Source organism: Sapajus apella, unplaced genomic scaffold, assembly GCF_009761245.1.
Source record: "Sapajus apella isolate SASKATOON/1434 unplaced genomic scaffold, GSC_monkey_1.0 scaffold17, whole genome shotgun sequence".
Classification (NCBI taxonomy): Eukaryota; Metazoa; Chordata; class Mammalia; order Primates; family Cebidae; genus Sapajus; species Sapajus apella.
The window spans coordinates 11,014,507-11,142,712 of record NW_022436957.1 but is presented as its reverse complement, the minus strand read 5'-3'; the positions used below and the strand labels follow the sequence as shown (position 1 = coordinate 11,142,712).

Sequence of the window (128,206 nt, the reverse complement as noted above, 5' to 3'; positions counted from 1 at the left end):
CACGAGGTCAAGAGATCGAGACCATCCTGGTCAACATGGTGAAACCCTGTCTCTACTAAAAATACAAAAAATTAGCTGTTCATGGTGGTGAGTGCCTGTAATCCCAGCGACTCAGGAGGCTGAGGCAGGAGAATTGCCTGAACCCAGGAGGTGGAGGTTGCGGTGAGCCGAGATCGCGCCATTGCACTTCAGTCTGGGTAACGAGCGAAACTCAGTCTCAAAAAAAAAAAAAAATGATGACAGTTTGTTAGCATATATTAAAGGGGCTTTATGGGATTTTTTTTGGTAACCACATTTTTCTTTTACTTATATTTAAAGTAATAGTAAAGCATCTTTTTTTTTTTTAATTCTTTGGTGGTTTATAGTACTCTTTTAGAAAAAAGTAAATTCTTGTCTATAATGAATTGTCATCCCTAACATTTTCTTCATAGTAGTAAGTTGTTATTTTATCACTTAAAACCATAAGTACATTAATTGACCTGAAATAAAACTGGACAAAAAAGTTAGTTTGTAGTTACTCTTTTAACCCTATGACATTTTATGTCAATTCCTCCTTCTTAGTTTAACTGTGCAATTTTTTAAACTGATAATGAAATTAATTTGGAGTTCATGCTGTAAACATACTTTTTCAATTGCAGTTCACCAGTCTCAGCATAATTCTCAACATAATTCTGATTAAAATGTTTGTATTCAGAATGTCCTCAGGGTAAAATAGCTGGATGAAAACGCCATACCTTCAAGGGCCGTTGACCTATACAACACGCACTGCATGTTATAACTTTCTTGAGTTCAAAAGGAGACACTTTACAGGTCTGATATATGAGACTGAGCATAAGTAATACTCAAATTACAAAACATGACTGTTGGCCCATTTGATGTGTTCTGAACAAGTATGCTTAAAGATCTTTTTTTTTTTTTTGATATTTTAGAGCTTAGTATTTAACAGTGTTTTAAAAAGCAAGCCTCCTACTTCCAGTTCTCAGCAAAAAGCGTCATTTCATTTGCCAACGTTTGACCTATACTATCTACTGAAATTTCCTCTATCTCTTTATTTTATTTTATTTGAAATCCATGAAATGTTTCTGTATGTCTTCACCATCCATGCTCAGTAACGTGTATAGCCTCATGCTGCTGTTGAAAGAACAGCCTCTGTTTTCCCAGAAGCATGCTAGATTGTAGCTTTCTGCTCATGGTTGATGTCTCCCAGATGCCGTTGAGACCTATCTCAGCTTAGTCAAGGAATCTTCAAAGGCAAATCCAGCTTCAGTACTGCTAAATTAAATATTGACCCTACAGTGGTGACCCCAAAAGCTGTTCAGACTTTGCAGGACTTTGGAATTCTAGTAGTTGGCTAAATTGATGGTGACTCCCTAGGGGAGAGGGACTGTGGCTTATTCTTTGTATCACCCAGCCTCTAGCCTGGTGTCTTGCCCAGAATAAGTACCCAATAAGTTTTGAATCAAATGGCAATAATTATCATGATTAAGTTCATTAAGGTTATCATTACTATGACAACAACAATAACAAAACACAAGCGACTTTCGTTTGCATTTGTTTATAAAATGTTCCTGCAGGATCTGGTCGTCACTTATCATGGGATGGGTGATAGGTGAAAGCACTTGGCTTCTCTCCCTCCAGGTATATGACCGGGTGTCAGTGGAAGCTGTGTTGCCAATGGACAAACGACTGGACAGACTTATCTCTCACTGCGGCCCAGTAACAGGCTACATCTTTGCTTTGTTGGCTGTTTTCAACTTCCTCTTCCTCATTTTCTTGAGATGGATGACTCCAGATTCTGTCATTGATGTTGCAGTAGATGCCACTGGGCCACGGGGTGCCTGGACTCATAAATATTCTCACAGTAAAAGAAGGGGTCGGAATAGTGAGATATCTAAAACTAGGTAGAAGAAAGCCTCGATTGTGAGATTTTAAACATTTGTAATAGCTCTATTAAGACTATGGAAAATAACCTTGATTTTGGGGGGTTTTTGTTTTTTTAAAGTTAATTTAGTAAGTTACGCTACCTCTATATCATTCAATGTTTTCTGTTGAGGAAAGATAAAAAATTATGCAATTCCTGAGTGTAAAACTTCTTGCACTTACTTAAAATTTAGGAGAGAACATTTAAGCCACTCAGGTATGAAATTTTTCAGACTACTGAAATCCCTGTAGCAGAGATGTTTAACATTATATTTTGAGAGCTTCGGGTGCTGAAGGGCCAAATGTTTTCTGGGCATTTTTTGGCCAGTTTTTAATGCTGTACCATTAGACACTCACCAGATGTTTACAAGTTTTCTTTAGGGAAGTACAACAATTATATGAACTATTTTAAGTCATGTTCATATACATTTATTAGACATGTAAGTCATGTCTTTAAGCATTTATTAGGTTCACTCAGTAGGTGTTACATATAATTAACAGGCTCCTTGAGTAAGATAGTCCATCAGTTACCAGCACATTTTGAGCACCTGCTCTGTGTAGAATGTTGAACTAGATGCTTCCTGCTGTTAAGGACCGGGGGTGTATTCACTCTTTGTTTACCATTCAGATGGCTTACTTAATCGTAGTCATGGTTAACATGAGATAGTTAAATATCCAACATGCCAAAAATGCTCATGCCAGTTAATGCCAGGAAAAAGATCACCGACACACTACTAGTACTTCTTTGATCCTGTTGTATGCATTCTCCTGGATAGAGCCTTCATCTTCAGTTGTGTTTATGAAGATATTTTTTGCTTTTTAAATACTGGGGACCGAGATCACTGTTGATAGTGCAGAGAAGCCCTCCATATTTGTCTGTGCATAATTGAGTTTTCTGTAAATGCCTTCATGTTTTCTGAGCAGAATGTATGAGGTATGCCATCCCAAAACCAGCTGCTACCCTGTCCTTTTAATGTAAGTCACTCCCCTTCACTGTGGCCTCGCTGATGTCTGATAAGTATTGTCAGTGTGCAAAAGGCTTTTTTTCAGAATGTTTTATTTATAGCAAACCAAGTTGAAAATTTTAGGAACAGTCTTTGTGGGTGTATGTTATTAACTGTAATTATTGTTGCCCAGAGCCATGGGTTTTTTAACCCCAAATTATCCACATGGTGTGTATTATTAATTCTTTGAACTCTTGAGGTTTTTGCGAGAAAAGAACTGTGAATTCAAAATAATGAGGCACTTGTGCGTGCACTACATAGATTCTGACAGTGTTGTGATTCTGTATAGGATTTTTTTAAATGATAACATTCACAAAATTTATTACTTTTTAAAAAATAACATGTCTATTAACTGGTTGCACTGATATAAAAGAAATATATTTGTGTTCTGTTTGTACTAAAACGCAAAAGCAAGAGTGCAATTTTTAAAATCTAGAAGTTAGGGATTCTTTTGTTGGAGAAAAATGGACTGATCTAAACCATTCAGTCTTACTGGGATTTTTATGCATAGAAACTCACATATAAACATGAAATAAACAGTGCCAATATTCATGTTAAAGTGAGAAACTGTAATATTTGGCACTTATTTATTCTACTCACAGGTTTTAAAGGCACGCCACCATTTTTTCCTTTTTGCTTAATTTTTTTAAATTGTCATTTAATTCTTAAATTGTCATTTGAGATGGAAAGAAAAGCTAAAGTTAGTTGCCTTTGCATGTAAAATATGTAATTTGCAAATGAAAATTGTTTCTTTTTTTTTTTTTTTTTTAACAAATGGAAGTAAATTTGTTTTACGTAAATCTTAATTTTCAACCTTCCTGGATACCTTGTCACTGTCAGTGTTGAACTGGTCAGTATGTGGAAACACATTGCTCTACCTTGCTACTTACGTTGATTTTAAAGTGAATTTACAATGATGAGAAATTTGTGAAAAATACATGGTATTTCTTTTGATGTTTCAAAAGGTTGCCCATGAAAAACTGATTTGTTAAAACATGCTACATGTCCAAAAATAAAACCAGAACGACATTTTGATAATTTTCTGCGTTTGTCTTATTTTATGAACAGATTATTATTTCTAGTGGAACAGGCTGTCCCTGCCCCCGACACTTTCTTTTTCAGTGCAATTTGGATGTGTTGCTTGGACTATTAGTAAAACAAGAAATACCCTTTGGGTGATGAATTACTCTGTCATTTTTTGTTTGTAGAATATCTGCTCTCTCTTACTTACGGAATAGCAAGTTCAATTGTGCGTTTGTTTCCTTACCCAAATAAGCCCTTGTTTTTCACTGCCCTAGCATTATCACGTGAGACAAAAAAAAAACAACTACAAGCTATATTGTGTATGTGAGCTACATAATTATACTTTCTACTTTGCCAGTTATTTTAAGAGAAATTTGAATTTTGACATCATTTACAGCAAGCTTGTCCAGCCTGCAGCTCAGGATGGCTTTATATGCAGCCCAGTGCAGATTGGTAAACTTTCTTAAAACATTATGAGACTTGGCCGGCGCAGTGGCTCATGCCTATAATCCCAGCACTTTGGGAGGCTGAGGTGGGTAGATCACGAGATCAGGAGTTAGTGACCAGCCTGACCAACAAGGTGAAGCCCATCTCTACTAAAAACACAAAAATTAGCCGGGCGTGGTGCCGCACGCCTGTAATCAGCTACTCAGGAGGCTGAGGGAGGAGAATAGCTTGAACCAGGGAGGCGGAGCGTGTGGTCAGCTGAGAAAGCACCACTGCACTCCAGCCTGGGTGACAGAGTGAGACTGTCTCAAAAAAAAAAAAAAAAAAAAACCAAAAAAAAGTTATGAGATTTTTTTTTTTTTTTTAGCCTATTAGCTATTGTTAGTGTATTGTTTTTTGAGATGGAGTTTCACTCTGGTTGCCCAGGCTGGAGTCCAATGGCACAATCTTGGTTCACTGCAACCTCCACCTTCCAGGTTCAAGCAATTCTCCTACCTTCGCCTCCCGATTAGCTTGGATTACAGGTACCTGCCACCACGATTGGCTAATTTTGGTATTTTTAGTAGAGATGGGTTTCGCCATGTTGGCCAGGCTGGTCTCGAACTCCTGACCTCGTGGTCTGCTGTTAGTATATATATATATATATTTTGAGATGGCGTCTCGGTCTGTTGCCAGGCTAGAGTACAGTGGTGCAATCTCAGCTCACTGCAACCTCTGCCTCCCAGGTTCAAGCAATTCTCCTGCCTCAGCCTCCTGGGTAGCTGGGACTACAGGCGTGTGCCACCACACTCAGCTAATTTTTGTATTTTTAGTAGAGATGGGGTTTCACCATGTTGGCCAGGATGGTTTCACTCTTTTGACCTCAGGTGATCCCCCCAGCTCAGCCTCCCAAAGTGCTGGGATTACAGGTGTGAGCCACTGTGCCCAGCCTGTTAGTGTATTTTATGTGCGGCCCAAGACAATTCTTCCAATTGGCCCATGGAAGCCAAAAGATTGGACATTCCTGATTTAGTTTCTCCTACCCCTTTTGGGGGAAACAGTAGAAGGCAGTCACCTATGTTTATGTTTTGATTTATCTTACACCAAAACTTATTTTTGGCAAAGTCAAAATAGTATAGGTCTGTGTTTACTTTTATGAAGTATTTTTAAAGCCTCTTTATCCATCTCTGCATTCCCAAATGATTGTAGCTACGTGTTAAATTGTATCATCCTGTAGCTAGAATTTTTTAATATAAAATTATGAAAAAGTTCTATCTAGAAATTGATTTGTTGCCTATAGTACTTGGAATTGATTTTACTTTATCCTTTATCATTTCTATTTGAGTATGGCTCAGTGGTTCTCAGCTAGGGTTTGTGGGGACAGTTTTGTTTCCAATGTCTGGTTGTTACTACTAGATGGGGGTGGGGCATTGGCATCAAGTGAGTAGAGGTCAGGGTTGCTGCCAAGCATTCCACAGTGCTCTGGTTCATCCCAGTACAATGTAAGTCACTGGTCTGACATGACTAAATGATTGCCTACTTAGAGTATGATTGAAGAAACAGATACATGAAAAGGACTAAAAGAGTTGTATTTGTGTGCTTTCATAAACTGGCATTCCACCAGGTAATATAAGCTCAGTAAAGTAAATATTACGTTAATATCTGTTCCTTGAGAGTGAAGACAACTCAAGGTCTTTATAGTGCTCTGATACACTGAACTGGATGACCTGCATGTTGTGGCCAAGGTTGTATTCCTACATGTCACCTTTTTAATGTAGTGAAACAGTTCTTAACTGGGCAGTCATTCTAATTTGCCTGCATGCTAGGAGAAATTCCCCATTTTTTTTTTTTTTTTTTTTTTTTTTTTTTTTTGAGGTGGAGTTTCACTCTTGTTTCCCAGGCTGGAGTGCGATGGTGTAATCTCGGCTCACCACAACCTCTGCCTCCCAGGTTGAAGCGATTCTCCTGCCTTAGCCTTCCGAGTAGTTGGGATTATAGGGATGCACCACCACGCCTAGCTAATTTTGTATTTTTAGTAGAGACGGGGTTTCTCCATGTTGGTTGGGTTGGTCTCAAACTCCCGACCTCAGGTGATCCGCCCACCTCAGCCTCCCAAAGTGCTGGGATTACAGGTGTGAGCCACCGTGCCCAGCCTCCCCATATTTTTGCATAAAGCATTTGTTAAGATTTATTAGGCTGTTTGTATAACTTTATTTTGGTTTGTCTTTTCAACTGATTTTAGAAATTTACAAAATCTAACATAGTCAAGAAAGAAGGCAGAGACCTAGAGTGATGAGGAAAACTAAAAATAAACCCATTTCACTTGTGTTGGCCAGCTGATAAGAGAAAATCGCCCAACCTATGTATTCTTGGGCAATACATAGGGGAAAATACATAGGGAAACAATTTCCCTATGTATTTTTAGAGAAGGTTGATTCACGGAATATTTGGGTACTTCATCCAGAACCTAGGGCATCTCTTTCATCCATTTCACTATGACTCTTTCATGATCAAGGATAGCCCACATTTTTCAGAAATGGGCACCACGTTTACCCATGCTTGAAATGCAAGTGAATGATCAGGAGGGAACCTTGCCGTGGGACCTTGTCCCAGATGGAACTACCATGGCAAGTAGTATGATGCTTCTAGTCTGACACTTTCACTTGGAGAGGCATCCAAGATATGCCTTTTAATAGATACAGTCTTGGCCAGGGATGGTGGCTCATGCCTGTAATCCTAGCACTTTGGGAGGCCAAGGTAGGCGGATCAACTGAGGTCAGGGGTTCAAGACCAGCCTGGCCAACATGGCGAAACCTCATCTCTACTAAAAATATGAGAATTATCCAGGCGTGGTGGTGCATGCCTGTAATCCCAGCTACTCAGGAGGCTGAGGCAGGAGAATCACTTGAACCCAGGAAGCAGAGATTGTAGTGAGCGGAGATTGTGCCACTGCACTCCAGCCTGGGTGACAGAGTAAGACTCCATCTCAAAAATAAATAAATACATACAGCCTTAGGGTAAATGGTCTTTTTTAAGTGGTCATATTTTAGATTTGGGCTTAATCCTCTATAAACTTCAGAATTAGGAGAAAATGAAATGCTCCAGGGAGTAGTATTTCCCACTTAGAACATAGAGTATATTTGCACTTTTTTTTGTATGTCAAATAACTTGCTTTATCTTTATAGAATCTGAGAAGTTTCTGTCTTTCCAACCCTGCCTTCTAATATAAAACAGCAAAAATAGGAGTTTGGGAGTAAAAAAGGCTTGGATATGAATCTTATTTGTTAAATAGTACTTGAGTTATGTAGTTCTAGAACTATTGGATGTTTCTGGTTAGAAGGAAATTTCTTTAGTTTATTTAACACTGCTGTGGATGTCAGCACATGCAGTTTGCCAAATCACAGTTAGATTAGAACTTACAAACTGAGTTCTTGGTAACAGGAGCACTGAGTGCTAGAAGGTTTAAAATAGATGTCATATGATACCAATTATAACTCAGTGAAATTTTGCAGTCCTAGGACCCTACACAGAGCATAAGCCAAAATGGAAGATGGTCCTGTTTTCTATGGCTTTAAAAACATTTTTATTACAATGTTTGCTACCTTTTTTTTCTTTAAGCTTTTGATTAAAGTTTTTTTGGCCCTCCTAACCCATTTCTATATCGTCAAAGGAAATAGAAAAGAAGCGGCTAGGATAGCAGAAGAGATCTATGGTGGAATTTCAGGTAAAAGTACATGAATTTGTTCCCAATATTTAAAAAAAAAATCCCTCCTAGATAATTCATATGAATAGTATTTCTCGAAGGCAGATTATATTTATAGTTTGATTTTAAGTGGGTAGTTTGAAAAATTGTCACTTAAAGTAGCAAATGCTGTTGGCTGCATCAATTTGTGGAGGATTTTCAGCTTTATTTTTTGCAAGTTAGTAGATCTTGTAGCAGTTGTTATTTAAGAAGTAAACAGGTAGTGGCTTACTAAGAGTATTTTGAGAAACTTCATTTCTACTGGCCCAGATAATTACTTGTATATAATTATTATCTTTACAATTTTTAAGCATACTTTAACAATGAAGAGCATTCTAACCAGACTAAATTTTCTCAGGAAATATAATGACTAATAAATTGTAATTAAAGCAGCAAACATGGCATGCTGTATGTATTTTTGTGCTGTGATTTGCAATTAGAATTATCCACTTGTCGCTGTCAGGAAAAGCCCTTCACTAAACCCATTTTAGATGGTAGCATGCAAAGCACTCCAAACAAAGTTTATTTTAATATGAAATGCCAAGATTTGGGCAAAACATTTTAAATTCTCATGCTTTGTAGAGATTAGTGTTCATTTCTTTCAAGAAATGAGTCACTTTAATTGTAGTGAGATGTTACAAAAGTAAATGAGTCAGATATCCCTGTCACTGCTGGATTGTCACTTAATAGAGGAGTATTTATTCATAAACAGAGTTCAGAATTTCCCTATGTATTTTTAGTGTTTGCAGGGGTTCCAGGATTACATCATTCTTTATCTAGTATCCATTTCAATTTGCATCCAGGATTCTCTTTCAAAATAGACTTATGCTATGTGATTCCAATACACTAGACAACTCAGAATACACTAGACAACAGCAGTCTTATCTAAAGAAATAAGATCTCCAAGGACGAAGCATCAGAATGCTTCAATTAACTGGGGAAAATGAGAAGAATTGTGAAGTTTCAGAAAGTATCAGAAGGTCCGGACCATGGAAAGAGATTTCTTTTGGGGATTATATTTGTCACACATTTCAGGGAGGTATGTTACGTTGACTAGTTAAAAAAAAGTAATGCTTCTATTTAGTTTCAAGTTAAGCATCATCTGAAAAGTTATTTTCTAATTTAATTTGTTAATTTGGGCAAAGGCTTTCTAAAATTTTCAGTAATCATTTTGTGTTCTTATAGATACATCATTCTGGTTTAAATGAGATGAAGTCCAGCAAAGTCAGTATTAGCAAGAACATGTTAAAAATGTTTTCTCCTGTTGCTCCTGTGCATTATTTCTGTCTTTGTGATTTTTAATTAAGTGCAGTCTTTAAAAAGTATAAAACCTTATTATAGTCAAGACCCATGTAAGCATGGTTTGAATTTAATCTGGAGCTGGAATACAAATCTCTTAAATATAGTTCATTCATTCTGTAGTGCAAATATCTTTACTTGTTCAATTTCTTAAAATAACACTCATTTAATTTGCAAGTAGCATAGTGTTCTAAGGTGAAAAACGTTTTTCAATTATTGTTAAAGAGACAGAATGGTGCATGTCAATTTCCCAGTTTTATTTCCTTCGTGTGTGTGTGTGTGTGTGTGTGTGAGTATACATATACATGAATCCCCCCCCCCCCCCCACAATATATAATAGAGAGTATATCCAGATTTGGTAAATAAGTCTTTCTGGGTTTTTTGTTGTTTTGTTTTGGATTTTTGAGATGGATCCTTGCTCTGTCACCCAGTCTGGAGTGCAGTGGCATAATCTCAGCTCAGTGCAACCTCTGCCTCTGGGTTTCAAGTGAGTCTTGTGCCTCAGCTTCCTGAGTAGCTGGGATTACAGGTGCACACCACCGTGCCTGGCTAATTTTTGTATTTTTAGTACAGACTGAGTTTCGCCATGTTGGCCAGGCTGGTCTCAAACTCCTGACCTCAACTGATCTGCCTGCCTTGCCCTCCCAAAGTGCTGGGATTATAGGTGTGAGCCCCCATGTCCATCTGCTAAGTAAGTCTTTCTATAAGAATGTAGGCAGTAACATGCCAGGACCAGTATTTTTCATGTGATTCTGTGCTTTTTCTTTTGACACCACTGTCGACAGTCAGATACTATATATTTAAAGTTAGGTATATTAAAAATCAAGAGCAAAATTTTGTGAAAGTGTTAAATTCAAACCAGAAATCAAACTCTAACCAGAAATCACCTTTGCTTTTCATTGGTCAGACAAATGTTTGTTGGGAAAATATATGACATTTAATCAGTAAATTGGCTTATTGACTTAGAAAAGTGTCAGCCCAAAGTTAAATTTCTTGATTTTGCTAGCATATGCTATTCCTGTAAACTATTGTCAGCAATGTCAAAAACAAGGAAGGGCAGGAAAAACCTAGCCAGGACACAGGTTAGACTTTCGTAGATCCGGAGCCCTTTCTTTTTGGAGGCTGCATTTAACACTGCATACCTCATTAAATATCATTCTTTGGGCTGTAAAGGCTTTTGGAAAGTTATTTTTTATTTTTTTGTGGTGGGGGGTGTATTTCATAGTCTGGAATACATTCTGTTGTTTGTCTTTGTGGCTTAAACTATTACATTTGGTGATCACTCACCATAGTTGAATTAAGCCATGGTTGACTATTATTAGTTTTGGTTTTTAAACTTCTTTATTTTGTCAATTATATGTCGTTTTTTATTTTAAAGTTTAAAACATTGTCCTTGAGCTTTGGTGTTATGTCTAGAATACCAGATGGATCACTGGATCCCACCTTCAATCCATAGATATTTCTGCAGGCACTGTCTCAGGAGAGAGGTATGATTTTTCAACCTTTGCTAATTTGTACTAAGCTATGTTTAGTACTATGACTTGGTCATCAAGAAATAAAATACAGCGTAGATACAGATTGATCATGTTTTTTACAACCCTTCAGCCAGCCATGTTTCAGAATTCGGTTGCTTTTGAATGTTAGAAAGATCATACAATGTACATACGGTCCATTACACAGCACTTTTGGTTGTGCCTGGAGCTTCCTCCCACAATCAAACATTTTGATTTTCTATAGTGAACATATAAATATTCACACTAGGTGGAAATACAAAGAAAAGTAGTAAATTGCTTAACCTGAGTCCTGGCCATGCTTTGCTGCTAAACAAGTTGGTAAGTTTGTATCAAATTTGGGGAAAAGCTTGGTTTTCAGAATTGGAGGAACTTTACAAGTGTAGATGAGAGGTTGTAGAACTGTAGTGCCCTCTTTCAAAACAAAAAAAGGCTATTTTAAGCTACGTCCAAAAAATCAGTACCATTCTAAGTGTTATGCTTAAAATCACTTGTTGATGGACTGACCATGATTTGACAGCTATGCCTCTGCCTGACTCAGCTTTCTGAATCCTTTTTCCTGTCTTTTCCATTCCAATAGGATTGCCTTTGTTTCATTCTTCCCCAAACCTCTACCTAGTCTTCTGCTCTTATTTAGTTTTGCTGGTTGTCTCCGCAAACATTGGCCTAACTATCCTCTAAGTAGCATATCAGGTGCCTGCTGGCTTTTCCTAGGTTAGGACAACCAGTCCTTGGCAGAAGCTCAGCCTCCCACCCCTCAAGAGTTCAAAGGAGTCTTCTTTCTAATACGCTGCAACATAGTAAATTGTGTCTAACATAGCTCACTGTGTCTTATCTCCTCTCTAGGAATGGACATTCTGGAGAAGATTCATTTTAACTCAATTTTATTCTAAAATTTTAGATATCTCAGGAAATATATTCTATTTTCCCAGTTACCTTTGTTTCACATAAAATACTGTTAATTCTGCTAGGCTCTTACCTGTATTTTGGTTCAAAATTAAAATTTCTTATGACTTTTCCTTAACAAATGCTACAGAAGTTGTTGTTTCATATGATTTTCTTTATGTATTTATTTATTTTTGAGACAGAGTTTCCCTCTTATTGCCCAGGCTAGAGTGCAATGGTGTGATCTCGGCTCACTGCAACCTCTACCTCCCAGGTTAAAGTGATTCTGCTGCCTCAGCCTCCCGAGTAGCTAGGACTACAGGCACCTGCCACCACGCCCAGCTAATTTTTGTATTTTTAGTAGAGACGGGGTGTCACCATGTTGGCCAGGCTGGTCTCAAACTCCTGACCTCAGGTGATCTGCCTGCCTTGGCCTCCCAAAGTGCTAGGATTACAGGTGTGAGCCACTGCACCCGGCCGCATATGATTTTAGAACTTGAATAAAGAGAATAAAGATTGTTCCATATGCACTGGGGATTATAACCAGTTAGGTCATCTTTTTAAATTAAAAAAAAAAAAATCAGTAATCTGAGGCTGGGCTCGGTAGCTCATGCCTATAATCTCAGCACTTTGGGAGGCCAAGGTAGGTGGATCACTAGGTCAGGAGTTCAAGACTATCCTGGCCAAGGTGGTGAAACCCTGTCTCTACTGAAACTACAAAAATTAGCTGGGTGCAGTGGCAGGCGCCTATAATCCCAGCTACTCGGGAGGCAGAAGAATTGCTTGAACCCAGGCGGCAGAGGTTGAAGTGAGCCGAGATCACACCACTGCCCTCCAGCCTAGGTGACAGAGTGAGCCTCCGTCTCAAAAAAAAAAAAAAAAAAAAAAAAAAAAAAAAAAAAAAAAAAAAAAAGAAAGATAAAAACAGTAATCCAAAATACTTTTTGAAATTAGTATAAAAATTACAAAAAGAAAGTTTAATTGGTTTTTATCTCAAATTGTTGGACTTTTGACAATTGTTTTCCATCTGAACCAATTTTGTTATTGAGATGCATGGTTTTAGAAGTTGTCGTGAAGTTGTTATTCAAACAGTCTGAGATACAAATCGCATTCTGAGAAAAATTCAAAGGGGGAAATGAAAAAGTACTTGAACATTTTCTGTACACCTCATCAGGGATAAGCAAACATATTTGTAGAGTAAACTATCTTCATGATGTGTTTGCAACCCTGTGACACAGGCAGTCTGCCAAAAAACTAAAAATAGATTGCCTTAGAAGAGGATGATTGAGTCCTACTTAAGCATTCATTTATTTGGAGAGCTCAGTTGCATATTTCCTGAAGGGAATGGAAAAACTCCCAAGCTGCCAAGTAACTTTTATCTTCAATTTCTCACAATTAGCTCCAATTTGCAAAATAAGAATGGTTAAGAGTGAGAGACTCTGTTGGGAACAAGAATAGAAAAGCAGGAGACCCCACTGTGGCAGTTTCTGGAAAAGGGTTCTGTGTGAAAACCCTTGAAAGTCCTTTGGAGCAAGTACTGGGAAATTATGGGACTAGAAATATTACTTTCTTGAGAGTTTCCCGTTGGGAACAAAAAAGGATTTCTACTTTTAAGGCGGTACAATCGATTTATTTCACATCATTTATAGCAGTGGTCTCCAACCTTTTTGGCACCAGGGACCGCTTTCATGGAAGACAATTTTCTCCGTGGATGGGGGTGTGGGGGGATGGTTTCAGGATGATTCTTGTGTACTACATTTATTGTGCGCTTTATTTCTATTATTATTACATTGTAATATATAATGAAATAATTACACAACTCACCATAATGTAGAATCGGTGGGAGTCCTGAGCTTGTTTTCCTGCAACTAGATGGTCCCATCTAGGAGTGGTGGGAAACAGTGACAGATCATCAGGCACTAGACTCTTATAAGGAGCGCCCAACCTAGATCCCTTATATGCACAGTTCACGATAGGGTTCACATTTCCTATGAGAATCTAGTGCCAATGAAGATCTGACAGGAGGCAGAGCTCAGGAGGTAATGCAAGTGATGGGCAGTGGCCACAAATACAGAAGAAGGGGCCGGGTGCTGTGGCTCATGTCTGTAATCCCAGCGTTTTGGGAGACTGAGGCAGGTGAATCCCTTGAGGTCAGGAGTTTGAGACCATCCTGGGCAACATGGCAAAACGGCGTCTCTACTAAAAATACAAAAATTAGCTGGGAGTGGTGGTATGTGGCTTTGGTCCTAGCTACTTTTGTCCTTGGGCTTTGGTGTTATGTCTAGAACACCAGATGGATCACTGGATCCCACCTTCAGTCCATAGATATTTAGACAGGAGGCTGAGGCCGGAGAATCGCTTGAATCCGGGAGGTGGAGGTTGCAGTGAGCCAAGATCATGCCACTATTCTCCAGCCTGGGTGACAGAGTGAGACTCCATCTCAAAAAAAAAATACAGAAGACGTGTCACTTGCTCACCTCCTGCTGTGCGGTCTGGTTCCTAACAGGCCACAGAATGGCCCGGGGGTTAGGGATCCCTGATTTATAGAGAGGAGGTTGATATCACAGCATCCCAAGACAAGCCAGTCTACCACGAGAATAAGCAAAATTTAAAAACCAATAGTTCTTAAAACCAGAACAAGGTGTGTTCTAAAGTCCCCGTAACTTGGGTTTCAGCCCTATTTTTGATGCTTCCTAACCATTAGACAGCTTCATGTGGAGCAGTGGTTGTTGTGCATTTTGGGGTGTTACCATTCATAAGAGCAAGGCTCTTCCCCGCTTCACTGAAAGCTATGGGATGGGTACTCTAGGAGAAATACAAGTTTAGATAAGGGGCATTCAGAAGGAGGGGAGCCTGGTATTTCACTCTCAAGTTGGAAATCTGCTTAGAAAGACAACTTGCTGGATTCCCCATGCCACATGAATATGAGGAAGAGAATTGGAAAGCAGCGGTGTGGTGAGGAAGAAGCCCAGGACAACAACCATTCCCTCCCTCTTTCTTGGTAGAATGAAAGATGGCACCACAGGCTTGTTACCTTGATCTCAGAGGCATAGGGTTGTAATGGGGGACATCAGAGGATGCTGCAGTGATGGGAGACACTAGGAGAAGTGGCCAAATGCCAATGGGTGGGAAAGGTGTGTGGGCCTAAGCCCCATGCCACAGATCTGGAGTGAGGCTTGAAGTTGAGACTGATCAAGCAGGACCAGCTAACATATCCCGTTAACATATCCCGTCCTATTTCCCTTTCCTATCCCTCTCGTTTCTCCCCACTTACAAGATGCTAGAGGAGTTAGACCCTAGAAGAAGGAGGTGAGGACCAGGTGTGGTGGGTCGCACCTGTAATCCCAGCACTTTGGGAGGCTGAGCTGGGCGGATCACCTGGTCAGGAGTTTGAGACCAGCCTGACCAACATGGAGAAACCCTGTCTCTACGAAAAATACAAAATTAGCTGGGTGTGGTGGTGCATGCCTGTAATCCCAGCTACTCGGGAGGCTGAGGCAGGAGAATCACTTGAACTTGGGAGGTGAAGATTGCGGTGAGCTGAGATCGTGCCATTGCACTCCAGCCTGGGCAACAAGAGCGAAACTCCATCTCAAAAAGAAAAAAAGGAGGAGGAGGTGGGAAGCATGTGAAAAACATGCTATCCTTCTGTCTCCAGCTGCTGGGTGGGCTAAAGAAGGCCACACCCTGCCCTGGGAGTGGGAAAAGGCCAGGAGCTGTAAAGAGGATCAGAGATTAAAGTTAGAAAGAGAGCTAGTCTGTGTTATTTTAAAAACTCTTTATGAAAGTATGATGTAAATACAGAGACACGCATAAATCCTAAGTGAACAACTACCTGAATGTTCACAAAATGAACACAATCAGGAACCAGCACCTAAAAGCAAGAAATTGCATATTAACAGCATGGCCGCCACCATGCCCTCTTGCAGACAGTTCTCACCCCTACTCGACGTGCTTTTGACTCCTAATACCCAAGGCAAATTTGCCTTCCTTGTCTACTTTATAGCAGGGGTCCCAAACCCCCAAACCAAAGACCAATACCAGTCCGTGGCCTGTTAGGAACTGGGCCACACAGCAGGAGGCGAGTGGCAGGTTAGGGAACATTACTGCCTGAGCCCCGCTTCCTGTCAGATCAGTGGTGGCATTAGATTCTCATAAGAGTGCAAGCCCTATTGTGAACTGCACGTGCGAGGGACCTAGATTGCACTCTATTTATGAGAGTCTAATGCCTGATGATCTGAGGTGGAACAGTTTCATCCTGAAACTACTACCACCTCCTCCCATGCTGGTCTGTGGAAAAGTTGTCTTCCATGAAACCAGTCCCTGGTGGCAAAAAGGTTGGGGACTGCTGCTTTTAGAAACCAAATCACACAGTATGTGTTCTTTTGTCTCTGGCTTCTTTCACTTAACATGAGGTTTGTGAGATTTATCCATGTTGTGTATAGGAGTTGAGTCTAATGGAATTGATAAGTAACAGAAAGTTACTAGAAATTGAGGATCACCACAGCTGACTTGGAGGCAAGTTTTAGAAATAATGAAAACATTTGTGTTGATAACCTAAATTAACTCTTCTAATTGCAAGTTGCCATTTAAATCTTGTTTTTATTTTTGAATGGAATACCTATAGTACCTTCAAGTGACCCAGGTTGACTGTCTATTGTCAGAACAATGAAATGACAAAGCCACAGCTATGGGTTTGCCTCTTCCATTGGTCAGGGTGCTGAGTTGGCAGCCATGGGTAGACTGTCCTACCCCCCAGTGCCTGCATTCACTTCCAAGAGCAATTAGGCAAGAGCGTAAGGTCTGAAGTACATTTCACATTGAATGAGATGGAGATGTATTAGAGGAAAAGCCTCAGTAATTGAGAATTATATGCATACATTGTCTCAATATTTACAGTTTATGCAAATTATAAATGTCCAAAGAGATTTGAAAATATTCTTTTTGTCAACTCTCAACTAACTAAAGACAAGGGTAGATACAAATGCAATACATGCTCATGTTAAAAATTTTTTGCCGGGCGCGGTGGCTCAAGCCTGTAATCCCAGCACTTTGGGAGGCCGAGGTGGGTGGATCACGAGGTCAAGAGATCGAGACCATCCTGGTCAACATGGTGAAACCCCATCTCTACTAAAAATACAAAAAATTAGCTGGGCATGGTGGCGCGTGCCTGTAATCCCAGCTACTCAGGAGGCTGAGGCAGGAGAATTGCCTGAACCCAGGAGGTGGAGGTTGCGGTGAGCCAAGATAGTGCCATTGCACTCCAGCCTGGGTAACATGAGTGAAACTCTGTCTCAAAAAAAAAAAAAAAAAAAATTTTTGGCCGAGCATAGTGGCTCATGCCTGTAATCCCAGCACCTTGGGAGGCTGAGGCAGGTGGATCATGAGGTCAGGAGATTGAGACCATCCTGGCCAACACCATGAAACCCCATCTGTACTAAAAATACAAAAAATTAGCTGGGCATGGTGGCACGTGCCTATAGTCCCAGCTACTCGGGAGGCTGATGCAGGAGAATTGCTTGAACCCGGGAGGCGGAAGTTGCAGTGAGCCGAGATCACACCACTGCACTCCAGCCTGGGTGACAGAGCAAGACTCCATCTCAAAAAATAAATAAATAATAAATAAATAAATTTATCTGTTTTTGAAATACCATTCGACCCAGCAATCCCATTACTGGGTACGTACCTAAAAGAATATGAATTGTTCTGTTATAAAGACACATGCATGCATATGTTATTTATAGCACTATTCACAATAACAAAGACATGGAATCAACCCAAATTTTCATTAATGACAGACTGGATAAAGAAAATGTGGCAGATATATATTATGGAATACTATGCAGCCATAAAAAAGAATGAGATCATGCCCTTTGCAGGGACATAGATGGAGCTGGAGGCCATTATCCTTAGAAAACCAACAGGAACAGAAAACCAAATGCCATATTTTCTCACTTTTAACTGGGAGCTAAATGATGAGAACACATGGACACATAGAGGGGAACAATACACACTGGGGCCTATTGAAGGTGGAGGGTAGGAGGAGGGAAAGGATCAGGGAAAATAAAGGATACTAGGCTTAATACCTGGGTGATGAAATACTCTGTAAAACAAACCCCCATCACACAAGTTTACCTATGGAACAAACCTGCACATCTTCCACATGTGCCCCTGATCTTAAGATAAAATTTTTTTTAAAAAGATGATTTCTATTACATATAATTATTTTCTTGGGAAAATTTTTTAAATCTGTTTTTCTTTGTTATTATAAAAAGCAATACACATTCATATCAGGAGTATGGGATAACCATTGATTTGATCTGTCTGTCTATCATCTTTTTTTTCTTGTTAAAATATTCGGAACTAATTTCAACAGACAGAAACGTTACAAGAACAGTACAAAAAATACCTGCTTCTCTTTACTCCAGAGACCCCATTCATGTTTAGCCAACTGTCCTAATGTCCTTGATAGCAAAAGGATCAGGTGTGTTGCCTTTAGATAGCATGTTTCATCATCTCCAATCTAGAGCTGTTCCTCAGTCTCTCAATTATTTTGTAAAATGTCCCCTCAGTTTGGGTTGGTGCACAGTGTCCTCCTTAACAGATTTGGGTTATGCATTTTGGGCAGAAAGATCACAGAAGTGGTGGTGTGTTCTTCTCGTTATGTTTCTTATGACACATGATGTTGCTCATCGTATTCCATCAGACAGCAATCTGTTCCATCACTGCTGATGTTGACTTTGATCACTTGGGCAACATGACGTCTACAATTCTGTTCCATAAAATTACCCCTGTTCCTTTTCTAATTAGTAATTATTTTGCAGGGAGATGAGTTGGGGCTGATACTATTATTTCTTCAATTTCTAAGTGGGAATTTTATTATGAGAAAGCACTTTCCCTTCTGTGTCTTTATATATTTATTTTTTAGAGTTGTAATGAAAATTTTTATTTTTTATTATACTTTAAATTCTGGGGTACATCTGCAGATTTGCAGGTTTGTTACATAGGTATACACGTGCCATGGTGGTTTGCTGCATCCATCTCCTCCATCATCTACATTAGGTATTTCTCTTAATGTGATCCCTCCCCAATCCTCCTACCCGCTGCTATCCCTCCCTTAGCCTTCCCTCCCCCTGACAGGCCCCAGTGTGTGATGTTCCTCTCCCTGTGTCCATGTGTTCTCATTGTTCAACACCCACTTATGAGTGAGAACATGCGGTGTTTGGTTTTCTGTTCTTATGTCAGTTTGCTGAGAATGATGGTTTCCAGCTTCATCCATGTCCCTGTAAAGGACATGAACTCATCCTTTTTTATGGCTGCATAGTATTCCATGGTGTATATGTGCCACATTTTCTTTATCCAGACTGTCATTAATGGGCATTTGGGTATATATTCATTTATATCAGTGAGGACTTCTAGATTACCATTTTACTTGATAGGATATAATCTCTTATCTCTTTGTTTATTTTGATACTCAAGTTGTCCTGTATACCAGTTGCTCCAATATCAGTCCAACCCTGTAAAGTGGAAGCCCCATCAAGCCAGCATCTGTGTGTTTTTGACATCTCCCATCTTTTTTTTTCTTTCTTTCTTCTTCTTTTTTTTTTTTTTTTTTTTTTTTTTTGGCACTTTCTTACTTTCTTGCAAGATGTTTAAGGCCCATCTTATATTTTTCCTGGCCCAGACTTGGGATCAGGAGCTCTAAGGAGCTCTCGTTCAGGTTTTCTCAGTGCACAATGCTAAACAAAAATGTATATACACACATCTATGTTTTACATTTAAATTTACTTTTATATCTGGATATATTGAAAATCACATTTTCATACCAGTTGCTCCAATATCAATCCAACCCTGTAAAGTACATTCAAGTTTTCCCCATTTTCAGAACCCAAAGGGTTAGAGAAGTTCATACATTGAGTTTCAATGTAGGAAGAGGGCTTATTGAAATGTTTCTAACCCTGATTCTCATCCACTGGAAAAATTTTTTCTTTCCTTAAGGCCTTCAGTTATTTCAAATTCACACAATTCCATTTTTGCTGGAATTTTTGTTTCACCAATATAGGTATGGAAACTTGAGTTCTTAACACCATTAGGATCACCTACAAGATGTTCAAAGGAGACTTTGTGTTAAATCCAAATTATATTACATTCTATTCAGTGCATGAAAAGCACAAATATAATGTGAAAAACTCCCAAATTTTGCAAATTGGAGTAGATTTTCTTCCAAAATAATTGATTACCCTTTGGCAGGTTTAATGGTGGGGGGGGTGTTACTTCTCAAGTGCTCATTTAAACTAGTTAGTCTTGTTTGCAGACAGGCAATTATAGTTAAAATATGTCTGGAAGGCAGCTCTAAGACTGTTCCTTAGGACACTACTCTATTGTGCTTACTTATATTAATCATAAAATGTCTGGAGCACCTAACATCGTGGTTGTATTTGATTGGCCTACTTAGAGAGCAAGGCACTTGACAAATACCAGATTACTATATTTCCATTTTACCAGTAAGGAAACTGGGGTTCAAATAATTTTGGCAATTTGCTGAATTGGGCAGAGAAAGTGATCAAAGTAGGACTTGAATCCTAGCAGCCTGGCTCCACTGGCCCATGCTCAGTCATCACACTAAGCTGCCTACAACAAAGCTTTTAGGGAAAAACTTTTGGAAGGTTAAATCGTCTGAAAAAATGACATTCTGCATTATGATAGGTATGTCTTCATTGTCAAATGAAGCAGATAAAATTACCTAGGGAATTTGGGGGAAAAAAAATTTTCCCTGATCCCTTAGAGCAAGCTTGTCCAACTCATGGTCTAGGACAGCTGTGAATGTGGCCCAACACAAATTCGTAAATTTTCATAAAAGATTATGAGTTTTTTTGTGTGATTTTTTTTTTTTGGCTCATCAGATATCATTAGTGTTAGTATATTTTACATGTGGCCCAAGACAATTCTTCTTCCACTGTGGCCCAGGGAAACCAATACATTGGATACCCCTGCCTTAGAGTCTCCTTCATAATGCATAGGCTGTTGAGTCTTTAGGGTGTGGGTGAGGGTGAAAGGCAGGGGAAGGATAAAAGTGTGGAAGCTCATTGACCTTCTTTGCCCTTCATTTTGCCTTATTGGGAATTATCAGATTCAAGCACTGGACACTATATTTGTGAACTAAATCTATTGCTTATTAAAATTGCCCCCCCAAAAGCCAGAGAGATTGACTGTTCTTCTCTTGGCACACACCACCAAACCGTAAAGGACTTTACATTCAGTAGCCTGTCTCCCTGAAAGTGGCTGGCAACAGAGCCTGATACATGATACCTGCTTCCCTCCTCTTCCCTCCTCTTCCCCCAAACCTCCTCTCACAGTGGGTAGGCAGCGTGGACAAGTTGCAGGAAGAAGTCTCTAGTCTTGATTTTGAATTTGATTTGTGTTTCAGATTGCTGGGCGGATCGATCCCCACTTCATGAAGCTGCGGCTCAGGGGCGCTTACTGGCCCTTAAAACTTTAATTGCACAAGTAAGTGAACCGAAGACTTGATCCTTCATGCTTATGCTATAATTATGCATCATTCTTTATTAGCTTTGGCTGTAGCAGAAATCTGGCTCACCCTATCCAGGTCCCACCATTGCCATTCTAGGCATGTATGCCCTCTCATGCATCACCATCTATTCTTCCTGCCTCCCCTTTCCTGGAGAGCTCCTTCATTTTCTGCCCAGTTCCCTCCTTTTCCTCTGGGCCTTCCTTTACCTCATAGGAAATTTTCCTATGAGGGATGATAGAGAGTGCTCTCAAATGAGTGTTGCATTAACTTACCTCATGCTCTTCCAGCATCCATTAGCACCAACAGTCCTGAAGTTAAATTAGTCAGCTATTGCTGCCTAACAAATGACCTGAAAACATAATGGCAGGAAACAACATATACTTGGATTTTTATGGTTTCTGTGGGCCAGGGAGCAGAAGGTGATTAGCTAGGTGATTCTGGCTCTGGATCTCTCACAGGCTGCCACATGTCAGCCAGGGCTGCAGTCATCTCCTGGCTCAAGTAGGGCAGGATCTGCTTTCAAACTCACTCACATGGTTGTTGAGAAATCTCAGTTCCTTGCCACATGAGCCTCTCCACAGGACTATGTCATGAGATGGCAGCTGGCTTCCCCCAGAGAGAGCACAAGAGGTACCTAAGAAGGAAGTCAAAGTTGTTTTATAACCTCATCTCCGCAGTGACATTCTGTCACTTCTGCCATATTCTACTCATTAGGTCTGAGTCAATAAGTCCAGCCCACACTGAAGGGGAAGGGATTACACAAGGGAGCCAATGCCTGGTTTCTGGGATTACTGAGTGCTATCTTAGAGGCTGCATATCCCAATGATACACTATTTCAAGATCAAGCATTAAAGTAGGTTGACAATAGGTAAATCTGACTCCGTAGGGAATATTTATTGAAGTCTTAGTTATGAAGGCTACTTTATTTATATTTATGACTACATCCCCAGCACCTTGAACAATGAGTAGGGGCCTAGTAAATATTTGTGAAATGATGAACGAAAGTGTGCAGGCTCCATTTACTTTGTATGTTTTAGAGTCTACATGTATACAGAGGAGGTGAGCCATTATATCTTTCTTCCACAACTTGGCAATCATCTGGCTTTCATGCCATTTTGAATTTAAACAGCTGGGTATACTGTCCCTCCCTCCCTTACTCCCTTCCTTCTTTTCTTCCTTCCTTCTCTCTTTCTCTCTCTTTCTTTTTTTCTCTCTCTCTGTATTTTTCATTTATGTATTTTTTGATTTCTCCTTTATGAGTTGTGTTACTTCTTTAAAAGGAGAGGCAAAAGGAAATCAGCATTGCCAGCAATGATCAAATGAACTTTGTACCTGACTTTATCACTTGCTTATTTATTTTTAAGTACTTTAAATTTGATGTGATTTATTATTTTAAATATGTAATATATTCACACAGTTCAAAAATAAAAATTATCTAAAAAGGTGGACTGGCCGAGTGCGGTGGCTCACAGCTTTAATCCCAGTACTTTGGGAGGCCGAGGTGGGTGGATCACCTGAGATCAGGAGTTCAATACAAGCCTGGCCAACATAGAGAAACCCTGTCTCTACTAAAAATACAAAAATTAGCCAGGTGTGGTGGCGAGTGCCTATAATCCCAGCTACTTGGAAGGCTGAGGCAAGAGAACTGCTTGAATCCAGGGTGTAGAGGTTGCAGTGAGCCCATATCACACCACTGCACTCCAGCCTGGGTGAAAAAGTGAAACTCCATCTCAAATAAATAAATAAATAAATATAAATAAAACGGTGCACAGTGAAAAGTCTTGCATTCACCTCTTGTCTCTCAGTTTCCCACCTCAATATTTTTATTGGCATATTTTTAATAGACTTTTAATTTTTGGATAATTTTAAAGAAAAGTTGAAAAGGATAGATAGTTTCCACATACACTATACCTTTACCAAACTTCCTTTAATGTTGACATCTTACATAGCTGTGGTACATTAGTCAAAAATAAGAAGTTAATATTGATACAATACCACTGACTAAACTGCATGCTATTGAGATTTCACCAGTTTTTCCTCTTTTGTTTTCCTATTTCTGTTCCAGGATCCCACATTGCACTGACTATACTTAATAAGCATGTTAGCTTCAATAATGTCATTAAATGTGTAAGGGGCATTCTTTATGGAAAAGTTCAACTTTTTCTTGTATACCCCTACTTCTTTACCCTTACACACTAGTACAAAATGTATTTGTCTACTTTTATAAACTTGGTTTTGCATTTAGATAGTGTGGTTAATGTGAGTAAAACATTAAGCCAATGTGAGTAAATGTGAGTAAAATATTAACCCAAGGTTCAGGAGCTCTTGGTTACAATGCTGGCTATCACTGACATCCAGTCTTAAAAAGTATTTGAACATTCTACTCCTCCATTTTCTCATGTACAATTGAGTGATCTACTCTAGGTGATCTTTCGGGTCTGTCCAGTATTACATTTCTACAATTTCAGGGATTCTGAAGTTTTACACCCTAACAGTTTTTTTCTAGCACACTTCTGCCACCTTGTGGACCAACCTGTTTTTCTTATTTTCTCAAAAGGAAAAGACTTTTTCTAACTCTTATTAGATGCCCAGTTTGAAATAGGTAGCACAGACCTAGAGTAATGGTATCATATTCAGGACATGAAAATAGACAGAATTCAGGAGTCAAAAAGAGGCCTTATGATGAAGGGACAGACAATTATGAGAAATCACAGCTGCTGACCACAGCAATGACACAGCCAGAGATCTGACAGAAGATAGTGGGCACATAAGTTGGAGTTTGGGGTTCAGGGTCATGGCACTGAATTTTGGAAGCTTTCAGTGGGTCAGTTACAAGGCAGAGGATCAAAAGCAGGACTCAGCTGGGAAGGACAGGCCAGGGACCTAATTCCTTTTATAAATGAAAAATAAAATTCGAAGGCCTCCCAATCATCTGAATGTACCCCTCCTCTCAGCCAGGGCATTCTAAAGTTAACCTGAAAAATTGGTTCAGGCCATGACAGGAAAGGAGGGTTGAACATGCCTTATTATGCACTCCTCCCTTTTGAAATTCAGGAAAAGATGACCAGAATTTAACATCAACACAGGCCTTAATTCTGATAAGAAACATTTACAATCTATTCTCTCTGAAGCCTGCTACCTGGAGACTTCATCTACATGATAAAACTTTGGTTTCCACAACCCCTTATCATAACCCAGATATCCATTACTATTGATAATAACTCTTTCAATCAATTGCCAATCAGAAAATCTGTGAATCTACAATCTGGAGCCCCAGGTTCCCACTTTGAGTTGACCAACCTTCCCAGGCCAAAGAAATGTACGTCTTATAAGTATTTGATTGATGTCTCATGTCTCCCTAAAATGTATAAAACTAGGCTGTGCCTGACAACCTTGGCACATGTTCTCCAGATCTCCTGAGAGCTTGTCACGGGCCATTGGTCACTTATATTTGGCTCAGAATAAATCTCTTCAAATATTTTACAGAGTTTGACTCTTTTTGTCAAACACTTTTGCAGATAGAATGTGATCATCAGAGGGAAGGAAATGATAAGAGCCATGTTGTTAAAATCAGGTTATGAAGTCAGAGTTGTCCAGCAGCTAGGCTGACCTTGTCATCTGTCACATGGACTCCAGGACAAGGAAGGCGATGCATGGTAGTATGGGGAGGGAGAATGTGTTAGGATGGGGTGGAGACACTAATATCTGGGTGAGGAAATGAAGATTAGGAGAAGCCCCCTAGCCCCAGACTCTAGGACTTCAGAGACCTCTGCACATAGTGGAGTCATGGCCGAAGCAGTGCTGCTACTACACAGCATATGAATCCCAGGAGCACAGTCTACTTAATCTTAAGCCTGGGAGTTATTGTTTTGTTCCAGATAAAATCTGACCTCCTGAACTTGTCTGCACTCCAGCATCTGTACCTCATACCTACTGCTATTCACACCCACAGTAAGCCCATGCCAGCCTGTTCCTAGACTCATAGTGACATCTCCGTGGCTCTCCTTACTTTGGTCTTACATCCATACTCCTGCAATCAACCTTCCATGCTACTACCAGTAGGCTCCTTAAAAGGCTAATCTATTAGCTCCAGACCCTCTGCAGCCCAGCAGACTTCATAGGTGCTCCATTTCCTCTAAGACATGTACTCCCTGTTTGGAAATCAAGGCCTTTCATGACCTAGCTCCAGCTTACTATCCTCCTTCATCTCCTCCCATCTCCTGTTTCTTCTTTCTGTGGGTTCTTCCTGTTCCAGAAATCCAACTGTGGCCTTGCCACAGGAAGCAACAGGAAGCAACAGGAAATAACTTCCTGTTGCTTCCTGAATTTGCAGTTTCTATTCTCTCCTAATGGCATACTCTTTCTTGGTCTTCCCAGCTTGAAGCATTTTATGCTTCAACTTTTAGGTAAATACTACCCCATTTGCAATGTTTTTCTTACTCCCGAAGCCAGATTCAAGGATATCCTATGCTCCCAAATGAATTTTGGACATACTTCCAGTATAGCAATATTCTTGCTCTTTTGTCTTTCGTTTTCTGCCTCCCCAGTAGGCTCTGGGAGAAGAGAGACCCATATCGTAAGTTTTGAAGACCCAGCTCCTAGTACATTACCTGCTCCAGAATGCAGAATTAACATTTTTTGGGTAAATGACTGTGAGATTCTCACATGCTGTGTTGTTTAGACTCCCCTGATCATAACTTCTACTTCTCTCTCTATGGTGCTAATATTATACCCACAGACTGTGAAAATGTCAGAAACATGTGAAACAACATTGCCTTTTTTTTTTTTTTTTTTTTTTTTTTTTGAGACAGAGTCTCGCTCTGGAGTGGAATGCAGTGGCCCAATCTCAGCTCATTGCAACCTACGCCTCCTGGGTTCAAGCGATTCTCCTGCCTCAGCCTCCCGAGTAGTTAGGACTACAGGTGCACACCACCATGCCCAGCTAATTTTTGTATATTTAGTACAGACGGGGTTTCACCATGTTGGCCAGGATGGTCTCAATCTCTTGACCTTGTGATCCACCTGCCATGGCCTCCCAAAGTGCTGGGATTACAGGTATGAACCACTGTGACCAGCCAACAGCATTGCTTTCATTGCTATCACAAATGCAGCATTTCACTCTCTTCTGCTGGGCTTGGTGGCTTGCACTTGAAATCCCAGCTACTCAGGAGGCTGAGGCAGAAAGATCACTTGAGGCCAGGAGTTTGAGACCAGCCTGAGCAACATAGTGTGACCTCAGTCTCTAAAAAATAAATAAACTTGCTTCTCTCTAAATTATAGGGTGTCAATGTGAACCTGGTGACAATTAACCGGGTGTCTTCTCTCCATGAGGCATGCCTTGGAGGTCATGTGGCCTGTGCCAAAGCCTTACTGGAAAATGGTGCGCATGTGAGTACTGCCCCTGCCTACTTGGGTCTGTCTGGTCAAGCGCATCTGCTAATGTCTAAAGATAGTTTACCTTCCTGATGGCTTACCCACTCTGGGTATGGGCTGGGCTGGTTCTATCCATGTCCATATTCCATCATTCAGGCTACTCCTCTCTTCAGCTTATACCCCTGTGTGTAAGTATTCAGACATGGCGATTTACAGGAATCTTTCAAAACTGTGCTATTGACCTTAAGAAATCTTTATTGTTTTCTTTATGCATTCATCTGTTGATGGACACTCGGGTTGCTTCCAAGTGTTGGCAGTTGTGAATAGTGTTGCATCAGACATGGGAGTACAGATACCTCTTTGATGTACTGTTTTCCTTTCTTTTGGGTATATGCCCAGCAGTAAGATTGCTGGATCATATGGCAGCTCTATTTTTAGTTTTCTGAGGAACCTCTACACTGTTCCCCATAATGGTTGTACTACTTTATATTCCCACCAACACTGTATGAGGCTTAAAAACAAAATTGTAAAGAACAATAGAAGACACTCTTAATTCAACACCTTACATGAACAACTATTTTAATTGAGCAAAATTATCATAATAAATGTGCTTTTAATAAATAATAAATTAGGGGTAATCTACAGAATTGAACTTTATCTTATTTTAAATTTATCTCCTAGCATTTTTCAAAGGGTGACTGAGGTGCTATATATAATACAGATATCAGAATAGAATCATAAAATCACAACTTCTAAAAATCTTCTGTGTTTAGTTGTCGGATGCTCTTTGTTTCTAATTTTATTGTTTAATTCAGTCCTTGCATTACTTACTTATTTTATTTTAAGACAGAGTCTGGCTCACCCAGGCCGGAGTGCAGTGACACAGCTCACTGTCACCTCTGCTTCCCCGGTTCAAGTGATTCTCTTGCCTCAGCCTCCCAAGTAGCTGGGACTACAGGCACATGCTACCACACCTGGCTGATTTTTGTATTTTTAGTAGAGATGGGGTTTCACCATATTGGTCAGGCTGGTCTTGAACTCCTGACCTTGTGATTCGCACTCCCTCAGCCTCCCAGAGTGCTGGGATTACAGACATATGTTTAACATACAGTAACACATAGGTGTGAGCCATTGAGCCCGACCACATTATTTATTTTATGAGCTGCAATGTTTTTAAGTGCTTAATGACAGTTTTTAAAATTTTATATGGAAGTTGGGTTTCTACATGAAGAACTGAATATAAAAGTCTTCCTTGTGAAAACTAATTTTTCTGATGCCATTGTGGTCATGCATTTTTTTTTTCTTTTTTTTGGAGACAGTTTCTGTTGCCCAGGCTGGAGTGCAGTGACGCAATCTTAGTTCACTGCAGCCTCTGCCTACCAGGTTCAAGTGATTCTTCTACCTCGGCCTCCTGAGTAGTTGAGATTACAGGCACCCACCACCACACCCAGCTAATTTTTGTATTTTTAGCACAGATGGGGTTTTGCCATGTTGGCCAGGCTGGTTTCAAACTCCTGAACTCAGGTGATCCACCCACCTCGGCCTCCCAAAGTGCTGAGATTACAGGCGTGAGCCACCGTGCCCAGCTAAGTGGTTGTGCATTTTCATTAGGTAGTGCTTGTCTAAGTTACCACTTAGCTCATGGTTAATGATGAAGAAAGGCTCTGTGAAGGCCATTTCCTTTCAAGCTAGATAACTGGAGTTATAGGCAGACTGCTGACAATGTCAGGTCAGAGAGGAGGCTTTCTTGGGCACAAAGAGAAGAATAAGACATGTTTCCTTGTGTTTGTCAATTTTATAAAGAAACAGCCAATAAATACTATATCACACCATTTAACATTTAAATCAGAATGAGAAAAGAAATAAGAGAAAGTTGGTCCATCAGTAGACAGTCCCTCATTATTGGCAGTCCCATGAATACTTCAAACTCAGTGCATCTGTAACTGTGCTTATCATGTTCTTCTGTCCAGGACCTGCTCCTCATCTTGGGTTCCTAGTCTCAGAGGCCTGGTGAAACATCCTCTCAGTTTCACAGGCTCCAAACCTGAGAGTCATCCTATTTCTTTCATCTCCCTGTCTAATTAATGAAAAACTCCTGCTAATTTTACTTTCTAAGTATTTCCCAAGTCTATCCTCTCCTTTGTCTACTCCCATAGTCATCTAAATTATTTGTTATATTATCAAAATGATTTCTCTTAGTGTTTGTCTTCCCTAATAGAAGTCAGCCCACTCAAAGAGAGGCAATTGTCTTAGGACTGTTTCCAAAACATTATTAGCACCTAGTAGATGCTCAATAAATGTTCGCTGACATGAACTAATAGAGAAATTTATAGGAAATCACATAAGACAACTTCCTAGACTGAGGATGAGGATGATACTTAGTAAAACATAAATCAAACCAGTCCTACCAAATGTTTTTTAGTAAAAATATAAATAGATTAGAAACCCCTAGCAATATGAATTTATACACATTTCCCCCTGACGTTGTATGTCTCTGCCATCTTAGCATCTCATCTTTAACTTTCCAACTTAATGAGGATTTGGCTGGGTGTGGTGGCTTGTATCTGTAATCCCTGCACTTTGGCAGGCTTAGGTAGGAGGATCATTTGAACCCAGGAATTCGAGACCAGCCTGGGCAACATAGCCAGACTCTGTCTACAAATAATTTTTTAAAATTTGTGGGTCATGGTGATGTATGCCTGTAGCCCCAGCTGTTCAGGAGGCTGAGGCAGGAGGATCACTTGAGCCTAGGAATTCAAGGCTGCAGTGAGCTCTAATCATGACACTGCACTCCAGCCTGGATAGCAGAGCAGGACCCTGTTTCAGGGGTTATATTGGAACTCTGGAGACAAATCTTTTTTGTGTCCAAAGCAAGGACATAAAGAATCCTGATTATCACAAGTTTGTATCCTTAGTTGTTGAAGCAAAGTGGTTTCATATCAAAAACTTGGGTGTCCTACATTTCAATGGCATCAGAAACTCCCACCATTCCTGTAGTTCCCGATGTTCTTTCCAGTCTGTTATTGATACACAAAGATGCCTCCCAGCCCTGCTAGTTCTCATGTGCCTCCCACATCCCTACAAGGACCAAAGATGGCTGCAGATACCATGTTGATGGCTGCTTTCTAGGTCCCTTTGGGTTGGTCATGTTATCTCTAGGGGTAACAGCTGGCATGTGTAATTTGTGTGGATTATAGTAGACCAGAGAGGAAGCTATGGCAAGAAAGGGGAGAATTGCCAAGGAGAGTTTTTTGTAAGCATGAATGTTGGAACCACATCTAGCTGATTTCTCCAGTGCTTTTGGTTCATGCCATGTTTTTTCATGATTCAGAGGGGAGTCATATTAATGGAAATTGGAAACAATCGTTGTTGCCGTGCTTCAGCTTACTGGGTGACACGTAATGTTTTAAATGTTTAACATGTAGCAACTCATCGATCCACCCAATAACTTCATGAGGTTTCATAATACTGTAAAGATGTAGAGTTCCCTCACTTATTTCCCAGTGTGGGAAATTTCTCTAGGCAAATACATAGGAAGACATACTTGGAGATGGTGAGAATGAAGTAACAAATCCCCTGGGTCTCTCTTTGCCCATCGTTAGGTCAACGGAGTGACAGTTCATGGAGCCACACCCCTCTTCAATGCTTGCTGCAGTGGCAGTGCTGCATGTGTCAATGTACTGCTGGAGTTCGGAGCCAAGGCCCAGTTTGAGGTGCACCTGGCCTCGCCCATCCATGAAGCAGTGAGGAGAGGTAAATGAGTCACCACAATGCATTTAAAACATTAATGGAATCACTCCAATCTGTATGAATCAATGGTCTAGTGTTAGTCATGCAAGGGTGACCCTGATCTTTCTCACCATTGGAATATGTGTGGCTTAGAAATCCCACAGCAGTAGCTTCAATTTGCCTATATCTTCAGGAAATACCAGTGTGGCACAAAACAGTTCTTCTTATAACTTGGGAATGCTTTCCTATCTCAGATTTCCCATTTCCTGGGGATAGTCTATTGGCAGGCCCTTCCAGAGCCTCTTTGCTGGTGTTTTGGTGGCAGCTGGTACAGCCAAGGTAGTAGTTGTGACTTCCCAGAATTGTACTATGCTTATGTCTCTGTCCTTCGTAGGCAAGAACAGCTTATCCTCCAAAGCCATAAAATACCAGTCACTAACCTAAAATAAGTTATGAAAGTATCCGAAAGCCAAGGCAGATACTATCTCTAATGGAATAGTAAATGTAACTGCTCATAATAAGTTACACAGTCTAGATGGGCTGATGACTTCAAAGTCATAGTTATTGAAAAGAAAAGGCTGCAACTTTCCAAAGTATAGCATTGGAAATCTTGAAGTTGACTCTAGACTTCTGCGTTGTCAGTTAATTTCAAAGTGAAGGAAAATAGTACATTTAAGGAATTTTAAAACTATGTGCACAGACAAGATATGAATGAGAAGATGCCACTGAAAGGAGAAGGCCATTTGTCAAAGGTCACACCCAAAGAGCAACATTTTGATGATAGCCGGTGAGGGAGTTCTCTTATACTGAGATCAGAAATACAATGATGAACTTAAAACATTCTAGACATAATGATCTTTGCTAGTGTAATTGGGATAAAATACTTTATTTCAAAAGGCAAATGTGAAAGATTTGTTCCAGGTTATTAAACATGTCACTTGCCAATTTTTTTCCAGTGGACTACTTTAAATGATGCAAAAGACCCAAATGTAAATTTATCTATGTCTTTTATGTTCTAAATGTATTTAATACATATTTACTAATTAATAACTGATGTTAGTCATTTCCCAAACATCGTGTAAGTCCTTTAAGTTGTAGAGTTATGAACTACTTTAGAAATGACATAAAAGTCTTTTTTTTTTTAAAGACCAAATCTGTGTTATCACCCAGGCTAGAATGCAGTGGCATGATTTCTGCTCACTGCAACCTCTGCCTCCTGGGTTCAAGTGATTCTCCTGCCTCAGCCTCCCAAGTAGCTGGGATTACAGGTGCCTGCCACCACCATCAGCTAATTTTTGTATTTTTAGTATAGATGGGGTTTCACCATGGTGGTCAGGCTGGTCTCGAACTCCTGACCTCAGGTGATCCACCCGCCTTGGCCTCTCAAAGTGCTGGGATTACAGGCGTGAGCCATAGTTTCCAGCCGTAAAAGTTTTTAAAAAATATTTAATATTGATTTGAAATAAATTTTTGAAGTAAAAATTAATATTGTTTGTATTTTCATACAAATGTTTAAAAATTGATAAGTATTGGGAATGGTTTGAATTAAGTATGTCTGCAGTGCTTAGCTGTATACGGAGCTTTTGGTAGCTGTGTGCCTATAAAACATATATGCTCATAATAAACACATAATTTGTATATCTCTGTATATTTTTCTGTATTGTAAAGCATTTTAGGGATAAATATCCATGGAATAGAAGAATGATTAACAAATTCATTATTTTATACACTTTATATTAGTGCTACCCATTTAACTTTTCTGTATTCATTTCTAAAACTTTCTGAGAATATTTAAATTTAACTCAAACTAGGCTATTTCTTGCTCTCAAAAAAGACAAGAATTATTAAAAAATATGTATTAAATACCCTGTATTTTCTAGGTAGTTTTAGGAACTTAACTAGATATTATTTCTGGATTCTTAAAGCTCTAAACTTCTATGAACAAACTGCATCATAGTTTGAGTCAATACATTGACATATTGATGCTGTAATACAGGTATAATATTTAATTATGTGAACAAATAGTTTGAATCAGCCGAGTCCTGTTTGTACATTTTGATGCATATTTATAGTTAATTTAGAATTTGTGATAAATCAGGTTGGTCTAAAATGAAGCTAACTTTTATGTTATCTACAAAGAAAAGGTTGGCTAAATTAATTAGTATTGACATGTTTTTTTTTAGGGAGACATTTAAGTCTTCAGAGAGAACTAACTCTTTGTAAACTCCCATCAATACCTGAGAAGCACTCTCCCGAACAAAGCATTCACAGGTTGCAAATTAATCATGTCTATCTCTTTTTTGGGCAAACTCTCAAAGGAGAATGCTTGCTTACATAGTTGTTGTTAGCCACTGAATTTAAAACTGTATTTGAAGATATATATTTATTTATTTATTTGTTTATTTATTTATTTTTTTTTTTGAGACGAAGTTTCACTCTTGTTGCCCAGGCTGGAGAGCAATGGTGCAATCTCAGCTCACCACAGCCTCTGCCTCCTGGGTTCAAGTAATTCTCCTGCTTCAGCCTCCTGAGTAGCTAGGATTACAGGCATGTGCCACCACGCCCTGCTAATTTTGTATTTTTAGTTGAGGTTTCTCCATGTTGGTCAGGCTGGTCTCAAACTCCTGACCTAGTGATCCACCCACCTTGGCCTCCCAAAGTGCTGGGATTACAGGCATGAGCCACCACGCCCAGCTGTATTTAAATATATTCTATACTTAAGACTTCTTTCTTTCTCATAGGTGTTTTCCAGAGTAACCAAAATAAGGTTGCAGGCCATATATCCAATCTCACATGCATGGATAAAGCAGAGAATGAGAGATTTGTAATGGAGAGGGGACAGAGTTTTCTTGGGTTTGAGCACTAGCTTTTCAGAGTAATAATAGGCCTAGTCATTTATCCCTCTGGGTGTTGTCACTTCCGTTTGTAAATGGTAGCCTCATTCTGGAGAGAGATTTCAGCTGTGCTCCTTGGAGCCCTTAAAGTTAATTCAGGGGCTGCAAAGAGGAGTTGGAGAAGGGAAGCATGGGCATGCTCCTCTTTTTTATTGGTATTATTTTGGGGATTTCTACCTAAGATTTCCAAAAATAAACAAAAAAATTTTTTTCTACTACAAAAAGAGATCTTGATTATTTCTTTTTCTTTTTTCTTTTTTTTTTTTTTTATTTTGAGATGGAGTCTCGCTGTGTTGCCCAGGCTGGAGTACAGTGTCGCAATCTCGGCTCACTGCAACCTCCACCTTCCAGGTTCAAGCAATTCTCCTGCCTCAGCCTCCCGAGTAGCTGGGACTACAGGCGTACGCCACCATGCCCAGCTAATTTTTGTATTTTTAGTAGAGATGGGGTTTCACTGTGTTAGCCAGGATGGTCTTGATCTCCTGACCTTGAGATCCACCCACCTCGGCCTCCCAAAGTGCTGGGATTACAGGCATAAGCTACCGTGCCCGGCTGATCTAGGTCATATCTAAAGCCCATTTCAGATAAGCAATCCTATAATTCTGTGAATATTTAATACATCCCTTACTTGAATGAGGGTATCTTGTGTTCCACCAGGTCACAGAGAGTGCATGGAGATCCTGCTGGCAAATAATGTCAACATTGACCATGAGGTGCCTCAGCTCGGAACTCCCCTGTATGTGGCCTGCACCTACCAGAGGGTGGACTGTGTGAAGAAACTTCTAGAATTAGGTAATTGCCAAAAATCTTTTCATGAAAAAACCTGTTAACTTTTTTGGTTTTCTGTAGCTTCAAAGACGAAGTTCTTATCATGCTTGAAAAATATTTGGTTGGCATTTTATGTTTGAATGCTGTAAATAGAACTTCTCTAGAGAAATGAGTGTATTTCTCAGGCCTACATCCTTTGATGTTAACTCCATTTACCTGGTATTGTTCTCCCTGGTTGTCAGAAGATGGCTGCCAGCAATACCTGGGCTCACAGCCCTCCTTATCCATACACAGCAAGAAAGCGCATTGGTTATTTTTGAATCACATGCCCATCTTTGAACCCTTCATGGGGGCCAAGGGAATACAATACATTGATTGGTCTAGGCCTAGATTTCAGTCTACTCTGCAGTTATTAGGTTTTACTGGAAACACAAGAACTAGAACTCACAAGAAGGTGGTTTCTCTTTGGGAAATCTAGGTATGCTTGCCAGGAAGGTGCTGCAAGTAAAAACAACAGACATTTGCTACAGGCTAGTTTGTATCTATCCTGCTATGGTATTTATTTATTTTAAGAGAAATTCTAAAAGGCATATACAGAAACTGAGAGTCCATGGAAAAATGAAATATCTTTTTTTTTTTTTTTGAGACGAAGTTTCGCTCTTATTGCCCAAGCTGGAGTGTAATGGCACGACCTCAGCTCACTGCAACCTCCGCCTCCCGGGTTCAAGTGATTCTCCTGCCTCAGCCTCCCGAGTAGCTGGGATTACAAGTGCACACCACCACCATGCCCGGCTAATTTTTTGTATTTTTAGTAGAGATGGGGTTTCACCATGTTGGCCAGGCTGGTCTCGAACTCCTGACCTCTGGTAATCCACCTGCCTCAGCCTCCCAAAGTGCTGGGATTACAGGTGTGAGCTACCGTGCCTGGCCAAAAACATGAAATATCTTGAAACTATTATTTGCTTAAAGATTCAAGAAACTTAGTCCCTGACATAAAGGTAGAGATTGTAGTAAAAACCTTTATTTCCCATCATTTACTGTTCTCTGCAGTAAGTACAGTAAGTTCTTTTTTTTTGAGCCCCAAATAATATAAATACTAAATAAACTTAGCTTTATCTTTTGCCCCAAAACATAGTAACCATGGAACAGGAGCCTCAAATACTTTATTTTATATGTCACATAGTTTGTATGGGAAAGCAAGTATTTAAAATGACTAAAAATATCTAAATTCACTTTTCTCACCAAAGTATTTTAAGTAGCCTTAGTAGGCATTGCTGAGGTTCTAGGCTTAAATTGCATATTTTCTTTTCTTTTTGAGACAGAGTCTTGCTCTGTCACGAGGCTGGAATGCAGTGGCGTGATCTCGGCTCACTTCAACCTCTGCCTCCCAGGTTCAAGCAGTTCTCTGCCACAGCCTCCTGAGTAGCTGGGACTACAGGTGTGCGTCACCATGCCCAGCTAATTTTTGTATTTTTAGTAGAGACAGATTTCACCATGTTGGCCAGGATGGTCTCGATCTCTTGACCTCATGATCTGCCTGCTTTGGCCTCCTAAAGTGCTGGATTACAGGCATGAGCCACCCCACCCACCCTAAGTCGCATATTTTCAAGGATTTGTCACATATGTCATGGTACTTAAAATGTCTTTATATGCAATGACTATATTTAAAGCTCGTTGTGCTTTACATTACCATGTAGTGTTGAATTGTGGCCATCTGTTTTGTTAAGGGGCCAGTGTCGACCATGGTCAATGGCTGGACACCCCACTCCATGCTGCAGCGAGGCAGTCCAATGTGGAGGTCATCCACCTGCTAACTGACTATGGAGCTAACCTGAAGCGTAGAAATGCTCAGGGCAAAAGTGCACTTGATCTGGCGGCTCCAAAAAGCAGCGTGGAGCAGGCGCTCTTGCTCTGTGAAGGTAAGCAAAGGCTGGGTATCCATTCCTCTTCTATAAGCACAGTCTCTCTCCTTCCTGTCTCATCTGTAGCATTTTTTCCTTTTTCTTTTCTCTTTTTAATTGAAGGTGGCATTGTGGGAGGTGACAAGCTCTGTCATCACTGACCTGTCTTCTAGGATTTTATATGCTGTGTATATTCACTTACAACCAAAGGGCATTTACCTATAACTGGAGTGTTGCTTTGTATTTTCCATAACAAGAAAATAACCAGAAACCTTGTTTTTATCCCGAAAATCTTGAATTTCCATGTCTAACCTGGCATAAGCATATGACTGAGTAAACCAAAACTCTGCTTTGTAATATTAGGAGACAGTCTGATGGCGAATTCAAAAGACTTGAGTCAGAGTCAGCAGGGGAGGACACAGAGAATTTCAGAAACCCTACTAAAGGGTGAGGTTGCTTTCCTGTTCTCAAGATCAGGGAGTAGGTGGGTCTGCAGTCTTCATTGCATCACTCCCATTTCCACCATGGGCATTAAGAGCAATTATTATTATTATTTTTTTTTTGAGACAGTGTCTCGCTCGCTCTGTCACCCAGGCTGGAGCAGTGGCACCATCTTGGCTCACTGCAACCTCTGCCTCCCAGGTTCAAGCAATTCTCCTGCCTTAGCCTCCTGAGTAACTGGACAACAGACACCTGCCACCACGCCCAGTTAATTTTTGTATTTTTAGTAGAGACGGGGTTTCACCATATTGGTCAGACTGTTCTTGATCTCCTGACCTCAGGTGATGCACCCGCCTCAGTCTCCCAAAGTGCTGGGATTATAGGTGTGAGCCACCGCTCCTGGCCAAGAGCAACTATTGATGCCAGAAAAGGAAAGGTGAGCATATGAAATGCTTCATATCTCCAATTCAGAAGAGAACCTCTTATGTCTATATAGTAAGAAAATATTTTCTGAGCCTATATTGATTATTTGTATGCTTGGAGAATATTAAAGATAATCATAATTATTCAGCTTTACGTGTGCCAGGCACTGGGCTAAATTGGAAACATAGATCAATCTCACTGAATTTTTAAAACTTTAAAGCAGCGGGAACTTTATATGGTAGTAGCTGGTTGCTATGCCAGGTACAAATGGGAAAATAAAAGCGTAGAGAAGGTCACACAGCTAGCTACATTATAGAATTAGGTAGGATTCTGAGTCGCCTGACCCCAGAATGTACACTCTTAATGTTATGAGGCCCCAACCCGGAATCTTCTGAAACAACATTCAGTGAGGAGGGTCTTATTTCACTCACCAGTTCCATTTTGTGAAACCACCCCATCATATATACCTTCCAAGTAGAATGCTTGGTTTTAACTATTTTAGGAATAGTCTTTCCAAATCAGTGCTTCTTAAGATTTAACATGCATATCAGTTCACCTGGGGATTTTCTTAAAATGCAGATTCTTATTCAGGAGGTTTAGGATGGGGCTTGTGACTTTGCATGTCTAGCAGGCTCCCACGTGATGTTGATGCTGCTGGTCTAAGGACTACACCTTGAGTACCACTGGTCTAGATGATGATGATGATGATGATTATCATTATTATTTAGATGGAGTTTTGCTCTTGTCGCCCAGGCTGGAATGCAGTGGCGCACAATCTCGGCTCACTGCAACCTCTGCCTCCTGAGTTCAAGCAATTCTCCTGCCTCAACCTCCTCAGTAGCTGGGATTACAGGCACATGCCACCACGCCCAGTTAATTTTTCTTTTTTTCTTTTTTTTTTTTTTTTGAGATGGAATCTTGCTCTGTCACCCAGGCTGGAGTGCAGTGGCGCAATCGTGGCTCACTGCAACCTCTGCCTCCCACGTTCAAGTGATTCTCCTGCCTCAGCCTCCTTAGTAGCTGGGATTATAGGCGTGTAGAACCCACCCAGCTAATTTTTGTCTTTTTAGTAGAGACTGGGTTTCACCATGTTGGTCAGGCTGGTCTCAAACTCCTGACCTTGTGATCCACCTGCCTTGGCCTCCCAAAGTGTTGGGATTACAGGAGTGAGCCACTGCACCCAGCCAATTTTTTGTATTTTTAGTAGAGACAAGGTTTCATCCTGTTGGCCAGGCAGGTCTTGAACTCCTGACCTCAGGTGATCCACTCGCCTTGGCCTCCCAAAGTGCAGGGATTACAGGCATGAGCCACCGCGCCCGGCCTAAATTATTTTCAGTAGTCTAGATCATTAATTATTGTTCTTTTATTTGAATCTTCACCAGAAGAATTATGATCTTCCTTAGCAGATCCCAGCTTGGAAATATCAGGTACTTTCCAACTACTGGCAGAGACTGTAGTTTATAGAAGTTTTCACATTTCCTATTTTCTTCCACCAAAAATGCTTCTAGGTCTAGGATTTGTAGACTTCGAAATCCTGGACAGGGGCAAGCTCCTCTGTCCTTTGTCTTCATAAATATAGCCGCTTGTTCTTGAAAGATTAATACCAACTACATCAGAGTTCGCTCTGGTGTTAGTGTCTCTAGGCACTGGACAATTTGTCTGCATTAACATTTTGCAGAGGAGGTTAAGTAGGACAACAGGTTGAGAAGTTTTCTATTCTTGCTTCCCAAGATTTTAATTATGATTGTTTGGTCCTCCACGTAGCTTTTTATTATCATGGATGCTCCTTGGCAATGTAAAGCCAAATGTTACCTGGCTATTTGCATATGCAGCCCACCAGTTTTCATGGCTGGTGAGATGCTGTTACAGTGGATTTTTTTGAAAGGGAAAACTTTGTATAGGCCAGTAATTAGGTTTTCTTGAAGATATCTTTACTGATTCACTCAGGTTAGTAAATAATGACCGTGCAACTAGCATTACAGCCAAAAGCTCATTCATCCTATTCAACCATATTCTGGACTCTCATCAGCTGATTTTTCCTTAAGGATTCAAAGCCATTCAAAGCCACAGGCATGATGATTCCATGAGACTCTATGAGATTACATGAGACTGAGTTTCAGGGAACAATAGGGTCTGAGTTGAGTCCTTCCTACAGATCTTTATTGAGCTGGAATCCTTGCAAGAATAGAGGGCCTCTTCAGATTTAAGTTTAGACCCAGCCAGTACCACTTCATGGGCAGCTAGAACTGGTAGGTCCAGGAGTACTTTGAGGGCTGAATATCTGGCCCCTGGCACATCTCCTAATACTGCCTCTGTGACCACACAGGTGGAACTTCCTGCTGATACCCTTTCCATATTGTCCCTCTGTTCTGCAGCTGTGTCTTAGAGTCCTGTGTGTTCAGTCCTTCCATTTGCATTTTCTCCTTGGCCAGTGTATTACTTTCATTGGCACATTCAATATATGAATGAGATACATCCCCTTTAGACCCCACACTTCATTGCCTAACTTGCCTCTGGTTAGCCTCATGCTTCGACATTGGTAATACAATTACCATTGGAAGATCAACTTAAAGAAATACATCTTCTCCAGAGGGCCAAAGCGGGATCCACTGTCTGTATTTAGTGTCTGCTACCTCATTCTATAATTTCTGTACAGATCCAGCTTCTCTTCTGCTTTTAGAAAGTTTCAGCCTCCTCCAGTTCTGTGACTTCCCCCTTCCACCCCACTTCCCACCACTATGAAGGTAACACCATTTTTATTTCTCTCTCAGGCCCTCCTGCTCTTTCCCAGCTCTGTCGCCTGTGTGTCCGGAAGTGTCTCGGTCGAGCATGTCATCAAGCCATCCACAAGCTATGTCTGCCGGAGCCGCTTGAACGATTCCTCCTATACCAATAGTGTTAAGTGTCCCTGGGAAGATACTTGGAACTACACAGATAGTTGTCTGCTGTACCTAGAGTACCTAGTGTAGATGCTCAACAGCTAGACTCTCACTATCTTCAAATGAGCTCAGTTGAAGTAAACCCCCCATGAGCTAGAACACTTGATGAGTGGAAACTCCTGGTTAGTTTAATGTTCTCATTAACCAAGGGGCAACCAGAAACCATTTAGCTTTTAGCTCTTGTTATTAAAAAACTTAAAAAATGTGAAGTAGAGTGAAAATAATAGGCATTTTTTTTATGATTCAGGATCTTCTTGTACCTAAAAGTCAACATTCTGAATATTGTATAGACACATGTAAATTCAGATAGATAAGATTATAACAAATGTTAGGTATTCCAAGATATGTTCTTGATTTAGTTCCTCCCTTCAGCCCTTCCCTATTTTTTTTTCTTTCTTTCCTTGAATAAATCTCTGCTATAATTTTGAATTTGTGTGTATATATACACACACACATATTTAATGTTTTCAATGTCCCTAATATATATATATATATATATATACTTTGAAAACATATATATATATATGTTTTCAAAGTCCTTAGTATATGTATAAGCCTATATGCATGTTTTCAAAGTTATTTATATATAAAGTTATATATATATACTTATATAAAGTTAAGTATTTCAAAAACATGGTTAACTGAGGCTTCCAGTTACTGAGGTCCTGGTTGGTAAGAGAGACTTTGGAAGCGATCAGTGTACCTAGCAGTTAGGGTCTATTGCTTATTGCTTCTGATATCAAATACAGTTATTTGAAGTAAGCAGTTCTAGGATTGAGCAACACTGGGTGTTCCCAACAACCTGAACCCACAGTCATCGTCTGAGGCATGTTGCAACCCAAGCACTCGCTTATTTTCAAAGTCAAGATCCTCATGGTTTTTGAAATAATTACATATTGATGCCAGCCACCAAAGCGGGCTCAATGCTGGGTGGACAGGCGCCCAAAATAAGCACAAAGGTATATAAAAAGAGGCTTCTCCTTTTCTGTATTCTGCTTCTCCTTCATCTCATCTCTCTCTCCTTCTGCCATCCCTCCTCTTTCTTCTTTTTCCTTTTTGTGAATTTAGAACATGGGAAATGAATAGACTTTTAATTATTGTAAGTATTACTGTCATGGTTCAGTATTTGGTTCTAAAATGAAAATTCCCTCTCAGATCATCCTAAGACTCATTTCACACATGTATTTTTTCCCAATTTTTTCTAGACCTCTGGCTCTCAACTGAAGACAGTTTTGCCCCACTTCACTGAGACGTTTGTCAATGTCTGCAGACATGTTTATTTGCAACAACTAGGGGAAAGTTGCTACTACCATCTGGAAGGTGGAGACCAGGGATGGAGCTAATCACCCTACAGTGCACAGGACAGCCCACAACAAAGAATGATCAGGTCCAAAACGTCAATAGTGCTGAGAGTGAGAAACCCTGCTCTAAACAAACCTATGCTATTCAATACAGTAGCTACTAGCCACATATGGCTAATGAGCACAGGACTTGTGGCCAGGCTGAATTAAGATATATTGTAAGATATATTACATTTTACATATTACATACATATTACATATGACATTTTAATGATTCGGTAAAAAAAGAATATTGAATATTAATAACTTTTTTCTTAGTTTTTTGTTTGTTTGTTTGTTTGTTTTTTGAGGTGGAATTTTGCTTTTGTCACCCAGGCTGGAGTGCAGTGGCACGACCTCGGCTCAGTGCACCCTCTGCCTCCCAGGTTCAAGTGATTCTCCTGCCTCAGCCTCTGGAGTAGCTGGAATTTCAGGCATCTGCCACCACGCCCAGCTAATTTTTTTTTTTTTTTTTGAGACAGAGTTTCGCTCCTTTTGCCCAGGCTGGAGTGCAATGGCATGATCTCGGCTCACTGCAACCTCCACCTCCTGGGTTCAAGCGATTCTCCTGCCTCAGCCTCCCATGTAGCTGGGATTACAGGTGTGTGCCACCAAGCCCAACTAATTTTGTATTTTTAGTAGAGATGGGGTTTCACCATTTTGGTCAGGCTGGTCTCGAACTCCTGACCTCAGGTGATCTGCCCGCCTTGGCCTCCCAATGTGCTGGGATTACAAGTGTAAGCCACCGCATCCAGCCCTGTATATTTTTTTCTTAGTAGAGACAGGATTTTACCATGTTGGCCAGTCTGGTCTCAAATTCTTGACCTCAACTGATCTGCCCGCCTCTTGTTTTTTATTTTTTATTTTTTTTGTATTGAAATATTAGTAACTTTTGATGTTGTGTTTTTAATTTTTTGAAAACTTCCATACTGTTTTCCATAATAGTTGTACTAATTTACGTTCCCATCAATAGTGTATAAGAATTCCCTTTTCTCCACATCTGTACTGGCACTTGTTATATTCCATTTTTTGGATAGTAGCCATTCTAACTGGGGTGAGATGATACTGCACTGTGGCTTTGATTTGCCTTTCCCTGATGATTAGTGATGTTAGGCATTCTTTCATATACCTGTTGGCTATTTATATGTCTTTTTTTTGAGAAATGTCTATTCAGATCCTTTTCCCATTTTAAAATCAGATTATTTGTTTTGTTGTTGTCAAGTATGATCCAGCAATCTCATTACTGGATATTTATCAAAAAGAAAGTAGTGTATGGAAGAGGTACTTGTACCTCCATGTTTATTGTAGCTCTATTCACAAGAGCAAGATATGAAATCAACTTGTCTATCAACAGATCAGTGAATAAAGAAAATGTGGTATATATGAAAAACGAAATACTATTCAGCCTTAACAAAGAAGTAAATCCTGTCATTTGCAGCAACATGGATGAGCCTAGAGGACATTATGTTAAGTAAAGTAAGTCAAGCACAGAAAGATAAACACCATATGTTCTTGCTCACATGTGAAAGCTAAAAAACTGAGCTCATAGAAACAGAGTAGAATTATGCTTATTAGAGACTGGGAAGGGTAGTGGGGAGGGTATAAGAAGGAAATGTTGGTTAATGGATACAAAATTATAATTGGATAGAAGAAATAATTTTGAGTGTTTCATAGTACTGTAGGGTAAATGTGGTTAACAATAATTTATTATATATTTTCAAAAAGCTGGAAGAGAAGATTTTAAATGTTCATAGCAGCAATGAGAAATGTTTGAGGTGAAGGATATTCTAATCACCCTGATTTGTTCATTTCTAGGTATTAAAATATCACTCTGTACCCCATAAATATATATGATTATTACATACCAAATAAAATTTAAAGAAAAAAACTTCTGATGTTGATCATACACTGAAATGATAATCTTTTGAATATATTAGATTAAATAAAATATATTATTAAAATTGATTTCACTGGCTTTCTTTTTACTTTTTTAGTGTGACTATAATTACATTTTAAATTACACGTGTGGCTCACATTACATTTCTATTAATAGTACTGTAGATCATTTTCTGATTTTTAGAATTTTGGAATATCTAATAATCTTAATTAGTTAATTGGGAGTAAAAGGTTACATTTTAATCTTACATGATATTTCCAAAACAAATCTTGTTTTTTTAAAAAAAAGTTTAAAAAATTAAATAATGCTATAAAAATACTATAAGAAAATGTACATGAAAGGGAAAGCATTTTTGAAATATAATATCAAAGGCAGAAAGCTTAAAGGAAAATACCGATAAATTGGAATACATTTAAAATATGTTGCAAAAAATGCCACATATAAAATGAAAAGGCAAACCAAAATAGAGGAAAACTGGATGTGACATTTATAGCAGATTAAAAGTTAATATTTGAGGACACAGGAAACTGTCACATCTCATCCTTAGCTTTCTCCTTTTCCCAGTGGAGAATTTTGGTGAACAAGTATGTAAATATTACCCAATCCTTCAGTAAAGTCTAACACGTATATGATACTTTGTGCATTATTTAGAAGATATTAAGGAAAAAAACTAGATTATCTGGCTCTACTTGCTGTAATAAATGTATTGCATGATATGCTGGCAAAACAATATGTAAACTTACCTGTTTCAGGTGGGATCAAATTCTCCTTTTATGAGAGATGTGACAAGAAAAACTCCTGAAGATCATTCGTAAACCTTAGGAAAGGCAATTTTCACAAATCTTGAGGAAGGTACAGCATAGTACAACAGCCATGAAAGGAGGTACGATTCGATGTGCCCCAAATATTAAAGGGCAGAATGATCTCAGCTTATTTCTACATTTCAACATATGAAGAGTTCATTTACAAATCAATAAGAATAATATAGGTTCATAAATAGAAATATTAGCAAAGCAAATGACTAGGAAACTTATCAAATAACACAAATAGTTATAAAAATGTTAAAGATGGCCGGGCGTGGTGGTACATTCCTGTAATCCGAGCACTTTGGGGGGCCGATGAGGTGGATCACCTGAGGTCAGGAGTTTGCGACCAGCCTGACTAATATGGTTAAACCCTGTCTCTACTAAATACAAAAAAATTAGCCAGGTGTGGTGGCACATGCCCATAATTTGAGCTACTTGGGAGGCTGAGACAGGAGAATTACTTGTACCTGGGAGGCGGAAGTTGCAGTGAGCCAAGATCGCGTCATTGCACTCCAGCCTGAGCAACAAGAGCGAAACTCTGTCTCAAAAAAAAAAAAAGTTAAAGATGGAAAATTGATTGAAAGAAAGGATAGATTTGAAACAGGATGAGGAGCCACTTGAGCCATCATTAGCTGTGGAAAGATCAAAGAGGAAAGAACAGAGAGTCTTCCTATCAAAGAATGTTTAGGAATTGGAGGTTTTCCTTCAAAGTGTTCTTATGAGTGCATTTTGTCTTTTTTTTTTTTGTCAACTGGGATCTTGCTGAATGTCTGAGTTCTGTGTTAAGCCGTGCAAGGCTCTAGAACATTCAACCAGTCTGTGACCCCAGGGAGGTGTTCCATTGCCCACTGCAACTGCAGACCATGGATGCCACAAATCATTTGTATGGACCTCTCAACACTGGTAGCCTTGAGGGAGAAGGTGACAGTCAAATCCTGAACAACCATTCACCAGACTCCATCTGATAGTCCAGGTCCCTGAATCCTAGAGTGGTGCTGATGTCTTACAATTTATGAATGAAATATTAGACATGAGATAATCTTTTTTTCTTTTTTTTTTTTTGAGAAGGAGCCTTGCTCTGTCACCCAGGCTGGAGTGCAGTGGTGTGATCCTGGCTCACAGCAACCTCCGCCTCCTGGGTTCAAGCGATTCTCCTGCTTCAGCCTACCGAGTAGCTGGGACTACAGGCATGTGCCACCACGCCCAACTAATTTTTGTATTTTTAGTAGAGATGGGTTTTCACCATGTTAGCCAGGATAGTCTCAATCTGACCTCGTGATCCACCTGCCTCAGCCTCCCAAAGTGCTGGGATTACAGGCGTGAGGCACCACACCCAGCCTAGACATGAGGTAATCTTTAAGTTCCTTTAAAGCTCTATATCTATTAAGCTATATTTAGACCATCAGACTAATCATCTGGTTTTTATGACATTATTTCGTTACCAACTAGATCCAGGTTTTTTCTGCCTGCATTCGGTAAACCAATCAGTGTGACATGGGTTTTGTAAGAGAAAAGATTTATTCACAAGGCTGCCAAGCAAGGAAGCAGGATAATAGCTCTCAAATCCACCTTCCCAAAGATAAGGCTTAGCTATATTTATGGGTTAGGGAAGTGGGGTGGTCTAAGGCATGGGGAAAAGTGGGGAAAAAAGGAACAGGTTTATTTTGTGCAAGCATAGCCAGTATTCATGACATTACATAGGACATATAAACCAAAAATAGTGGCATCAGTATGATCTGAGGGTGGCATTTTTGGTTTTCTGACATCAAAAGGCCATTTCTCAGGCACTTGTGGAGGCCTAGTTGAATAGTCAGTGGCCTTAACTGGTTTGAACTGGACAGGAGCTGGCCCAAGTTCCTGAAAAACAACTGACGCAACCATTACTGTGGTAAACTATGAATGTTACTTATCAAGTAGCCAGTGAAGGTTAAATTTCAGCACACAGCAGGGTGGTATTCAGCTACTGTAGCTTTTAGCTTCATGAACAAAAGAAAAGAAATTAACAAAAAGCAAGCAACCAAAAACAAGTAGGGCAGACCGACCTGATCAAATTAACCCTTCAGTTTCCATTTTGCCTGCTGTTTGGGGTTCTTAGATACTAATACAGATTATTTCACTTTTTATACTATATGGGATGTTTTTTTCCCAAAACGGTATAATTTTTACAATTTTAGTCATGTTTGAAGTGCTCTAAGATAGCTTCTCAATTAATTCATTTAACACATTTTTTACTCAGCATCTATAATGTACTAGACACTGTAGAACAGTGTGAAAGACAGACATGGGGCTGGGTGCGGTGGCTCACACCTGTAATCCCAGCACTTTGGGAGGCTGAGGCGGGCGGATCCCGACCTGAGGTTGGTAGTGCGCAGCCAGCCTGACCAACATGGAGAAACCCCATCTCTACTAAAAACATAAAATTAGCCAGGCGTGGTGGCACATCCCTGTAATCCTAGCTACTCGGGAGGCTGAGGCAGGAGAATTGCTTGAACCCGGGAGGCGGAGGTTGCTGTGAGCCGAGATCGCGCCATTGCACTCCAGCCTGGGCAACGAGCAAAACTTCGTCTCAAAAAAAAAAAAAAAAAGACAGACAGACATGGTGTTTGCTCCCAAAAACCTCATGTGTTAGTGAGGACAACAGGAAATAATACAAATATCATATCAGGAAGTGATAAAAAGAAAAATAAAGCAGATTGGGGGTAAGGAGTGATAACCGAGTCTTACTATTTTAGATGAGTTGGTTAGGCAAGGTCCCTGGCAGGGTGACTGAATTTTAGAATAACTACTCACGTATGTATATAATATTTGTTAGTTAACTTTTACTGTTAAGATTTTTTTCAGTATTTTCAGTATATCATATTTTTTATCCCTTTGCCTGATTTAACATCGATATCTTATTATAAAAGTATTTATGATTCTGGCTTTTCCCACAAACCATGTTGTAATAATTTCCTGTTTTGAACCCTTTGGGACTATCCTTTTAAATGGTTGTATCATATTCCTTAAGTATTTCCATATTGTTAGATACTTAAATTATTTCTAGTTTCTTGCTATTGTAGATAACATTGACGTGAACTTCATTTTTACATAAATCTTCAAAATTTTTGAAGTATTTCTTAGATTTCCAGAAGTGTGATTGGCATATAAAAACTATTTGGCCTGGTGCAGTGGCTCACTCCTGTAATCCCAGCACTTTGGGAGGCCGAGGCAGGTGAATCACGAGGTCAGGAGTTCCAGACCAGCCTGGCCAACATGGTGAAGCCTCATCTCTACTAAAAATGCAAAAACTAGCCAGGTATGGTGGTGCATGCCTATAATCCCAGTTACTGGGGAGACTGAGGCAGGAGAATCGTTTGAACCCGGGAGGTGGAAGTTCCAATGAGCCAAGATTGCGCCACTGCACTCCAGCCTAGGCAACAGAGAGAGACTCCATCCCCACCCCCCAAAAAAATAAGGAAAAGAGATTATAATTAATACATATTCTTTTTTTTTTTTCTGAGATGAGGTCTCACTCTGTCGCCAGGCTAGAGTGCAGCGGTGTGATCTTGGCTCACTGCAACTTCCGCCTCCTGGGTTCAAGCAATTCTCCTGCCTCAGCCTCCCAAGTAGCTAGGACTACAGGCAGCAGCCACCATGCCCAGCTAATTTTTTTTCTTGGTATTTTTAGTAGAAATGAGCTTTCACCATGTTGGCCAGGATGGTCTCAATCTCTTGACTTTGTGATCCACCTGCCTCGGCCTCCCAAAGTGCTGGGATTACAGGCGTGAGCCACAGCGCCCGGTATATACATATCCGTATATTAGAAAATGAACTATATGTAAGTTGTGGGCATCATGATCCTTCACCAGGGTTAGGATCAGGATTAGGTGAATGAGGCAAAAAAATTTAAGAGGGCAACAAAAAGTAATTAATGTGCATATTTTAGTGTACCAATGTTAAGGCAAAAAGCCCATGATAGCCAAATATTGAAATAAAGACAGGCTGTTGTTGTTTGTTTTATGACCCTGCATTATTGTGCAGTGAGAATAGTGTTTCCAATCAGCCCTTGGTTCTGGGATATGTGGCTGCCGAGTTTATAAGGTATGACAATGACATGCAAGCAGATTGGGCAATGCAGGCTTTATTTGCAGCTTACATTAACTTTTTTTTTAAATTTGAGATGGAGTCTCGCTCTGTTGCCCAGGCTGGAGTGCAGTAGTGTGATCTCAGCTCACTGCAACCTCTGCCTCCCGGGTTCAAGTGATTCTCTTGCGTCAGCCCCCCAAGTAGCTGGGACTACAGGCTCGTGCCACCACGCCTGGCTAATTTTTAGTATTTTTAGTAGAGACAGGGTTTCACCATGTTAGCCAGGATGGTCTCGATTTCCTGAACTTGTGATCCACCCACCTTGGCCTTCGAAAGTGCTAGGATTACAGGTGTGAGCCACTGCATCTGGCCAGCTTTTTATACTTCGTACAAAATATGCATAAAGGCATACATTTCTCTTTTGGCCTCTTGCTCCCATATGGCTCAGCACTAAGTAGTTCAATGTGCATCTCCTAAGAACACAGAGATTCTCCTATGGAACTGTGGCGTAGTGATCACACATAGGAAGTTTGATACTGATGCATTACAACTATCCATATATAACGAGATTTCAGTTCTCACACTTGTGGCATTAATGATATATTTTCTGTCATGTTCCACCATTCAGGCTCTCTTTGAGGATAATGCATCGAATGTAGTTATCAAGTTTCTTTATTTTCCTTTAATCTAGAAAGCTTCCCTTCCGCCTTTTGACTTTCATGCTGTTGGCATTTTTGAAGAGTCCAGCCCCATTGCTATGTGATTATCTCTCAATTTTGATCCACCTGACTGTTTCCTCAAGAATACTGCATAATGCCTGATTTTTTTTTTTTAAATTCTTATTTGAGCCTTATTATACTGCCTGGCCAAGTAGGACTGAGTGACTTCTCTCTACAGCAGTAGAAGCAGAGTATTCCAAATCATCAGAGCAGATGTATACCTTTTTAGGTGTTAAAGGTTTTGTGCTAGAAAAACTGCCAGCCGAGGCTGGCTGGGCGCAGTGGCTCACGTCTGTAATCCCAGCACTTTGGGAGGCTGAGGCGGGTGTATCACTAGGTTGAGAGATCGAGACCAGCCTGACTAACATGGAGAAACCCCATCTCTACTAAAAATACAAACAATAACTGGGTATGTAGCGTGTGCTTGTAGTCCCAGCTACTCGGGAGGCTGAGGCAGGAGAATTGCTTGAACCCAGGAGGCAGAGGCTGTAGTGAGCTGCAGTTGTGCCACTGCCCTCCAGCCTGGCAACAGAGCGAGACTCTGTCTCAAAAAAAAAAAAAAATGCCAACTGAGAAAACGAGAAGTTTAAGCTCCTGGACCAACTTTGACTGATTGCAAGTGACTTTCAAGGCTCCCCCAAAGTCTAAGCATAACTGAGCATCCCAGCCTCAAAATGCATTTTAAAACTTTTTTTTCTTTCTTGCTTTCAGCCTTGAAACATACTTTGATATTCTTTGTTTCTCTTTTCCACGAGGCACGTTGGTGAACAGTGCTCGCTTATCTAATTAAGTGCTTGCCTAGAAATTCCAGGGGACAATTTTGAAACAAAAAAGGCTCAGGGCCCCAGCAGCAGAATCCTCCTGCTTGGGGGAGTTACGAACAGTTAGGCTACCACTACCGGGCAGAAGTCAGGATGACGCAAACTGGACCTCCGGACCGGCGATTACTCAAGATAGTGATGGGCAAGAGACACACAGAGTTCTTCCCTCCCTTGATATTCTCACATTTTCCCACACTTTTTCCTTCATTTTAAACCCCTTCACTCAGCCCAAAAAGGTGGAACGGTCTTTTAAAGGCTGGCCATTCTCCAACTGGTAGCATTTGGATAAAATTGATTTCCTTTTACTACACCTTTTGCTTCTTGAGTTTTCAGCCTTTTTCTTAGCAGTGAGCAGCTGGACTTGAGCCGGCTATTTTGGGGAGGAAAGAGTCTCCTAAACCATGCCTGAGGTGTGCCTTGGACATCCAAGTGAGGGGTGGGGTAGAGACACTGGCTACTGAGAACTCTGCACCTGGTAAGGAATGATTGTGGCCTTATCATCTGCTGCAGGCAATGATCATTCTGTTTTCTAACCTAACCTGGGCCAGTTTCACTGAACATCCAGACACACACACTGACACACATGAGGGCTGACTAGAAGTTTGTAAGATTGCCCTTTTCTTGTGGCTCGTGGTAAGCCAACCAATTTCTCCATAATCACAGCTCATATACATGTGGTTCAACTTTATGTTCATACAAATCCACAAATGCATGAACTCCCCTTGCAAAGAACTGTTGTTAAACAGTTTAAAAATTCACCTCCCATCCTCCTATTTACCAGTGTTGATCAACATCATAAATATAATGAGAAGATTAAAGGCTGATGAATTAATTCCCTCCCAGGTAGTAGGGAAACAACCTGGAAATATTCTTTATTGTCATTTTGGAACTTAGTTTTGAATATGGAAAAGCCTCATCTACTTGGAATTTAATTAAAAGTAAATAAGCTGCACTATAAAGATTTTACTGGGAAGGGAAGGAAATAGCATCCAGTTTCCTCATTGTGCCCTTCTGTTTAACTCGTCATCCAGTCTGTGCTGGGAATCAATTTCTCAGTCTCTGCCAAACAAGTTTATCATTCTTCAAATCTTTCCTGACGCAGTGGTAAAGAATTTGTATACTTATGGCCTTCTTGGTTAATTCTGCAAATAGAAATAGAGGGAAGTTTAGTAGTGTTTATCCCAATTTTTTTTTTTTTTTTTTTTTTGAGACGGAGTTTCACTCACGTTACCCAGGCTGGAGTGCAATGGCGCGATCTCGGCTCACCGCAACCTCCGCCTCCTGGGTTCAGGCAATTCTCCTGCCTCAGCCTCCTGAGTAGCTGGGATTACAGGCACGCACCACCATGCCCAGCTAATTTTTTGTATTTTTTAGTAGAGACGGGGTTTCACCATGTTGACCAGGATGGTCTCGATCTCTTGACCTCATGATCCACCCGCCTCGGCCTCCCAAAGTGCTAGGATTACAGGCTTGAGCCACCGCGCCCGGCCGTTTATCCCAATTTTAAATGAGCCGCCTCTTTTTAAAAAGTGCAATTTGGGCCGGGCGCAGTGGCTCACGCCTGTAATCCCAGCACTTTTAAATGCTGAGGTTGGTGGATCACCTAAGGTCAGAAATTCAAGACCAGCCTGGCCAACATGGTGAAACTGGTCTCTACTAAAAATACAAAAAATTAACTGTGCGTGGTGGCGGGTGCCTGTAATCCCAGCTACTCAGGAGGCTGACGCAGGAGAATTGCTTGAACTCGGTAGTTGCAGTGAGCTGAGATCATGCCACTGCACTCCAGCCTGGGTGATAGAGTGATACTCCATCTCAAAAAAAAAAAAAAAAAAAAAGTACAATTTGTATTGAGAGAATTATAGATTCACGTGCAGTTGTAAGAAATCACACAGTGATCTCCATCCAGTGCACTTTGCCTCGTTTCCCTCAGTGGTAACTGTAGTACAATATTATAACTGGGAAATCAACATTCATACAATCTACTGATTTTATTCCATTCTCCAGTTTTACTTGTACTCATTTTGTGTGTCTTCAATTTTTTTTCTTTTTTATCAAGACGAAGCCTCACTCTTGTCCCCCAGGCTAGAGTACAATGGCGTGATCTTGGCTCACTGCAACCTCTGTCTGCTGGGTTCAACTGATTCTCCTGCCTCAGCCTCCTGAGTAGCTGGAATTACAGGTGCCTGCCACCACGCCCAGCTAATTTTTGTATTTTTAGTAGAGATGGCGAAAGCTTAGTAGAGATGGGGTTTCACCATCTCTACTAAGGTGAGGAAGGGTGAGGTAGGACATTTAGTGAAATTCTTGCAGCTGAAAGGAAAAAAACAGTTCTTTCCAAAGGTACATTATTGCAACATATAGGCACATTTGACCTGGTGATCTGCCCTCCTCAGCCTCCCAAAATACTGGGATTACAGGCATGAGCCACTGCACCCAGCCGTGTCTTTGGTTTTATACAATTTATTACATGTGCATAAGCATACCTTTGACTTAGCATTTCCACTTAGGAATCTCCCCTCTAGAAATATTTGCCTCTGTGCACAAAGCCACATGTACAAAATATGAACTTCAGTCTTTTCATAGTACTAACAGAAATAATGACCTTCTGCTTACATCATTAGGAGCATAATTAAATACTTTTGGCACAATATGGAATGCTATGCAGCAGTGAATAAAGACAGTAGCATAGCCATAAAAGCTGATATGGAAAGCTCTCCCAGACCAAATAAAAGTAAAAAGCATAGAATAATAGAATAATATAGGGGCTGGGAGTGGTGGCTCACACCCATAATCCTAGCACTTTGGGACACCAAGGCGAGGGGATCACTTGAGGTCAGGAGTTTGAGACTAGCCTGGCCAACATGGTGAAACCCTGCTTCTACTAAAAATACAAAAAATAGCCAGGGGTCGTGGCATGCTCCTGTAATCCCAGCTACTTGGGAGGCTGAGGCAGGAGAATCACTTGACTCCAGGAGTAGCAGTTAGCAATGAACTGAGATGGCACCATGGTACTCGAGGCCAGGTGACAAAGTGAGACTGTCTCAAAAAAAACAAAAATAGAATATAGGTACATTTATGTGGAAAATGTAAATTGATAAATGTGCATACATGTGTATGCATAGAAATGCCTTTAAAAATGTTAATGACACCTCTCAAACTGTTAATAACAGCCACCTAATGTTTCAACTGAGACTCCATAAATCTAAAACAGCTAGGCCTCATCTTTGCAATTAAGACAAATCTGCAGTCACTGCACAGCCAGCCTTTACTTGAGACTTAACTCAGAGCCTTCCCCTATGGGGATGAAAAATCCTCTTCCACCTGGAAGAGAGGAATGCTGGGAGTCCAGAGGTGGCCCTCAGCCTGAAGTAGCACCAAGGGGTGTGAGGCAACTGGGTTTATCTGAAACGACATGGACACAGAACACCCAAATATTTTGTATAAGCAAAATGCTAACAAAATAAGTTTTAATAATTGACAATGGAAAGATAGCAGGTCTCTTCCGCATCCCAGGCCACCTAGCAATCCAGTTTTCCAATTGCAATGGTTCATTATTTATTTAGAAGTTAAAATAAAAGGAGTGGAGGAAGGGTGAAGCAGGACATTTAGTGAAATTCTTGCAGTCGAAATGAAAAAAGCAGTTCTTTCCAAAGGTACATTATTGTAACATATAGACACATTTTCCCATAAGAAACTCCCAGTGAAATTGAAAGCACGTGTGCAGATGGCCAGGGCGTGCTGTGCATGATACTGTGCAAGCAATTCAGCAGGGCTGCTGCTGCAAAACCAGCGTTCTCAGCTCTGGGTGCTGGGGCTTGTCTCCATAACAAGCTACCATGTAACAAACGGATCTCAGCAGGGTGAACAACACTCGCAGAAAGTGAGCTGTTTACTTCGTCCCCACCCTGCTCCCTTAACTCTAAAAAGTTACAAACTGTAAGTTTCCTTCCTGATAAATGCCAAGGCTTCCTCACTGATTGGTCTCAGTTTGGGAAAGGACGTGACATCAGCAACTTCGGAGACTGGGGGCTGGAGGGTTCTTGTGGCCTCTGCCGGGCCTCCAGCCAGTTAGGTAAAGTGTGTGTGTGTGTGTGTGCGCGTGTACCCGAGCGTGTGCTTCTCTCTGAACACAGGTAGTACTCAGATTACCCTGCCTGCTCTGTTCTTTGCTGCAGACCATTTGACCAGGACGTGTGCAGCTCAGCCAGCCACATAAATTTTTCAGGAGCAAGGGGAGCATGAAGTTTGGACTTTGCTGAGCAACTGAAGTACGGCGCAGAGCTTGCTCACTCAGGAGAGAGCACCATGGATGGCAAGCAAGGGGGCATGGATGGCGGCAAGCCCGTGGAGCCAAGAGATGCTTCTGACACCAGGCTTCTTTCGAACCCATTGATGGGCGGTGAGTCATAGGGGCAGTGGATTCAGAGCCCTGGGGAGGTTGGCTAGTAATGTGCTAGGAGAGGAGGGCTGGGCAGTTTCAGTGGCTCTGTCTGAGGTGTCCATGTGGCTGTTACTGGGCAGCTGTCCACAGCTCGCTGGTATATATCCCTTACACAGCTGTTCAAAAATGTGTACACTTCCTTCTGCAGAATCCTAAGACAAGACAAGACAAATTCAATTGCCACAAATTATTCTCTAGTGAAATTTTCAGCTCCCAGGAATCATTCTCTGTGGGTCAAATGCATTATGTATTAAATTGGAGGCTTGAAAGTTACTTATAAATAAGAAAATGTTTAATGCTAAAACTTTGTAAAAAATTTGCACGTCTTAGGTAGTTGGCATTTAGGTGGGGCAGGGTTTATAAATGATGTTCAAACATTGAGCACTGATTTGAGTCACTTTCAAAAGAGACAAAAGAGACTTTGTTTTATTTAAACATTGGAGAATCATCTTGTAGGTATGGTTCTCACCTGACAGGTGGTGTCTGTAGTAATATACAGGATCCCACAAATACTCACTTCTGTGAGCATTCAGCAGGTGCCTGCTGGCTGAAAGGATTCTGAAAAATAGGTTTAGGCATTTGCAGAGGATTTTTTTTTTTTTTAAGATGGCGTCTCGCTCTGTCGCCCAGGCTGGAGTGCAATGGCGTGACCTCAGCTCACAGCAACCTCCACCTTCCGGGTTCAAGCGATTCTCCTGCCTCAGCCTCCGAAGTAGCTGGGACTACAGGCGCGCACCACCACGCCTGGCTAATTTTTTGTATTTTTGGTAGAGATCGGGTTTTACCGTGTTAGCCAGATGGTTTCGATCTCCTGACTTTGTGACCTTGTGATCCGCCCGCCTTGGCCGCCTCCCAAAGTGCTGGGATTACAGGTGTTAGCCGCCGTGCCCATCTTTTTTTTATTTTTGTGGAGTGGGGGACGGAGTCTCGCTCTGGAGTCCAGTGGAGCAATCTCGACTCTTCAACCTCCGCCTCCCGGGTTCAAAGGACTCTCCTGCCTCAGCCTCCCTAGTAGCTCGGACTACAGGTGCCTGCCACCACTCCCAGAAGTTTTGTATTTTTAGTAGAGATGAGTTTTCACCGGGTTGGCCAGGATGGTCTCAATTTCCTGAATTCGTGATCCGCACGTCTCAGCCTACCAAAGTGCTGGGATTACAGGTGTGAGCCACCGCGCCCGGCCTTTTTTTTTTTTTTTGGAGACGGAATTTCCTTCTTGTTGCCCAGGCTAGAGTGCAGTGGCGCGCTCTCAGCTCACTGCAACCTCCACCTCCCAGGTTTAATTCTCCTGCCTCAGCCTCCAGAGTAGCTGGGACTACAGGCGCCCGCCACCACGCCCAGATAATTTTGTATTTTTAGTAGAGATGGGGTTTCACCATGTTGGTCAGAATGGTCTCAATCTCCTGACCTTGTGATTTGCCGGGTCGGGGCCCAAAGTGCTGGCATTACAGGCATAAGCCACGGTGCCCTTCTTTAGTTTTTTGGGATGGAGTCTCACTCTGTCGTCCAGGCAGGAGTGCAGTGGCGGGATTTCGGCTCACTGCAACCTCCGACTCCCGAATTCCAGCGATTCTCTTGACAGCCTCCCGAGTAGCTGGGATTATAGGCATGTGCCATCACGCCTGGCTAATTATATTTTTAGTAGAGACAGGGTTTCACTGTGTTAGCCAGGCTGGTCTTGATCTCCTGACCTCTTAATCCTCCTGCCTTGGCCTCCCAAAGTGCTGGGATTACAGGAGTGAGCCACCACGCCCGGTGTTGTGTTTTATTTCTTCCATTTCTTACCCTTTCAGTACCTGTATAGTAGATTAATAAACCCTGACTGACTGCTGAGTGCCGTGGATCACGCCTGTAATTCCAACACTTTGGGAGGCCGAGGCGGGCAGATAACCTGAGGTCAGGAGTTGGAGACTAGCGTGGCCAACATGGTGAAATCCCGTCTCTATTGAAAACACAAAAATTACCCGGGCTTGGTGGCGCTCGCCAGTAATCCCCGGTACTCGGGAACCGCTTGAATTCGGGAGGCAGAGGTTGCAGTGAGCCGAGAGCATGCCACTGCAATCCAGCCTGGCGACAGAGCGAGACTCCATCTCAAAAAAGGCCAAGTGCGGTGGCTAACACCTGTAATCCCAGCACTTTGGGAGGCTGAGGCGGGTGCATCACTTGAGGTCAGGAGTCCGAAACAGTCTGGCCAACATGGTAAAACCCCATTTATACTAAAAATACAAAAATTAGTCATGCTTGGTGGCACGTGCCTGTCTCAGCTACTCAGGAGGCTGAGGCAGGAGAATAGTCTGAGGCAGAGGTTGCAGTGAGTCGAGATTGTGCCACTGCATTCCAGCCTGGTGACAGAGCAAGACTCCATCTCAAAAACAAAACAAAACACTAATAAATAATAAATACAGCAATTCAGCAGAGCTGCTGCAAAACCAGCTTTCCCAGCTCTGGGTGCTGGAGTTTGTTTCCATAACAAGGCCCCAAGTAACAAGCAGATCTCAACAGGGTGAACAACAGTTGCAGAAAGTGAGCTGTTTCCTTCACCCCCACCCTGCTTCCTTCACTCTAAAAAGTTACAAACTGTAAGTTTCCTTCCTGATAAATTCCAAGGCTTCCTCACTGATTTGGTCTGTTTGAGAAAGGATGAGACATCAGCAACTTTGCAGACTTGGGGCTGGAGGGTTAACCAGTATATGTGTACACACACACACACACACACACACACTTTTTGAGATGGGGTCTCCCTCTGTCACCCACGCTGGAATGCAGTGGTCCAATCTCGGCTTACTGCAACCCCTGACTCCCTGGTTCAAGCAATTCTCCTGCCTCGGCCTCCCGAGTAGCTGGGACTACAGGCATGTGCCATCATGCCCGGCTAATTTTTGTATTTTTAGTAGAGATGGGGTTTCACTATGCTGGCCAGGCTGGTCTCAAACTCCTGACCTTGTGATCCACCTGCCTCAGCCTCACAAAGTGCTGGGATTACAGGCATGAGCCACTGCTCCTGAACTAACCAGTATATTGTTAGCCAATATACTATATTATTTATAAGAATCTCTCTGCAGGACCGGGTGTGGTGGCTCATGCCCGAAGCACTTTGGGAGGCCGAGGCGGGTGGATCACAAGGTCAGGAGTTCAAGACCAGCCTGGCCAAGATGGTGAAACCCCCATCTCTACTAAAACATACAAAAAAATTAGCTGGGTGTGGTAGCGGGTGCCTGCAATCCCAGCTACTCGGGATGCTGAGGCAGAAAATTGCTCGAACAGGGAGACAGAGGTTGCAGTGAGCTGAGATTGTGCCACTGCACTCTAGCCTGGGCGACAGAGCGAGATTTCAGCCTTCCCTTTGACTGAACAGACCAGCCTGCTCATTCATTCATTCATTTATCCAATTTCACTTATAAAATGAGCAGAGTACTCAATGGTGAGTGAGATTTAGAGCCACATAGGCAGAACTGGATTGATCAGCAGATGTATTGAGCATGAGTTTGTAGAACCAGGAAAGCAATAGTGGCATCAAAAATCACTTTTTACACCGAATTTTTCTTTCTTTCTTTGTGAGATGGAGTCTCACTCTGTCGCCCAGGCTGGAATGCAGTGGAGCAATCTCTGTTCACTGCAAACTCCATCTTCCTGTGTTCAAGCGATTCTTCTGCCTCAGCCTCTCAAGTAGCTGGGATTACAGCTACTATGCCCAGATAATTTTTGGATTTTTAGTAGAGACAGGGTTTCACCATGTTGGCCAGGCTAGTCTTGAACTCCTGACCTCAAATGATCCGCCTGCCTCAGCCTCCCAAGGTGCTGGTGTTACAGGCGTTAGTCACCACGCCCAGCCTCTTTTTACAAAGAATTTGATAAATATGTATATATTATATATGTATTATATATTATGTATGTATTATATATTATGTGTGTGTGTGTATATATATATATATATATATTTTTTTTTTTTTTTTTTTTTTTTGAGATGGAGTCTCTCTCTGTCCCCCAGGCTGGAGTTTGAGGTGTGATCTTGGCTCACTGCAATCTCCGCCTCCCAGGTTCAAGCGATTTTCCTGCCTCAGCCTCCTGAGTAGCTGGGGTTACTGGCGTGTGCCACCACGCCTGGCTAATTTTTGTACTTTTAATAGAGACTGGGTTTCATCATGTTGGTCAGACTGGTCTCGAACTCCTGACCTTCTGATTCACCTGCCTGGGCCTCCCAAAGGGCTGGGATTACAGGTATGAGCCAGCGTGCCCAGCTAATAAATATAGTTTTAAAGCAGCAAACCAGTGATTATGGGAAAGAATCGGTTATTTGGTTGACTTCTGCAGTGTTACTTCATAGCTTAGTATTATGTTTATTTTTGTTTCCACGTAGGGGAGAGACACCAGTTTTTCACTTTTCACTGTTCAGGGTTTCTAAATGTTGTAATCAAACCCCAATGGTGACAGGGTGGGTGAGTGGGAGTGGGCAGGTGTTAATCTCAAAGGCATGGTGCTTGTAAATTGAGCATGTTGTTACAACTAGAATACAGAGTGTGAAGGCCTTAGGGAGTCTAGTGAGAACAAATTTAAAGAGATGGAGTGGGCCGGGCGCCGTGGCTCAAGCCTGTAATCCCAGCACTTTGGGAGGCCGAGGCGGGTGGATCACGAGGTCAAGAGATCGAGACCATCCTGGTCAACACGGTGAAACCCCGTCTCTACTAAAACTACAAAAAATTAGCGGGGCATGGTGGCGCGTGTCTGTAGTCCCAGCTACTCAGGAGGCTGAGGCAGGAGAATTGCCTGAACCGAGGAGGCGGAGGTTGCGGTGAGCTGAGATTGCGCCATTGCACTCCAGCCTGGGTAACAAGAGCGAAACTCCGTCTCAAAAAAAAAAAAAAAAAGAGATGGAGTGGCAGATAAAGCTTTAAGAGCTAAGTGAAGGAGGTTAGGCTTCATGAGGCAGGGATTGAGAGCCATTGGTAGTTCTAGAGCAGAGACCTGGTAACGATGAAGGCTGTAGGTGAATTAAGCTGGTAGCCACAGCTGGGATAGATTGTGTTGGAATCATGGGAGATTGTTGCATTCATCCACTGGTTCTCAAAATCTCATGTGCCTCTACATCACCTGAAGAGTTTATTAAAATGCAGGTAATGCAGCTTCTGGCAGGGCGCGGTGGCTCATGCCTGTAATCGCAGCACGTTGGGAGGTTGAGGTGGGAGTATCACGAGGTCAGGAGTTTGAGACCAGCCTGGCCAACATGGTAAAATCCTATCTCAACTAAAAATACAAAAATTTGGCCGGGTGCGGTGGCTCATGCCTGTAATCCCAGCACTTTGGGAGGCCGAGGCACATGGATCACCTGAGGTCAGGAGTTTGGGACCAGCCTGACCAACATGGAGAAACCCCGTCTCTACTAAAAATAGAAAAATTAGCTGGGTATGGTGGCACATGCCTGTAATCCTAGCTACTCTGTAGGCTAAGGCAGGAGAATCGCTTGAACCTGAGAGGTGGAAGTGGCAGTGAGCCAAGATTGTGCCACTGTACTCCAGCCTGGGTAATGAACTAAACTCCCGCTTAAAAAAAAAAAAAGTCAGGTTTGTTGGCACAGGCCTGTAGTCCCATCTAGTTGGGAGGCCAAGGCAGGAGAACTGCTTGAACCTGGGAGGTGGAGGTTGCAGTGAGCCAAAATCATGCCACTGTACTTGAGTCTGGGCAATAGCAAGACTGTGTCTTAAAAAAAAAAAAAAAAAAAAAGCAGATGATCTAACTTTTGATGAAGTGGTAGGTCTGGGGTGGGGGCCTAGGAATCTGCATTCATAACTAACTCCCAGGTGACGTGGATGGTACTCATCAGCGGCCATACTTTGAGAACCTCTGCACTAATCCAAGCATGCAAAGTACATTTGAACTTTGGAAATGATAGAGAAAGGGTAATTGATGATTTCAAAGGAAAGAGAAATGAAGGTATGCTGCTTGATTAAATATTGGAACTAACGGAGAGAAGGCAGGCAAAGTTATAAAGTTCTTAAGCCCAAATTAATGTCAGATAAGCTAGATAAGAGGGAAGGTGGAAAGGAAGCTGGCTTGCATGCAGGGTGAGGAGGGGGAGGATATAGAGTTCTAATTTGGACATGACGGTGCCGACAATGATGCCCAGTGCACAGTATGATGACATGGAACGGAGACTTAGGAACGATCACAGGTTGGAAGCCAGAGACCTCAGAATGTTCTACAGAGGGGCTGTGGTTGAAACCTAAGGAAGGGAGAAATTGCTGGCCAAGAGCCAAGAGCCAACCAAGGATGAAACCCTGGGGCAGGCCTCCAGTTGATGAAGTAGGACCAGTTAGTTGGACGGAGCAGCAGGAAGACATTCTGGTTGTTGTAATTATGCAGGTACTAAGGGAAGAGAAGTTTTCAAAGAAGTAGATGTCACAAGGGTAGGTGCCTGGATACTTCTGCTCTCTTACCTCCTGTTTTGAATCTGACTGTCAAATTGCTGCTCACCTACACTTAGCTGAGCCATTGTCCCCGTGAAGCTCTCCTAGACTTTCTCCCTCTCCCTACCCAAGTGGACAATGTCTGCCTTGCATCAGTCCTGCCCCTTGGGTAAAACCTCAGTTGTGGTTGGTTGCTTTTGTTTATGCTTCTGAGGTCTTAACCTTGGTGAAGTGTGGAATGCGGAACACTCAGAATACTGTTTTCAAATAGCTGTGCCAAGAAACTCAGCTCAGGTGAAGCATATCCCTTCGCACAAGGCCAAGTTAGAGGGAAAATATGGCCCAGGTGTGGATCATCTTGGGCAACTTTGCTGCTCCCACCTCCACCTGCAGGCGCTTTTCTGCCTGCTTCCCTGGAGGGAGGGAGGAAAGGCTATGAAGATGGGCAACTAACTGTAGAGAAATTTGTTTAATGTTAGACTCTTCTGTCCAAGGAGCAGGGAAAAATGTCTTTTTCTTTTTTCCTGAAAGTTGCTTGTTATCAGTTGATTTGTGTCCCCTGAAAAGATATATGGAATTCCTAACCCTCTGTGCCTCAGAATGTGGCCTTATTAGTTAAGACGAGGTCATAACCAGGGTAGGATGGACCTTAATCCAACATGACCCAGAGTCCCTGTAAGAAAAGGAGAGGAGGGTTGAGCGCAGTGGCTCACGCCTATAATCCCAGCACTTTGGGAGGCTGAGGCAGGCAGATTATGAGGTCAGGAGATTGAGACCATCCTGGCCTACAGGGTGAAACCCCATTTCTACTAAAAATACAAAAAATAAACTGGGCGTGGTGGCAGGCACCTGTAGTCCCAGCTACGGGAGGCTGAGGCAGGAGAATGCTTGAACCCGGAAAGTGGAGGTTGCAGTGAGCTGAGATTGCACCACTGCACTCCAGCCTGGTGACAGAGCGTGACTCCATCTCAAAAAAAAGGAGAGGAGACACATGGAGAATGCTGTGTGACAACAGAGGCAGAGATAGGAGTGAGGCATTTAGAAGCCAAGGGACATCAAGCACTTAGGGCCACTGCCACAAGCTAGAAGAGACAAGGAAGGCTTTTCCCCTAGAGTATGGCCCTGTCCACACCTTGATTTCAGACTTCTATCCAATTTCTAACCTCTAGGACTCTGTGACAACAAATTTTGTTTTTTATTTTTGTTGTTGCTGTTTTGGTTTTTTAAATTTGAGACAGTTTCATTCTTGTTGCCCAGGCTGGAGTGCAATGGCGTGATCTCAGCTCACTGCAACCTCCACCTCCTGGGTTCAAGTCATTCTCCTGCTTCAGCCTTCCAAATAGCTGGGATTACAGGCACATGCCACCATGCCTGGCTAATTTTTGTATTTTTAGTAGAGACAGGGTTTCCCCATGTTGGCCAGGTTGGTCTCAAACTCCTGACCTCAGGAGATCCACCCACTTCAGCCTCCCAAAGTGCTGGGATTACAGGTGTGAGGCACCGCACCTGGCCCTAATTTCTGTTGTTTGAAGCCACCCAGTTTATGGTGTTTTGTTCTGGTACCCCTAGGAAACTAATTTACACCTACTCATAGAAACTTAGGAAAATACATTGAAGGATAAACTATTCACCCATAATTCCACCAAGCAGGTAACCACCGTTCCCAGTATTCGTGTCTATTTTTGGGGGTTTTTCCTGAAGATTGACATCTGTAGAGATATTTCTTTCCTTGTAAAATTGAGCTCACCCTATAGAGAGTATTCACATTTAAACAGAAGATGAGCTAGAACAGGTATTGAAACAGGCCGGGTGCGGTGGCTCACGCCTGTAATCCCGGCACTTTAGGAGGCTGAGGCGGGCAGATCATGAGGTCAGGAGATCGAGATCATCCTGGCTAACATGGTGAAACCCTATTTCTACTAAAAATTCAAAAAATTAGCCAGGCATGGTGCAGGCGCCTGTAGTCCCAGCTACTTGGGAGGCTGAGGTGGGAGAATCGCTTGAACCCTGGAGGCAGAGGTTGCAGTGCGCCGAGATCGTGTCATTGCACTCCAGCCTGGGCGACAGAGGGAGACTCTGTCTCAAAAAAACGCAAAAAAAAAAAAAAAAAAGAAAGGAAACAATTTTATTGTCTTATGGTGAGTTTTTAGATATTGGGGCACCTCAGCAGGGGTGAGTTTTCTGGGGAAAAACTGCCTGTTGAGACAGAATGGGTGGTAATGTGAGGTCCCTTTGGAGAAGGCAGCCTTACATTGAGAGACAGAAGAGAGAGAGGAGAGAGGGAGACAGGAGAGAGGAGAGAGAGAAGAAAGAGGAGAGGAGAGCCTGGATAATGAAACTGGAGAAAGAACTGCAGTGGACAGGCCTGATTTGCCCAAGAGTTGCCTCAGTGGGCCTTTCTGTTTGTTTCTGAGTGTAAGCCTGTTTCTTTTTCTCCTCTTTTCTGTTTGTCCTGGGATCAAACCAGGGTCCACAGTAATCGTGAACACAGCACCCAGATTGTTTCCAGTGTAGGTTCATGCCACTGAATCCACCCTTATCATGTCCTGAAGACTGAAGGCAAATACTCCTGTCCCCTCAGCTGCCCAACTTATGTTTTCTCTCCTTGACTTTGCAAAACGTTTCTCAGGATGAGTAGATTTATGCTACTGCCCAGCATTCACTTGGGTTCTCAGAATCTCAGTAATAGCTATTTTCAGGATGTACCATTTAGTGCATCAGAAATCTCTTCTGAAATAGTGGAAATGAAAAAACTGTTCCACAAATTACAATAAAAATGAAATAGCATCCTCCCTAATGTGCTCCAGGTTTGATGAGGGTACAATTTAAAAGAAAGATAAGTTTAATGGCACTGCTTGGAGGACTTGTGAAGTGGTTTCATTACAAGAGCTCCCTGCCCCATTTTACCCATGAGCCACAGTACCAGATCATGTCACCGGCAACGCCAGTGACCTCATTTGACATGTTCAAATCAGTAGACCATGGCTGAACAAGTCTTGGGAAAGAGCCCTTAATATATGCCAAGGACTTGGATAATGTATTGCATACAGTTAATGACCCTAGAGCATGAAAGACTTTGGTGGGGTCAATGGAAAAGCATGTCGTGACTTTGAGGCTCCCCTTCATGAATTAGATAGTCTCCTACTAAGAGCATTGTTCATGTTCTGACAGGAAGAGAGGTCCCCTTTCCTGCTTGTTTTCTGCTCTTTCCAGCTGCCAGTTAGCAGGAAAGCAAGGGTAACTGCTTTTGGGTTTAACTGGGCATGGTTGAGCCTACAGCTCATTGCCTGCTTGGGGTATGGGCTCTGGAAAACCATGAAGAAAGCAGCATTTCCCAGGTCCACTAGACAGACCCTCATTTGGATCCCTAAAGAGACATGTCTCACTCAAGTATCTCTTCGGTGTTTTCCAGAGTAAGAGAGCGTGTGGACTAATCCATGTTGCAAATTATGGTGTTTGCTAATATATACACATGTACACACAGAACATATGCTCTCTGGATGTTAGAAAAATGATAAACTAGGCCAGCCACAGTGGCTTACACCTATAATCCCAGTGCTTTGAGAGGATGAGGTACACATGTCACTTGAGGTCAGGAGTTCGAAACCAGCCTGGTCAACATGGTGAAACCCTGTCTGTACTAAAATTACAAAAATTAGCTGGGTGTGGTGGCATACACCTTTAGTCCCAGCTACTTGAGAGGCTGAGGCGGGAGAATCACTTGAACTCGGGAGGCAGAGGTTGCAGTGAGCCAAGATTGTCCCACTGTACTCCAGCGTGGGTGACAGAGCAAGATTCTGTCTCAAAAACAATCACACACACACACACACACACACACACACACACACACAGAAAAATGTTAAATTACCCATTGTCACTCTTGTAAATGTTCACATAATCACTCAGTGTTCTGAGACCTGCTGAGGTCAAAGACCTTGTATAAATTTGAGATGGATTTTGGTTTTACAAGGACTCACATTTTTCTTCTGAGCAGGAGTGTAGGCATACCGTGGCAGGCTTAAGAAACCCTGGAGTGAAATGGCTTTAAGTTAGAAGGGGAAGCCTCATATACTGCTGATGGGAATATAAAGTAGTACAGCCACTTTAGAAACTAGTCTCAAAATAGACACTGTGTTACGTGTCATACAGCAATTCTTTTAGGCATATATTCAGGAGAATTGAAAACATAAATCTGCTCAAAAACTTGTACATGAATGTTTATAGCAGCATTATTAATAACAGCCAAGAAGTGGAAATGACACAAATTTCCATTAACAGATGAGTGAATCAATGAATAAAATGTGGCTTATCCATACAATGGAATTATTTGGCCAAAAAAAGGAATGAAGTACTGATGCATGCTACAACATGGATGGTTTCATTTATATGAAATGTCCAGAGTAGGCAAATCCATAGAGACAGAAAGGAGATCAATGGTTGCCAGGGTCTGGGTGAAGTAGGATTGTGGAGTGACTGCTAATGGGTACAGAGTTTCTTTTTGGGGTGATAAAAATGTTCTAAAATGGATTGTGGTGTTGGTTGCATAGCTCTGAATATCCTGAAAACTGCTGAATTGTACACATTAAATGGGTGTATTGTATGGTATGTGAATTATATCTCAATACAGCTGCTTGCTAGCTAGCTAGATACAGATATTCACATTGTCAGCCCCTCACTATGTGTACCAGGACAACACTCTGTACTTTTCAAAGACACAAGCTGTCCCTGCTCTGTAAACACTACCTTCTGCAAAGGTGCAAACTCAGGTAGCCTTTGTTATTCTCTTGGAGAAGTACATTTTTATTTGCCCCAAATAGAGTAATGGTCCCATGATGAATAAGTAGGAAGTAAGATCATTTGTGGCTACACTTGATAATATAAATAAATCATCTTTATGAAAGCTGAAGAGTTATAAATTAGGACCCAATTTACCTGCCTGGACTGTTGAGGCTGTCGACACTAATAATCTTAGAGAGCTTTAAGAAAGGTTGGGGAATGTGGCATTTGTCTTTTTCTTTCTATCTTTCTTTCTTTTTTTTTCTTCTTTTTTTTTTGGGGACGGAGTTTCTCTCTTGTTGCCCAGGCTGGAGTGCAATGGTGTGATCTCAGCTCACCGTAACCTCCACCTCCCAGGTTGAAGCGATCCTCCTGCCTCAGCCTCCTGGGTAGCTGAGATTACAGTCATGAGCCACCACGCCTGGCTCATTTTGTATTTTTAGTAGAATCAGGGTTTCTCCATGTTCGTCAGGCTGGGCTTGAACTCCTGACCTCAGGTGATCCGCCCCCCTCGGCCTCCCAAAGTGCTGGTATTACAGGCGTGAGCCACTGCACCCAGCTTAGAAAGGTTAGGGAATATGGCAGCTGTATTTTTTAGCAGCTGAGCACTTGGAAAAAAAGTGGATTAATCATCATACATATGGTGATCCATCAGGATACATTTGCAAATCTATTGAAAATTGATTTTCAAAACCTTTCTCAATTTGTGGCTCTTTGTTCTCATTCAAGATTTTGTGTGAATGGTATTTGGCACTATCAGCACCAACAGGGTGGAATTAGTTGTCCTTTTAGTTCTAATTTGGAGATCAATCTTTCCATATCTGCAGTCCGGATTTTAGCCTCCAAGCCCTAGAATCAGCAGTATTATTCCAGAAATATTTAGGAACCTCAGAGGATGCTGTGAGGACAGTGAGTATTAAGCCTAAGGTTTTGACTGTGGGAAAAGCCATTTCATTTAAGAGATACCTTGCCTTAAGCACCTTAGTGACCCCAGAAGGAAAGCATTGGATAGGCAGTATGTAGACGAGCTCATTTGTCTTCTTCTTATGGACTAAATGCTTAATGAATCCATCTGGAAGAATGGTAATTTGCTTACTAATACAGATTTTCCAGGGCATTGATGGCTTCAGGTGGCAGACAGGCCTCAGGTATTAAGTACAAAGTGTTAAGCCAACATGTGTTAAGTACAAAGGATTCTTTATAGACTTTCAGTTTGCAAGGTACAGATAGTAACTCCCCTCCTTCTCCAGGTCTTCTCAGCTTTTAGGAGCTATTAGCTTTCCTGCAAGGCATAACTGGCATCAGACCATTCTACCTTGTTTGTATGGAGAGTGTTTGCTGAAGAGGGCGGAGCTGGAACTGAAGCAGGTTCAGGCATGCCTTCCTCATGTTTCGACTGGAAATCAGATGAAGCTTGAGATGAGAAAAAAATCAGATCTATGCCTCACTTCAGTTACATTCATATTCAGTTATAAAGCGAGAGGAAACCATTTCATTAAATGGGTTGGGATTGGGTTTTCAGGCTTCTTTCCTAAGAATTTGTTTTCCTTCTATGTGATAGTAGAATAAATTTGCTGTTTTATTTATTTATTTTGAGACAGAGTCTCATTGTGTCGCCCAGGCTGGAATGCAGTGGCATGATCTCAGCTTACTGCAACCTGTGCCTCCCAGGTTCAGGCAATTCTCCTGCCGCAGACTCCCGAGTAGCTGGGATTACAGGCGTGAGCCACCACACCCAGCTAATTTTTACATTTTTAGTAGAGATGGTGTTTCACCATGTTGCCCAGGCTAGTCTTGAACTCCTGACCTCAGGTGATCCACCCGCCATGGCCTCCCAAAGTGCTGGGATTGCAGGTGTGAGCCACCATGGCTGGTGTAAATTTGCTCTTTTAAATAGCAATGATTATGAGGTGTAATCAAGACTCTCTGTTTAGTGTTAGAGCAGGATAATAGTAGTAGCTAGTATGTATTGATCCATGATAAATACAGGTTGAGTACTCCTTATCTGAAATTCTTGAGACCAGAAATGTTTCCAGTTTTTTCAGATGTTGGAATATTTGCATATACATAATGACTTATCTTGTGGATGGTACTCAAGTCTAAACATGAAATTCATTTATGTTTCATATACATCTTACACATATAACCTGAAGGTAATTTTATATAACATTTTAAAGAAGTTTGTGCATGAAACAAAGTTTTGGCTGCAACCTATCACAGGTCAGGTGTGGAATTTTCCACTTATGGTATCATGTTAGCCCTCAAGCTTTCGGTTTTGGAGCATTTTGAGTTTGGGAGTTTTGGATTAAGGATGTTCAGCCTGTATATTAAATATTAGAGATGTTCAACCTGTAACTTTTTAGAGAAGGAAACTGAGGTGCAGGCCTTTCCTGGGATCCACAGCTCAGAAAAGGTGAGGTGGGTCTGAATTAAGAGCTTTCTTTCTTTCTTTTTTTTTTTTCTTTTTTTTTTTTTTTTTTTTGATACAGAGTCTTGCTCTGTCACCAGGCTGGAGTGCAGTGGCCTGATCTCAGCTCACTGCAGTCTCCTCCTCCTGGGTTCAAGCAATCCTCCTGCCTCAGCCTCCCGAGTAGCTGGGACTACAGACACACACCACCACACCCAGCTAATTTTTTTATTTTTAGTAGAGACGGGGTTTCACCATGTTGGCCAGGCTGGTCTCGATCTCTTGACCTCGTGATCCACCTGCCTTGGCCTCCCAAAGTGCTGGGATTGCAGGCGTGAGCCACCACGCCCAGCCAAGAGCTTTCTTTAACCACATTGGCATGCTGCCTTTGGGGGTAAATAATGTTGCTGTTTCAAGGTGAGACTCAACACTGATTTGTGCTTAATATTAGGACAGGAGACAATCTGTAAATAGATATGATTCTGTTTGGATTTGATTCCAAACCTAATGGTGTATGTAATTACATGATTACTACTATTAATACAGGACACTGTTTGCTGAGATGCCAAAGTCTGTACAGTATTTCATGCAGGAAACTAGACTGGCCACCACAGCTTAACACACTAATGCTGGTAAATTAGTGAAGCTCTCACTTAAGTAAATGGGCCATTTGCCTTTGAAGCTGCTATGTAAATAGAAATACAGTAATCTGTCATACCAATCCACGTCTTTTGTCCTTAGTTTGAGCCCTGGCTGTAGTTCTTTACCAAGCTATCCAGACATTTCAAGTAAAACTGTGCACAGAAATACCAATAAAGAGGAGAAATGCTGAATTTCTGATTGAAATTTTGGTTGAGTGAATCCAATGTCTCCATCCAGGGCCTGTTAGACTCTTACTGATGGTCAAGGATAAGCCTCTAAGTGCGTTAGCAGGATATAACCCGTTCCTTCCTTTCCATACAGATTTTGTGTCTGATTGGTCTCCTGTGCATGAAGCTGCAATTCACGGACGTCAGCTGACTCTGAGGAAACTCATCAGCCAGGTAGCTTTTTGAAAATACGATACAGAGGAAACCTATCAAAATATTAAAACAAGTGTGTGACATAATAACATAGGGACTTTTAAATTAATTCATTAAATAGAAGATCTAGTGGTGATTCTAGTTAATTACCACAATTTCTAAATAGGATGAATATATATTTTGAGATGTTTTAGATGTCTACAACAATTGTAATACAATAGAAAATATCTGTAATTTCTATTGGAGATAACCCTACATAATACTATTACTACTGTGGTTTGTTGCCTACATTCTGAACTAAAGGACATGCTAAATTTTAGATAGAGCTTAGTGAGAATAAATGTGCTTTTAAAAAAATCCAAGTTCATAGACCTATCCATGGTAAGAAATCCTCCTACAAGAAACTAGTTTCTAAAGAAAAATTTCATACTATCCTAAGCCACTATCAAGCCATTTTTGGTAGCAGCAGTCTGTTATAAATAGATTTTAACACTAATTCTAGCTAAAAGAAGTTAGGCTACTTCTCAGATAAAATTAGAAATGTACCCTATTTAGATAGCACAAAAAATGATCACTGCAGCTTTTATATATCACTTGTTAAATTGGACAGATACTCATTTACATTCAGTATTTATATGTTGATGAAACATTAGCCAGAACCATATCTTCCAAGTTCTATCACATTATTTGTGTAAGGTGTATTTTTTGAATCCCAGTTTCTGCCTTCATAAAATGAGTATTCTAATACCTACCTAAGTCCACCCAGAACTCAATAGCAAACCACCCCGAAACTCAGTGACATCATAAGGTAACCATTATTTCTTGCTGATGAGTGTTTGTGTCAGCTAACCTAGGCTGGGGTTGGCTGGGCTTGGCTCCCAGATGTGGGTTGGGTGTGGCCCTGCTGCACACCTCTCTCATCCTTCTTGGACCACTGGCCACCTGAGGAATTCCTTTCTCTTGGCAAAAGGCTGGAGCACAGCAGAGCAAGCCCAACCATGCAAGAATACTTCCAATCTGTTCATGTCACATCTGCCAGCATCCCATTGGTCAAGTCACATGACCACATCCAAAGTCAAGGATCAAGGGAAGTACATTTTGTCAACTAAGAGTAGTTGACAACTGATAATAGAAATATTAAATTTAAGCCATTCAGTCTTTTTTTTTTTTTTTAAACTAAGAACTGACTGTGGACTAGACACTGTGAAGTACTGGGTTAATTATCTTATGATATTATATGACTCTGACTCAGACTTGTTAATAATTTAGACAAATCACAGTTCATTTAAGGTAGAACTGTAACTTGATGAACTATAAATGAATTCATGACTTTTCAGGAACCTCTGTAATATGAATATGTGGTAAAAACTTTTTGTTTTGTATTACAAGTAACTGTGTTTTTGCATTTAATTTACCTGGGTTTATGTATAAACACCTAAATGTTGGTTTTACTATTATTATTATTATTTTGAGATGGTGTTTTGCTCGTTGCCCAGTCTGGAGCGCAGTGGTGTGATCTTGGCTCACTGCAACCTCTGCCTCCCGGGTTCAAGCAATTCTCCTGCCTCAGTCTCCCGAGTAGCTATGACTATAGTTACAGGCCACCATGCCCAGCTAATGTTGTGTTTTTAGTAGAGACAAGGTTTCACCATGTTGGTCAGGCTGGTCTCAAACTGCTGACCTCGGGTGATCCACCAGTCTTTGCCTCCCAAGGTGCTGGGATTATAGGCATGAGCCACCGCACCTGGTCTAAATGCTGGTTCTAAAATGGCAGTCGTGCCTGGAGGAGAATGCACATTTTCCTATTGGTTATTTTTATGGTTGCCTTTTGCCAAAGTTTTGTACCTTGGCCTGTCTTCCCCTCAGTTGTGTCTGATACACAAGCATGATTTTTGCTTCATGTGCCAATCATATCTCTCTTGTGGCATTGATGAAGCTACTTTCTATAAGTGTGATGACTGTCAAAAAATAAGGTATTTTCTCCTGCCAATTGGACATTTAAGTCTTAGGTCTGAATAGTAAAGTAAGAAATGACATATTCTTTCCTTTGATCAAAACAAGAGTTGGCAAATTTTTTTCTGTAAAGGACCAGATAGTAAATATTTTAGACTTTGTGAACCATGCAGTCTCTGTTGGAACTACCTAACTCTGCTGCTGTAGCAGAAAAGCAGTTGTAGACGATATGTAAATGAATGGGCATGGCTGTGTTCTGATAAAACTTTGCTTATGGATGCTGAAATTTGAATTTCATAAAATTTTCATGTGTCACAAAATATTCCTTTGATTTCTTTTAAACCATTAAAAATGTAAAAACCATTCTTAGCTGCTGTGCTATACAGAAACAGGTTGCAGGCTAGATTTGACTCTTGGGCTGTCATTTGCTGACCTCCTTGTCAAAACTGTAACAGAGCTAGGAATTCTAAGAAAAAAACTAAATGTCAGGCAAAGGAGAAAAAATTGGGCAAAACTATTTTTATTATAAACATTATTAAATCCTGTTTGATACTAAATACTGATGTTTAAAGAGCAATTATATTAGTTAATAGGTACATTGTAATTTCCTAAAGTACATTTAGGCTTCATAAAAGGTACATGCAGTATATTTCTTTTCCCTTGCAGTTTTAAAATTTCCTTTTCAGTGTCCCACAAGATAGAGTCACGACTGAATATGTTAAAATTTGATAATTGCTTGTTAAAACTTAGCAATTTGAGCCATGCTGACTTTTAAAAAATTGAGAAATATCATAAACAAACATAAAAGAACTTAAACACATGTGTGCAGTTGAACAAAAAGTGGTGATGATGAGAATATTGCCATGTGACTGCCCCCCCAGGTCAGGAAATGGAAAAATAGCACATTGCTGGCACTTCTGAAGAGCCACCCATTCCCCCCCTTGTTGTGCTTTCTAGAACACAATCCTGTCCCTCTTTCACAGGAGTAACCATTATCCTGATTTCCTTGTCTTCATTATGGTTTTGCTTTACATATTATGTCTTCTGAAACAATATGGGTTAATTTTGCCTAGTTTGAACTTTAAGTTGATGTAATCATTCAGTATGTATGATTCGGGATTTTGCTGCTTTTGCTCAACATCATTTTTGCAAGCATCACCCTTTAGTGCTTGACATTATAATTTGTTTAATGTAATCTTTCCGCTGAAAGTTTATGCCAGAGTTTATTAAATCAGTCCCTTGTTGATGGGCATTTGGTTTGTTTGCAGTTTTTGACTATTACTACCAAAGTGGTTGTGAATATTCTTGTATATTTATCTAGATGTATATATTCCTAAGAGTCAAAGTGCTGAGTCATAGGCATATGCATTGTCAACTCTGACATATACTGTCAAACTGTTTTCCTGAGTGGCCATACCATATTACAGTCCCACTGGTAGTGTGGCAGTTGTTTTTTTTTTAAAGTCAATATAAACACCTTAGTGTACCATCTGACTTTGAGCCAGGTCAGCTTTGTCATCCTACTGGAATGGTGGCTGAAAAACAGCCCCAGAGCACTGTTTCTTTGCACCCCTTACTCTGACTATTTTTCCTCCTTCAGGGGTGGCTTGTGAATATTGTCACAGCAGATCATGTTTCTCCACTCCATGAAGCCTGTCTCGGAGGTCATCCCTCTTGTGCAAACATTTTATTACAGCATGGAGCACAGGTAAGGGCAAGTGAAATAACATCTTAGAAACCAAAAATGAAAAATGACTATATCCCTTCTGAGTAACTACTTCTAGCACTTTTGATTAGACTGATTTGAAATATGAAGACAGTTGTTTTTCAAGAAAATTATGTTCATCAGGCTTGTTTGTTTGCTTTAGTGATAGATGGATGAAATACTAAATTTTTAGCTAGAAAGTCATGCTTACAGTCTGCATCATTTTCTTTATCAGACGCTACTAATAAATAGTTGTTAGACTTCTGTCTTCATTGTTATGGTCAGAAGGGAAGAAAATATTGTGGAAAGCACACATTTGCCTGGGATGACTAGGATGTCTGAGAAGACAGAAAATCTCTATGTAGTCATTCATCCTGTGGCTGGCAACCTGGACTTCACATGATAGCAGGGATTGCAACAGCAGCAAAAGAGGACCTGTTGGGTGTTAGGCAACTGAATGGTGGGTTGGGGAAATTATGGGCTTACTATCTTCTGGCAATAGCCAATGCAAAGTCCCAGAAATGATAGTGAGCAATTTTTGTATCTTGAAGTCATTCCTTACGGCAGGAGAGTAGAGTAGGTGAGAGTGTTCAGAATATAAGCAACCTTGTCCATGCCAAAACAAGAATGGGCTTTGTCCTGAGATCAGTAAAGAGCCAGAGCTGAGTGCATTGCCAGATTTATATTTGGGTTAAGAAAACATTCAAAACTTAGAAACAAGGAAAGTGCCAAGGTGAAGCAAGAGACAGGTAGGGTGCAAACTTGAAAGAGGTGCTCATTCTCAGGGTCCTTTATGTGACTCCAGAAATGAACATGTCCTTAATTTTTTTACCCTGGGCATCTTTTGTGGCTCACTCTAGTCCTGGCCCTGCTTTGAAGTAGTAGAGTGTGAGAATGAATTCATTGTCTTCACAATATCATTGATTAAAAGATTCACCAAATAATCATTTAATGATGTACAAGAATGCATCTGCATTTGGCTTTTCTATTCACTATTTAATTATAGCCCAAATGCTGTGAAGTTAGACATTAACTTCCATCTGATTTCCAACATTAGAAATGATAGCCTCAAAGATTATAGTTTTATGGCCCTATAGGACGTTAACCAGTTTATTTTATTTTATTTATTTTATTTTATTTTTTTTTTATTTTTGAGATGTAGTCTCTCTCTTTTGCCCAGGCTGGAGTATAGTAGCACGATGTCAGCTCCCTGAAACCTCTGCTTCCTGAGTTCAAGGAGTTCTCCTGCCTCAGCCTCCCGAGTAGCTGGGATTACAGGCGTGTGCCAACACACTTGGCTCATTTTTATATTTTTAGTAGAGCTGGGGTTTCCCCATGTTACCCAGGCTCGTCTTGAACTTCTGACTTCAGGTGATCCGCCCACCTTGGCCTCCCAAAGTGCTGGGATTACAAGTGTAAGCTACCATGCCCAGCTGAGTTTTGTATCTATTAGCAAATATATTTCAGCCATCCATTGACTATATAAATTTTTATTTGAGCCAGCCTTACCATCTTACTGGTTCCCTCATTAATGAATGAGTTGAATAAAATCTTTGCTATGTATGTGTTAATTCTATATTTGTATGACAGTCAAGTTTTTTAAAGCTTTCTAAATTATACTTTAAGAATTACAGTTAACAATTTTAACAATTTCCTCACAGCAGCAAGAGTAATCTTTTTGCCCCCCTTAAGAAATTGAATTGGTGTGGGATGGGTCTAGGAAAGAAGTTTAAAGTAGGGATTAGTTTATAAACTAGTTTCAAAGTTCATGTTCCTAGGGAGGACGTGGAGGAGATTGAACATTGAGTAACGTTTTTTTTTTTTTTTGAGATGGAGTTTTGCTCTTGTTGCTCAGGCTGGAGTGCAATGGCAAGATCTGGGCTCACCGCAGTCTCCACTTCCCGGGTTCAAGTGATTCTCCTGCCTTAGCCTCCCAAGCTGCTGGGATTACAGGCGCCCCCCTACTGTGCCTGGCTAATTTTTTGTATTTTTAGTAGAGACGGGGTTTCTCCATATTGGTCAGGCTGGTCTCAAACTCCCGACCTCAGGTGATTTGCCCACCTCGGCCTCCCAAAGTGTTGGGATCACAGGCGTGAGCGACTGCCTCTGGCCTGAGTAACATTTTTGATGCTTTATATAGTCACTCCCTAAATCCATTTTTCACAAAAACCTTGTGGAATTTGGTACTTTCTTTCTCCCTTTTATAGCTGAGAAATTTAAGGCTCAGAGAAGTTAAATATCTTCAGAGTGGTAGACCATGTATTTCATCCCAAAACATCCCCCTTCCTGTCTTCATCCTGGAGCTTCTTTTTCCAGGTGAATGGCGTGACAACAGACTGGCACACTCCACTCTTTAATGCTTGTGTCAGTGGCAGCTGGGATTGTGTGAATTTGCTCCTGCAGCATGGAGCCAACCTTCAACCTGCGAGTGATCTGGCATCCCCCATCCATGAAGCAGCTAAGAGAGGTAAATCTGTTGAGAATTTTCTTTTCCACTCACTCCTTCAAAGGACATCTTACTGCAGAAAGAAAGAAAGAAGAGGAGGAGGTATATTTTAGAGCAATAGTTCTCAAAGTGGGGTCCTGGGACTGGAAGCATCAGCATGACCTGGCCTGCAAATGCAGATTCTTGAGCCCCATTCCAGCCCCACTGAATCAGTAACTGTGGGGATGGGGCTCAGCCATCTGGATTTTGTTTAATAAGCCCTCCAGCTGCTTCTGGTGCACAGTAACCTTGAGCACCTCCCTTTTAAAGCATTGCGAATGTTTTTCACTGCTATATTACTGGAACAGGGCTTGGAGTAGAGTAGACTATCCATCAATATTTGTGGAATACATTCTCATACCCGTGACCTTATAGAAATCAGGTTATTTCATAAAACAAATTATATTCTTCTATTTTAGGGCCTTAAAGAATATTGTCTCAGTGACACTAAAGTTTGCCAAATGAAATAAACTTTCAAGTTTTGAAATTATGTTTTGTCATTAAAGCCATAATTTTTCTGATATTCTTAGCTCATAAAATCATCAAAAGTTTTTATTTTCTCCAATATTTATCATCATCATGATAACCATACCTTGCCAGAGGGCTTGCTATTTCTCCAGTGACTTTCACAGAATGGCTTTGCATTTGACTGGATCAACTCACTTATAATGATCTCCCAAAGCATTGATATTCATTTACTGAGAACATACTAACTCATTGTATTTGCTGCAATACCTAGAACTAAAATGTAGCAAGAGAAACGTGGAGAAGCAATGTCGAAAATACGACATTCTGGACCAAGGAAGTGTGATTCAGCTTTCGCCTAGTTTGCCAGACTGGGCTCTGCTCATGTGGGATTTGGCAGCTTCTTCTAAGCCTTCCCTTTACCTGCTGTGGCCTGTTTCTCCCGGGCCTGCCTTTGGAGAGGTTGCAAGTTTCCTTCCCTGTCTTGTGGCCCACACCGTACACTTTAATCTTCAGGTCCACCTTCAGGTCCTGTTTCTCTGTATCTCTTCCCAACTCTCACTTCAGTTTCTGTACTTAGACTAACTGCAGAGCCACAAACATTGAAAAATGTGGTTGGCTGCCGGTGGGTTACCATGGCTAGTTAACTCAAATGGAGTTAGTTTCACCCGTAGTTGCAGATTACATCCTATGGTCAAAGCATTAACTAACATCAGTGTTTAAAATCACTCCTGATTCTAAGTAAAGGAAACAGCTTTTGGTCCCCTGGATAAGCTGCTGCTAAATTTAATGCAAAATGGGGTTGCCATTGTTTTGCTAGGTAAGGGAACTTGTACTGTAACTGTTTTTCTCCTGCTTTGGGCTGCAGGCCACGCGGAGTGTGTCGACGCTCTTATAGCTCATGGGGTCAACATTGACCATAACATCAGCCACCTGGGCACTCCACTCTATTTGGCTTGTGAAAACCAGCAGATAGCCTGTGTCAAGAAGCTTCTGGAGTCAGGTAAAGCAAAAAGCAAACCAAAATGAGAAAAGAAAATGAAAAGTAAGTTAAATGTATTTTAAACATCTTACTGTGGTAGGAGAGAAATGAGTGTGGGCAATGGAGTTGGACAAGGTCAGGCTAATACTGAGGTTCCATTCATAATGATGTGCAGTTGATACTGACTGTGTTCCCTTGGGGAATCATTTCACACTGTTTGAACTTTAGTTCTCTCTCTTGTCATGAGGATGATGATGAGGATGATGATGCCGATGCCTCTTCTCAGGTGGTTCTCAATGATAATTAGTTTCTTTTCCCTTTCCTCTGTTTCCCTCCATTTGGCCAGTCACATTATTAAGCCCTGCGTAACTTGCAAAGTTGTTGGATTAGTGTTGAATATTCCTATTTGGGACCTTCACCAGTTGTCTTTGATTTAGATATTGAACATGCCCCACTTTTAGCCCATTGCAAATACTATGTTTTCCTAGAAAAGGCCTATGTTCCCTTATTTCTTTTTTTTTTTTGAGATGGAATTTCGCTCTTGTTACCCAGGCTGGAGTGCAATGGCGCGATCTCGGCTCACCGCAACCTCCGCCTCCTGGGTTCAGGCAATTCTCCTGCCTCAGCCTCCTGAGTAGCTGGGATTACAGGCACGTGCCACCATGCCCAGCTAATTTTTTGTATTTTTAGTAGAGACGGGGTTTCACCATGTTGACCAGGATGGTCTCGATCTCTTGACCTCGTGATCCACCCGCCTCGGCCTCCCAAAGTGCTGGGATTACAGGCTTGAGCCACTGCGCCCGGCTTGTTCCCTTATTTCTTTTCACCTCCCTGCTGTTGTCCAGCCCACTTCTCAACACCGTTTTATCACCTCTTTAATTATCTGAGTCCTATTTACTCTTTAAGACTCCAGTAAAGCCTTTCCCAATGAATGTTGTTATAGTCCTTATTGCCTCCTATTCATTTGGCAGGCATTGCTATGAATTAAGAGATGTATTCTCTCTCCCACCTGCCACCACCCCCTCCACCATTCTGGGTAGATTTTAAGCCTGTAGACTGGAAAGGGCCATGTTTGACATCCCTCACAAAGTTAAGAACAATACAAGACCAGATCAGTTAACATTTGTTGAGTGCACATAGATTTTCATTTTACCAGACAGATGGCAGCTCAGGCAAAGCCACATGTTCCCACATGTCACAGTGAGAGCCAGCATCTGGGCTGGGGTGGGGATTTGTTAAGAGTGTAGGAGTGCAATTGGGTGGGGACAGTCCTAGAAATGTATCTTACTCCTGAAGGGGAGAACTTTGCCACCTTCCCCGTGATCTTGGGATTGGTCAGTCCAATCCAGGGGATATCCCCATGAGTTGGTTACTTTACAAAGTCCAAATTACCCAAGCGCCAGGTTTTACACCCTGTGGCAGCTGTACTCACCAGGTGAGTTTGGCTGCTTGTTGTATGCTGGATTTCACCATCTAGCCTCACACCCAGGCTCTACTGGCTAATACTTAGGTTCCGTTAATAATGATATGCAGCTTTTCTGTCACTGGGGTTTTTCTTATATGCATCATGCCTATATACAGTGCCGAAAGGCAAAATTTTAACTTTATATGCTATATAGCTCATGCTGTACATTCAATAACATTATTAGATGGGATTTTCCCCACATTATGAAATGGAATCAAAGCATCTCCCATTTTCCCAGAATTGCTGTGCTCAATATGGATCCCCTCTTCTTAGGGAATTTTGGGGCTCATTGCTTTAAAAGGAGGATGGTTGGATTCTGCTCCTTGCTGACCCTTTTTTTGTTCTTGTGACTATTTAGGTGCAGATGTGAACCAAGGCAAAGGTCATGATTCTCCACTTCATGCAGTGGCCAAGACGGTCAGTGAAGAGCTGGTTTGCCTACTCATGGATTTTGGAGCAGACACCCAGGCCAAGAATGCTGAAGGCAAACGTCCTGTGGAGCTGGTGCCTCCAGAGAGCCCTTTGGCCCAGGTCTTCTTGGAGAGAGAAGGTGCTTCTTTGCCAAAATCTAAGCCTAATATGTAGACACCCCTTCAGGCTTTAGTAGGAGGCAGGTATTTAGCAATTTCTGACTTTCAGTCCTGTAAAAAGATCATTCTCTGCCATCACCAAATCTGTGGAAGTTGAGATGATTCAGTATTCAATGAGGTACAGTACTGGTTACAGTACAGTAAATAACCATCCTCCTGTTTAGCATATTGGATACAGGTGTTGGGATGATATAATATCCATATATGGGGTAGGCCAGGTTTTTAAAATTTAAGGTATTATTTTAAAATTTTAGTATTACATGTATTTAAAAAATGCTTTAGAATGAGGCAGCAGAGGCCTCTCGGGGGCATGGGGCCCCAGGATATCTTACTGTACCACAGATGGGCCAGACTACTGGACGCTTGGTTTCTAGGCTTAAAATGCAGCTCTTTGAGAATTTAGGGTTCACACCAATCCAAAGACGTTTACTATGATAAGTTAACCAACAATAAGTCCACACCTCTATAAGTAAGGAATGACACTCCCAACCCAAACAATGAAATACTGTGGTTGAGCGGTGTGTCTGGGAGTAGGGCTTTGAGACCTGGGTAGGGTTGGTGAACAAAGACAACTCAAGGTGGGGAGTCACACTGTTGTAATCTTCATGGTCTTAGAGGCAGGTGAGCAACCAGCTCAGTACTTCCTTTCTTACCAGAGTATGGACTGTAAAGTCTTAGGGATTCTGGGACTTTGAAGCAGGCCTTCCTACCAGAAGGATTCTGATATCATACAATCTAGTTCTTTTCTCCCCACATGATAAGAAGTAGGGTTGGCTTTGGGCAGATCTGTAAAGTGTGCCAAGGAGTCCTCTTTCCTTCACCTCTCACTGCCCCAGGGTACTTGCAGTCAAGTCCCTGCCTTGGAGTATGGGACTATGCTCCTGCAGGCATATGCAGGCCGATGCTCCTGAGCAGTGCTGGTCAGGCAGAAAAGACTGACTCCAGGCATAAGGAATAGTCCACTAGAGGCTCCTTTCAGTTAAGCAGTGGGATAATCACTGAGCAGTTCTATCTGCATTTTAATAATTACTTGTTTTAACAAAGTTTTATGTCTACAAGGCCCATAAATATATCTTTTCTTTTTTTTTTTTTTTTTTTTTTTGAGACAGTCTCAATGCGTTGCCAGGCTGGAGTGCAATGGCATGATCTCAGCTCACTGTAACCTTTGCATCCCAGATTCAAGTGATTCTCCTGCCTCAGCTTCTGGAGTAGCTGGGACTTCAGGCGCATGCCACCACACCCAGCTAATTTTTGTACTTTCAGTAGAGACAGGGTTTCACCATGTTGGCCAGGCTGGTCTTGAACTCCTGACCTCATGATCCACCCACCTCGGCCTCCTGAAGTGCTGGGATTATAGGTGTGAGCCACTGTGCCCGGCCAATATATCTTAATTTTTAAAAAATTAGGACAAAAAATGAATAGAACAACATGGATTGGAATCACCTTTATACCAACATAGTTGTGAAATAGAATTTTTCATTGTTTTAATTGAGAAAGGGATTTACAGAGGCAGAAGTCCCTCAGGTACCCCTCAGTCATAATGTAGGATATATATTCATGTAGGATGTAGATGTCCCCTCCTCCGTCAAGTAACCCCATAGGATTCTCAAATGTCCTTCCCTGGTTTTTCCCTTCTGCTTTGTTTCCCAGAGACAGTAATTAATTTTTAATGCATGTTTTGCACGGTGACAGTGGGGCCAATGATTCTACTAGTTTATGAGGTGTCATTTGCTGCTGGAGAGAATCACCAGTTGTTTTGCCTCCATGAGTCACTCTTGGGGATTTGGTACAGTCACCTCTCAGAGGGTTTGGACCCACAGGAAATGGGGCCAGGCAAGTACAGAAAACTAGACCTGTGGATTGCTCACAGCAGTTTCTGTCTCTGGGTGCCCCTGCAAATTCATTTGCTTCAGTCTACCTGTTTCTCTGTTTCCTGGGGAAGGGAATTCATTCAGTTACTGTCCTCTTTCAATGGTACAGCAACAGGAGAATGTTGGTAAAACCCAACCATGTTCTGAATTGGGCTTTGCATGGGTGTTAGGAAGGCTGAGATTTTCTCTTTTTCTGAGGAAAAGGGAAAATATTTCAAGAATATTACCACCTCACCCTTAATAAGCATCTAAAGCAGTGTTCGCTCATGGCACACAATTAAAACCTAGAAATGACTGTCAGCCTAGCATGACCACAGCCCCTAGCCGCTCACCCAGTGCACTTTGGCTTTAAAGCATCAAGGATTGTTGTTGGGTGGGGGGGATAAAGAAATCAAGGCCCAAAGGAATATGCCAATTCATAAATAGACAATTAGCTGGTGTTATTATTAAGTAAAGCAAACCCCTTGAATGTTTGCAGGTGTCAGCAAGTGACTGCAAAGCTGTATTCAGCTCTGTTTCTATGGACTTGAAGCTATAGTTGTTTGACATTGTCCTACTTGTAGTCAGCAGTCAGCAGCATTCAGTTGGCATCAGTAGTTATTAATACACTGTACTTATTGTGACACTCCGCTTTTCTTAATTCTCTGTCAGGCCTGCTCTGAGATCTTGTTATTTGTAACGCTTTATCAGTACCTACTATGGTTGCCCCTGACAGTGTATCTAGCACAGATGATCAGTCACATCTTTCATCGTTCTTTAGTGAGGTTAGATTAGGTTCAGTTTCCCTACCGTGTGCTTTTTGCTGCTCATTAATATATGCCTTGAGAATACTGGGAAGCTGTTTATTAATATACGCTTTGAGTATGTTGGGCATAATCTGGTCGGTGCCTTACTCCAACAGGACCCTTCTGTTAGGGCCTGGTGTAAAATAGTTCAAGTATTTTTTTGATTGTTTATGTGTCAAGTTCCATCAATCCTTGTTCTTCATCACCTTGAGAGATAAGTTTCTCAGTTGATCCTGTAGTTGGTGGTGATGCTATAGGAATATAGAATATGGAGGCCACAGTGTCCTTTGGCTGTATTCTCAGCCCTGACTGCACACTCAAATGACTGGGGCACATGCCTATAGAAAATCCAGATGCTCGGGCTTTACCCAACAATAATTGAAGCAACGTCTGTAGTTGGGGGGACTCAGCATCCATTTAGTTGAATGTGCCCCCACCCCAGGTGAGTCTGAAATCCAGCATGGATTGAGGGCTATTTGTTTATGGAGTTCTTGAGGGTATACAGTTTTGTTTTTTAAAAAATAACCAAAAGAAGATTCCCATTAAAATTTGATGCAGGAAGTAGGGGGGAGCATGGAAAATCATTCGCTATTCTTTTGCCCTATAACAGGGTTTCTCAACCTTGACACTGTTGACACTTGGGACCAGTTGGGGGCTGTCCTGTGTACTTCGGGATGTTGAGGAACATCCCTTGCCTCTTGCATTAGATGCCAGTTGCACCCTTCCTCAAGTTTTGGCAACCAAAAATGTCTCCACACACTGCCAAATGTCCCCTGAGGGGCAAAATGATGTCCTCCTCCTTTCCTTCCCTGTGCCTTCTCCCAGATGCGAACCACTGTCCTAAAATGTAAACTGTTGGGTGTTCCCTAAGCAAGGTTTGTGCTAAGTAGTTCACTTTTCACCCCTGAGTTGAAGCATTGGAATAGCTCTGAATACGGAATATAAAAACAAACATGACTTCACATAACATACTCTTGGGATTCACCTCTGAGCTCATTACATTTGAATACCTTAAATGGCTCAAGTTATAAAATAAAAATGTTTGCATGTAGAAATATGCCCTTATTTTTAAAGGTAAGAGTTAAGAACACCATTAAACATAAATTTTATTTTGATTATTGGATTTTTTGTGTAGCTGTGTAATTCCCAAGTTAGCTTAGTTAAGCCTCCATTAGTGAGACTAAGCTTTAAATTTCTTTCAGTCTGCTCTAAATTAAAATCTCACAAGCTTATTTCAATTAGCTACCAGAAAAGAGAGAACATAGCCTAAAAATGCCTTCTACAAAAAAAAAGAAAACCCAGAAAATGGTCTTCAGTAGTTCAATATTATTTCCTTATAACAATGTTATATCTTGTATGCTTTTTTTTTTTTCAAAGGAGAAGTCTTAGATCAATAACACCACTGTGTGACTTGTCTTATGATCTTTCTCCAGGGCCCCCATCTTTGATGCAGTTATGCCGCCTTAGAATTCGGAAGTGCTTTGGAATCCGGCAGCATCATAAGATAAGCAACCTCATCCTCCCAGAGGATCTGAAACGGTTTCTCCTACATCTTTAAATGCATCAAGGGAACGGATTCACAAACAACATGAAAACATTATTGAGTGTCGTAGCCATTAGAATTTTAAAAATCTAGTTGGGTTTATAGAGTTTGATTGATGTTTTCCATTAGATTTGTTATAGAAACGCACTGCATACATTTGTATTAGTTAGAAGGTGTGAAGACATTTTTCCCACTTGGAAGAGAATGTTTAAAATAACAGTTGTTGTTTTAAATATTTACTCCATGCCAAGCACTTTCTGCATCATCTAATTCAGCCCTCACAGCAACTGGTCAGTATGTCCAGTTTCCCAGAGCAAGGATAGAGGAGTCAGATTCAAATACAGGTTTTCTGACATTAGCTTAAGTGATTATTTGATCAAGGCAGGATTTTCCAGCATCACTATCCTTGTTCCGTCTCTGCTATATGGGAAGCAAAATGAAGAAATATATTTCTTGGTTTATATCTAATTGGTTTTAACCTTCCCTGTTCTTGAGACAAAACCATTACTGTCCTAGCATAGTATGGGGGTGAATTCTTTTTTTCAACCAAAACACTATATACGTATTAAGCATATTCTAGAACCTTGCTGCTTATGACAGTTATTCTTTTGAATATTTACTCCATGCCAAGCACTTTCTGCATCATCTAATTCAGCCCTCACAGCAACTGGATCAGTATGTCCAGTTTCCCAGAGCAAGGATAGAGGAGTCAGATTCAAATACAGGTTTTCTAACACTAGCTTAAGTGATTATTTGATCAAGGCAGGATTTTCCAGCATCACTATCCTTGTTCCATCTCTGCTGTATGACAATAAAAATAAAGAAATATGTTTCTTGGTTTATGTCTAATTGGTTTTAACCTTCCTTGTTCTTACGGCAAAACCACTACCATCCTAACATAGTATAGTAGTCAGTTCTTTTTTTCAACCAAAACACTATATTAAGCATATTCTAGAACCTACTGCTTAATGCAGTAGCCACTTGTCCAGTGGTTCTCCATGGGGGAATTTTGTCACCCAGGGATGTTCAACAATACCTGGAGACATTTTGGTTGTCATAACTGAGGAGAGGGGGATACTAAAGGCATTTAGTGGGTAGAGGCCAGGAATGCTGCTAAGCTTCTTAAAATGTACAGGACAGACCCACAACAAAGAAATTTCCAGTCCAGAATGTTAATACTGTAGTGTCCAGGTTGAAAAACCCTGTTGTAGCCATGTGGCTATTTACAGGAAGTAAATTAAGGTCAGGTGCGGTGGCTCACACCTGTAATCCCAGCACTTTGGGAGTTTGAAGCGGGCAGATCACTTGAGGTTGGGAGTTCGAGATCAGCCTGACCAACATGGAGAAACCCCATCTCTACTAAAAATAAAAAATTAGCTGGGCATGGTGGCACATGCCTGTAATCCCAGGTACTTGGGAGGCTGAGGCAGGAGAATCACTTGGACCCGGGAGGTGGAGGTTGCGGTGAGCCGAGATTGTGCCATTGCACTCCAGTCTGGGCAACAGGAGTGAAATTCTGTCTCAAAAAAAAAGTAAATTAATTAAAGCGGTAAAATTAAAAATCCAGTTTCTCAGTGTCATTAGCCACATTTCAGGTGTAAAATATGTACAATGGCTAGTGGCTACTGTATTGAACATTGCAGATATAGATTATTGCAGAAGAAAATTCTGTTGCTCCATCACTGAACAGATTTTGATTGGACAGTGCTCTGTGGAGTCTCGATGAATGGATTTTTATCTGCCTTTCAGTTTCAGTTACAGGAACACTGTGATACAATTTAGTAATAATGGCTGTAGTTTCAGTTCTCTCTCAGAGATGAATTTGGGGCTCCATTGCATCAATCAAAATAAGAAAATATTGAAACTTATTAAGTCAAATCCTTACCTGTAAGATTACATCTGGTCGAGATGATCTCTAAATATATTTCCAATATAAATTTTCTGTAATTTTTAATTTGCTATGTGAAAGACTCCAGAATATTTGTCTAAAATGCACAGGTGGTTCGCCACCAGATGGCACTGTTGTCACATAGTCACTTAAGCAAAAGGGTTGCTCCTCATAAATGACCCATCATAAAACGGTTTACAACGTAGGCTCTGGAAATTTCCATTCAAGAATGAAAACTGTAGTGATAGATTCCACTGACACCGGGTTTCCTTCTCTTCCTATTTACCCAATAATTTAAATGTGACTTTACAGAACTTTACCTCCTACTTTTTTATGGAACTTTACCTCCTTTTTAAAAATTCTTCATCTGATCATATTTACATGTACTGATCAGAATTTATGCAGTTAATTAACATCAACATCCTGCCATTAGCTAATTCATTTTGTTCATTTACTTAGAAAATATATGATGAATTCCCATGCCTGTACCAGGCACTATTCTAGGCACCAGAGTGGTAAGGAACGAGATAGGTAAAGATACTTGATTTCCTGGATGTTACAGTCTGGTCAGAGAGTCATTTGCTAAGGGCTGAGGAGCTGTAGACATTTTGCTGTGGTTTTCTTTTTGAAAACACCAGTTTAAAAAATTACATGGTTTCTCATGTAAAATGTTTCAGACCCTTGCTTATGTTAATCTTCCCTCAGTCAAATCCACTAAGTTTAACCCAGAACTAGTAATAATTACTAGAACAGCATTTTTTTCTTCTTAAATATTCCAGGCAATTAATCAATTTGCAAGTCCATGTAATAGATGGTCATCCAGCCGGGCATGGTGGCTCACGCCTGTAATCCTAGCACTTTGGGAGGCCAAGGCAGGCGGATTGCCTGAGCTCAGGATTTCAAGACCAGCCTGGGCAACACGGCGAAACCCCGTATCTAATAAAATACAAAAAAAAAAATTAGCCAGACGTGGTGGTGTGCACCTGAACTCCCAGGTACTTGGGAGGCTGAGGCAGGAGAATTGTTTGAACCCAGGAGGTGGAGGTTGCAGTGAGCCGAGATTGCGCCACTGTACTCCAGCCTGGGCGACAGAGTGAGACTCTACCTCTTAAAAAAAAATAGATGGTCATCCGTACAGATGGGGAAACATAACATTACCATTTCCCTCATGGCAATTTAGGAAAAATATCAAATGACCCCACTTAGCCATGCTCAAAAATAATATTTAAGAATCCGTTTTATGAGTCTAGATGTCATATTTATAAGTGGCATATACATTTGAATGCTTTATCATTGCAACCTGGCACAACCTCATAAATTCTATCATCAAAACTGGTTAAGTGGCATAGAATAGACCTTACCATTATGAATGATGGACATAAACTCATGAACCCATCTTTTAAAAATGATCATTTTGTCTGTTTTTAGATTGCAAACAACACATAATAAATTTACCACATTTTCCTTGGTTTTATTCAGTACACATGCTGGCTACTTGATGCACATCGATAGCACAATTCATGTTACAATGAAAGAGGAAGCAAGAGGAAGGGACCAGGAAAGGATGGCTTTTTTCTTCAGGGTTTGTAATGGGGCTAATTGACGTGGGCTGATACTCCACGTACCAGGTTGCTGTGGTCAGTCATTAAGTAGACATTAGGGGCTCAGAAATGACGATCTAAGATGTGCTCAGCTATCTATTCTGGAACATGGGGCTCAGTCTTCATAATACGATGAAAGCCCAGCATTAGTGCTTCAGTCTAAGACGAGGCCAGCATCAAAACCAACTAAATAATAGCTCCCATTCTAGAGGGCTTGCTAAAAGCTAGGCATATGTTAGTGATTTATAAACCTTCCCTCAAACACTCACAGTTCTTATCCCCGTTTTATATTTGGGGGTGCAGAGGGGTTAAGGAACTTAACAAAGTCAGTAGGTGGTGAAGCCAGAGTTTAATGCAGAAGTCACAGCTCTTAGTGCACACTCCACCTTCTCTTTTCTTCAGTGCATCCCAGCGTTCTGGTCACTGGGTCCTAAAACCCCCCCGCTTAATTTCCTGATAGGTCTTGGAAAGTGGAGGTGGAGCTAAGTCTGTAGGTCAGAGGTCCCAGTGTGATACCAGGAGGCTGTGCCAGGTTTAGGCCTGGACATCACACAGCCCTTTCCCTTATCACATGAACCAGCCTGGGAGGCCCCAAACTTGCCGCCTCCTGAGGTGAATGAGTCAGTCTTCTCCTGCCAGTGATGGTGAGTACAGAATGATGACCCCTTTCCATAAGACCAAACCTAACATGGCGAATATACTTTTTTCTGAACTGGTGGTATTTTGGAATGACTTAGTGACAAAATCTTTCCCTGTAATGGGGTAGGGTGGAGGAGAAGCTACCTCGGCTTTGGACACAATTAGTTGCTTGTTTCCTAATTGTGTATTTCTTTTCTTTCATCTGTAATAGTTTTCTATTGCATGTAACAAATGATCACAAACTTAAGTGGCTTAAAATAACACCAACTGATTATTTCATAATTTCTGCAGCTCAGAATTTCAGGGATGGGGTGGCCGGGTTCTCGGCTTGGGGGTCTCATATGGCTGCAATCAAGTTGTTGGCTAGGGCAAAGGTTTTCATCTGGGGCTCAGAGGTTTTCTGAGCTCAGTGGTTGTTGGCAGAATTCAGTTCCTTGCAGTTGTAGGACTGAGGTCCCTCTTTTCCTGCTAGTTGTCAGCCGAGCTTGCTCTCAGCATCTAGAGACCACCCACAATTTTTTGTCATGTGGCCCTTTCCATAGGAACTTCTTAGTGTCGATGTGTGCGTTCTTCCAGGCCAGGTGGAGTGCATCTACCTGACTTCTTATGTTGTGACCAGCTGGCCGGAACAAGCTCTGCTTCTAAAGGGCTCACCTGATTGGGACAGGCACACCTGGGTAACATCCTGACCTTAAGATCAAGTAATTTGGGATCTTAATTAGATCTTCAAAATCATTTCAAAGCACCACCTAGGATACTGTTTGATTGAATAACTGGCAAAAGAAGTATGTACACCAGAGGCTTAGAATCTTGGGAGCATCTTAGAATTCTGCTTACCATACCTGATAATACCTAACAGCCATCAGTTCTGTGTTGATTTGTCTGAAGTACAATATATAATATCATAATAATGATTATTTATTTTTATTTATTTATTTTGAGATGGAGTCTCACTCTGTCATCCAGGCTGGAGTCCAGTGGTATAAGTTCGGCTCACTGCAACCTCTGCCTCCCAGGTTTGAGCAATCCTCGTGCCTCAGCCTCCCGAGTAGCTGGGACTACAGGTGTCCACCACCACACCTGGCTAATTTTTGCACTTTTAGTAGAGATGGGGTTTCACCATGTTGGCCAGGCCGGTCTCGAACTCCTGACCTCAGGCGATTTGCCTGCCTCAGCCTCCCAAAGCGCTGGGATTATAGGCCTGAGCCACTGCACCCAGCCATGATTATTTCTTTTTCTTGCCCCCCCACCCCCTGCGTAATGAATATTTTTATTTCATCCAACATGTATACAGTGCTTACTCCATGTCAGGCATGGCCCTAAGAATTTTGCAAACATCAACTCGTATAATACTTACAATAATTCTATTATATAGGTGCTGTTATATCCATTTTACAGATAAGGAAACTGAGGCACAGAGAGGTCAAGCAACTTCCCCAAGGTCATATGCTTCTGTCAGTTTCCGTTAATCACATCAAGCCTAGATAATCAAGTTTGGCAGTGTGATGAATGAAAGTCCAGGTGAGGCCAGGAAGTGGGACTTCTCAGTCTTGATTCTCTTCCCATTGGGGACTTCTCACTAAGTACAAGGCCACTGGCATGCTCACCTAGCGGGTGTGGTATGGTGGGCAAGTTCTCTGTTCTGCTGGCCTTCATGACTCTTGTATAAATCTAAGCAGGCTAGTTCCAACTAGGCAGATGTTTTATCAGAGACTTCACTGAAGTTTGTGGAAACCAAGAGGGAAGCTGAGTTTGCTACAGGTTCACCTCCTGGCCTAGCTTTTGGCCAACATCCCGAGGATAGAGGACATTGGTGCCTTACCTCTCCTGACTTCACTTGTCTGTGATGTTTCCTCCACATCCCAGAGAGTGAAGCCCAGAGAGGAACAGAGCCTCCCTTCTGCTCAAGGCCCACCTCCCACTCTGGCTTCCTGTCTCATTCCATGGTGGTGTCACTGGGAGTGACCATCTCCTACTCCTTGTGAAATGGACTTATTTTATGACCACAGGAGACCAATCTTACCATATGGCTGCGTTGCCTGCAAACTCCAGGGGCATGCACCTTCAGAGGTAGGGTAAGGGGGCTTTCTGTTAGATGTAGCCTGGAGGGTTTTTTTTTTTTTTTTTTTTTTTTTTTTTTTTTTTTTTTTTTTTTTTTGTGAGTGAAGAACAGGCACAGCTAGGGCTTCCTATGTCTTACTTCCATCCTGCCCTTTAGGGTCTTTGAACTGGGGGACTAAGGAAGTCAGTCTCAGGATTGGTTCTGCCTTGGGCTCATCTGGATGAAAAACATGGCCAAAATCATTGACAGGGTCCTCTCAGTACAGAAAAGTGTTCGATCTTCATGCTATCACCTCTGTGATGTGATAAAGGAAGAATGTCCTACTACCTAATATACCCTCCAAGACCTTTCGACTCCTTCAAGTGTATAAATTCTCACTGATTTGACAAGATTGATTTTCTTCCCTTTACTTTGCAAGATCCATTGTGAGACTGAAGCAAGTGAAATTGATTTCTGCTCACTTCCTTTCCCACCCAAGGCCTCTTTGCTCATTCCTGGAGATATGAGATTTTCTAACTTTCAATGCCGTTTTGAAAAGCTTGGGTTTTTGTTTGTTTGTTTGTTTTAGTAAAGTAAAAATCAGATGGTTCTGCAGGTCTGTGTGGGAATTTTAATGTGATATTCTAAGTGTTGATGTGTCATTCATTCAAGAAGACACCTCTGTTGTATCAGACTTGTACAACATGCTAAGTATTTATATTGTAAATGTTGAGCTATGACCATGAAAACTGGGGATAGTATAGTATTATCCTGATTTCTATTCAATTCACATTTTTTGCATTTCGTTTAAGAACGTGCTTCAGAAAGTCAGTGGTAGAATTTTATTCCTCGGAGTTGCATTGTACAGAATCAAATATAGCACATATGCCTTTTACTTTTCAACATAAGAGTTAAAGAATGTCCTTTTTAGTTCTCTAAAGAGAATTTAATTGATCCTGAACCACCATTAGCCTGGTTGGAAATTCACTGTTAGTCACAATACAGACTCCATTGAAGGGCTAAGCAGAGCTATCACGGGCTTTATGCTGCCCAGAACATACAAGAAGGGCCCTCTGGTCCTAGGTCCGGGTGGTCACTAATGATGTTTGTAGTCTAGACCCATGTGGTTCTTTGGAGGCAGGAGGCTCTGAGGCAACTGTGAAACACAATGCTCAGGCTGGGACTAGGAGCCCTAGTGCCTGAGACCCAGCCTTCCTACAGAGACCCTGTAGCCGTTCCCTCTTAATGCTGTGCCACCTCTCCAACACAGGCTGTTATGTAGGAAGAGGACATGAGCACCAGCTTCTGGGACCCATTCCCAAACCCCAGATCCCCTTTAGTCTTGGAGAATTAAAGTCTTTCCATGCTAGCAAACTCCACCCTACGTCTCCAAGTGCTCTCCGTCTTCCAGTCCTGGGAAAATCTAGCATGATTCCCTCAGTGAGTTTCAGAAATGCAAGCCAAGAAAGTGGGTGCTCAGCACAGAAGGCACATGCCTCTGGGGAACCATAACCTTCAACTCTGCAGCACAAATGTTCCTGAGCCCAGAGAAACACAAGCTCGGATAATTTCTACTCTCCAATAGAACAGAAAAAGTGATTATAGGAAGGTGACTTTGGAGGTTGGAGGATAAGAAATATGTAACTGTCTCAAAGAGTGGGAAAGTTAACTTTACTAGATTAACATGGTAGGCTTGTTAGGTATGTTGAGTAGCCACTTGATCACTGTGGTCTTGCTTGTTTTCTCCAGCCATATTTAGTGCTCAGGTACAGCTATAGCATGAAGAACTGGGAAAGAGGAACAATGGAGTTAAGGGGAGTATCCAAGAGTATGACTGCTGTCTAAACTGGGCTAGGAGGGATAGGAGGACTTGTGAGGGCAGGGCTGGTGGATGGTAAAAAGGTGATAGGGCCAATGGACTAGAAGTTCTACAGTCTCAGTGAGTCAAAGAACTACTGGTGTCTGGGGTACTAGATTGAGTGAATTAGAGAGAGAGAGGGTTTGATGGTTAGTGAGAGGCTTGAAATCAAGATTTTAGAGGTAGTTTGGTTATTTGAGATGGCAGACTCTAAGAGAAAGTAGATGGATTAAGTGATATACATGAAAAGATCATTGGAAGTAAAGACTTCGAGGGACAGAGAAGCTAGGATGCAGGGTGAATTTTCTTCTCCATGATTGAAAAAGTTGTCAAGAACAATGATAAGCATCAACGATTAAAAGGAAGATAGAAATGGCTTTTATCTAAAAGACAGGCAATAACAATTTCTGGCAAGGACGTGGAGAAAAGGGAACCCTCATGCACTGCTGGTGGGAATGTAAATTAGTACAACCACTATGGGGAACAGTTTGGAGGTTTCCCAAAAAACTAAGAATAGAGCTACTATATGATCTAACAATCCCACTCCTAGGTGTATAACCTAAAAGAAAAGAAATCAGGATATGGAAGAGATATCTGCACTCCCATGTTTATTGCAGCACCATTCACATTAGCCAATATTTGGAAGCAACTTAAGTGTCCATCAACAGATGAATGAAGAAATAAAATGTGGTACATACGCACAGTGGAGTACTTTTCAGCCAGAAAAAATGAGATCCTGTCATTTGCAACAATATGGTTGGAGCTGGAGGTCATTATGTTAAATGAAATAAGCCAGGCACAGAAAGACAAATGTCACATGTTCTCACTTATTTGTGGGAGCTAAAAATTAAAATAATTGAACTCAGGGAGATAGAAAGTAGAAAGATGGTTACCAGAGGCTGGGAAGGATAGTTGCCAGGGGGAAATTGGAATGGCTAATGGGTACAAAAATAGTTACAAAGAATGAATAAGACTTACTACTTGATGGCACAACAGGGTGACTATAGTCAAAATAACTGTATATTTTAAAATAATGAAAATAATATAATTAGATTATTTGTAACACAAAGAATAAATGCTTGCGGTAACGGATACCCCATTTTCCATGATGTGATTATTATGCATTGCATGCCTATATGAAAATCTCTCATGTAACTCACAAATATATATACCTACTATGTACCTTCAAAAATTAAAAATTCAAAACAAGGAAAAAAAGAGGAAGATGGAAAACCAGGTTTAATAACCAGACATTTCTTGATGACCGCAACAAGGAGGGGTGGGGCATTGTATCCTCTGATGGTATGCATTTAAAAAAACCCAGGTGTGGCCAGGTGCAGTGGCTCATGCCTGTAATCCCACCACTTTGGGAGGCCAAGGTGGGCAGATCATGAAGTCAGGAGATTGAGACCATGCTGGCTAACATGGTGAAACTCTACTAAACTCTACCAAACTTTACTAAACTCTACTCTACTAAAAATACAAAAAATTATCCGGGTGTTATGGCACGCACCTATAGTCCCAGCTACTCGGGAGGCTGAGGCAGGAGAATTACTTGAACCTGGAGATGGAGGTTGCAAAGAACTGAGATCAGGCCACTGTACTCCAGCCTGAGCGACAGAGTGAGACTCTGTCTCAAAAACAAACAAACAAAAACAAGAAACCCTAGGTGTTTGCCACATGTTCTCACTCATAAGTTGGAGTTGAACAATGAGAACACATTGATACGAAAATGGGAACATCACACACTGGGGCCTGTTGGGGGCTGGGGGACAAGGAAAGCATTAGGAGAAATACCTAACGTAGATGACAGGTTGATGGATGCAGCAAACCACCATGGCACGTGTATGCCTATGTAACAAATCTGCATGTTCTGCACATGTACCCCAGAACTTAAAGTATATATACTAAAAACAAAAAATGAAAAACCAACCCAGGTATTTGACAGAACAGGACAAAAAATGATCTAAAACAGAGGTTGGCAAGCAATAGTTTAGCAGACAGAATCCATCTTGCCACCTGTTTTAGTAAATAAAACTTTATTGGCAATTACTATACCCATCAATTTGCATATTGTCTATGGCTGCTTCAGCATGTCAGCAGAGTTGAGAGGTTGTCACAGAGAACAGATGGCCTGAATAACTTAAATTATTTACTATCTGGTCCTTCACAGAAAAAGTTTTCTGACCCTGATCTAGAATTAGCAATGGAAAGCAAAACATTAACCTCACAATGAAAAGTAAGCACAGTTAATATAACAATAATTTTTCTTGCCACACGAATGTCAAATCCTTCTGTTCCTTTTAGTCTGGGTGTGCTCTTGATCATCAGATCAAATATTTTGACTCAATTAATTTTTTTCACAGTGAATCAGTTCATTCAGTGAATTGATTGACAGAATGGCTGCTTGTTTTACCTTTATGCATATATATATTTTTTTCTTTTGAGCCTAAGCCAGCATACATGATTGATTTAGAGGCAAATTCCATAATGTGCAGATCCAGATGGCCATTCATTTAATAAGTAAACTGCAGACTATGGCACTATTCTATGTTTTTTTGTTTTTTTTTTTTTTATGGTACTGCGTAAAGACGCTAGTAGATCTGTCTTCCATGACTGATTTCCTATTTAATCTTACCTTGTTCCCTGTGGTTAGTCTTGAGAATGGAAACCATCCTACATGGCTTTGTCCACTGTCTAATGAGACAGGCATAGACAGCACTCCAAGGGTAGTCAATCTATATGCTTATCAGTGGTCATTCCTGTTTCTTCTTTGGAAAATTTGAATCAAGCAATACAAAGACTCAGAGAATGGACAACTGAGTCAGGTAAGTGGTAGGACACCAGAGTAAATATGCATGTATGAGTATTGTTAAGCATCCTGAAACTATCTTCATTCCTGCTTTCCCTGGAACCTATACAGCTTTCTCTTCCATGAGACCTATATCCTTTTACCTAACCTAACTTGAGTAGATTCTGTTCCTTAGAATCTAATTATTACAATTGAGAAAGAGCATTAATGTAAGGTTGTACATCACAGCCAAAGGCTCTTTGGTAACAAGGGATTGGAAAGATCAAGAGTAAGACTGTCTTCCCTATGTAAGTGCCTTGGTAGGATGCACTCTTGCTTTCTGATCAGCAGCCAGTATCTCTTTGAACGAGAAAACCCAAAATGGAGTTTTGACTGGAGGTTTTTCTTTTTTTTTTTCCTTTCTTTTTTTTTGGAGATGAAGTCTAGCTCTGTTGCCGAAACTGGAGTGCAGTGGCATAATCTCAGGCTCACTGCAACCTCCGCCTCCTGGGTTCAAGCGATTCTCCTCACTTAACCTCTCAAGTAGCTGGGACTACAGGCATGTGCCACCATGCCTGGCTAATATTTGTATTTTTACTAGAGATGGGGTTTCACCATGTTTGCCAGGCTGGTGTTGAACTCCTGACCTCATGATCTACCTGCCTTGGTCTCCCAAAGTGTTGGGATTACTGACTGGAGATTTTTTAAAAAATATATTTTGCTGGCTACATATACATACTTCTGCTATGTAACCAGCCTTAGCAGTAGAGACCTCAGGGATCGGGGGGTGCTCACCCTGACCAGGTGCAGATCACCAATCTCATTGTTATCAATAAACAATGCTGACAAGCTGGTACAAACCTCCCCAAACTCCTCATACCCATGGTTACACAACAGCACTGTTAACCAATGGATTTCATGCCTTGGCCAGGGATCAGTGCCATATAGATACAGGTGCATTCTTATTTCAACAAAATAACAGGCCAATTCTCGAAGTGCTGCAATTAACTCTCACAGCACAGATTGCAATTCCAAGTAGCAATTCTAAATTCTAAATTGCAATTCTAAGTAGCAGGTCAAAATCTCAAGGTGGTGACAGAGACAGCTACACAGAAAGTTAAAAGCAGGGAGATCAGTAAGCACAAAAGCCTGAGGCAGGACCATATTCAGAGAAAAGCAGCGGGGGCAGTCTCTGAGATCAAGACTGAATAAATGATGGGGAAACAGATGATGTAAAAGATGTAAGGAGCAGATGCTGGGTGAAAATCTGAATTACATTGTCTTCCAAATGTTTCTCTATTATGCCTTGCTTTTTCCCTTCATATTGCAGTGGAGTATGTCAGTTCATTAGATCTGTGGTTCTTAACCTGGGAGTCTATGGATAGAATTCAGGAGTCTTGTATATTTAAATTTTAAAAATCAAATTTTTATTAAACTCCAACTGAAACTGAACATTCTCTTCATTAGGAATGCAGACAACCAGAATAGTATTAGTAGTTGTTGTATCTCTGTCATCCATAGATATCACAGAGATTTTTTTTTTTAATTTGAAATAGAGTCGTGCTTTGTCACTCAGGCTGGAGTGCAATGGTATGATCATAACTCACTGCAGGCTTGAACTCCCAAGATGAAGTGATCTTCCTTCCTCAGCTTCCCCAATAGCTAGGAGTACAGGTACATGCCACTATACCCAGCATTAAAAAAAATTTAGTAGAGATAAGGTCTTGATATGTTGCCCAGGCTGGGTCTTGAATTACTGGGCTCAAGCAATCCTCCCCTTTCGGCCTCCCAAAGTGCTGGGATAAAACTGGGTGAGCTATATCGCCTGGCCTCACAGAGACTTTTGTATCAGATTATAGTTGTTGCAAATATTCTGACGTCATCTTTTATGATAATCATTTCTTTGAAATTACTGTGCTTATTAACCTGCTACTAGATTGCACAGGATCATAGTCTTCCTTTCTCCAAATTAAATAATGAAGTTTAATGTTTTCACAACTGGGGTTTAACACAAAAATGTCTGGAGCATCCTGATGTCTCTGAGAGATTATCTTCACCTTGTAAACTGGGCTATGGGAGCTTTAATTCTATTTACAACAATGAATCTCCATGGATGGCATTTTCAACATTCACAGCCCTTAAAACAAAACGTTGATGTTGACTGGATATTCATCATAATATGCTTCTAACCTTATCAAAGACCACTCCACAGTTTAATGTTCTTTTTGAAGCTAAACAGCAGCCTTCACACAAAAATGTCTTTAAAAAGTCCTATAATTTGCATATATATTATATTGTTATTTTATTTGTTGTTATTTAGGGTGATAACAAAGAAGCAGTTATACTATGCCATAAATTTATTCATTTTATTATTTTTAAAGATTTATTAAAGTATACGTCACATACAATTCATAGAATGTTACCAGCTGCAAATGAACAAACAAACAAACAAATGTTCTTGAGTGCAGCAAGAACATTTTCTATTAGCTGTTGCAAACAGATATGCAAGGTCTCCAGGATAACAGCTGGTGTCTTGAGAAATTGAATTTTCCAGTGCCAGGTAAGGTTGATGAAGTATTAGCTCCTGAATGGAATATATCATATAAGATTTGACAAGCTTGAATTAATACCTAATGTTCTCGAAAGGGGTAGAAAATGATTGGAGAGCAGTGAGGGAGTGTTCACAAAGAGGCCCCAAACAACATGAAAGGAGATAAATAGGAAAATACACCCCATTAGCTGGTCATAAATGGACTGGAATTGGCTTGTCATTGCTGAGAGTAAAATGAAAGCTTAAGGAGATGTGTGAACACAGCACAGAACCAGCACCCAGTGCTGATTTTTTTCCTCTCAGGTATCCAGAGATTTGTGTTTAGTGATTGGTTATTCAGAATTGCATTTGCCCAAAGGCCCTATTTAAATATAGGAAAAGAAACTACTCGATCATGCCCCCTATGCTGAGAAATATGAGACCCATAGTTCTGTTTCAGTGGTTGATTTGGGCTCTAACCACATCTGACAGTGTTCTATATTTGATGCTGGCAACCAACATTTAACCAAGCAGCCCTTTTTCCACCCTGTACAATACGTTGGAATCTTCGGGGATTCTCTTGGGCTCACTGAAGTCTTGAGTCTGCAGTGGTCTTCAACTGGGGGCTATTCAGCCCCTTCTCAGTGGACTTTTGACAATATCTGGGAATACTTTCAGTTGTTACAGCTGGAGGGTGCTTCTGTCATCTACTGCATAGAGGCCAGGGATGCTTCTAAATATCCTACAAGGTACAGGATCATCCACGACAAAGAATGATCTGGCCCAGAATGTGAGTAGTGCTAAGAATGAGAAGATCCATTGTAAAGGACGATGCACATAACTGCATGGGAGTGTCAGACTTGCAGAGATGAGGGTCTTGAGGGAGGAGCCCAAGTGGCCAGGTAGAAATGGACGAAAAGGCATAGCATTTTGTCTCTTCTGACACATTTCAAACACAACTCTGCTCTGCATTTTAGATTGTTTCATAGAAATGACTCGTTTCTTTCCTGATTTCATCTTCCTTGTGGATACAAAAGGGGCAGCCAAGATCAGGGAAGGTTACAGCAAAACTCTGCACCACCTGGAAAAGCATCCACCCACATTTGGAGCTCCTTTGTTCAATTAATCTTACAATAAAATGTCAATGTCTTATCAATTAATATTGATATATTACATTTCAATCATATTATATTGTACATACTAATATATACCCTCCTCCTCCTAATTAATATTATTTTTAGCTCCTATTCAAATAAAGAACTTGAATGAGTCCTAACTCAAGTCATGGACTGGCTGGGTAATAAAAGAGTTTTCGAACAATATTCTAACCCTGACCTACAGTAAAGATTAGAGTTGCTCTGTCTTTCCCTATGGAAAGGAAAAGCCTTTCCATAGGGAAATTGCAGAATTCTCATTCCACAATGAAAGTGAATGTGAGAGAAATAAAGAAGCATGACTCACAGAGTTGTGGGACATGGGAATAGTATTCCAACAGGACCTACAGTGGATTGAGAAGTAGGACAAACTTGTAATGAGTGGGTATCCTTAATCACCTCTTGTGGTGCCTTTTACCTGCATAGAATCCATGGCCCATTTGTCTATCTTGTGGTCTATTGGCTGGTAATTACTTATGCTTTGACGTTTGCTAATGAAAGTACAGGATATTTCCTATCAAATTGCAGGTTCTGGAAAACAGAAAATTCTCAAGACACAAAGGAATGGCTTCCAATGTCATATTTTTGTAGGTTAAAATAATAGATATTGGAGTTCAGATGAGCATTTAGAGGATCTCTTAATCACTGTCTAGGCTGTCCCCTGCCTCTGTTCACTTATGCAATATGGCTCACTCTTATATCACATATTTTGTAAAACAAAATCCCTAAGTAGTCTTATCCAGCCCCATAATGTAAATGTCATCTGTATATCAATGACTCTCAAACATAAGAGCAGAGAAGTGACTCTCTGATTTAGCTGTCACCAATATGATAATCAAACAGCAAGCAACTCAGCTTAATTGAGTTTGAAATTTGATCATTTGGAGTTGAGAAAAAAATGGTAGGTGAAGAAGTGAAGATGGCCATTATCTCAAGAAGAAACCGGTGATCAAGTTGAGGGGAAGGGAAGCTCTTGGCTGATTCTTAAGGAAGATGCCCCTAATACTATATCACAGCTGCTTGGACTACCTCTGATTTCAGCTGCAGCTGAGATGGACAGTTCCTTGTAAATCTAGACTCAGCTTGCATTTACAAGGCCCCATCTCAAGCACACACCTTTCTGCATGCTACTTCAAGGTCTCTTCTGACATCTTGGAAGCTTGCTAGGCCCTTGTATGAGCACAGATCAGAAATACGGGGTAAGTACCCTTAGGAATACCCCCATAACAGGGGAAAGGAACCAATGTAGAAATACTTCAACCTCCCATCTTGAGGGTGGTCATTTTTTCTGCTTCTCTGGTGGAATGGAGCTCCCGTTTAGTACAGCAGTGACTTCAATAATGTCTCCTGAGATGAGCTTTCCCTCCCTCCTTCCCTGTCCTACTTTTTCCACTCACTCATTCATGCCTCATTGCTACTGCCAAATGCTTTTGTTTGGATCTTGTCATTACCAGTGCTGGCTCTGCAATCTTGACACATTAGAGTTTTACTGAGCATGTTCACATACTGTATCACATTCCCTCTGTGGACACTGAGTAACATCCCAGCTCTTTTAAGATCTCCGCTGTACTACAGGTACTAAAAGAATAGAAACTATAATACAACTCCCAAGTGCCTTGTCATCAGGGTTCCAGTTTCATTTTGTTGATGAGGGTATAATTTAAAAGGCTATTATTTTCCAGTGGTGGTTGGAGGCAGGTGGCAGGGGCTGCAGGTGGACTTCTGAAAATTGCCCACTTCAGCACTGCAGGCTTCCGAGGCCACTGGTGGCAATTCCTGTGACTCCTGTACTTTTTGATGAATTTCCCTGATTTTCTCTCCTTCAACCCTCCCAGGAGTTGTGTAAGTTTCTCATTCCCTAAGACAAATTTCTTCCTGCTCAAAATACCTGGAATGGTTTCTGTTTTTATGGCCAAATCCTGATTAATATACATATGTTATCTGATTTTATTGAGAGAAAAAGTCTAAGAATTAAATTTGACTTGCAAATGTTGATGGTTAATAGGTGAGGGAAAGGTAACAAGATCCAATTCAGGTAACAAAGCAGAGGTATTTTGAGAGATGTTAGAAAAATGACGCAAATACATTACATTGGATGTCAAGGTGAAAATCAGTTCAAGAAAAGAGGGATCTTGATGATGAATATTCTGTTGTCTCCCAAGAGATGCCAGCCTGTATCAAGCTGATAGATATAAAACAGTGAAGATTTAAAAGTCAAGGAATTGGAGCCCTCCATAAGTCCTTGCAGGTGAATGAAGGAGGAAAGAAGAATCAACTGTGGCAACCTCATTAACATGCATGAAGTGACTGTGTTATCTGACTTCTCATGGGCACTGATGCAGTGAAACTGGGAATTGTGTACTGTGTGGTGCTGTGAAGTGAAAAGTAAAATTTACTACAAAAATTAAGAATTCTGGGTTACACGGCAGTTCATAAATCTATCATATAATGCTTCCTTGACAGATCTGGAAGGTAGCAGTTTAAAATATAGCATTTTTAAAGCTCTTCAGGTTTCCTGGAGAATGGGATGAAAGCTTCCATTTCCCCATTTGTTGGAGTAAAATACTATTGCCTTAGACATGTAAGTTCAAATGCCTGAGTCATGTAAAGAGTATGTTTCCAAAGTAGCCAATTGTTTGACATTATCTATATAAAGCTTTTTAAGTTGCACTATTCGCCCAAGATTTGAGGCAGAATTATTAAGCCAATGATCCTAATTTAAAATCTATTATTTTGGTAAAATGTTGAGGGCAAACTTACATACTGTACCCCAATTAAAGGCATGTGTATTAATCAAGTTTCTCCCAAGACACAGAACTAATAGGATGGATGTATAGACTGAAATATAGATGATTGATAGGTTGATGATAGACTAATTGACAGAAAGCTTTGTTGTAAGAAATTGGCTCATATGATTGTAGAGGCTGAAAAGTTTCAATGTCCGCAGTCAGCAAGATAGAGGTCCAGTAGAGCTGGTGGTATAGTTCTAGTCGATGGCCGGCAGGCTCAAGACCCAGGAAGTAGTCGTGGTTCAGTTCGAGTCTAAAGGCATGGACAAAATGATATTCTAGTTCTAAGGTAGTCAGGCAGGAGGAGTTCCCACTTATTCAGCCTTTTATTCTATTCAGGCCCTCAAGTGATTAGATGAGGCCCACCCACACTAAGGAGGGCAATCTGCTTTACTCAGCCTACCAATTACAATGTTAATATCATCCAGAAACACCATCACAAACATAGTGAAAATAATATTTTTCTAAATATCTGGGCATCCTATGACACAGTCAAGTAGACACATAAAATTAAACATCACAGCATGCAAATACTATGAAAGGGAACAAGTAATTTCTGACTAATAACACCCACAGCAGATACATGTATTCACTAGATAAATATTTCTAAGCCCAAACTCAGGAAGAGTTCTTGCTTTAGCTGCCAGAGATATATTGACCCATTTTCAAAAATCTTCTATTTCACAAAGAGAAACAGACAACATTTGAGACAGTGTGCATTGCAATACACGAGGTATAGAAAGGATGTAGAGAGAGTACAGACAAGGTGTTTGGAGGGAGCTGGAGATGGGCTGTTGGAGTAGATAGGAACTGATCTGTGTCTTTAAAAAATTTACATTATTATTTTATTTTTAATGTTTGTGGGTACATAGTAGGTGTATATATTTATGGGGTACATGAGATGTTTTTATATAGGCATGCAATGTGAAGTAAGCAAACCTGATCTGTGTCTTAAAGAAACAGCAACATTTTACTAGAAGGAGAAGAAGATACAAAAGGTATGTCAAATGACAGAGGCAAGAAAGAGAAAAATACATTACAGAAATTACAAGTAGTTATCATGAGGATTAAAAGACATAATGCACTTAATCACTAATGAAATAACAGCTCTGCATGCCAATATCTGGCACTCAGTAAATGCTAACCCTGGTCTGCCTTTCCCCTTTCCTTTACTGTTGCCGTGTATTCTTTGAGGAGACCAGAAAGTTTTCAAATGTCAGACAATATGTGGATAACAGAGAAGTACTTTCATGTAATTCACTACTCTTAAAGAAATCATTTCTGCCTTGTAGAAGCTGTACCTTAACAGATGTTTCAGAGTGAGTTTATATTCATCATATCAAGCATTGCCTTGCAATGTGGGATGCTTTTCAAAAGCCTCTTTCGGGTGAACAGATTGTGTTGCTGCTGAGGGAATTCACAGGAATGAGGCAATCACTGTAATTCAAACAATTTCTCCTCATTTAAGAGCACCAATTGTTTATATTAGTACTGACATGATCCATTTATGAAGCATCTTAGCACAGTTGTCTCTAAAATTTTTGGCTGTCAAATGGTCATCAGAACTGGGTTGACTCTGATTTTAAACAAGATCCTTCTGATCTCTTTATCAAAACCTTTACTGAAGAGCCACCATGTTTGGACTCAGTTGGATGGCTTTTATGTGATACCACAACATGAAAAAAATGTGGCAAAAATTTCTATTCACCAAGCAGCATTATTAGAAAGCCTATCACACTATGCTAGCAACAGGAATGTAGGAATAAATAAGACTCCTCTCCAAGCAAACAATTCTCAGTCTAGCAGGGGGAAAAGATGCATAAACAAATGTGTATGTGCACCCACAAGTGATATTCTCCTTAAACTGCAAACTGGATTAATACCTTAGCTTCGAGTTTCATACACTGGACTGTTACAGTGGGTGCTATGTCTGCTTCATAAACATTGCATTTTTTAAAATGCATCATTACAAGAAAGTAACGAATGCTTTGCAGCTCAGTAAGGTGACAAAGAATTCTTTGCAGCTCAGTAAGGTAACAAAGCTGTTCATAACAACTTCTTGATAATTCATCAGATGACTAATTTAACTTTCACTTTTCCTTCTCATCTTCTTTATTCAGAAACTTACTGTATGTTGAATGAAGTCCAACTCAGTCTGTTTTTTATGATGCTGTTGAATCTCAGACAGTAGGATAGTGAACATTTGAGTGGCCATGGCATACCTAGAAATTTGCACCTGACTTTCTAGAGAACAATGGAAAGGAGCGTATAATGATCTGTTTTGTGTTGTAGAAAGATTATTCCCGAGTGAGATAGTTGGTAGACAAAAAATAATGAATAAAACTGGAGGGAGAAAGTCTAGTTAGGAGACGATGGCATTAATTCCACTGAAAATTGTTGATGTCCTGATCCAAGCCTGTAACATTGGGGTGGAGCAAAGGGGATGAAACGTGAAGGAGAAAATCTTAAAGAGGTAGAATAAGCATGCCAGTGGAAACTAGACATCAAGTAAGAAGGAAATGAAGTAGACTAGCATGACACCCAAGTTTCTGACTCAAGTTCCTGTCTAGATGCTGATTTTATATATCAGAATTGGCTTACGGGAGAAGGAGTTTCTTTTGCATTGGTGAGTTGGGGAGGGTTAATTAGCAGTCCTTTCGATATGTAGAATAGAAAGTTTCTGAGATATTAGCAGTCAGATAGTGATTTGGCACTGGACATCAAGAAGGTATGGCAGTAGATGTTTGGAAAAGTCATGAGTTTGAGAATTCCCAGAGCGTATATGCAGCATGAGAAGGGAACAATAAACTGAAGGATCTTTTGATGATTTTATTCATGTTCCAGATTTTATAATTTTGAAGGGCTAGGTTGTCTCTCTCTCTGTGTGTGTCTTTCTCTCCTCCATGTAGTCTTATCCGGCCCTGTGATGTAAATGCCACCTGTATACCAATGACACTAAAACATAAGAACTGAGAAGTGACCATCTGATTTGGCTGTCATAAATATGATAACAAACAGCAACTAAGCTTCATTGAATTTGGAATTTGATCATGGTGGATTGAGAAAAAATGGTAGGTGAGAAAGTGAAGATGACCATTATCTCAAGAAGAAACCAGTGATGAAGTTCAGGGGAAGGGAAGATCTTGGCTGATCCTTAAGGAAGATGCCCCTAGTACCTGCATCACACCCCTAATACCTGCTTGGCCTACCTCTGATTTCAGCTGCAGCTGAGATGGACAGTTCCTTGTAAATCTAGAGCCAGCTTGCAAGGCCCAACCTCAAGCACACACCTTTCTGCATGCTGCTTCAAGGTCTCTTCTGACACCCTAGAAACTCACTAGGCCCTTATACGAACACAGACCAAAAATATGAGGGAGGCACCCACAGGGGGGAGGGAGCTAATGTAGAAATACTTCAATCTCCCATATTGAGGGTGGTCATTTTTTTTCTGCTTCTCTAATGGAATGAAGCTCCTATTTGGTACAGTAGTGACTTCAATAATACATCCTGAGATGGGATTTTCCTCCTACCCTGTCCTACTTTTTTTCACTCACTCATTATTGTTTTCTGGTATCACCTTTCAAGCTGTCTCAGGCTATGACTTGGGGGCAATCCAATTGAGACATCTCTTTCTGACTCCTGATAGCTTCATCTCAACTTTGTCCTCTTAAAGCCAGACATCCAGGTTTCATCTTTTAGCAATGTGGTTCATTATTCAAATGGAAGGTGTGGTGAGTAACGTCAGAGGACATTTGACCATCTGCCCACTGAGGAGTAAAGGAGGTCATGATTTTCCAGAAGAAAAGAGACAGGAGTAGTTACTACTAGGTCTAGGCTTCAGAATTTTTCATTCTGAAAACGCTGACCCTTTAATGACACTTCATGGGAAATAACACCAGTTCCAAGTGTCCCTACTCCTAAAAATGCCTCACCCAGGGTGCTTCATCTGACCTTTCAGAGAAAGTCTACTTCTCTGAGGTAGAATAAGATTATTAATTCCTGGTTAATATTAACCAGTTCTAATAGTTCATGGAATAAAAAGGATAAATTCCCACAAATACCACATATTCCCTAGGGTATTTAATTTTTAGTATTATTCCTAAGGAAGGAAAGTGAAGAGAAGTGATAATGATGGAAATGTTAATTTATTTTTGGCATTCTTTATGTCAGCTGTAAGTTAAATTTAACAAGTAGTCCATTTATTCATTCATTCAAATTTTCAATAAACATTAAGTTCCTTCTTTTATAAGACAACATGTTGGCTATACAAAGATCAACAGAACATAGCCCCTGTTTCAAGGGACTCACAGACTAGTGGGTATGTTTGAAAGTTTACACAAAGCATGAGTGAATCCTCACAATGCTTACAGAGTGGTGGATAGGAAAAAGCAGTGTGTGGGTTTTCTTTTAAACTCACTATTTATCTATTAAAAGAAGCAGCTGGGTGCAGTGGCTCACGCCTGTAATCCCAGCACTTTGGGAGGCCAAGGTGGGTGGATCATGAGGTTAGGAGTTCGAGACCAACTTGGCCAATATGGTGAAACCCCATGATGCAAAAAAAAAAAAAAATTCTCCGGGCATGGTGGAGCATGCCTGTAATCACAGCTATTTGGGAGTCTGAGGCAGGACAATTGCTCGAACCTGGGAGGTGGAGGTTGCAGTGAGCCTAGATCACGCTATTGTGCTGCAGCCTGGGTGACAGGGCAAGACTCCATCTTAAATAAATAAGTAAATAAAGCTAATGTTTATTGAGTGCTTACCATGCCAAACACTGTTTTAAGTACTTTATATGAATTATTTTATCTTATCCAAATCATAACCCTAAAAGAGAATATTGCCTCTTTATTGAGATGAAGAAACTAAGGACTTTATCAACTTTAGCAAGTTGACAAAAGTCACATAGCAAATAAGTGACAGAACTGAAATTTGAACTCAGCACTGCTCCATAGGCCAAATATTTAACTGTAATTTTATACTACTGATCTTTCTACCTTTCTGAAGCTCTGTGTCTTCTACCCATATATCCCATCCATTCATTCATCTATCCATCTTCTGTTAATCTACTCATTCATCCACCTACTTATCCATTCAGACATCCATTTGTCTATTCAACCATCCTATTTTATTCCAAAAGAGGAATTAAAGATGTTCACAAAGCAATAAGTAGGTAACCATATGATATCAAAAGTCCCATGAAAGATACTTTGGTTGAAGGGATCAGGAAATTTTTTATAAAACTTGAAATATAATATGATTTTGAAAGTCCGGGGTAAAGTGAAGAATAAGGGATATTTCCAGCAAAGATGATCAAGGATCAATATATGTGTGAAATGAAGACATTGTTGTGGATGATTCTGATGCTGGTGATGATAAAGATGATTAATAAGATAAAACTTCACACTTTTTCTAATTTTGTTCTTATAACTACCTTGTTAAATAAAATGAAAGTGCTACATAAACAGTAGAGTTTTCTTCAAATAGAAGCTATTATTATAGAGGTGGGTGCAGGGACACTTCCTTTGTCTCAGACATCTCTAAGACCATGTACTATTAGGTCTTGAACCAGAGATTGACCAAGAAATTAAGTAGCTGGCAATGCTGATTTGTGTGTGTGGCTGGGGATTTGATTATATTTTGCTGTTTCTGCATTTCTGGCAAAAGTGTAGCTGTGGAGCCTGGTTTGTTAATCTATACAGATGTGGACTGCAGCTGCAGTTTAAATAAAGCCCATTTATTCCTTGTTTCTTGCCAAAATGGAGCTGTAGCATCTTTTTGAGTCCAGTGAAAATATAAACAGACTCCTCCCAGAAGGCTCCAGTTTGTCATGTCATCAAACAACAGCCCCCTGGTTCCTTTACCCTTGTTACCAACTATTCATCTCACAACAGAGTCACCTAGGGCAGGTTTCCTTCCCTTTTTTAAACCATTGAGTTGCAAGATCTCACTTCTCTGCTAATCTTTTTACAGCCCCAGAGTGAAGGGATTGAGAAAATGAGTTTTGACCCTTCTGGGTTATTCTACCTGCCCCCTCACTTTTTTTTTTAACTTTTCTATTTCTTTATTTATCATTACATGTATCAATTGGCTAATGATATTTTAGGTTGTCATATATATGTTAGCTGCTAACATACTCGGGGGCTGGAGAGATGAAAATTTATCAGTAAGCTGCCAAAAACAATTTGTAAAAAGCTTTTGTATATAATAAGCAATAAACAACAGTTAAATGGAAAATGAAAATGGGAACATATTTGTAAATAAATGATAGTTATGACTCAAAGCAATGAAAATAACACTAACAAATTAAATTTTTTAAGTCAAGAGGTTTGAGAGATAAGAGAGACTGAAGGTAAATAAATAATAAAAACAGACAGTTCAATCATATTAGCAACAAAAGTACACAATAATATTTGTTCATCAGATGTTTGAAAGAAGTTTGTAGATGATGCTGATGAGGTTGCCCTCTGATAGCATACTCATATATTGCAAATTGGAACGAAAACTTATGTTGTTTTACAGAATTTTAGCAATATAAGCCAAGGGCCTTTTCATCACAGCCTTCAAAGTTCTGGGCTTTGGGTTTGCTACAGGACCCATATCAGTGTAACTGACTCTTCTATATATACTCTGTTGGTGACCAGACCTCACCTGAATGCTCTCCTCTGTCAAGAATATTGTGTCCTAGCATATAGATTAACTATGGTCACTTTTCTAACTGTCACAATTTTTTAGGCCGCCTAAAAGACACCTGAATTTTCTGGTCCTGAGCCTATAGCTCACCATTAGGGCTCAGTATGGTCCCAGTGGCCTGCAGGGGGTTGTGGTAGAGAGAGAATAGATTGATTCATTTCTGTTCTGTGGCAAGGTTCATGCCAACATCAGCAGTTGCAACCCATTTTAGCGAAGTTTTTAAGTCTTTGGATAGCTCCTTCCAGTTTGCAGGCTTATGGTCACAATCAACTGGTGCTGAAAAGACATTTTTTGAATGAGCTGTGTGTGTTGTAGTCTGAACAACTTCCTTTCAAAACCTCTGCTTTCTGGGAAAATGGCTGTATTACTTCTAAGCATTCCCTGAGGTTCATTGTGGTCACGTGACTGTGTATGACCAGTGGAATGCAGGCAGAAGTGGGAAAGGCCACATCTAGCCCTGGCTCATGAAAACCTCCACTGTGTTCCTCCATATTCTTTCTCATCTGGAAGTTTAGAATGGAGCACACCCTGTGGAGAACACTTTGGGAGGTACACATTGAAGACAGTGGAGCCACAAGGTTAAAGGAGTCTGAGCCCTGAATTGCCACTTTGAGAAAAGTTGCATACTGGTTACACTGCACTGAAATATTATGTGAGTAAGAAATAAACTATTACTATGTTAGGCCACAAAATTTGGAGGTGTATCTGTTAAAGTAGCAAGTGTTAACTTGTCTAACAGATGGCATTAGGGCCTGGATGTTTTGTAGGAATTGATGCTTTGAGAGAATTCTGCTATAGGAGAAAGGTAGACAAAAAAGAAGGGAATTCCTTGACTAGGGAGTTACATGTGAATGGTTTACACACCTACAAGTGTACCACAATACTACCAGAGGATATGTCACAAATTTGAGTCCCTGAGATCTGTCCATGAGATAGTACCATTCAGTAGAGCTGGGAAGAAGCACAGCAATATGCATTTTAAACATGATTTTGATTCAACTGGACCAGGATGGCGATTTTGAGAAGTGGAGAAAACATGATCTTGCACAATGGTAAGGATATATTTATCAAATGAATAATTGAATGAACAAGAAGTGGGGGAAGAGAAAGCAAAACTGAAATTACAAGTGGGGAGACATCAGAAAAAGTAAATAGCAGAGAAACGCCTGACCCTGAGGCACATTAGAAAGTGGGGACATTTTGTCACAGGTGGCTGGGGCTGATGATGGTAGATGAGGCATATGGAGTGTGCTCCTGAGCTTGCCAGCCCTAATTTCCCAGGGGAAGTCCTCTGTTTTGAGGAGCTTGCCTTTGATCAGGCATTTTATGTACATCCTGCTGTCACCGTCCGCTTACAAGCTGCTCCTCTGCTAGAGGCATTTTCATGGCTAATGGCACTGACTTTATTTGAGATTCTCAGGGCAACAGAAAACAGAGAATACCATGTAGACAAATTTTAAATCAGTTGTCACACTTTAGCTTTTTCTCATTTGCTGCACATAATTTAATTTAAGCCAAAGAGATGAGATTTCTCTGGTCCTGCAGCCTCTTTATCTTGCTTTCCTTATGCCCAGGTAATAAAGCCTTTGGTTTGCTACAATGAGTATCATTTTGTAATCTACCCAGGGCCCTGATGGTGCTAATGGCCAACCAGGGTCAGGCAGAGAGCAGAGAAGGGATTAAGTTAACATTGATAGCTAAGGGTTCAGGAAAAAAAGCACCTTGTGTAATAAGAGCAGGTGCCATTTAGAGACTAGAAGTGATAAGAGATAAATATTGGAGCATGAGGATGGAGAACATCAAGATAACGTATCAGGTGGACTAACAACTCCAGCAGGCTACTTGACTATATGCAGATGTTGCACTATCTGTACCTTCTTGATCAGGCTGTCTTGAAGGTTTTGCATGTCCTCTGTCAATGTCCTAATAGGTTTCTTTCAGAATACAAAAAATGCCCATATGTCCAAATGTCTGATAAAGTTGATTGGACAGTTAGTAATTGACATTGTATCTTTAAGAGTCTGAGTTGTGCCAGTGTGCTGGATAAGCAGTTCTCCAGAAATGTCAACTAGAATAAATCTTCATTTTTAAAAACATTACAATAGAAATATTGCCATTGTGATGTCATATCAAGTCATCATAACAAGGGCTATGATTTGTGGAACACTCAATGTATAGTTCATACCATGAAAAGTGCCTTACATATGTTGCTTTTTTCAATTCTAATAACTTTGTGAGACCAAGACCTTGACTCAGCCAGGTTAGAGTCAAGGAAACTGAATCTTAAAGAAGCAAGAAACATGTCCAAGGACTCAAACCTAGCAAACAGCAGAGCTGGTGTCTGAACCTAAGCCTGAAGAGCTTCAGTATCACCAATTTAAAAAAAAAATTTTTTTCAGCTAACTTTTATTGGAGGGGCTATAATAAACCCTTATACACATCATATCCTTTAATCTTCCCAACAGACCCAGGGAGTAGGTATTATGATCCCTTTTTTTGATGAAGGAAATAAAGTGCATAGAGATTAGATGCCTTGTACAAGATCATACAACTCTTAAGTAAGACAGAACTGTGACATGTTGCTCTCAAGAGTTTCTGGCTGACCTTTTAACTGCTATTCTCTGCTGTTTGTCTTGTAAGTCAAGCAGCAATTTGGAGCTTCCTTCAGTCTTCACTGTTCCCGCCTCTCAACCTGTTAGATGCACCACTGAGGGAGGGTATCCTTTATTATTTAAAACTCCAATCTCTAAGTTGTTGATACTTCTGGAGTTGTAAGGCTCTGGGCAGCTTCTATGAGGGTCCTGGAAGATTAATTTGGTGGAAATACAGGCAAAAGAGAATGTGAAATGGTGGATGCTTCAGAGAGCTAAAATAAATTGCTCTGTGTGTGTATTTCCTTCTCACAACACTCTTGGGGTTGAATAAGGGAAAGCTGTCAGATGCTGGCCACAGCCCCAGTGCTGTCCCAGGAGCGATAAAAAGCCTTGTCTGAACTGAGGCCAGGTATTTGCCTGAAAAAGGAACTCAGGCGTGTATAGAAATATATATGCAGCTGGCATCAAATGGGGGAAATGTTTAATCTGTCTTTTGAATAGATTAACTGTTGGCTTCAAGAAGGCGCTTCTGACTTTTGGCTGCATAGACCAGGAGGAGAGGCTGTGCTACATAATGAGGATTAGGACCAAGGGGGAATTAATTGGGGAATTAATTGTGTATCTGTAATTAGTATAAAATAGCCATAAAATTATTTCCAGGAAGAGCCAGACTTCCTCATGTCAAACAGGAATTGAAAAAATCACTCACACAGACCTTTCCTAACATTGTTGGAAAGTGTTTGCTTTCAAAAGTAGCATGGCATAGAGCTGGGCTGCCCAGTACAGTGGCTACTAGCCCCACGTAGCTATGAGGCACTTGAAATGTGGCCAGTCCAAGTTGAGATGTGCTGTAAGAATAAAAAGACAAACTGATTTCAAAGACTTAGTAGGAAGAAAAACGCAAATATCTCTTTGATAATTTTTCAATACTGATTACATATCAATATAATATTTTAGATATATAGCTAAATATGTTATGAAAATTAATTTTACCTGTTTACTTTTGCTTTTCAAAATGTGACTACTAGAAAATTTGAAATTGCATATGTGGCGCACATTCTATTTCTATTGGAAGATAGTACTCTTGCTCCAGAATCTGAGCATGGGCTTTGAGGTACAATAATACTGGCTTGAAAGCATCTATGCCATTCACTTAATGTCTAATTCTGGAGGAAAAACACTTTCTGAGCTCGTTTCCATTTATGTAAAATGGGCAAACTAATACCTACACTTCAGGGTTATGGTAAAGGAATGAGCATATGGAAAACTGCTGGCAGCATGGCCTGCACTGGATAAACATTAATTTTTTTCTTACTTGCTCTCTTGCCACGTATTTTAAAAAGTGGAAAGAAATGAGTTTGAATTTTGGATTGTATAAACTAGGAAACCTAGCAAACTATCATTGAAGTGCAAAGAAAAATAAAGGTATTCTTGGATATGTAGAGATTCCTGGAGTCTCTTTGACATAATTATCTAAGGATTGGTGCAAAGAGAATAAAAATGTAAGGAGAGAGAGAGAGAAAGAGCGAGAGAGAAACAAAGAGAGAGAGAGGTGGGTTAAGAATAGCAGAGTAAACAAAACTCCAGAAAAAGTTAATAATTTTTATACATGATTATAGATACAAAAGTAAAATAACAATAGTACAGTTTTGGTTCTAAAATCCTAAGTGTTACATGGAAGATAAAAAAGAGAAAAGGAGAGAAATGGGAGCTCTGTCTTGTTCAGGAAGAGGATTTAGACACTGATTAATTTTGAATACAAGTAAAATATTATAATTTTAGGCCGGGCGCGGTGGCTCAAGCCTGTAATCCCAGCACTTTGGGAGGCTGAGGCGGGTGGATCACAAGGTCAAGAGATCAAGACCATCCTGGTCAACATGGTGAAACCCCGTCTCTACTACAAATACAAAAATTCAACTGGGCATGGTGGCGTGTGCCTGTAATCCCAGCTACTCAGGAGGCTGAGGCAGGAGAATTGCCTGAACCCAGGAGGCGGAGGTTGCGGTGAGCCGAGATCGCGCCATTGCACTCCAGCCTGGGAAAAAAAGAAAAAATCCCTGCCTAAAAAAAAAAAAAAAAAAAAAATTATAATTTTAAACATAATTTTGTTAAAAATTTAATAGTATCAACTAGTACAATAGAAAAATGATTATTAGTTCTAGATTACTAGAAGAAAACTAAATGGAACAAAAAATAGGCAATCAACAGAACAATAGACAAGGAAGTAAAAAGAGAAAACCAGAAGAAGTCCTGGTAAATAGAAAGAATAAACTAAGATGGTATGAACAAATTTAAGAATATTAATCATCATATTAAATGTGGGTGGTTTAAGTACACCTTTAAAAAAAAGAAAAAAAACTCAGATTGGTTAAAAAAATTTAAAATCCTGCTGTTTTCTGTTTACAAGCAATAACCATGAAATAAAATAATGGAATAGTGAAAAAGTAAAGGATTGAAAAGATATATAATAAAATGCTAAAATGAAAGAAAAAAAGGAAGAAAAGACAAAAGAAGGAAAGAAAGGGCAGGAATATTAATATTATTAAAATAAAGTGAAGGTCAATAGCAGTGAAAGAGAAAAATAGTTCATATTGACAATAGATTCATTTCTTTAAGACAACATGACAGCTGTGAACAACAGATCTTTGAAATGTAAAAGGCAAAACTAATGGAAATACAGAATAATAGACAAATCCCAAAACATATTGAGAAAATTTAATATAATTTCCCAGAAACTGATATCAAAAATACAAAAGCATTGGTATGTAGAGCTTATAATTATACATTTAGGAAGCTTAATTTCATATATTTTCATAACCGACAAACTGAAGATAATATTCTTTCCAAACATGTGTGACAACAAATTCTCCAAAGCAGAAGCCACAGGCCATATTTTCTGATCACAATGCAACAAACTTAGTGACAAAATAAAAGCCCTAGTAACCCAGATTATTCTTGTGATGAAGAGGAAAACAAAGCAAATTAGAAGGTCACTCAAGGTCAACAAAGGCCCTACAAAAAACAAGAAGCATTTAAGGTGTGGCCATAGAAAGATTTGAAGAAAAATATACAGTTATAAATACATTTCTTAGAGAAGCAAAGAGGATAAAATTAACAGTGAAATCCAAAACTCAATTGAAAAACAATGGGAAAAAAACCTAAATGAAGTAGAAATAATAAATTATAAAGGAGATATTAATGGTATTGTTTTACAAAATGTAGAGTTAATCAATGGAACATAATCCTCAGTATTTTAAAATACCCCCTAATAGTCTATCCTTTGACAAGTATGATATTAAGAAAAATTAAGAAGACATAAATAGATAATTTTAAGGATTTACGAAAAGGATATACAAAGGAAATTATGTGACATACAAAGGACATTTCCATGATGAGAAGATTCAATATACAACTTTGTATTAATACATTTTAAAATTTAGATGAAATTATAGTTTTTAGAATATATGAGTTCCCAAAATTGACTCAAGAAGATGTATCAAAATGAAATACAACAATAATCAACAGAATAAATTCAAATGATATTCAAAGGTCTATACCCAAAAATAGTCTACATTCAGGTGGCATTTTTTGAGCATTTTTTCCAAAACTTCTAGGTGCTGTTAGCTTCCATGCTTTGTGAACAATTGCAGAGCATATAAAAATATGAAAAGCTACCTGACTTACTTTTTGAGACTAATATTATACTGATAGAAAAATCAGAAAACTATCACACACACACGGCCAACATAACTTATAAGCTTGTATGCAGAAGTCCTAAGTAAACTTGTCATTTGAAATCCAGAAGTGTATTACATCAGCATTGCATAATGATTAAGTAGGGCTTATCCAAGTAATGCAAGGGTGTTTAGAATTCAGACATTGATAAATGTTACTTATGATAGCAACAGATTAAAGGAGTCAAACTTAATAATCATCTCATGCGTGCTAAAAAAATCACTTGATAATTAAACGTAAAACTGATTTCTCCTGTGCTTTCAGAGAAATGTAACAAGCATTTTTATCAAATCCAGGGAGGATACAAAATGACAAAATTGCCAAAGCAGGAAGATAGGGAAAAGACACAAGAGGGATAAATACAGAAAGAACGGAGACAAGTATCTTTGCCTGAAGATAATACTGATTAGCTGCGTTGAAAATCCAATGGATTTGTCTGAAAATGATTAAAATTATGAAGAATGTTGATATAATTAAGAAGCAATAAAAACACAAACATTAACGGTCTTGTACTGTCAACAACTTGAAAACGACATTTTTAAAAGATAATACTCAAAATACAAGCAGCAATAAAGAATACACTTAAGGCTGGGTGCAGTGGCTCATGCCTGTAATCCCAGCCCTTTGAGAGGCCAAGTTAGATGGATCACGAGGTCAGGAGTTCGAGACTAGCCTGGCCAACATGGTGAAACCCCTTCTCTACTAAAAATACATAAATTAACTGGCCGTGGTTGTGTGCACCTGTAGTTCCAGCTACTCAGGAGGCTAAGGCAGGAGAATCACTTCAACCCAGGAGGCGGAGGTTTCAGTGAGCTGAGATCTCACCACTGCACTCCAGCCTAGGTGACAGAGCAAGACTCCATCTTGAAAAAAAATAATAATGATAATACACTTAAAAAAATAAAGCCAGGGCTAACCCTAATACTATTTATAAGACTTAGATGAAGAAAATTTAAAATCTTTCCTGAAGGATATTAAATAATATCTGAAAATGAAGTTATATCATGTTTCTGGATGATAAAACTCAATGTTGTAAAGATGTAAGCTTTTGCCAAATTCATTTATAAGTTCAGCACTTTCCAACTCAAAATTCCAACATGAACTTTTAAAAGGAAGTTGACAATCCAACCCCATAATTCATATGGAATAGAAAATGTATAAAAAAAAGAGCCAAGAGAGTTTCTTAAAGGAATATTGAAGATAACTTGGCATATCAGAAACAAAACATTTTATACTATGCAGAGCCATGGGACTTCAAACAAAATTGATACTACTTAAAACCAACAGAGATAGGCTAATAGAACAGAAAAGGAATTCAGCAACTGAGGCATATTTATTTATAACTGGTTAACTAAATTTACCAGGTAAAGATGAAGTAGTCAGAAAATGAAATTGACAAAATTTGCTATCTACATGTAGAAATCAATATATTAGATTTCTAATTCACACGTTATTTTTATATATTTATTTAAATTATTTATGGGCCAGGCACGGTGGCTCATGCCTGTAATCCTAGCACTTTGGGATGCCAAGGCAGGTGGATCACTTGAGCTCAGAAGTTTGAGACCAGTTTGGCCAACATGCAAAACCCTGTCTCTACTAAAAATAAAAAAAATCAGGCAGGTATGGTGGTGTGTGCCTGTCGTCCCAGCTACTTGGGGGACTGAGGTGGGAAGATCACTTGAACCCTGGAGAAGGAGGCTGCAGTGAGCCAAGATCGTGCCGCTGCACTCCAGCCTGGGTGATGAAGTGAGACCTTGTCTCAAACAAATGAACACGCAGAAATTTATTTATTTATTTACTAAACAATACATTGTAATTGGATTCAAGAGATATATGCAAAATCAAAATTGTGAAAGTACTAAAGAGAATTTAGGAGAACATAAAGGACATAAAAGAATCTCCAAACTTTATCATTATTTAAATAGAAAAGAGAAATCACAGCACAATACATATTATGTATCATAATAGGTGAAACATGGGCAAAGAATTAATTCAATACTTATGTTACAATTGCCTACAGGATTCAGTAAAGGAACATACTGTACAGGTTTGTAGTCTAAAAGCAATAGGCTATATCATATACCCTAGGTGTACACTAGGCTGTACCATCTACATTTGTGTAAGTATACTCTGTGATGTTCACACAAAGACAAAATCACCTAATGACACATTTCTCAGAATGTATCCCTGTTGTTAAGTCATGTATGACTATAATCATATTTATAACACAAAACCACAGGAAAAATGATATAACATAAATGAAGGACTGGAATGATGCATAACCATTTGGAAGGAGTGATAACATTTAGGGAGGGTTGGTGGAGGGGTATGGGCAGTGATTTGGGTACTTTGCTGTTTAACTCTTCAGCGCTGTTCAACAGAACTTTCTGTGGTAAAGGAAGTTTCTATATATTTGTGCTGTTCAGTTCAGTAGCCACTAGTGACATGTGGATGTTGAGCACCTGAAACTTGGCTAGTGTGACTAAGAGGATGAATCTTTAATTGCACTTATTTTTTATTTTAAATAGCCACAGAAAACCAGTGGCTACTCTGTTGGCCAGTGCAGCTCTATATGCCTTTATTTTTAAAACATTTTTAATGATAAAAATGCCCACTTTTGTTATGGCTTACGTTATGCTGTGATAACCAACTTCCCTGAAAAATATCTGTGACTTAATGAAGGCTTATTTCCTTCTCACATTACACATGTTCATCACAAGGTGGCTAGGGTGTGGGGGAGGTTCTGCTCCACATCTCATCATCCTAGGACCCAGGTTGACAAAGCCTATACTATCAGGAGTTTTACTAATCATTGTGGTAAGAGGAATGAAATGATAGGAGGTCTAAGTGGCAATTTAAATCATTCTTTTGGAAGGAATTAATACACTTTTTAATTCCTTTTGGACTTACATAGTAATGCATTCAGAGTGCTTGAATTTATTCTTTATACATTTTTTAATTCCTTTTGGAAGAAATTAATACCCTTTTTGCATTTGTGAATGTCATGGTCATCTTGAATTCAAGAGGGTGGAGAAATACAGACTCAATGCTCAGAAGGAGGAGAGTTTACAAACAGCCCTAATGTTTACAACATTTGTCTAATTTTCTTTTTAATTAATAAAGGAAGAAAGAAAAACCAAGTGAGCAGACAGGAGCTCAGACCTCTATGGTAACATTCCTAAAAGTGTAAACAATATTCACAAATTACTCACCCTTTTTCTTCTTCATTTGAATATAAAAGTTATCTTCATTTATAGAACTGGAGAACTCAGAACATGCTGAACAAGTAGGTTATTGCTTTTACAGCTCTTTTGGTTGAATACCTGGGGAAATATTTCAATAGGATTTAACATTTTTAATCTTGTATTCAGGTTTATACTGAATACACATCTATTGTTTTCAAACAATAATTTATTTCAAGAAAATATATGAAATTACTGATAATACTATGATTAATGATGTTTCTGCAGCTGTGTGCATATGTCTTCTAGTAATATGATAGTATATGGTTTTGATGACATCTGGAAAAAATTGATGGAAGAAATTTACTATTCATTTCCACTCTTCAGTGAATGAATGCAAATGAAAGCAATGTTATGTAAAAATAATATAAAATACTCACTGAAAAAAAATGTGAAGGTAAATGAAACAGGAATTTGGGCCACACTAAGTCTGGAGAATGGATCTCTAAGCCCCATGAGAACTTATTTTGCTTACTCTATGCAGGTTTGAGTCTGATAAGGAGCTAATACAGGGAAAAGCATGTTATCCTATAGAAACTTACTTTATCTTGTTGGAAGTCTAGGCACTAATGGTAGAATAAATTCAAGCACTCTGAATGCATTACTGACTATTCAATTCAGAATTTATAGAAGAGAAGCATGGTGCTTTATCAGTGACTGCTTCCTGCACCTGTCTAGTAGCTAGGACATTGCCTAGTCTGGCTAAATTCTACATTCACTTGGTGATATCATTTAAGGCTCCTTTATGCTATTGAGCTGTGCTCAAAATTTAGTGTGTCTTAAACCAGGCCTATGCCAGAGCACTTAACTCTTTGAATAGAAATGAGTACTAAAAGGAGTAAATTGAAGGCTGCTGACCAAACACCCCTAAGTACACATCTTTACTCAAACAAAATTAGGTTTGTTGAGCTTGGTGGCGTAAGGGATACCATCACCCAGAGGAGACCCAGATCTGGAAGGGCCTCCTTAGAGGGCTTAGACTTGTGCTAAATCCTCCAAGAATTTAAGGAATCAAGGCCTCCTCTAGATTCTCTGTTAACAAGAAGTTAGGACAAGACAATTTGGTGACTGAATATCTTAGTAAAGTTAATCTAGAAAACAGGAAATTTTTTTTTTTTTTTTTTTTTTTTTGAGACGAAGTCTTGCACTGTCACCTGGTCTGGAGTGCAGTGGTGTGATCTCGGCTCACTGCAGCCTCCATCTCCCAGTGTGCAGCGATTCTCCTGCCTCAGCCTCCCAGTTAGCTGGGATTACAGGTACCTACCACACCATGCCTGTTTAATTTTTTGTATTTTTAGTAGAGACAGGTTTTCACTATGTTGACCTGGCTGGTCTCAAATTCCTGACCTAGTGATCCATCCAAAGGCAGGAAGATTAAAGCAAGGCTTGAATGGTCATTGGTAAAGTGGCAGTCACTCGTGGTGATGAGAAGAGAAGGGTTTTTAATAATTTTTGTGGTTATGGAATTAGCCTTCTCCCAGACATGGTCATAGGATGGACTTAGATAAACACAGTTCATTTTTTGTAAGCTTTGCTTATGGTCAGTTGAGCATATCAGGGTTGGCTTAAATAGGGCTATTTTGAACTTTCTCAGGGACACAGCTAATTTCTTGTTCAGAAGGGCTTTTGGACCTGTCTTCAGCTTCCTGTATTTAATTGCTCTTTTAGACTGGTGTTCATTGGAATTTCAGAGAAAGACTGAGCTGTTGAGGTTTTTGGAGGAAAGAAGGACCTCACCAGATATTTCTAAGGTGTTGCGGGGGTGTGATGGGCCTCAGGTAAAAGACATGCTTATGGGGGGGGGACCTGAAAGTAACAACCATCCAACTCTGTAAATGAGTTGACTATATCCAGATGAGCACTGTTAGATGCCTATCACCTGCACACATATGGAGGAGAAATGTGGTCGCAATTCCTCCTCCCTCCCTATATCCATATTCTTGCATTGGCTTTATCATAGTATATATTCTCACCTTTTGATTTTGGACTTGGCCATGTGACTTGTTTTAATCTGTAAAATTTTAGTAGATGTGATGCAAAGCGGAAAAGACTCCTTTGAGGAAATGAACTAAAGCCAAAATCTGAAAGATGAGAAGTTAGCTAAGTAAATGAAGATACTATGTGTCAGGGGGATGAGCTTTCTAGGAAAAGGCAAAAGGACTTAATAAGGTCCAGGAGAGGAGAGAACAGAATTCAATGGAGAAGGAGTACATTAAGATTGGTGAGAAAGGCAGGGGGTAGAAGACAGTTTTACAGACTGTATAGCAGATTTGGAAATGTATCCTAATAGTAATGGAAAGCTGTGGAAGAGAGCTTAGCTTGAGAGTGACATGATGTAATTTACTTTTTTGAAAGATCTCTTTGGTTGCAGAGTAGAATTTGGGACAAATGAGTCCTAGCATTTTTCCATCTTTGTCAGGGTGCCATGCAATACAAATTGGCTCTCTCATTTGTTCTATTAAAATCAATGACTTTGTTTAGGCAAAGTGGCTCCTGGATATCATCCCAGAGAGCGGTTGAAGGGTTCTTCATAATATTCTAAATTTTCTAAATGAAAATAAGAGGGTAGCCAAGAGGATTGATTTGGAGTGAGCCAACAGTCCTTAGTGATACCAGGCCAGGCAAAGAAGGGCCATTAGACTGGGTTTAGAAAGCTGTGGCTATCAGTAACTAAGAGGGTGCCATTTTCTTCCAAGTGCAACTCATTGTGGAAATGAGGTGGATAAAAATAAACAGTATCTTTCTGTATGAGAAGAACTGAAAAGACATAACCCTTTCCAGCATAGCGTCTTTCTGATTATTCAGATTTATATCTCATCTGGAGGTGTAGTTTTTGCTATGTCATATGTCAGAATATTAGATTCTCTCATTTAGAAATTCAAGAGGGCTGTTGTGACATATCCTTTCATAGGAAAACAAACTCAAACTAAAAGTGAGATCAGATGACAATGACTTTTAGAAACTTGAAATTCTGAGACAGGAAATTAAATTACAAGAAGAAAATTGTCTTGTTTATTTAGGTTGGCTTGCTTGTTTTTGAAAATAAAAGATTTTAGAAACAGTCAAAAATGGGCCATGGATTGGTGATTTTGCTGGTTAGTTTAGGTTTGGGGCCTTATTTGGCTTTATAACCTGAGAGAATCCATGTCTTTATTTTCAGAATGAATAACTGATGGGAACTATAGTTGCACTCAAGTTGTCTTCAGGCTAAAATGTTACATAATTGTTAGGAAAACACATTTTAGGACATTGAACTGTGCAAAAGTATAAACTGTGCTAAAGGTTGACAGAGGTTTTAAGAGCTTCTCAAGTAGAGATCCATTGACATATTGGGGTGGATAATTCTTTGTTCTGTGAGGGGTTGTCCTGTGTATTGTTAGATGTTTAGCAGCAACTTGGGCCTATACCTACTACATGCCAATAACACCCTGGACACATAAACAGCAGTAACAGCCAAAAATGCCTCTAGATAATGTGAATGTCCCCTGGGACATTCAAATATGAAATACTTCAAATTGTTGTGAACTATTGGGCTAAATACTATAGAAACAGTTTGTGAAATGTCTGTTGGGCAGATTTTAGCCAGTTCTTACTTTTCTTGACTATGCCCAAGTAGAAGATAGGCTGTTTATACACAGCTACAGAGCTCCACACCAGCCCAAGAGGAATTCTACTGAATATGTTATCCTGTGGTTTCCATAATTGCTGAAGCTATGAATGAACACTGGGTGAAATGTCAAAGGTATTTGTTGAGTTTTAGAAAATCTTTTACTGGTCCCTGATGAGGGTGAAATAATTTAAAAGGTATATGTGGGGTGTGTGTGTGTGTGTGTGTGTGTGTGTGTGTGAGAGAGAGAGAGAGAGAGAGAGAGAGAGAGAGAGAGAGAGAGAGACCCAAGATCTAATTTTAGGGAAAAGCATGGGAAAAACTCTAAATTCCACATATTATATGCATTTTATGCATGTGACAGAGTATTAAAAAACTAAATATCCATTGAAAAAAGTCCTCATTAAAGTTGAGTTTGCTTTTTCTATTTACCTTTAGATATTAGAGCAGGGAATGAGAAATGCTGTGGCTTACCAGGATGAAAGGCTGCTGGATGAGGTCATGTGTGATTATGTTTAAGAACAAGCAGAAAGGGCCAAATAAAACTGGTGACTACAAACAAGTAGTAAAGGAAATTGAGAGGGTGGATTTAGAAATTACTTCCATTCAGAGAATTACTGGGATATGAAATGAGGAACTTGGCTTCCTAGAGAAATAGCTGAAGTCACCAAGTGTCAAGTAATTTGAAATAGTGAGGGATGACTCATAGCAAATCTTTGCAGAGTTTGCCTCGCCTGAAATACTGATGGGAAGATTATTCCAAGGAAATTAATGAGATATATCTAAATGTTACCAAATTATCAAAGAGAGCTAAAGATGAAAATGGAGAATACAAATAATCCATTGGTTAAACAAGAATGAAACATCTATGTGCAAATTATCTTCTTATATCTAGAAGGGATATATAGTGGTTAAGAAGGTGAGCTCTTAAAAGAGACTGCTTATGGTAGGATCCCAGCTTCATCACTTATTAGCTGTGTAGGGTTCAGCACACTATTTAATTTTTCTTCTTCAGTGTCCTCATTTATAAAATGAGAAGAATAACAACAGTATCTACTTTATATGGTTGTTGTGTGGATTAAATAAAATGCAAAGCAGTTAAAACTATTTTTTCTACTTAGAAAATATTAGTTTTAATTAATTCTACATGGGAAATTTTAGCTATGATTATTAATTGAAAGCTCAAGGGAAAATGATTTGCTTATAGTCATAGATTTAGTTAGATACAAAGTTAGGACTCGGGCTTTCAGTTCACATCATTTCCTCTTATGTCAAGCTGTTCTCATCCATATAATGTATCTGTGTATGTGTGTTTCTCTCTCTCTCTCTGTCTCTCTCTCTCTTGCTCTAATTTTTGTATTTTTAGTAGAGATGGGGTTTCACCATGTTGGCCAGGGTGGTCTCTATCTCTTGATCTCACAATCCGCCCACCTTGGCCTCCCAAAGTGCTGGGATTACAGGCATGAGCCACTGCGCCCGGCCTTGTATTAGTTTCATAGCACTATTATATATGAGTCTCAAACCAATTTTATGGTGTAAGGTAAAAAGAAATCCCCATTTTATGGACACAGGAACAGAGCTTCAGGAGAAAAGTTAAGCAAATTTTCCCAGATATCAGAGCTTATGAGTAGGAAAATTAGAATTAGAAACTGGAGATTCTGATTCCCATTCTGTGCTTTTACCCTACCCATGGTTAAAGCTGAATGCAAGAGACATGACAGTAGAACAATAACTGGGATTCCTGGGTGCACATTGGTCTGAAGTCCTGCAGGCAGGTGCTGTCAGAAAGGGACAGCATCTGTCTAAGTCCTTTCTCTTCTTTCTTCTGCAGAGAGCTCTTGAATCCATTCATTTAACCTGAACTATCTTCCCCACCCACCATCATGTCTCACCTGGTCTCCTACCTTCTGACTGGTCAATCCACTTGCTACCACAATGATGATTCTAAGGACCAAGTCTGATCATGTCACTATTGTCCACACTTTCACCCTCATCCCATTAGGTACTCTCCATCCCTTTTGGATCATGAAACCTCCTCCAGGGCAGTTACAGCCTTTCAAATCTGGCCTGTACTCCCTTATCAAGACTTACCTATTCCCACTACCCCTATGGTCCATTCCATGGTGAACTATTATTTCAATCTTCTCTAATGCATAATGGTCTCTTTTCTTCCTGCCCTCTACACGTAGCTCTCTTGAAGCATTAAACACTTTGTATTTTAACTATCTCTATGGACTTTGAAAAATGGGTAGTGTCATCAGGCAATGAAACTTGGGCAGGCAGAAGACCTTGGCAAAATCAGTCATTATTAATATTTAACAGATATTAACAGTATTGCTCCTAGTAGATGGCCTTGTGAGAGTTATAGTTTCTGCCAGTTCAATACATTTAAATTCTAACCCTGGAGCCAACATTTTCTAAAGTCTCCTCCATACTTTGTAAATTGGAAAACCAGACAACTCTCTGCAGAGATGTCTGCTTTTTCACCACTCCCTCATCTCCTGCCAATATAAGAGCCTCTCTGATTCTCAGAGAAGGCACATCTGGCTCTATTTGCAGTCTGGGCTCCATTCCTCCAGTGGGCTTGTGTATGTAGCTAAACTGAACAGTCTGGGATCCAGGCCTTTCCATGGCCTTTACTCCCTCATTCTCAGTAGTGGAAAACTAGAGGAACTGGAACATCAGGCTTTGTCCATAAGCCAAGACTGATGACTCTTCCCAGCTTTCTTCTTCCAGTTGTCAATTGCTTCTAGGAATGCTCAAGATAACTCACAATGTCTCACCTTGCCGCTCTAACTGGGGCCCTCCCTTCTTTATTCTCCAGGGGTGATTCATATTTTTGAGATTGATAGAAATGGCAAGAGTTTGTGAGCAGTGCATGGCTTATTTGGATACATTTTAGAATCATAAAATATTAGATCAGTTTGACCAAAAAAAAAAAAGGAAGATTTATCTTAACAATGATATGGTTTGGCAGTGTCCTCACCTAAATCTCATCTTAAATTGTACCTCTCATAATCCCCATGTGTCATAGCAGGGACCCAGTGGGAGGTAATTGAATCATGGGGGGGAGTGATTTCCATGCTGTTCTCATGATAGTGAATACGTCTCACAAGATCTTGATCACTTTTACCTTCCACAAGATATCACACTGCTCCATTACATTGATGACATTATGCTGATTGGATCCAGTGAGTGAGAAGTAGCAAACACACTGGACTTACTGGTGAGGCATTTGTGTTCCAGGGAATGGGAAATAAATCTGACTAAAATTCAGGAACCTTTTACATCAGTAAAATTTCTAGGGTGTGGGCCTGTCGAGATAGTCCTTCTAAGGTGAAGGATAGGTTGCTGTATTTGACCCCTCCTACAACCAAGAAAGAGGCACACCACCTAGTGGGCCTATTTGGATATTGGAGGCAACACATTCCTCATTTCAGTATGTTACTCTGGCCCATTTATTGAGTGACCTGAAAGGCTGCCAGTTTTGAGTGGGGTCCAGGACGGGAGAAAGTTCTGCAACAGATCCAGGGTGCTGGGCAAGCTACTCTGCTTTGGCGTGTGCTGTGTTCTGCGCTGCACAAGGGTTTAAAGACTTAACAGGGAACAGCGGGGGATAAAGAAAGACATATAGATAGACATATATAAAGCTGGGCTAGGCGGTTTGAAAAGCTGATGGTGTTAGTTTTTTTGGCCCAACCTGCCTTAGAGTACTTTATTTTATATGTTTACAAAGCACATAGCAGAGTGAGGGTGCAGTTACTTAGAACAGCCTGTGGTTATAATTTTTACACTTTAGTTAACATGCTTTAGCTAACAACTATTTTGTAGTAAGGTTAGTGAGAGCTGTTTTTTATTTTTTTTGGCCTTTCTGCTCTTCTCCGAGACATACACATTTCCCTATTATGGTTTTGCTTTTCTGGAGTTTACCCAGAGTTTATAGCAGCCTTGCTGCTGACTCCCCAAGAGGGGTTGGGCTACTCTGGCTCTTTACACCCTGTCACTTGGGTCATATACCTAGCAGATCCAGTGGTGCTTGAGGTGTCAGTGGAAGATAGGGATGTTGTTTGGAGACTTTGGCAGGCCCCCATAGGTGAATCACAGGCCTGGAAACCTAGGAGGAAAAAATGGTTTTGTGGGCCAGGCCCAGGGCCTTGCTGCTTTGTGCATTCTTGAGACTTGGTGCCCTACCTCCCAGCTGTGGCTAAAAGAATCCAAGATACAGCTCAAGCAGTTGCTTCAAGGGTGCAAGCCCCAAACCTTGGCCGCTTACATGTGGTGTTGGGCCTGCAGGTGCACAGAAGTCAAGAATTGAGGTTTGGGAACCTCCGCTTAGATTTCAGAAGATGTATGGAACTGCCTGAATGTCTAAGCAAAAGTCTGCTGCAGGGGCAGAGCCCTCATGGAGAACCTCTGCTAGGGCAGTGCAGAAGGAAAATGTGGGGTTGGAGCCACCACACAGACTCCCACCTGGACACTGTCTAGTGGAGCTGTGAGATGAAGGTCACCATCCTACAGAACCCAGAATGGTAGATCCATTGACAGTTTGCACTGTGCACCTGGAAAAGCCACAGACCCTCAATGCTAGCCTCTGAAAGCAGCCAGGGAGTTTTAAGCCACTAAGTTTGTGGTGATTTTTTGCAACAGCATTAGGGAAATAGTACATACAGGAACAGACAATTTGCAGACTAGAAAATAGAAATGCCAACAACTATACAAAAACAAACTCAAACTCAGAAATTAAAATGAGACACTATTTCAAATCCATCAAACTCATAGTCATAAAAAACATCTGACAATGCAAAATGTTGGAAAGATGTGACGTGAGACTAGCTTTTCTTACTGCTGAATTTTGGCCAGAAATTTGAAAAATTTATTAGTGTTAAAAATGTGCATGGCTTGGAGCCCCATGATTTTGCTTTGAAGGATAAACCCTTGAGAAAAATATGGCACAGTAGCAACAGGAGAGCTCTAGAACGATGCGCATTGCAGCGTAATCTATAATTACAAAACAACTGGGGGAATCCCTGATTATTGGCCAACAGAGGAATTTATAAATACATTATTCTATATGTATAGATTAAATGTATTGGTTAGAATGAATAAATGTAAATAGGGCAGGTGTAGTGGCTCATGCCTGTAATCCTAGCACCTTGGGAGGTCAAGGCAGGAGGATCACTTGAGCCCAGAAGTTCAAGACCAGCCTAGGGAACATAGCAAGATCTTGTTTCTACAAAAAATAAAAATAAAAAAATTAGCTGAGTGTGGTGGTGTACACCTGTAGTCCCAGCTACTCAGGAGGCTGAGGTGGGAGGATCACCTGAGTCCAGGAGTCAGAGGCTGCAGTAAGCTATGATCACACCAGTGTACTTCAGCCTGGGTGACAGAATAAAACAAAAAAGAATGAATAAGCATGAACTATATGTTTCAGTACAGGCAGACCTTCAGAACACACTGTTGAGTATTAGAGCAATTTGCAGTCAGATACACATGGTATAATAACATTCATATAACTTTAAACACATAAAGCACAATTAAATGTTCATGGATGTCTATTTGTATAGTAAAATATGAAACATAGGCAGGAGGTTGCACACCCCTCTGTGCTGGCAGTAGACTATGGAAAGTGTGGGAGATGGAACTAGTAAAGATGAAGGAGATTTCCAATGCATCATTAATGTTCTACTCACTGTATATGTCAAAACACAAAAATAAAAGTAACTCATGAAATACTAACTTTTACACATTTTTGTTGGCTGGTACACAGGTATTTCTTATATTTTTCTTTCTCTTTTTGCCATAAAAATTTTAAAAATACAAGTGTAAAACCCAAAACAATGGGCATAGAAAAGAGAGTGATCATATTGAAATTGGTTTAGAATAAACTCTAGGTTAAAACTTATGTTCAAAACTCATCAACTCCATTTCAGAACTCAGGAAATATCTTGATGCATTACTTCAACTTAAGTTTCTTCAGGAATGAAATTAGTACTGGATTATACAAGCATAGCATAATTGAGCATTACTCAAATGTGTATCATGTTTTTCAATCAAGAAAATTCTTTGACATGTATTAGCACAACTGATTTTCCAAAGAATCCTGTCAGTTAGATAAGACAGATCTTCTGAACAATCCTCTTTTCCAGGTGAAAAGAATGGAGTCCCAGAAAGGACAAAGTGACTTGTCCAAGGTCAGTAAGCAGCAAAAGCCTGAACCTGAGTGTGTGCTTTTTGATTCTAAGTACCGTGCTTTTTGTATTATATCAGCTACCTCCTGGGATGAGAAAGAGCTGTGTTTTTTTTTTAAGCCATAGATGTTTTCTAGTTGACACAAACACCATAAATGTCTGTATTGTGCATTGGTCACTTAAGCTAGAAAATAAGCAAACAAATGATTTTTATTCTGGGTCAATATTTAGTACAGTGTTCTGTAGAGACTTGTCCCAATGTTTAAACTTTATTGGATAATGTCCTGGACAAGGAATTTCAAGATGGTTATTCATAAAAAAGAAACAGATGAGGATTACTAAGATAATAAAATGTGATGGTCATGTTAAATGTATAATTATTAAGTGATCCAGTCATGTTTCACAGGGAAATGAAAAACCTTAGGGGAAGTGGTAGCTGTCTTTAACTTTTTGAAAGATTTCCAAGTGGAAGAGAAAAGAAAAATTATAGAGCTAGAGCCAAAGTAAGGAAGTGATACAGCAATGCCAGCTCTCAGCTAAGACTATAGAATAGAACTCCTCAAATAGAGAGCTGTTAAAAAAAAAATCATGGAATGAGCTGTCTCGGCAGAGTCCAAGCAGAAACTGGATGAATGGTTTTCAGCAACGCTTTAGAGGAAATGCTTATCCTGGAAGAAGCACTTAACTAGGTGAGAAAAATGAAATCATTCTCTGCCTATCATTCTCCCTAATACATGTGTAAAATGGGGAAAAAATAATTTACTCACATAGTTCTGGAGTCTCCTCCAGCAAAAGGTTTTGAAGTTAACAGAGATTCCCTTTAGATTTTACAAATTGTGTATGTGTGTGTGTGTGTGTGTGCATGCACGCATGCTCATGTGTCTGAAAGAGAGAATGGAGAATATACACTTGAGAAGATGTTGAAGAGAGGTATGCTTTCTGGCTTTGTTGTGCAAACCCACTCTTGTAGAGTTTCTAATACTGTGGTCAGGTATGTGGCTGAGAATCTCACAAGGGAAGATAAAGGAACAGATAGATATCATTTGTCATCAGGACTCCAGAGCTTGGTAGGAACATATACAAATAAGTGGACCATTGTACTCAATTGAGGCCAGGTAGCTGACAGGAAAACCAATCACAGGATTTCACATGTAACGTTGTCAAATTGTAGCATTGTGAGTTAGTACACTGCTTAATATGAGTATAGGATTAGGAAATGCAAGGGAGGAATAAGCCAAAGAAACTTGGAGGCTTGAATTCATCTGTTACATCTGGAAGCCCATGTGGGAAGAGCCATTAAGAGCCTCCCTCTCACTTGATAGGCATAACTGAAGGTTGATGGGACAGGTATAGATTCCTACCTACAGCTGTCCTAAAATTACAAGGGGATCATGCTTTAGGATGAAGTCAACCCTATAGGCTTGAGAAGAAGCTATTTCTTTTTCTTTCTTTCTTTTTATTTTTTGCAAGTTTCAAAGCCTCAGAGGGGAGAAACAAAGAACCCAAGTCCCTCATGGCACAGTTGAATCCCTGAAGCTCACACTACTTCTGGACTTCTTGTCCCATGTGTTATTATATCACTTCCCTGCCAAAGTCAGTTTGATGTGAGGTTCGTTGCTGCCCACAGTCATGAACACCGAAAGTGATACAAATCATTGGTAAGAATCCTCTCTTTTTGGCAAGCACAGCGCAGTGATGTAATTAGCATGGATTCACAATCGACATTTCTGAAGCAATGCTCTTTAAAATCACAGGCACTTATCCCAGGTGAAAGAATACAATTTTTACCAACTATAATGAGATTCAACAATTACAGCAGAGTAATTTTGAAAACAGATGTCATGATACTCCCATCTTGTGCAAAGCTTGTTTTAGTATTTTTATTGGCAATTCTTCACAAACTGCTCAGGTCTGCTATAGCTGTAATTGGTAAGACTGATCACATCATGAAGGACATTAGCATGCTAAATTCATTTCAACTTTCAGGTTGCATGTATCGTAGATTCTATGTGAAGGCTCTCATTTTTTGACTTAAAAATTTCAAAATAGGACTCAGCTTTGCATTTTATTATCTCTACCTTCAACATTCCTAGTACTCATGTCTTAACATGTCTGGAACTTGAGTCTCAGGGAGAAAGGTGATTTTAGCAGTTTCTTGGCAAGCTGGTAGCTGATTAGATTTGTTATGGATGAAACAAAGTGTCTGGGGCCACTACTCCTAAAAAGAAGCCAGTGGCATAACATCTTTAAAGTTAATGCATAAGCTGCTTACCAAATATTAATATTCATTATTCCTAATATGTTAGTTCTCTTTCTTTGGATGGCCTGTCCTTCTTTTCTCTGCTAACTCAAATCTCCCTTATCCTCTGATTTATAAGACTTAGCTCAAGTAAAATTCCTTCTTTAAGCCTTCTCTAGCTGAGTCATGCCATAGATTGGTGGATAAGTTTGTACCATATTGACAAAGCTGTGTCCTTAAACTCTAGCAGATCATTTCAGCACATAGTAGCTGT

At 40.4% G+C, this 128,206-nt stretch overlaps 3 protein-coding genes across 10 annotated transcripts in view; all 3 read left to right on the top strand.

Annotated features, from left to right (window-relative positions):
• PIGA (phosphatidylinositol glycan anchor biosynthesis class A) overlaps nt 1-3,962 on the top strand; it is a 17,261-nt gene extending 13,299 nt beyond the window's left edge. For both annotated transcript variants that reach the window (XM_032285953.1, XM_032285952.1), the window contains exon 6: nt 1,639-3,962. In XM_032285953.1, the coding sequence (XP_032141844.1) occupies nt 1,639-1,905 (267 nt within the window). In that variant the 3' untranslated portion in view covers nt 1,906-3,962. The remainder of the gene's footprint in view (nt 1-1,638) is intronic.
• A 3,870-nt stretch (nt 3,963-7,832) lies between these two features.
• ASB11 (ankyrin repeat and SOCS box containing 11) lies at nt 7,833-40,239 on the top strand. Of its 5 annotated transcripts, none has more exons than XM_032285947.1 (7): nt 7,845-8,103; nt 21,238-21,317; nt 26,623-26,730; nt 30,318-30,468; nt 33,996-34,130; nt 35,834-36,025; nt 39,643-40,239. In XM_032285947.1, exons 1-7 carry the CDS (start codon nt 7,917-7,919, stop codon nt 39,765-39,767), a joined length of 978 nt encoding a protein of 325 aa, XP_032141838.1. In that variant the 5' UTR covers nt 7,845-7,916; the 3' UTR covers nt 39,768-40,239. The 5 variants fall into 5 exon arrangements, with proteins under 5 accessions (XP_032141842.1, XP_032141841.1, XP_032141838.1 ...); XM_032285948.1 differs by having other exon boundaries at nt 7,846-8,097; XM_032285949.1 differs by lacking the exon at nt 7,845-8,103 and adding an exon at nt 8,668-9,154.
• A 2,960-nt stretch (nt 40,240-43,199) lies between these two features.
• Nucleotides 43,200-83,195, top strand: ASB9 (ankyrin repeat and SOCS box containing 9). Of its 3 annotated transcripts, none has more exons than XM_032285946.1 (8): nt 43,200-43,930; nt 53,634-53,857; nt 68,444-68,523; nt 72,056-72,163; nt 74,477-74,627; nt 75,979-76,113; nt 77,916-78,107; nt 82,237-83,195. In XM_032285946.1, exons 2-8 carry the CDS (start codon nt 53,764-53,766, stop codon nt 82,359-82,361), a joined length of 885 nt encoding a protein of 294 aa, XP_032141837.1. In that variant the 5' UTR covers nt 43,200-43,930; nt 53,634-53,763; the 3' UTR covers nt 82,362-83,195. The 3 variants fall into 3 exon arrangements, with proteins under 3 accessions (XP_032141837.1, XP_032141836.1, XP_032141835.1); XM_032285944.1 differs by lacking the exon at nt 43,200-43,930 and adding an exon at nt 52,503-53,530; XM_032285945.1 differs by lacking the exon at nt 43,200-43,930 and having other exon boundaries at nt 52,502-53,857.
• The last annotated feature ends 45,011 nt before the right edge of the window (nt 83,196-128,206 follow it).

Coding starts and splice junctions, on each gene's coding strand:
- ASB11 (XM_032285947.1), top strand. CDS start 7,917: ATGGAAGATGGTCCTGTTTTCTATGGCTTTAAAAACATTTTTATTACA. Junction 8,104..21,237: donor TGGTGGAATTTCAGGTAAAA/GTACATGAATTT, acceptor TTTGTGTTTCAG/ATTGCTGGGCGGATCGATCC. Junction 36,026..39,642: donor GGCGCTCTTGCTCTGTGAAG/GTAAGCAAAGGC, acceptor TTTCTCTCTCAG/GCCCTCCTGCTCTTTCCCAG.
- ASB9 (XM_032285946.1), top strand. CDS start 53,764: ATGGATGGCAAGCAAGGGGGCATGGATGGCGGCAAGCCCGTGGAGCCA. Junction 53,858..68,443: donor TTCGAACCCATTGATGGGCG/GTGAGTCATAGG, acceptor CTTTCCATACAG/ATTTTGTGTCTGATTGGTCT. Junction 76,114..77,915: donor CAAGAAGCTTCTGGAGTCAG/GTAAAGCAAAAA, acceptor GTGACTATTTAG/GTGCAGATGTGAACCAAGGC.